Source organism: Tenrec ecaudatus, chromosome 3, assembly GCF_050624435.1.
Source record: "Tenrec ecaudatus isolate mTenEca1 chromosome 3, mTenEca1.hap1, whole genome shotgun sequence".
Classification (NCBI taxonomy): domain Eukaryota; kingdom Metazoa; phylum Chordata; class Mammalia; order Afrosoricida; family Tenrecidae; genus Tenrec; species Tenrec ecaudatus.
The window spans coordinates 154934774-155078952 of record NC_134532.1 but is presented as its reverse complement, the minus strand read 5'-3'; the positions used below and the strand labels follow the sequence as shown (position 1 = coordinate 155078952).

Genomic DNA, 144179 nt, shown 5'->3' with positions numbered 1-144179 from the left:
ATGAGTTTTTGAAACACTGATTACTAACAAAATCTCTCCTCTAGCATTTTGGATTTGCCTAAGGTGACCAGATTTTAACATTGGTAAAGCGGGACACCATTGACCAGGAAGGGGGCGTGGGAGGGAGGGGGGGTATTAAAAATGTGGTCTATATGGAGCGACAAAAATTTTCATAGAACGCAAAAATAGTATTGTAATATTTTTTAATTTCAACATAAGTACAATTTACAAATATAATACATGTAAAATTATGTATAGTATTATTTTATTATTTGGCATATTTCTCATTTGAGTGAATTTTTTTAGTAGATTGCTGTCGTTTAAAAGGTCATGAAATTTTTCACAAGAATTTGTTAAATTATATTTCACACATAAAATAGCTTTCAAAGTCCCAACACTTAATGGTGATTTTTCTGATGTCCACACTTTATTTACCGTAGAAAAAACGCGTTCAGAGGACCTGATGCAAAGGGCTTACTTAAGTGGAGAGCAAATGCTTTGAAAATGATGAGGGCAAAGAATGTACAGATGTGCTTTATACAATTGATGTATGTATATGTATGGATTATGATAAGAGTTGTATGAGCCCCTAATAAAATGGTTTTAAAAAAAAGTAACAAAAAAACGTGTTCAGTCGCAGCATTAGTTCCTGGTAAAGACGGCGCTTATTCCACAACTTTTAGTGCATTATTGTATGGAACATGGTTTGTTTCAAAATGATGAAATATTTCTAACCATGTGTTCTCTATTGTGATTTTTGCTGATGCCCAAGATTTAACCTTTAACTTATCAATATATTTTTAATAATGATACCTCATTAAAAAGATCATTTTCGGAAATATTACTATATGGGAAATTTTGACTAATATGATCGTATGATTTTTGCACATCATTCCGATTAAGTTCTTGTTTTAATGTAACCCAATGTTCAATATCATTGTAATGTACCGTCCACTCTTCTAAATAATCTATGCAGTTACTATAGAACTTTTTAACATGATTCATGATATCTGCACGATTTATTGCACCTTGTTCTTTTAGCTGGCGTATATTATTATGGATAGTTAACAGAAGAAAATTATTTTCTAACCGCTCTTGACACTGAAATTTTAAATTATTAACTTCATTTGCTACTTTGATTACCGAAATTTTGTCACCTTCAATAAGTTTTATAGCATTTTGAAAAAGAGCTGCTTGATTGTGTACGAACTCTAGCCAAATTTTTGAAGATTCTTTTTCAAAAAACTTTTCTAAAATTCTAGGACATTTATCCTGTCATAGAAAGTAGGATTCCAAAAAAAAGAAAGTAGGATTCCAAAGGATCGTATATTTTCAAAATTCTTTCAACAGCTGACAAAAGAGCTAACCAGCGCGTTTTACTTTATCCAAGTATTTTCTGATATTCAACTTCTGCAGTTTCACAAAATCTTTAAGCATTTCAACGCGCACGGTATATATAGAGAAATAAGAATATATTTTAATAACAATATTTTCCACATCTAAGGGCAACAAATCAGCCGCAGTTCGAATGGCGTAAGTGTTATGTAGATTCCCTTCCCGTTCTCCCACCGTTCCCTAGCTTGTCGTGCATTCTTTCCAAATATCGGGACTTTTTTAAAACGCCGCGGGATGTGGGACAAATTGTTAAAAATCGGGACTGTCCATTAAAAAGCGGACGTCTGGTCACCTTAGATTTGCCTCCATTCCGTTGCTGTGTCACCCAATTTCACACAAAGATTTTCGGGGTAATCCAGTTAATAGAGTGGCCTGGCCTTTAAATTTTAAATGAATGTTGTTCAAACCTTGTTCAACATAAATGTCAGATGCCTTTGATTTTGTATTTGTAATTACCCAGTTCTGCAGAAATAGAGGAAAATGGGAAGTTGCTTGGGGTTTTTATGTAATTTTTTTTTAATAGTGGCAATAAAACTGCCTGGTATGTTCCTCTGCTTCTATTATCTAATCCTTCCCTCTGGTGCCACCTAGACAGCTACATTCCATTACAAGATGCCTGTGCAAAGAATAACCACAGGGTACCACCAGCTTGAACCAGGCCTGAGAACAGGCACTAAACTCACTGCCACAAGTCAATACTGACTCATAGCGACCCCTGTGGGTTTCCGAGTCGGTACCTGTTTCTGAGAGTCGAAAGCCCAGTCTTCCACAGAGCAGCTGATAGTTTCAAACTGTGGACCATGCAGATCACAGCCCAACATGTAAGTAACCACCCTGCCACCAGGGCTCCTTGTCCATGCATTCATGTCTTCCAACTAACCCAAGCCAAAGAATCTCCAGAAAGAAACACGTTGTCGGACTAATTGTCCTCCCTGGGCCCACTTTAGAACCAAGGGGCACATCTGAAAAATACCTGAGTGAAGATGATTCAAACGACTGGGCCTCCGCTTTCGGACAGAGGCAGGTCAGAGGGTAGGGGGGTGGGAAGAAATCAGAATCCTGGAAGGCTATGCAATAAAACCCAAGTGCCCCCAATTCAGGGAACCCAAAGGTATTTTGGTCACAACACAACCCCCCTCCCCACCTGCTCCTTGTCTACAGAGGCCATAAAATCCCTTTCTGTTTCTGTTGCATCCATTGTCCTCTTCTTCCCTGTAAATAAATGGGGTGATGGTAAAACTATTGAAAACAATAATAATACCATTTTATGGGCATTATGCATCAGATAACACATATTTAGTAGATCTGCACAGTAACCGCCTGTGGTAGGTATTCTGATGACCTGCACATGCTAAAACAGATGAGAATGCAGAGGACAAATGAAGCAAACCTGAAAACATGACATAGCTCCCAAACACACCCTAGTTCACCAGAGCTCTTAGAGAGGCAGATAAAATTTTGCACTTGGGCTGCCCACAAGCCGTAACACTAGGTATTCTGTTAACTTCACCGAGGCTTATATGGTTATTTCAAGATGAAAACAGATTGTGCAATTCCCTTGAGTTACTTGAGAAGCAAGTTAAAATGTCACATCCCTAGGAGAGTGGAAACAAGCCCTTGAACATCACAAGTCCTTGAATCTGATTTGTGAGGTTGAAGCCAGAAACCTGCATTTCAACCAGTTTTCCTGGAGATTCTTGTGCAAGGAACATTTAAGTTTTCCTAATCTAGAAGATCAAGTTCAAACGTTTATTTTTGGTGTAGTAGTAATAGTAATAATAATTTTTATAGTGCTGCCTGTAGCAGATGCCCAACAAATGTTTGTTGGGAAAAATCAGAGAGTGAAGGGAGTGAGAAAAGTGAATCAGTCTTAAATTTTGGTTAAAATTAAAGCTTGAAATGGGTGAAACAGGAGCTATGTGGAGGGGGGCGGTTTCAAAAAGATTATGGCAAAAAGAAAAGACAAAAATTAAAATGTAAATGTTATCTCTCAACGTAAGTTCCATCAAGTTCAAGACACTTTTGTAAGCCACGCTGTTAGGTAGCTAGAGGCAGAAACCAGGGGTTGTCCCTCTACAGGCTAAGGCCTCCCTCCCTGCCTTACTGGAAGTTGGAAGCCTATCAAGACTAGAGGGCTAGAGGGCATGCACAAATTCAGCCCCTTGATCCAGGAAGCTGGTATAGAGGGCCTCAATCTAGGCCAAGTGGGCTTAATTTAGCCAATGGGGTTAACCAGTGCCTCAACCACACCTTCCAGCGGAAAGCCCCAAAGCCTGAAAGTTCAAGCCCACCCCCCTTTTTTCCAGCTGCTCCTCTGCCCTCAGATCACCACTGTGGGTGTGAAGTGGCCTGAGGGTGCCTGCGTAAACCTGAAACTTCTATCCTTTATAAAAAAAACTCACTTGAATCACAAGCCAGGCTTCTGCTTGAATTCTTTCTCAAGTGAAGCCAATCTAACAAAGCTACCACCGATCCATAAGGAACTGAAATTCCTGGGAATTTAACCATGTCAATACAGTGTTTGTTAACATTATTAACAAAAGAAATTAGAGACCTCTTAAATATTTAAGAGTACGAAACAAAGAGAATTTAAAATATGCCAAATCAGGATAGTGAGGTGTATGTCAAATGCTTTCCCATACAAGCCCTCTCAAACTTGACATTGTTTGGTGGAAGAATTGAGCAGGAACATTGTCATGGTGAAGAAGAACTCTGTGGTGAGACTTTCCTTGCCATCCTCACTTCTAAGGCGCATTCTCATCGTACTTCTGCCAAGACAGATTTGTTTGTTCTTGAGACAACCCATGGTACTTTTAATATTCTTATCAACACTCTCATTCAAATGCATCGATTCTTCAATCTTTCTTATTTAATATCCAACTTTAACATGCATAAGAGGTGATTGAAAATACCATGGCCTTGATCAGGTACACCATGGTCCTCCAAGTGACATCCCTGCTCTCCAACACTTTAGAGATACCTTGTGCAGCAAACATGCCCAATGCAATGCATCATTTGACTTATTACCTGCAATTTTTATAGGCATTGATTGTGGATCCAAGCAAGATGAAATCCTTGATAACTTTAATATTGAGTTGTAGTCCTTATTGAAGGCTGCAACACTTTTTTTCTGAAGATGAGGAGAACTTGAAACACAACCCAAGGGACGTTGACAATTGAAGGCAACACTTAATTGTGTGCAAATGAGTTGGTAGTTCCTGACTCACTCACTCATTACCTGGCAATAGGTGTCAGGAAGAGAAGGAAATGATGCCACAGCACTGGCAAAAATCCACCATTCCCTACACCCTGACGCCAGATGGTTCTAAGCAAAATAAGATTAAGTACAATTCTAGGCTAGATTAGGGGGTCAGATGGGAAAATCTACATAGATTAGTAGTTCTCAACCTTCCTAATGCTGAGACCCTTTAATACAGTTTCTCATGTTGTGGTGACCCCCAACCATAAAATTATTTTCATTGCTACTTCATAACTATAATTTTTCTACTGTTATGATTCATAATGTAAATATATGATATACAGGATTTATTTTCATTGTTACAAATTGAACATAATGAACTGCCTCCTTCAAAGTGGAGTTCACATCAATGACATGGATGAAATAAAGCTTTTAGAAACTTGGTTTGCTGATGAAGCACAGCTTAAAATGAGAATAATCAGTTGTAAACAAATATTATTAAGTATGTGGAATTCATCAAGTATGAATCAAGGAAAATTGAAAAGCATGAAAAAATGAAATGGGATGCGTAAATAATTGGTATCTGAGATAGTTAAGGGTTATTGTGCCTACCTGGCTGATAAACACATGTGGGGTTAGTTGAAGAGCAGAGAGATAAATGGCTTGGTGAGCCTCACCTTTCTAGTTCTTGGGTCTCTTGCTTTCTGATGGTCAGACCAGAGCGCAGATGCCTTAGCCAGTTCCCTGCTTCAGCTTGCAAGGCTGACTTCCTGCAAGACATCCCTGAGGAAAAGCCACATAGACCTATCCTGATACAGTCTTGGGTGCTGGAGCAGCCACGGGGAGACTCCTGCCAGTGCTGAGATGATTACACGCTCACTAATTCAGCTTTCCACCTGCAGTTGGCATCATTGCATGTGTTTTGTGAGATTTAGGAGGACTTTGTAGATTGGTGTTGGGCATGTGGGTTAATGTTGGACTTCTGGGCTTGAACAGCACTGGGTTGGGATACTTCCTTAATATACACTTACCCTTTATATAAAACTCTCTCTTATACATATGAGTTTCTGTGAATTTATTTCCCTAGTCTACCTAGACTAACACAGTATCCTAGGCATTCGTGATTTAGAAAAATTGTACTGGTTATTTTGAATGATGCAGTTCACTGTGACAGGAGTTACAAATTTGAGAGAAATGGCATTGCATTTATTATCAAAAGGAACATCTCAAGATCTCTCTTGAAGTACAATTCTGATAAGACAATATCAATAAGCCTACAAAAATAGTTAATATAACTATTACTCAACTTTACACACAAACCATTAAATCTAGTGATGAAGAATTCTACCACCTTCTCCAGTATAAAATTTATCAAACATATAATCAAGGTTCATTGATAATTATTGACAATTGCAATTCAAATATTGGAAACAGGAAGGAATAGTACTTAGAAAATATGACTTGATGTTGGTCATAAAAATGAAATTGTGGATCTCTTGTTAGAATTTTGCAAGACCAACAGTTTCTTCATTGTAAATACCTTTTTTTCAGTAACATAAATGGAGACTATATGTGAGAAATTCAGCATATGAAATACACCAAAATCAAATCGACTGCATACCTCCCACTTGAATTTAGATACCAACTCAAGAAGAGATTTAACACATTGAACAATTGACAGAAGACAAGAAAAGTTGTGGAAGACATGAAGAAAAAGGTCTCTCTCTCTCTCTCTCTCTCTCTCTCACACACACACACACACACACACACACACACACCAAGAAAAAAAAGAAAAAGCCAAAGTGATGTCAGAGAGACTCAGAAACTTCTTGATAATAGAGTAGCTAAAGCACATAGAAGAAATGATGCAGTAAACGCTGAATAGAACATTGCAAAAGGCAGCTTAAGGTAAGGTATGGTATTTTAATAAAATGTGCAAAGATTTGGAGTTAGAAATCCTAAAAGGAAGAACATAGTCATCCTATCTGCAGCTGAAAGAACCGAAGAAACAAAGCCAAGCCTCAGGTTTCAGGATTGACGGATTGCATGGCAAAATTTTAAATAACACAGGCAGCATCAAAAGAAGAGGAAAGGAACCCACAGAACCCACAGTGTCCCAAAGAACTGGTTGCCATTCATGTGATCAAGGGTCTGAAGTACTAGAAGCACTCGCATCTTCATGAGGGCACCCCGCCCCCCCCCCCCAAATAAAAACAGGAAAATTTCCGCTGGGCAGAGCTTTCACAGTTCACACTTTTCCTGCGAGACAAGCATCTAGCAGTTCACTCTGAGTTAATGCACCCAGTGGCATTGCCTGGGAAGGTTCTCTCTGGTCACTGAATTTTTTCATAAAAGCAGTTTCACTGGAACCTCGTTTTCTGTGATGGTCAATTTAAGAGAACAGCGTGGCGTTATGAAATTTTGTTTCCTGCTCAGGAAAAATGCTGCAGAAACTGATGTTGTGACGTTGAACAGAGCTTACAATAATAGTGCTGTGGGGAAAACCCAAGTATATGAGTGGCTTTCTCCTTTCAAAAGAGGAGAGATGTCGATTGATTAAAAACCTTGTTCTAGACTTCTGTCCACTTCCCAGACAAAAATGTCAACAAAATTTGTGCGCTTGTGATCAAAGACCAACGACAGACCATTGAAAAGATGGGAAAGTTATCTGGACTGTTTTAGAGCTTGGCTCCGTGAATTTTAACAGAAGATTTGGGAACGAGAAGGCTTGCTGTGAAAATTGTGCCTCAGGTTCTGACTGACCAGGAAAAACAAGTGTTGGGTGGAAATATGCTGTGCTTTGAAAGAACACATCAGAAGCGACCCAGACTTTTTATCCAAAGTCATTCCTGGTGACAAGATATGGTGCTATTCTTATGACCCCGAAAGCAAACATCGGTCAAGCCAGTAAACGATATCGCCACCTCACCGCTCAAAAAGCTTGCCAAGTGAAATCAAAGATCAAGATGATGCTCATTTATTTATTTTACATTTTATTGGGGGTTTTATTTTTGTTTGTTTTTTATGTGAGGGGCATAGTGCATTTGGAGTTCATTCCAACAAGTGAGACTGTTAATCGAACTTTCTAATTAGAAGTTCTGAAAAGATTGCGTAATAGTGTGTGACACAAAAGGCCTGATTTGTGGCAGATGGCGGATTGGTTTTTCCACTATGACAATGCTCCTGGTCACTCAAGCATTTCAATACACTAGTTGGCAAAAAAATGCAAGCCTCTCTTACCCCACGCACTTTACTCACCTGACCTCACTGTATGCGACTTCTTTTTGTTTCTGCAAATGGCGCGGAACATGAAAACAATTTGATGACATAGAAGAGTTGAAGGGGAAAAAAGGGTGAGGTTGTTAGTCATCCAAACAAACGAGTTTGAAAAATGTTTCCAAGAGTTGAATCACAGATTTGACAAATGCATTAACTTCCAGAAGAATAAATAAATCTTGAACTATGGAAAGTCAGAATGTTTCTTAGAAGTTAGGATGTCTACATTTCATCTCATGAGCTTGGGGCGTGTTATTAGAAGAGACCATTTTCTAGAAAAGGACATCATGATTGATTACATAGAAAATTTTTAAAAACTCACTGTCATGGAGGCAAGTGTGGCTCAGAGTGACCCTATAGAACAGAGTAGAACTTCCCCTTTCAGTTGCTGAGACTTCAAATCTGTATGTGAACAGAGAACCTCATCTTTCTCCCACTGGTGGGTTCAAACGGCCAACCTTGTGGTTAGTGGCCCACTGTGCCACAGGCTTGGATCCTCAGTGAGATACATTGACAAAGTGGCTGAAACAATGAGTTCAAACGTAACAATTGTGAGGGTGCTGCAGGACCAGGCAGTGTTTCATTTTGTTGTAAAAAGGGTCATTTATAAGTTTGAACATACAGAATGGCACCTAATAACAATAATGTTATAGGACCCTCTTGTCTTTTCAGATACTTCATTGGAAGGACGTGATATTCAGGGACGAATAATTATTAGTAATTGGTGCCTTTTTCTTTTCTTTTTAATCTTATATTTAAGGTGTGTTTCTTGTAAGAAGCATATTAATGGCTCCTGTTTTCTTTTTTAAATCATTTTATTGGGGACTCATACAACTCTTATCACAATCCATACATACATCCATTGCGTCAAGCACATTTGTACATTTGTTGTCATCATCACTGGGCCTCCACTCACGTACTCCCTCAATGAAAGACCACTTTGTTCTATTAAACTGACATTCCTTTCTGAAACGATCGCTGAAGCCCAAATGGGTATATACGCAAATGTGGTGAAGAAAGCTGATGATGCCCAGCTATCAAAAGATATAGCAGCTGAGGTCTTAAAGAATTGAAAGTAAACAAGTGGCCATCAAGCTCAGAAGCAACAAAGCCCACATGGAAGAAGCACACCAGTCTATGTGATCATGAGGTGTCGAAGGGATCAGGTAGCAGGCATCAAAGAACAAAAAAATCATATCATTGAGAATGAGGGGAGGTGCGGAGTGGGGACCCAAAGCCCAACTGTAGGCAACTGGACATCCCCTTACAAAAGGTTTGCAGAGAGGAGACAAGCCAGTCAGGGTGTGGTGAAGTAATGGTGAAACATACAACTTTCCTCTAGTTCCTAAATGCTTTCTCCCCCATATTATGATCCCAATTCTACCTTACAAATCTGGCTAGACCAGAGGTTATACACTGGTACAGATAGGAACTGGAAACACAGGGAATCCAGGACAGAGGATCCCTTCAGGACCATTGGTGAGAGTGGTGATACTGTGGGGGTGGAGGGAAGGTAGGGTAGAAAGGGGGAACCGATTACAAGGATCTCCATATAACCTCCTCCCTGGGGGATGGACAACAGAAAAATGGGTGAAGGGAGACATCAGATAGTGTAAAATATGACAAAATAATAATTTATAAATTATCAAGGGTTCATGAGGGAAGGGGGAGCACTAAGGGAGGGAAAAAATGAGAAGCTGATGCCAGGGTCTTGGGTGGAGAGCGGGTGGTTTGAGAATGATGAGGGCAATGAATGTACAAATGGGCTTTACACAATTAATGTATATATGGATTGTGATAAGAGTTGTATGAGCCCCTAATAAAGTGACTAAATAAAATAGAAAGAAAGACATTACCAAAATAAATATGAAACTAAGGGAATGTCTATATCTTTCCTAGAAAACCAGAAGGGTACTATTCATTCATTAGGGATTTCCAGAAGTGTCCACAGATTCAAATGATGGTAAGAAAATGATGGTAAAAAAACAATTATCAAGGGTTCATGAGGTGGAGGGTTGGTGAGAGAGGGGAGAAAATGAGGAACTGATACTATGGGCTCACGCAGAAAGAAAATGTTTTGAGAATGATGATGGCAACAAATGTACAAAGGTGTCATTTTCTAAAGGTGTCTTTGTTATTCAGAAATCTGGAACAACCTGTGATAATAGCATAGCTAATAACAGTCGTACTTAAATTTTTCATAGCTTCACCCTTGTAAACGTACTTTCCTATACATATTTCCTTGAACTCCACAGCAACACTATGTGGTTGATATTGGTCTCTTCCTTCTAAAGGTGAGGGAATTGGAAGCTTTGTGACTTTCCCTAAATCAAGCAAAGTTTGAGCAGTCCAATTTTCTGGTGAAGAAATAAGAAAATTGAAGCCAGAGTGATGATAAATTATAGAGCTGGTTGAATGCAGATTGCTGCCAAAATGCAGTCTTCCTGATACCTCACTTTCTTTCCCTCGGTTTTTTTCTGTCTTTTTCTCTTCTCTAAGGTAACTATGTATTGAGTGTCATTGATGTACCAGGAACTCTTCTGTTGTATTTATTTCCTTTTTTAAGGAAGGGAGGGAGGGGAAAATTTTTAAAAAGAGGACCTGATGCAAAGGGCTTAAGTGGAGAGCAAATGCTTTGAAAATGATTAGGGCAAAGAAAGTACAGATGTGCTTTAGACAATTGATGTATGTATATGTATGGATTGTGATAAGAGTTGTATGAGCCCCTAATAAAATGTTAAAAAAAAAAGAGTTGCACGAGCCTCCAATAAAATGATTTTTTTTAAAGGAAAAAAAAAAAAGAGTTGCCAGTGGGTCAATTCCGACTGTAGCAACCCCATGTGTTACAGGATAGACTCACTGCATACGGTTTTCCTGGCAATAGTCGTTACTGAACTAGATCAACGGGCCTTCTTCGAAGCCACTAGCAGGTAAATTCAAAGTGTCAACATTTAGGTTTTAGTCTAACTTAAGCCATTTGTACCATAATAGCTTGCAATATAGCCACAATGATATTAGTGATGAAATTATACAAATGTAGGAGAAACACAAAAGCGACATCTAATCATGTCAGGGGAAGTTGTTGAAAAAGAATCCCTAAGGGATATGCAGACTGAGTTGAGTTCAGCAGGCAAAACGGTATTTTCCAGGCAGTAAGTAGAAGGAATGCATTCTAGAAATAAAGAATTACTGAATAATGCATGGAGTTGTTCCCCTATGGTGTAAATTACTAATCTTGTTAACCAAAAGGTTTTAGTCCAACCCAGGGGTGTCTTAAGAAAGATCTCCTGATCTGCTTTGTGAAGATCAGCCCCTGAAAACCTTATAGTTCTACTCTGATCCATATAGGTCCGCCCTGAATCAGAATGGACTTGCTGGCAACTGAGTTTTCTGTATTATTCCTACTGCAATACTTGCCACTAACAAAAGTCAGCTACCCTTTTTCTGTATTTCAATCCCCGTTTCTACTCCACTGGACTGAAGGAAGGCTGCATATAAAATGATCCCCGGATCCTTAGCAAAAGAAAATTGATAGATAGTGAGGATAGATCAAGAGATCAGTGTTGAGCTTTTGAAAATTGAACTACCCAAGAGGCATCCAAGAAAAGATGTCAGGGAGCAACTGATATCAATTGAGAATCCCAGGCTTACGTAATCATTGCTATATAGACCTTGAGTGGATAAACTGGCTTATGAGAGACAAATTACAGTAGAATTTGAAAAAGAAAGTAATTATTCCTTAGATTGTGACTTGTATTGCCAGAGAGGAGAGTTCAAATATTAATCCACATGTACATTCCCCAGGGTAACTTTTCTTATTTTGGCCTGCAAGATATAGAGTAATCAAATATTTATCATATTGTATTATACTAGTATGATTGTACTAATTTTTATATTTAATTTTACCTCTGTTTATCATTTTGTTTATAAAGTAAAAAAGTTGATTCAAATTAGAAATGGAAATTACATACATCAGGGAAAAATTAATTTCTTTTGAAATATTTGCATCACAATCTAAAGAAAACATAGATCCACTCCCGCCACTGCACACATGCACACCTGCACCTGCACACCTGCACACCCTCCACTGCACACGTGCCTACACGCACCTGCACACGTGCCCACAAACACTTGCAAAAAAAAGAAAACATGGAGTTCAAATAATTACAAAGAGGTGCAGTTATCTGTTCAAGCAGTACAGATTCCTGTAAGCAGTGTCCATTTTATTTCAATTGGCTCATAAAGTAGGACAAGAACTTATGGGAACAAAATGTAGTCAGGCTGTCACCTGACATGCAGGTAGTTTACCCTGGAGTGGCACATCTGGTTTACTCACTCGAAGCTAGAGGAAGAAATAGAATTTTTTATTAGAAGGTGAATACCAGTCAGGAGACCTGCAGCAAGTTGGCTGTTTCAGTGGTGTCCTGTATGGGACCAGAACTCTGAGACTATACACTTTGACTTTGGAGTTTATACTTGAGGGATTTAGGAATAGAAGTTTTAACATTACCTCGAGTTTTAAGATAATCATAGGAAGCAATTGTTGACCACGAGCAAGCAAACAACAATAGGTTCTGTTAGTCTTAGGACAGTCTCAGGATATCTTTGTTGACCAATTAGATTGCAGTCTCAGGGTATCTTTGTTGACCAATTAGACCAATTCACTAACAGGTAAACAAGAGAAGACTCTCAGAGTTATCTGCCCCCTCTAGGTGACATCTTCATCCAACCTATGTGCCTTTGAATAATTTATAAAAATTGTACGCAGGCTGCATTAAATAAAGAATCTTAGGCTAACTGAACTTAGTAAGCGAGATATTTTCTAACTACATCAAGTAAAATAACTTAGGTCACAGATCTCAGGAAGAATTTCTGCTGAAAACTAGAATGTTATTTTTGTCAACCAAATCTGCAAGTCTTGTCCTCCTTTATGAGCCAGTTTAAATAAAATGGACACTGCTTACTGGTGAAACAGCAAAAGATTTTATTGTCTGCCCAAAGAAGGAGCAACATGGTGTCTCCTGACGAATATGCCCACACGCTCCCAAAATTGGAGGCTCCTGGGTCCTTTATCTCTTCCACTTCTCGGATGCCCTGCTGCCCCAGGCTATCCCATAGCCCCACTCTATCCATAAACAGTCTCCCAGTTGGGGGATGTTCACTCAGATATTTTCTAGATTAACCTCTGTTGAACAATAGTTTGGGTGGAATAGTGGGTCCAATCCTATGGATCCTTCTGGTGATTCTTGGGTCTGAGGTGAACTGGAGAATACGGAAGTAGCTACTGTGCATGTTCTTAGTCCCAGTTCAAACTGGGAGGGCCATGGAGTTCTTCCTAGTGGATGGGAGATTTAGATAAGAGAAGGATGAGTCACAGAGTACCAAAGAGTGGGTAGGTGTTGAATCATTAATTCTGAGCACTAGTTTTGCAAACCCAAAACAAACCAAATACATGCGCTTCCAATTGAATCTGACTCATATTTACCTACAGGAGAAAATAGAACTGCCTCTTTGGGTTTCTGGGGCTACAAATCTTGATAGGAGTGGCTGGCGAGTTTGAATTGCTGACTATTCAGTTGGTAATCCTATGTTTAACTCACTTATCTCCTTAGCTTTGCAGAAGGGAGCCTGAATAAACTTTTAGTGCCCACCTATACTTGGCTCCATTGAATTCTTTCTGACCATTGACCAACAGTGTGAAAAGTTTTGCCCTCAGGAAGAGTGACTAAGTCAGAGAGGGCCAATCTCATCCTAGATGGCAACTGATAGACTAGAGCCACATTTGATGAATCATACCCAGACTTAGATGGTTTCAGGGCCCTAAACCAATTGCGTATACTTTTCTTATCTGCATTAGTATAACTCTGCAGTGTAACTATTAGTGCAACTAATCATGATCCCTCTCTTGATTGGGTCCCACCTGCAACTCTGATAAGTTGATCTGCCCCCAATCACATTGTGATCATTTCCTTTGTTTTCTATGTCCTATATAAGTAGCAGTATGGATCTTGGGACATAACTATATCCAAAGATTATGCTGATGGTCTTCCTCATTTGGATGAGTGATCTTTGTCCTGTTTCAGTTTCAATAAATGGTTCTCTTGAATTATATTTATACTTGAACTTGGTGGACTTCTCTTTCTCCTAGAACTTGAGACAACTAAGGTGGGGTCCCCCTCACACACTCATTTCTGTTTTGTCCTTTACATTTCTATATCCTTCATTCCTGGGGAGTCAGTCTCACTTGCTTCACAGTCCACAAATTAAAAAAAAAAAACCTGCCCTTAGTTTGAATAGTCACATGTTAATTATGATTTTAAAAAAACAGAAACAATGAATCCCAGTTGATTCTACTTACAAATTCTGGGGGAAGTAACTTAGGGTCTAGTCCAGTAGTTCTCAACTTGTGGCTCATGACCCCCTTGGGCGGTCGAATGACCCCTTCACAGGGATTTGCCGATTCATAACTGTAGCAAAATTACAGTTATGAAGCAGCAACAAAAATAATGTTCTGGTTGGGGGGTCACCACCACATGAGGAACTGTATGAAAGGGTCGCGGCATGAGGAAGGTTGAGAACCCCTGCTCTAGTCCTTTGCCTAGTTACTCTTATCAATTGTTCATGCTACTTGGCGGAGGCTCGGAGTTTCAAGACTATTCAATCCTTGCTTTTGTATCTCTCCCAAGAAAGATGTCAGGCAAGGGACAAAATTTAGACCAGTGTTAGAGAAAAGGTTTGATCTGAAAGAGTAAGGTTTTCTAATTATTTACTTATTTTATTTATTTATTAAAAAGGAAGTATAAGTTTATTGAAGAGGATATTTTAGGGGAAAAATGTCTAATGAGCCCTTCCAGATGAGTCAACCAGGGCGTAGTATAGCACCGATGAAAGACACAATATTCCTCTGGTTCTTTGAGGCTTCCTCCTACTCTCACCCTACCCCACCCCCAACTTATCATGACCTCATTCCTGCCTTTTAGTTCTGGCTAGACCAGAGCATGTACACTACTACAAAGAAGTTCACAACACACGGAATCCAGGTAAGATAAACCCCTCAGGAACAAAATGGGAGTAGTGATACCTGGAGGGTAGGGGGAAGGTTCAGGGAGGAGGGGAAGAAGTGGGAACTGGTTGCAATGATTGACACATAAGCACACACACCCCACCCCAAAGGGGACAAACAGAAACATGAGTGAAAGGAGACAGTGGTCGGTGGAAGATATGAAAACAATAATAATTCATAATTTATCAAGGGGTCATGAGGATGGGAGGGGGTTAGAGAGAAAAAAGAGGAGCTGATATCAATGGGTCAAATAGAAAGTAAATATTTAGAAAATGATGATGGCAACATATGTACAAATAAACTTGACACAACTGATGTGTGGAATGTTATAAGAGCTTGTGTTAGTCTAGATTATAGAGACAAATTCACAGACACATTCATATGTGTATAAGAAAGAGATTTATATACAAGAGCAGTTGAGTATTGAGAAAACATCCCAGCCCAGTACAGACCAAGTTCATAAGTCCGATATTATTATCCCATATGTCTGATACCAATCTATAAAGTCCTCTTCAGACTCATGAAACACATGCAATGACTCTGATTGCAGGAAGATCACAGGCCAATGGGTGTAAAATCAGTGGCGATAAAAGCATCTCAGTGCTGACAGGGGTCTCCTTGTGGCTCCTCCAATTACAGGTAGGTCTATGTGGCTTCTCCAGCTCCCAGAGAGTAGTACCATGTGTCTTGACAGCAGAGCGTCTCCAAGGGAGTGAGGGGCGGAGAGATATAGTGTCTCCCGCCTCCAAGAAGGAATACAGGATTTCCCCGAATTATCAGGAGAAGGTCGTGCCCACACAGAGGCTTCCTTGATTATATCTTGATTGACAGGCCATACTCCACCCCTTCACTCATAATCCTCTCAAATTGGCACCGGATTATGTAACTACCACAGAGCTATAAGAGCCCCAATAAAATGATTTTAAATAAATAAAATAATTTCACAAATAACAATGAGCACAATGAAGAAGAAAATATTCTAAAATTGATTGTGGTAATGATTGAATGACTCTTCTTGATATAAATGAACTATTGCATTGTATGATATGTGGAAGAAGTGCCAATAAAACTGTTAATGAAGCACACACAAGTTAAAGAAATAGATAGGCAGATAGATAAACAAACAAATGAAGGGCCCTTCCTAAACACAAACGAATCCCTTTCTATTGAGTTAATTCTGACTCATGGCGGCTTCGTAAGGCAGAGTAGAACTACCCCGGTGGGTTTCTGATACTTAAGAGAGTAGAAAACCTCATCTTTCACCCTTGGGACAGCTGGTGGTTTCCAAATGTTTACAGGAGCAGAAAGCTCAGTCGTTCTCCTGAGGAGCTTCTGGTACTTTTGAACCGCCGACTATGCAGATCGCAGCTGGACACATAACTAATAAAAGGCATAGCAAAATGCACAGCCAGACCTTCTATTCCGCTGCGGCAAACCTCTCACCATAGGCTGGCCTTGTGGCAGGGCCTCTGCTATTAGCTGGTCCTCTGTACTCTCCCTCCTTTTTCCAGGTATGTGCACCTGAGACTTCATGCTGAACTCCAGTCGCAGACACAAAATTCAAAAGTCTATGCAGTCTTTTTTTTTTTGGGGGGGGGGGGTAGTGTGAATATCCGATTATTCAGTCTTTTGGGGGGTAGTGTGAATATCCGGTCTTTCTCTACCCAGTCTTTCAGTATATCTCTGGTCTATTCCATTAACAAGGAACTGGGTCTGAATCTTTCCTCCACCTTCCTTTGTGCTGGAAACGTGTGCACAGCTAAGTGTCTGCCCATCTCCTTTGAGTTCAGATTCCTGCCAGATTCTTCCCATCATCACCTCTTCCTCCTGCCAACCTCTGACTAGCTAACATGCACAGGATACAAATACAGTAGCTTTACTGGAAACTTTCTGGGCGTCAATTAAGGAATCGTGTTATGCTAGAATCAGCTTATGCCAATTTGCTTTCCACCAAGGTCCATCAGTTGTCTGGATCAGGCTTCAATTTCTGGCAGACCACTGTCAATGGACTGCTGCAACTGTTGCTGAATGACTTTGAGCAAATCAAAATTGTTTGCATGTGATATCAATGATATTGTTAAATAATTTCAGCATTCTGTGGGGTTACTTTTCTTTGGAATGGATATAAAATGGATAAATCTCTTCTAGTCAGTTGGGAAAATCTATCTTCAGAATCTCTTAGCGTAGAGCACTGAGTGCTTCTAGTGCTTCGTCAGTGTGTTGGAAGATTTTCATTGGTATTCTGTCAATTCCTGGAGCTTTGTTCTGGACAAAGGCTTTCAATGCAGTTTGGACTTCTTCCTTCACCACCACCAGTTCTTGATCATATACTGTCTCTTGAAATGGTTCGACGCTGACTAGTTCTTTTTGCTGTAGTAAATGACGCTGCATGCTCCTTCTGTGTTCGATTCTTCCTGCGTCAGTCAATATTGTGCCCATAGAAGCTTTTACTATTAGTCAGAGGCTTAACTTTTCTCTTCTGTTCTTTAAAAAGGCTATCTGCTGATCATGCCCTTCCTTTCTGGTTTCCTAACTCTACATCTTTTGCACATTTCATTATATTTACTTTGTCTTCTTGAGCTGCCGTTTGAAATTCTTTCACTTCATCCGTTCTTTTATTTCATCAGTTCCCCATGTGTTTTAGCTATTCTATAATCAAGAGCAAGTTTTAGTCTCTTCTGACATCTACTTTGATCTTTCTTCTCTGTCTTTTTAATGACCGTTTCCTTTCTGCATGAATGATGGTCTTGATGGCCTCCCACAGCTCATCAGGTCTGCTGTCATTAGTGTTCAATAAGTCAAATCTATTCTTCAGATGTTCTCACAATTCAAGTGCAATACACTCAAGGTCACATTTTGGTTCTCTTGGATTTGTTGAACTTTTTTCAACTTGAAATTAAATTTACATAAGAACAATCAATGATCTGTTCCATAGTCATTTGCTGGCCTGGCTTTAGCTACTGATATTGAGCTTCTCCATCAACTCTTTCCAATAATGTAGTCAATTTGATTTCTGTGAATTCCACATGGAGAAATCCATGTGTACAGTTGTTTGTGCTGTTGAAGAAAAATGTAATTCTAATAAAGAAATCATTGATTTTGCAAAATTCTATCATGTGATTTCCAATTTCATCTGTATCATGAAGGCCATGTTTTCCAAATACCATTCCTTCCTCTTGGCTTCCAAATTTTGCATTCCAATTGTAATAATTATCAATGCAGCTTGATTCCATGTTTGATTTATTTCAGACTGAAGATGTTGGTAGTATTCTTCAATTTCCCCATCACTAGTTTTAGTGGTTGGTGCATACATTTGAATATTAGGAAGAAGAATTTGACAAAATGCTTCTGAAAAATCACAGCCTTGAAAATTTTATGGTCTAATCTGCACCAACTAATAATATAATAAATTTCAGGAATGTTCCATGAAAACCCTGGCTATTGGGATTAGAATTCCATTTTTAATAAATTTTCTGGCACCCACTTACAAATATGTTCTTTTTAGAACTTTTTTCCTAATCTTATTGCTAATGTCAGGAAAAGAATCGAGGTTAAACTGATACCCCCTATAATCAGAAAGGTTAAAGTCGAACTCTAGTTCTCTAATATACATGGAGGGTCTATTTAGTCTTCTGTAAAATGAGGATTAAATGAAAGTGTATATAAAGTACTTTTTACAATGTGTGGCACATAATTCGTACTCAACACATACTGAATATTTAGTAGTAGATTTTTTTTCTCCTTTGTTACATTTTAATTTTTCTACCTGGGATGCGGTGAACATGGGTCTGACAAATCAGGTGCACTGAAACACTCCAACCAATTGCAAAACAAGAGTGTGGTGGACACAGGGAGAGGGAGGGGTCATGGCCACTTCAGATTGGCTGCCCCTGAGGGACTTGCGGTCCACGCCCACACCCCAGGGTGCTCTGGGCAGGACGATGCCATGCAGACTTTGGCAGTAGTGGGCAAGAGGGACCAAGCATAACAGGGGCTGCTGCTGAGATGAGTTTATTGGGTGACGGCCTCACGCTGTTTCTTGATGAAGCCGATCAGCCCGTTGGTGGAAGAATCATGAGAGGTCACTGGGGTGTTGCCCTCAAGCTCAGGTTCAATTTTCTTTGCCAACTGTTTCCCCAGTTCCACTCCCCACTGGTCAAAGCTGTTGATGTCCCAGATGATGCCCTGAACGAAGATCTTGTGTTCATACATGGCGATCAAGGCTCCGAGCATGAAATGGGTGAGCCTGGTGAACACAATGGAATTGGTTGGGCGATTGCCTTCAAAGACCTTGTGTGGTAGCAGCTTCTCCAGTTCCTCGGGACTCTTTCCCGAAGCCTGGAGCTCCTTCTGGGCCTCTTCGGGTGTCTTGCCCTTCATCAGAGCCTCTGTCTGGGCCAAGAAGTTGGCCAGAAGGATCTTGTGATGCAACCCCTTCCAGATAGGGTGCTGGGTCTGGACCGGGATGAGGAAGTCACAGGGTATCATCCTGGTACCTTGGTGGATAAGCTGGTAGAAGGCGTGCTGGCCATTGGTCCCTGGCTCTCCCCACAAGATAGGGCCCATCTGATAGTCCACGCGGGTGCCAGTCTTGGTGATATACTTCCCATTGGACTCCATGTCACCCTGTTGGAAGTAGGCAGCAAAGCGGTGCAGGTACTGGTCACAGGGCAGCAGGCCCTGGGTCTCACATCCAAAGATGTTAATGTACCAGATGCCCAGCCAGCAAGACGGGGGCATTCTTCTCCAGGGGTGCAGTACGGAAGTGCTGGTCCATCCAGTGGGCCCCTGAGAGCAGCTGCTCAAAGTTGTCAAAACCCACGTGCAGGGCGATGGAGAGTCCGATGGCTGACCACAGCGAGTACCGTCCTCCCACCCAATCCCAGAACTCAAACATGTTTTGAGGGTCAATTCCAAACTCTTTCACTTTGGTCGTGTTGGTAGACAGGGCAACAAAGTGCTTCGCAACCGTAGAGGGATCCTTAGCTGTCAGCAGGAACCACTCCTTGGCTATCTCGGCATTAGTGATGGTCTCCTGGGTGGTGAAGGTCTTGGAGGCAATGATGAACAAGGAGGTCTCTGGGTTCAGGGAGGCCAGAGTTTTGGTAATATGGGTCCCATCAATGTTAGAGACAAACCAGACACGGGGACGCCTGCAGAGTAGGGCTTGAGGGCTTCTGTCACCATGAGGGGTCCCAGGTCAGAGCCACCAATGCCGATGTTGACAATGTTGGAGATGGGCTTGCCGGTGTAGCCCTTCCACTCGCCACTGCGGACACGCTCGAGAAAGACTTCATCTTGTCCAGGACCTTGTTGACCTCCACCATCACATCCTTGCCATCCACCAGAATGGGGGTGTTGGACCGATTGCGCAGGGCCACATGCAGTACTGCCCGGTCCTCAGTGAAGTTCATCTTCTTACCACTGAACATGTTATCCCGGGCAGCCTCCACACCACTGGACTTTGCCAGGTCTACCAGCATCTGCATAACCTTCTCTGTCACCAGGTTCTTGGAGTAATCCAGCAGAATCTGCCCATGGTTGGTGTCAAGGGTCAAGCTGAGGCGGCTGAAGCGGTCCGGCACAGCCTGGAAGAGTTTGCGCAGGTTGAGCTCGGAGCCGTGCTGGCGGTGCCATTCCTGCAGCTTCTGGAACTGCGGGTCCCAGGTGAGCGCGGCCATAGCAGAACCAGGGGAAGACACGGAGCAAACCCGGAGGAGGAAGACGGCAGTAGTAGATTTTTTATGTGTGTTTCCCTCCTCCCCTTTTTGTCTGAATCCTCCCAACACAAAAATATGTACATATAAAACACCCATATATTACCAACATCTCAATGTATAGGCTGGAGCTCAATTTAGATTTTGTAGTTCGATTCAAAAGCAATTATCAAAAAAACCTTTTTTTTAGTTTGCTTATGTATGTGTTATATATTTTTGTTTTTAATTTTTATCAAAACACAGCAAGTTAGGTTTTCATGGGATAATTTCTGCACAAATTTTGCTCAGTAGCGATGGTTACATTTATCACAATGTGTCAACATTCTCTTTAATAAGGTGCTATTTCCTCCATTCTCCAGCCCTTTTATCTTCTCTTTTTGCTTTTGAGAAATTGTTGACCTTTTGATTTCATACTGGTTTTATGGGTTTCTGCCTTTATTTGGTGTGCCACTTTGTTATTTTGCTAAATTTTAGTTCTAGGTTTAAAGTGAGACTCTGAGTCAGGGAGTTCTCTGTTTTCTACTCCTCTAGTTGTCTCGTTTAAAACAAAACAAAACAAAAACTTTAAATAAACATATATTTTATTTAGTAGGTATTTGTGAAGCAGGTATGTACTTTGTTTAGTACTTAAGGAAGAATAAAGCAAGAATGTTGCATTCTTACTATTCCAAAAGATGTCTAAATAAGTATTTTCCATGTTTTCTAATAAACACATTGGAGAGAAATGCACTCTGGGGAGTTGCAGGCAAGTAACAGACATCCCAATTTAGCTTCAGAAAAGAAGATGGTCAGATGAGTTACTGACCCCATGAGATGAACATTGGTTTGAAGAGATACATACCAGTGTTGTTATGGTTGTTAAGCGCCATCAAGTCAACTATGATGTATAGTGACCCTGTGCATAACAGAACAAAGCACTGCATAGTCTTGTACCATTTTCACAATGGTTGCTACGCCCTGTGGCATTGGATAGCTACTGTGTCAATCAATCTCATCATGGGCCTTCCTCTTTTCCACTGTTCCTCCACTTTCACACAAGATGTCCTTACCCAGGGACTGGTATTTCCTGAAGATATCCCCAAAGAACACAAGATGAATTCTTGCTATCCTTGCCTCTAAGGAGCAGTCTGGTCTCATTTCTTCCAATACAAATCAATTATTCCTTTTAGCAGCCCATGGCATTTTCAGCAGATTTACCTAATGCAACTGTCTTTTGATCTCTTGACTGCTGCTTCCATGAGCATTGATTGTAAATCCAAGTAAGACAAAATCCCTTTACAACTTCAACCTTTTCTCCATTTATCATGATGTTACCTATTGTGAGGATTTTGGTCTTCTTTACATTGAGCTGTAGTCCATACTGAAGGCTGCAATCTACCAGCAGCAGCAAGCATTGGCAAGTGCTCAATTCCTCCTCACTTTCAGCAAGCAAGGCTGTGTCATCTGCATACCACAGGCTATTAATAAGCCTTTTTTCCAATCATGATGCTGCATTCTCCTCTACTAGCTCCTCTGAGAATTAACTCAGCATATAGAATGAATAAGGATGATGACTGGATACAACCCTGATACACACCTTTCCTGATTTTAAACCATGAATTATTCCCTTATTTTGTTCACACAACTGCCTCTTGATTCCTGTACAAATTCTGAACGAGCACATGAAGTGATCTGGGATTCCCATCTTCTCAAGGTCATTCGCAGTTTAGTATGGTCCACACAGCCTAATGCCTTTGCATAGTCTAGGAAATACAAGCAAACACCTTTTGGTATTCTCTGCTTTAAGGCAAGATCAATCTGAAATCAGCTATGATATCCATTTTTCCATGTCCTTTTCAGTTTCTAGCTTGAACTCCTGGCAGTTATCTGTCAATGTACTGCTGCAACCATTGTAGGAGGATCTTAAGCAAAATTTCCCTTGTGTGTCATATCAATGATATCATTGTATAGTTTGAGTATTCTGTTGGGTCAATTTTTTTTTTGAATGGTCACAATTTTTTTTTAATGGGTCTCTTCCCGTCAGTTGGCCAGGTAGCTGTCTTCCAAATTTCCTAGCGTAGACAAGGTGAGTGCTTCCAGTGCTTTTAAAGCTTTCTGGAACATTTCAATGGGTATTCTGTCAATTCCCAGAATCTTGTTTTTGGTTAATGCATTCAGTGCAGTTTGGACTTTGTGTTAGTCCAATAACCTAGAGGAACAAATCCAGGGAGACTCATATGCGTGTATGAAAGAGGTTTATGCAAAGAGTAATTGTACATTAAGAAAATATCCCGGCCCAGTCCACATCAAGTCCGTAAGTCCAATATTACCCCATATTTCTGATGCCAATCTACAAAGTCCTCTTCAAACTCATGGAACATATGCAATGACACCAAATGCAGGAAGATCACAGGCCAGTGGGTGGGAAGTCTTATGGATCCAGTGGTGTTGTAAGCATCTCAGTGCTGGCAGGGGCCTCCATGGGGCTCCTCCAGCTTCCAGTTTTCTGGCTGCATCAGGGTAACTTCATGTGGCTTCTCACCAGAAAGGTTTCACAGGGAGTGAACATGCATCCCGTCTCGAACGAGCTAATTTTTCTCCTTGGTGCCTCCAAATGAGGTCATCAAGCTGCGATCTGAATGACAGGCTAAACTCCATCCCTTCGCTCTTAAGCCTCAAATTGACAACAGGTTATGTAACTAACACAGACTTCTTTGGTCAGCACCCTTGGTTCTTGCTGATATGCGACCTCTTGAAATGGTGGACTCTCAACTACTTTTTTCGGCACACTGACTCTGTATATTCTTTCCATCGTCTTTGCTTGATGCTTCCTCGTTCATTCAGTATTTAGTCAACAGAGTCTCTCAAGATTGCAAATCGGGGTTTGAGTTTTTCTTGGGTGCATTCATTTTCAGATACATTGTGCATGTTCTTACCTTCGGATTTTCTAATTCCAGGTCCTTGCACATTTAAAAAATAACATTTGGCTTTATCCTCTTGGAGGAGCCATTATGGTGTAATGGGTTATGTGCTGGACTCTGATCCTCATGGTGACAGTTTGAAACCATCTGAGCCCCACAGGAGAAAGAGTGGGATTTCTACTCCAATCAATAGTTAGTCTCAGAAACCCACAGTGGGTGACTATGAGTCAGCATTGACTCGATGGCAGTGAGTTGTGTTCTCCAACTTCCCTTTTAATATTTCTATTCAGCTCCGTGACTTCATCCTTTCTTCCATTTTCTTGAACTATTCTACAACTTAGAGCAAGTTTCAGATTCTCTCCTGACATTCACTTTTCTTTCTTTCCTGTATTTTTAATGGCCATTTGCTTTCTTTATGGATGATGGTGTTGATGGCCTCAAGAACATTGTACATGAAGAAACAAAAGGTCATTAAAAAGACAAAAAAGAAGGTAACGGTCAAAGTGGATGTCCAAAGAAACTCTGAAACGGACTTTTAATCGTAGAATAGAAGGCACGTGGGACAAATGATAAATAAAAGAGTTGAACGGCAAGTTTCAAAGTGCAGGCCAGAAGACAAAGCCAAATATTATAATGAAATGTGCAAAGCCCAAGAGTGAGAAAACCAAAAAGGAAGAACACACTCAGCACATCTTACTTGAATCCACAATCATTGCTTCCAAAAAGAGCAATCAAGAGATCAAATGATGCTGTGCATTGAGTTTGTTTGCTGTACCAAACAAAAACTCACTGCTACGGAGGCCATTCAGACTCACAGGGATTTTATAGGACAGGGTAGAAATGATTCATAGCAACCCTATAGTTTAGGGTAGAATTTGTCCTGTGGATTTTTGAGGTTGTAACTATAGGAGTAGAAAGTCTTATCTTTCTTCCTAGTAGAGACTCTTGGTTTCAAATTATTGAGCTGTATCGGTCCAAAACATAATCACTACTCCACCAGAGCTCCTAAAAGTCTGCTGCACAAGACCTCTTTAAAGTATCAAAAGGCTAGGATGCCATTTCATTGAGAAGTAAGGTGTGCCTGACCAAAGCAAGCCATGATTCTTTTAATTTTTTCCCCCTGAGGCTAGAAATACTTTCTTTCTTAACAGTTTTGTTGGCATATGATTCAAATATCAAGTAATATAACAATTTAATTATATTAAGAAGAGTTGTACAATAATCACTATTAGGCTTGCCACAAAGATAAACTGAGGCCAGGCCAGGGAGAAGGAGAAGGAGAAGTTTATTCTGCACTCCCAGGAGAGATTCATGATCCCGTCAGGGGGTCCATGAAGTCAACGCTACCTGGGAGGGAGGAGAGAGCAGAGAAAGTGATGAAAGCATCCTGAGCTCCCTGTTGTAGCACTTTGAGGAGATGCTCCAATTGCCTACAGAATCCACCTTGGTCTTTCTAGCCTCCCTACAGTGACAGCTCACTCACTTTCCTAGTGCAGGTAGCCCTCCAGAACTGAAGGGCCTTAGATCTCCTTACTGCAGAAAAGGAGGGCACTTGCCTGTTCCTAAGGGAAGAGTCCGGCTATTATGTGAATGAATCAGGACTCATAGAACAAAACACAGAGACTCTCACCAAATTGGCTGAAGATCCTAAAAACCACTGGTGAGACAATGCCTCACTACTCTCTTTGTTCCAAAACCCCCTTTTAACCTGGGTCCTTTCTTTAATGGGGCCATTTGCGGTTATATGCTTCTTGTTACTAATAGTCCCCTGGCTTTTCAAATTTCTTCAGAACAGAATAAGGGGCATGACCAACTTAACTGTCAACCAGCTTCTTTCACACCCTTACAGCCCCCTGCCTACGAACCTGACCCAGTGCACTCTGGCCTTTAATCCTTTGCCTGTCTTGTCCAGCAGGAAGCAGACAGACAGACTAGTGTCACCTCATTATTATTATAAAAAAGACTGGAATGTTGCGTCCGGCACTGGTGGGAGTTAGGGCATTAGGAACAGCCTGACCTGCCCTTATAGGACCAAGATAGCTAGCTTCAAAGGGGCTCCCGGAAAATGAGCCAACTCCTCAGTATCAGGCAGAATGATCAAGACATCATTCTACCTGCAGCTGCAGCTCCTGCCCCCTCCCTTCTTGTTTACCCTTCTGACCAGCTTAAAAACTTATTCTTCATCACAGATAAGCATGACTTCACTGGTTCCTTGCTGGAACCCATGAATCTTGCCTGGAAGCACAGAATAAACTCCTTCTCTTCTCTCTGGCCTGGCCTCAGTTTATCTTTTCAAAGAGCTAATAATCACCAGAATCAATTTTAGAATGTTTTCTTTTTTTTCTTGTACTTACTGTTATTGGCTCCCCATTTCCCCCTATCCTTCTTGCCATACCCCCCCAAGAAATTATTAATCCAGTTACTGTCTGTATAGATTTATCTATCCTGGATTTCATGTACTAAAAATACACTAGAAATAACAACAAAAACAACTAACAACAATAACAAAGTAAAACAGAGAAAAACTTCAATCAAAAAGAGGGCAAAAAATAAAAACTGGAACAAATTTTAAATGGGTCAAAGGGAGATCAAAGGACAAGGTGTTAAATTTTAACCTAACTCCATCTGCAATATCCACTTCCCAAAACATTCTGCACAATAACACAGCTATTCACATTCCTGCTCTATGGTCAGAAAGGATCCACTGGAAGTCTCGGCATTTTTAATTGTCTTATACACATGTGCGAGTTGGACAATAAGGAGGACTGAAGAAAAGATGTGTTTGAATTATCGTGCTGGCAATGAACAGTGAAAGTGACATGGATTACCAAAAGAGTGAACAAATCTGTCTTACAAGTTGAACCAGAATGCCCTTTAGAGGTAAGATCTCAAGATGTTGTCTCATGTATTTTGGACATGTAGCCAGGACAGACCAGTTCCTGGAGAAGTAGCAGGGCAGTGTAAAAGAGGAAGACCTTTGACAAGATGAATGGACACAGTGGCTCTGTTAGGGAGCTGGATAAGGAGTTGTCCCTCTCTATGCCAAGGTGCCTCCAAATGAGGTTGCTGCAGAGAATCAGGCAAGCCCAGCCAGCCATAAAGGCTAGAGGGGATGCTTATATTTCAGTCCCCGAACTAGGGCGAGCAGCACACCTGGATTGGTCCCCTTCTAGGCCAGGTGGGTTTAATTCAGCCAATATGGTCAACCAGTACTCTCAACATCTCTCAGCGGAGGACCCCAAAAATCCAGAAGTTGAAGCCACTCTTTTCCAGAAGCTCCTAGCAGGTTTCTCTGGCCTCAGGTTTCCACGTGCGGGTGTGAAGTACTCTGAGGGTGCCTGTGTAAAACCTGAAACTGCTTCTATCCTTTATAAAAAACCCACTGGGTTCACAAACCAGGGTTCAGTGTGAATTCTCTCTCATGGGAAGCCAAGGAACTGAGGAATTTCTAACCCAAGAAACCTAGCAGCTGCATCCGCGGGCTCAAACGTGAGGACAATTTGAGCCCGGGCAGTGCTTAGTTCTCTTGTGCACAGGGTCACTATGAGTGGTAACTTACCTGACGGCACCTAACAACCCAACAATGAAGAGGGAGTTCGTTACCTATGGGAGTGTCCATGATGCAACCTTAATTATATGAATTTCAAAAGAGGAATAGAACTAAATGATAGTTTGAAATGGGGGATCCAGAAGGTCAGTGTTTCCCTAACAGAGTGGGTATTCTTGTGGCAAATCCAATTCTGTGTTAGACCAGAATTTCCTATGGATTGTGACAGTCTAACAAAAGCATTCTTAGTCCAAGGGCTTAATCTCCATCTATCTCTTGTCTGTATTTTTTCTCCCCTACCCAGTTTCAGAAGTAAATCATCACACCTTTATTTCTGAGGTGTCTCAGGGTGTTTAGTCTTTGTATTGAAGCTTAAATTAGAAAGTACTTGGTTTGTGAAAGACTGAAGTTTTCATGGGACACTAATTCTATTTTGAGTCGATATTAGCTCAGCCTCTGTTTGAGTTAACCAACCAATCAACCAAACCAAACCAAACCAACCAAAAAAAACCCATCCCCATCCAGTGACTCTATAGCAGCGGTTCTCAACCTTCCTAATGTTGCAACCATTTAATACAGTTCTTCATGTTGTGGTGACCCTTCAACTATAAAATTATTTTTGTTGCTATTTCGTAACTGTAATTTTGCTACTGTTACGAATCATAATGTAACTATTGGATATGCAGGATGTATTTTCATTGTTACAAATTGAACATAATTAAAGCATAGTGATTAATCACAAAAACAATATGTAATTATGTGTTGTGAACTATTTATTTCTAATGACAAATAAATGAAATTTTGTCTGGAGGCATGGTGAAGCATGGGTAACAGTCTTCACGCTGGGTCCTCATATGTGGGTGTATCTGCATGAGTGGACCCGCCTGGAGATGATAGAGGAGCTGTGTTTAGGTTCCTAAGGCCATTGGAAATAGGTGTTTTCCGTTGGTCTTAAGCAGACCCTGTGAAAGCGTCTTGACCCCCAAAGGGGTTGCGACCCACAGGTTGAGAACTGCTGCTCTATAGTTTCTTCTCATTGTCAGCAGCCCTGCTCATTTACCATGAGGTCACCTGGGCTCTGTATAACTCAAATCGCTAGCTTAAAACCTTTGCCCTCAGGTAGAATGTGGTTAGGGCCAAATTACACCTTGCCTGGCAGGCCCAGGGCCATTCATTGTGAGTCATCATCAACTGAAGGCAGTGAAGTTTTTTGTTTGTTTGTTGAGTGAACAGGAGGAGCAGCTTTAGCCTCAGGGAACCTGTCTGAGAATGTTCTTCAGGAGTCAGACCCTGAACATCTAGTAGCCAGATGGGAGGGTCATAGAACCCAATACTGAAATATTTTCTAATCTGCAATTGTGTATCCTAACCAGGGTTCTTTCCAAGCTTCTGTATCTTTGCCTGCTACAGTTATTAACTGACCTGCCACCAACCAATTTTGATCTTTTGTTTTCTATTCTTTCTAATTAACCACATGTCTGTGAATCCTTTGGACATCATTATGATTTCTTTGTTGTGTCTATGTTTTTTCTAAGACTTACTAAACAGATCTCTAAGAGCTATATTTGACTTTGGGCTTGTGTGTGTGTGTGTGTGTTTAACACCAACATTAACTCTTCAACTTCTTGATTAGCAGCCCACGTATGCTGTTTTTGCCACTCAGAAGCTCCAATCATAATCTTCTCATAAAATAAGGATAAAAAAAATCATAGGGTTCTTATAAGGATTACCTGAAGTAAAGCACAGACACTACAGAGACCTGATGGGGTACATGAAACGTACTTGTATTGAGTTAGTTCTGACTCATAGGAACCTTACATAGAGTTCCCAAGATTGTGCATCTTTATGGGAGTGTGTAAGTCTGGGTACTTTAGAGAAACAAATCCACAGGAACTCATGTATAAGAGTTTTATATAAAGGTTAAGTGCACATCAAGAAAACATCCCAACCCAGTGCTGCCCAAGCCCACAAGCCCAACATTAACACATTAACCCATATGTCCAACACCACTCCACAAAGTTCTCCTCCATCTTACAAAACAGACTCAATGATGCTGACTGCAGGAGGAAAGCCGAGTCAGTCAATGTGTGTGTAAACATCTCAGTGCTGACAGGGTCTCCACACAGATGCTCCAGCACCTAGGGCTGCATCGGGGTAGATCCATGTGGCTTCTCCTCAGAGATGTCTCACAGGAAGTGAGCCTTGCAAGCTAAAGCAAGGAACTGGCTAAGGCAGCTGCACCCTGGTCTGACCATCAGAAAGCAAGAGATCCGAGAACTAGAAAAGCGAGGCTCACCAAGCCATTTATTTCTTTGCCCTTCAATTTACCCCACATGTGTTTATTGGCCAGGTTGGCCCAATAAACTAACTCAATTTTTCTCATGAGGATTAACTGAATCCTCATAACTGAAGTAAAGCACAGACACTACAGAGACCTGATGGGGTACATGAAACGTACTTGCATTGAGTTAATTCTGACTCATAGGGACCTTATATAGGATTCCCAAAATTGTCCATCTTTATGGGAGTATACAAACTCAGGTTCCTCTTGTGGAATAGCTGGTAGATTTAATCACTCAGGTAGTTAGTTTATTGTGCCAACCTGGTCGATAAACACATGTGGGGTTACTTGAAGGGCAGAGGGAAAAATGGCTCAGTGAGCCTCGCCTTTCGAGTTCTTGGGGCTCTTGCTTTGTGATGTTCAGACTAGGGTGCAGTTGCCCTAGCCAGTTCCCTGCTTCCGCTGGCAAGGCTCACTTCCTGCAAGACATCACTGAGGAGAAGCAGCATGGACCTACTCCGATACAGCCCTGGGTACTGGAGCAGCTGCATGGAGACCCCTGCCAGCACTGAGATGCTTACATGCTCACTGATTCAGCTTTCCTCCTGCAGTAGGTGTCATTGCTTGTACTTTGTGAGATGGAGGACGATTTTGTAGATTGGTGTCAGGCATATGAGTTAATATTGGACTTGTGGGCTTGGGCAGCACTGGTTTGGGATGTTTTCTTGATGTGCACTTAACCATTATATAAACCTCTTTCTTATACACGAGTTTCTGTGGATTTGTTTGTCTAAAGTACTCAGACTAATACAATCACCAATCTTATCAGTTGACAATCCAACACCTAACGCACAGCGCTACACTAAAAAACAAATGAACAAGCAAAACCAAACAAAATCCAAACTCACTGCCATCAAGCCAATGCTAACTCAGAGTGACCCTAGTGGACAGTGTAGAACTGCCTCGTGTGAGTTTCTGAAACTGTAATTCCCTATGGGTGTAGGAAACTCCGTCTTTCTCTGGAGAAGAGGCTGGTGGTTTTGAGTTGTGATTAGCAGTCTGACATGTAACAATGATGCCTCCGGGGCTCCGTATGCTACACAATTCTCAATAAATGTCCAAACCATCAGGGCACACCAAAAAGTAAATAAAAATAAAAACGAAATTCACTTCCAACAAATAGATTCCAGCTTAAAGTCGCCTTATAGGACCTATAGGTTTCTTAGGCTATAAATCTTTACAGGAGCAGATGGCCTCATGGTTCTCCCAAAGAATAGCTGGTAGGTTTGAACAGCCCACCGTGCAGTTAGTAGCCCAATGCATAACCCACTAAGCTATCAGAGCACCTGGTCTAAGATAGTTAAATGTCTAAAAGGGCTGGCCTAAACTGGCAATAATAATGGTTTCTAGTTGACAGTATATCACTATACTCATTACTTTGCATGTTGCTAGAATGTATACCTAGATGTGAAAGTGACTTATGTTACTATGTATAAAACCCAACCCCATTCACTCCAGTCTGGCTGGCTCATAGTTCCCCCATGTAGAGCAGAGTAGAAATGTTCCTTAAGATATCCAATGCTCAGCCGATGGCCACACCCTTAGTCTTTATTATGTACCCCACCAAGAATAGTTCAGTGGTTGTTGTTAGGCACCATCAAGTCGGCTCTAGCCTACAGCGACCTTTGCACAACAGAGGGAAACACTGCACAGTCCTGTGCCACCCACACAATCGTTCCTGTGCCCAAGCATATTGATGCAGTCACTGTATCAATCTCACCATGGGCCTTCCTCTTTCTCACTGTTTCTCCACTTTACCACACATAACGTCCTTATCCAGGAACTGGTCTTTCCTGACATATCCAAAACATGTAAGATGAATTCTTGCCATCCGTGCCTCTAATGAGCACTCTGGCCTTATTTCTTCCAATAGAGGTCAGTTAGTCCTTTGAGCAGTCTGTAGTACTTTCAATATTTTTCCCCATAACACCATAATTCAAATGTATCTGTTCTGCGGTGAGCTTGCATATTCAATGTCTAACTTTCACACATATATGATGCAATGGAGAATACCGTGGTTTGGGTCTGGCACACCTAGATCTCAAAGTAACATCCTTGTTTTTCACTACTGTAAAGGGGTCTTGTGCAGATTTACCTCATGCAACTGTCTTTTGACTGCTGCTTCCATGAGCATTGAATGTGGATCCAAGTAGACAAAATCCTTGACAACTTCAACCTTTGCTCCATTGATCATAATGTTATCTATTGGTCCAGTTGTGAATATCTTGGTCTTCTTTACACTGAGTTGTAATCTACATTGAAGGTTGCAATCCTTAATAATCAGCATCATCAGAAAGTGTTTCAATTCCTCCTCACTTTCAGTGAGCAAGGTTGTATCATTTGCATACCGCAGACTGTTACTAAACCTTTCTCCAAATCTGATATTCCACGCTTCTTCATGTAATCCAGTTTCCTGGATGATTTCCTCAGCATCTACAATGGACAAGTGCACACCTTTCCTGATTTTAAACTACGCTGATTTCCTTGTGCTGTTCACACAACTGCCTTTTGATCCCTGTACAAGTTCAGAATGAGCACAAGGAAGTGTTCTGGAATTCTGTCTCTTTTCAAGGTTATTCGCAGTTTATTATGTGCACAGTCGAATGTCTTTGCATAGACTATGAAATACAAATAAACATGTTTTGGTATGCTCTGCTTTGAGACAAAATCCATCTGACATCAGCAATGATATCCCTTGTTCCACATCCTTTACACAACTGTCCTGAACTTTTGTACTGCTGCAACCATTGTTGGATGATCTTAAGCAAAAATTTACTTGCATGTGATCTCAATGATACCATTCTATAGTTTGTGCATTCTGTTGGGTCATCTTTGTTTGGAATGGGCACAAATATGAATATCTTCCAAGTTGGCCAGATAGCTGTCTTTCAAATTTCTTGGCATAGACTAGTGTGGACTTTCACTGCTTCTTCAGGTTTCTGAAACATTTTTATGGGTATTCCATCAACTCCTGAAGCCTGGTTTCTGGCTAATGCATTCAGTGCACTTTGAACTTCCTCCTTCAGCACCATTGGTTCTTGCTCATATGCTACATCCTGAAATGGTCGACTGCTGACTCGTTTGTTTTTTTTTCTTTTCTTTTTAAAAAAAAATTTTTTATTTTTTTCGGTTTATTTTTTGGTACAGTGATTCTGTGTATTCTTTCCATCTTCTCTTGTTGCTTCCTGCATCATCCAATATTTGGCCTACAGAAACTTTCAAGATTGCAATGCAAGCCTTGATTTCAAGCTTCAGAGTCTCTTTTGACATCACGTTGATCTTCTCTTTCTTTCCCATCTTTTTATGACCTTTTGCTTTCTTCACGAATGATGGTTTTGATGTCCTTCCACAGCTTACAAGGTCTTCTGTCATTAGTTCAGTTTATCAAATCTGTTCTGAAGATGGTCTTGAAATTCAAGTGAGATAGACTCAAAGGCATATTTTGACTCTTGTGTATTTGTTTTCACTTTCTTCTGATTTATCCTGAACTTACATATGAGCAGTTGATGGTCTATTCCACAGTCAGCTCCTGGTCTGGTTTTAGCTGCTGATAGGGAGCGTCTCCAGCGTATCATCCCAGGGATGTGGTCATTGGTTCTGTCTGCATTCTATCTAGAGAAGTCCATATGTACAGTCCCCTTTTGTATTGTTGAAATGGTGTTTGCTATAAACAAGTCATTGGCTTTGAAAAATCCTATCATGTGAGCTCCAGCTTCATTTCTATCACCAAATCCATATTTTCCAGTAGCTGTTCCTTCCTTCATTTCCAAGTTTTGCATTCTGATTACCAATCATGAATTTGTCTTGATTGCATACTTGATCAATTTCTGACTAAAGTCATTGGTAAAATTCATTCATTTCTATATCACTAGCTTTTGTGTTTGGAACATAAAGTTGAGTAAGAGTCAATTGATTGGGTTTCCTTGAAGAGGGATAGATAGATATGGTCACAGATGGTGTTGTACTTCATGATGGGTTTAGCAAGATCCTCGTAGACAATGAATGCAATTCCTCTTGATTGTGTTATTCCCGCATAGTAATTCCTATGTTTATTCAAAATAACCCATAGAAATCCATTTCAGCTCACTAATGCCTAGGATATTGATCTTTATGTGTGCCATTTCATTTTTGAGCACTTCCAGTTTCCTAAATTCACACTTCCCTTATTGAAAAAGCTGATCACCAGCAGATTCGGTAGCTGTTTCTCTTTGCCTTGAGTAGTACTCCATCAGTACAGGAAGGTCCGAGAGGCTCCACTCCCATAGGCTTAACCTGACTCACATCACATGGTTGACTTCCCCCCAAGAAATCACCTCTTCTTCAGTCACCTTTTCAGTGCTTTGGACCTGCGGTACCCATCTGCCAGCAGTATCTCCCATAGTGTCCAGGTTCCTTTGTTTAGGCTTTCAGAGTTTCACAATGCCTCCAAGCTATGCATATGGTTTTCAGTGGCTTCTTCCTCTGAAATGGATAGCTGTCAGAGTAAACCAGCCTCTAACAGCCGAGGGATCTGCAGGTACAATTGTATGGTTATAATATGTAAAGGTTAGAATAAAGGCATAGAAAATAGGAGAGAGAGTAAAATAAAGGAGTCAGACACATTTTCTGGTAGCATGCTCACCTCTGGGTGACCATGATTTTGGCAGCCAGGTCCCTACAGAGAGAGAGTATATTTCTAATCACAGCTTACAAACACTTAGGGGCTGTGCAAGCCCCCTGATTACAGGTAACCACATTTATAACAGGAAGGGGCTATACAATAGGCATATGTGTCACAGGAAGGGATGAGCTAGGGCGTGTACATGCAATAGGAAGGGGAGGGACTAGAGGTACACATGTGACAAGGATGGGGGGGGGGGGAGATCCTAGATTCAAGATGACAGCCTAACTTTGGTTGGCCTTGAGTTGGCTTGACCTTGTCTCTGGGATCTCCTTCAGGGAAATAATCCTGTATCCTTATCAGCAGGGAGTGGGCCCAACCTGGGGTGGGACAGACAATGGGGTCTGATTGCCCTAATGGCTGATACCCTCAGGAGAAAACCTCTAAACAGCTGATCTTTCATGCCCTAGCCAGCAGCTCCCTAGGCTATCAACCTGGGGAGAAACCTTTCTATATCCCAGAGAGCTGAGTCTTTCTTCATTGTCTGTTCTTAGTCATCAAACTTTGGGTGACCCCGCAGACAATTGAAATAGCAGTAGCTTCCAGCATCACAGTAAAACATAGGACATCACAGTATGACAAACTCAGAGACTACTGGTGGATCCCCAACCCACTGCCATAGTGTCCATTCTGACTCATAGTGGCCCTATGTAGGGTCTCTGACACCATACAACTTTCATGTAACAGATAACCTTAGCCTCCTTCTGTGAGCTACTTTTGACCTTGCAGCTTACAGGTTAGCACCTTATTCAATGGTGCCTGAACAAGAACAAGTGTTATCTCATTGTGATTTAAATTCCTGATACTAATGATGCTGATCATCACTGCCATACCTTTTGTGGTAGAAGATCTGTTTAACGATTTTAATTCTTTTAAAATGGGATTTGTGCTTCATTGTTAGTGATAAAGATATAAATAATTTTTCCCCTTTTATTCTACAAAAGAGTCCTGGTGGCATAGTCGTTACATGTTGGGATGCTAACTGCAATGCAATGTTGGCAGTACAAAACCATCAGCCAACCTCAGGAGAAAGATGGGGCTTTCTGCTCATGTAAATAGTTACAGTCTAGGAACATCACAGAGACCATTCTACTCTGTCCTGAGCATAATATAGTTATGTTTAGGTCTATTACCCACTTGAATTAATTTTTATTTATGATTTTAGGTAGAGTGCGTAGTCATTTATTTTCAAAGGATAGTGTTCCAGCATTTTATGTTGAAAACACTATTCTTTTTCCATTGTATTTTGTTGGTGTCTTTGCCCCCCAAAAATTGATCTATGATCTTATTTCTATAATCTCTCTTCTGATTCACTGAACTATTAATGTAACTACACTGCTATTGGTGTGTTAGGCTTGGTTGTCCAAAGAACAAAATCAGTGATACTTATGTATGTATAAGAAGAAATTTTATATGAAGCAGCAGCTTTTTTTCAAGAAAGCATCCTAGCCCAGTCCAACTTGAGTCCATGGGCCTGAGGTGAATTGGAACCCTCTTCAGAGTCACGTAGCCACAGGTTGATGACATAGGAAGTAGAGAGAGATGCAGGTAGATCACAGGATGCACAGAGCCTCATAGATCCAAGGTTGGTGGAAGCTTGGCACGATGGGCATAGTCACAGCAAGCAGGAAGGCAAAGGAAAAGAGGAGAGTGAGAGCAAGAGAGCCCAGTTTCTCCCTTATAAGGAGGCCACACTCCCAAGGTCACGGTGTCATCAGGCTGTGACCCAACTGACAGGTCGGATTGGATTTCATCCCTACACTTTCATACATATGCGGGTTGAAATAAAATCTAACCACCACATGGTGTTAGCCCTTCAAATTTGTTTGCAATTGTTTTGGCTATAAGACCGTTGCACTTCCCTGCTATTGTGTGCTGTTAATCCCATCTCAGAGTGACCTTCTCTGATAGAATTTCCCGAAAACTCATCTGGAAGCCGACTGCTACATCTTTCTCTCACAGAACACCTGTTGTGGTTGGACTGTAAACTTTTTGGTTAGTAAACTTAACCATTGTGCCATCAGATCATTTTTGCATTTCCCTGTACTATGTTTCAAAATCTGTAAGAGAGCTCACTGGGATTTTGATTGTTGTCTGAATCAGTGTGGGGAGAATTGATACCAATAACAAGTCTTTCAATACAGATAATATAGAATCTATTTATTTAGGTATTTTTTCATTATTTCTCAGCTTTGTTTTATAATGTTCAGTACACCTATGCATTGCTAAAAATCCATGCTATCTTCTGGGTGATGTGGACGTTGTATGAACACAAAATTACCTACAAGTAGTCCCGTACTATCTGTAGCTGGATCCCATGAAGCCTGTTGTATTAGAAGGTTGTAGGAACTCACCACACAGCAACCAGAGGGCTATATCTGCTGGGTATCGGATGCCAGCATGGTGGGTGTGGGGCTGGACCACCTGGGGGTGCCCTGGTAGCTAAAATTATTAGGAGGGAATAGTAAACAAAAGATCTGCTTTCCCTTAAAAAAAAAATCTAAAACAACAAAACCTTATGGGACCACAGATGTATATGGCTAGACATTGCCTGAATTGAGGTTGAGACTGCATACTTGTGTTCCTAAGTATTTTATGTTTTTCATCCTATTGTAAATGTGTTAAAACAGCATATTCCAACCATTTGTTGAACCCTGGTGGTGCTTAGGCATTGGGCTGCTAACTGCAGGGTCAGGAGGTCAAATCCACCAGGTGCTCCTGAGAAGTTTTAGCAATGGAAATTCTATATAGGGTCACTATGAGTGGGAAGAGGCCTGACAGTTGCAGGGCAGTAAATTATTTAATGAAGCTCTTCTCGTCAGTCTTTAACTTGTACCAAGCAACTTTTGCCTGCGTGGATCTGGTAAGAATGAGGAGTGGGGGTGGTGATAGCAGATGCTGGTAGGAGTCACCTGTAACTGTGATCTGCAGTCCCTGAAATGCTATCCTGCTGTGCATAAAATAAACCCTCTGAGAAGCAAGAGGAGGGATCCCATTACCAGCGAAAGCTAGTTGGGGAGCAGCAGCCGCTGGACCTGTGCTCTCTGCACAATGAACTCCTAGATCCAGAAGACAGCTATGACATCACAGCTGCAGCAGCTCCAGAACCAGGAGCCAGAGATGGAGCAAAATGGTGGGCTCACCAGCCCACAGAGCAAGTAAAGCTAAGTGCTTTTGTGCAAGAGGCTGGCTTGTGGAATGGGGTGCCGTGGGGCACCTCATTCAGGGATCTGGGTCTGCTGACCCCAGAGCTTCAGCAAGTGTCTGTGTGTTGAAGTTGACAGGAGAGTGGTATGTCCTTAGGGCATCTATTAGCAAATCTGAAAGAACTTTGTAACACATCCTGATGAACAACTCTATTCTGCACATGCCCCACGTGTATCACAACTGTTAACTTCCTTAAACCCTTTAATCACAAGTTTTGTAGTCACTGCAATAGATATTAGAACCTCGAGATGTAAAAGTGGAGAATAATAGCTATGACAACACAGCAGTGAGTTTAATTTGTTGAGACATACAATTGTATATTCATTGTGCATCAGTTATCTCTTGCTATGTAACAAAAATATGCCAGAATTTAAAGGCTTAAAGAAATCCTTAATTATTCTTTCTCATCAGTTTCCCTGGGTTAGGACTTTGAAAACCACTTAGCTGGACGGTTCCGTTTCATAAAGTTGTAGTCAGAGGACTGCTGATCATTTAAACTTTTACAGAAAACCCAGCCAATCAGTTGCGATCGAGTCAATTCCAACTTTTGGCAGCCCCACATGTTGCAGAGTGCGATTGCGCTCCACAGGGTTTTCTTGGCTGTGAGGCAGATTTGGCTTTTTTTTTTTTTAAGTTGAGAAAGGCTTTATTGAGGCAGGGAAAGAACTCCCGGGAGGGAAGGGAGAGCAGAGAAGGATGGAGGCCTCTTGAGTCCCCAGGCAGGTTCTGAGACCCAAGGAATTAGGTCAGGGAAACCACAAGATTTGTTTTTTTTTCATGATCTTTTTATTTTTTGTTAGTATTTGAATCAAAATTTAATGGTAGTAGCTGATTACTTAATTGTTTGCATGCCCAGTGACACCACAACTTTAGTGGACATAGTTTTTAACTTAATAGGTGAAGATCTGGGAAAACCTAGGATGCGTTTTTAAACCCTTTTTAATGTGGTGATGGTATTACAAAATCCAAACTCACTGCCTGTCATAGGATTAAGTAACCCAAACACTCTGAGATAAGCTTTTGGAAAGGAGAAAGATAGTTTTGTTTGCTTAATCGATTAGGAAAAGGAGACATGGATTCAGTTTTTCTAAAACTTAAGGAAAACTAAGCTTTTTATGTAAACACAAAAAGGAAGTCTTGGAAAGGAATAAAACAGTTTTGAATCTTTTTTGCAGGTGCATTAGCTAAGAATCATTACATCTTCTTTAATGCAGCTGGCAGTTCTTCTTTGCCCTTTCCCAGGACTCAAAGAATAGGCCTCCGTTTTTTGGTTCTTAATATCTCAGGTCATGGTGGCTGAGCTGTGAGTACCCTTAGGACTGATTGTCAAGTGCAGCTGTTGGAGGAATGAATTGGAACACCAGTTATTTTTTTTTTTGCTGTCTTTCTTTCTTTTTTTTTTTGTAAGTGAGAGAGTGAGTGAGTGACTTAGTGAGTCAGTGAGAGAGTCAGTGAGTGAGTCAGTGAGTGAGTGAGATAGTGAGAGTGAGATAGTGAGTGAGAGTAAGTTAGTGAGAGTGAGGGAGTGAGAGTTAGTGAGAGTGTGAGAGAGTGAGTGAGAGTGAGAGTGAGAGAGAGTGTGAGTGAGAGAGAGTGTGAGTGTGATAGAGAGAGTGAGAGTGAGGTAGTCTGGAACACCAGTTATTTTATAGAGAAGGAACACCTTCACATATTTCAGGTTTAAGCAGTAACAAGATGTGCAAGTATGGTGAGGGTTAGCACACATATTGGTTTGGGAACATTTTCTTGCACGGTCAGCTTAGTTTAGAATGCCTCGACTCTGTTCTGTCCTGCCCACTTTAATTTCTCATAGGGAACATGGGCTGCGGCTTCCCTTTCTGCAGCTTCTCTAAGCTGGCGTGGGGACACATTCCTTACCCAGCAGAGTATAAATCCTGGTTTACAGTCACAAACTATTCATTTTACTTTCATTCTTAAGGTTAAGAGCAAACTATATTGAAGTGATTGCACATTCCTACTTCTGAAAGGAAAAGCAAAGGCTGGTCTGAGTGCAGTGGGTTTTTGCCATGAATAACAAGCTATGTAGACTCTCTGGGGCTAGGCTGCAGCAGTTCATTGAGGTCTGGTGTGGCTTTGGTTAGATCCAACCTGCCAGCTCTTTTCTTCGTACATTTTGCTGGGCCATGTTTTTAATCTCTGCTAGGGGGGATCACGATCCGATTTTATTCCAGGCTCACGATCATTACTTTTATGTTATGGTCTTCTGATGACTCAACTGGATATCAGGGATAAGGTGGTGATGATGATGTGGTCTGTCCGCAGCAGGGCCAGACTTCTAAACTCCCATGGCATTGTTCTTTCTTAGCTTTTAACTTCTAGTTCTCTATTCTGATCTCAGCTTTACAGTAGTAGTTGAAGCCTGGTAATCATTGCAAGGCACTTTGGTGCTCAGTTCTGTTAATTCACAATTGCCACTGGTTTAAAAGGAACTAGCCCCTATAGAAGTTGTATTAGGATTAAAAAATAATTAGTGTGATGATCCCTGAAGTCTGAAAAGGATTTTTGACCGTTTGTTTTCATTTCGCCCATTTTTCCCCCCTCAGGAAATCCTTTACCGTCATTTTTTTTTAAAGCCAACGTTTATCTAGAGCACTTCAGCTCTATCTCTTCTGGTTAAGTTAACCTCACCTGTTAATAAACAATACTTGGTAGCCCCATTTACCTATATATGTAATCTTTCCTAACCTACGGAATAGCAATACTTACAGTGTATGACTTGCACTCTTTTCTGAATTGAATCTTATAATCCTTTAAAATATTACAGCAATTCTTTGAGAATATTTTCAATTCCCATTTATAAAAATACTAAAAATGGTTAACTCTCTTTAGTTGGCCCCTGAACTTATAGCAACCCATGCACAGCAGGGTCAGATCATTGACTTACATAGCTCACCAGGATTTTCTGCCTAGTCTATTTTAGTCTGGAACCTCTAGAGACACCCAAATAAACCAAAGTCTACAGCAACAAAGCTGATTCCAGCCCACAGTGATGCTGTATAAGGTTTCTGGGCTGTAGCCATCTTTCTCCCCAGGAGGAGCGGCTGGTGACTTGCAGTGGACAATCCAGTGTTTACCCTACAGTGCCACAACAGGCAAACCTCCACTGACACTCAGGTGGTGCCTGTATGTGAGGTGCGTTAGCCAGCAATCAAACCTGGCTCTCATGCTCGGAAGACAAACATTCTACCCCGAACCACCACTGGTGCCCTCGGGGTGATCATGATTCTGTACAGTGGGCATCGAATAACGTACTCTGGATAGACTACTTGTCTTTGGACCTTCACTAAATCAAACGAAAGAAAACTCAAAACAAAACTCGTTTCAGAGACTGTAAATCTATTTTTTTTTTGAGACTGTATATCTTAATAGGAGTAGAACGCCTCATTTTCCTCTGAAAAACCAAACCAGTGTCTCGCAAATAATTCTGACTCATAGGGACTGTGTCTGAATTGAACCGCGATGGATGAGGTTTTCAAGGCTGCTGGTCTTTTCTTTCCAGATCGTTTAAGCTCACTTCACGGGAACTCCAATTGTATTTTCACTCCTTTAGACTTATAAAAGTTTCTTCCACACGTTTCACTACATTCTCTAGCTAAGTAATTTTCGATCCTTCCTGTAGTTCCAAATGCCTGGAATTCACTGTGTACCCCCGCCCCGACAACCATTGAAACTAGATAAAGTTACAAAGCACAATATAATTCCTTACCCCAAACTAAAAAATAAAATCGAAACATGCTTTTCTGCCAAATTACATCCAGTGTTGCCTTGGGTGAGCCTTTCACATGGAGAAAGCGGCAGCCTCCATGGAGGCGGACCGGATCTGCTCTCAAGACTGTTTTCCAGCGCGGAATCGTGCGCACTGTGGAGCGACTTGGAAGGAATACGCCCCACGTGACTCCGCCAGGCCCAGCCTCAACCAAGCGTTAGGCCAGGGTCCACCCGCGAAAGTGCGCAGCCGCGGCCCGCAGCCTCCATAACCTGGGTAACCGAGCCTCCGGAAACAAGCGTTTCCGGATGACGGGGACGCGGCGGGGGGTGGGGCGACGTGACGTGATGACATCACGATGCCTCCCTCCGCCCCGTTTCGCCCTGTCCGCACTGTGACGTTCCCAGAGAGGAACGAAGCGTAAACAGCGCAGGGCATTGTGGGAGCGGGATTGTTTCACGCAGGAAGCAGGCTCCATTTTAGCACCGCCCGCAGCCGCCATCTGTTCCCCTTCCCTCCCGTGTGCCCCTCCCGTTCCCAAGTCCAATTGGGAAGCCTGGGTCCAGGCCGCAGGCGCCTGGAGTGAGTGGAGGGGAAAGTAAAAGGGAGAGTCGCGAAGGGTGAGCAGTAGACACTAGGTGAGAAGCGCGCGGCCTGGCGGACTGACCCACGGACGGGCCCGTGCTACTGTTGTGGCGCCCGCGCGAGTCCCGTTGAAGAGGCGGCAGCAGCAGTAGCGGCAGCGGAAACAAGAGGGGAGCAATGGCAGCCGACAGCCGGGAGGAGAAAGGTTAGTTCGGAGGCGAGTGGCGGGCGGAGGCGCGGCGCGGGCCGGGGACCCCGGGGCCTTGGTCGTTGCGGGTGGGGGTGGGGAGGGTAACCCGCCGCGCGCGTCGCCGGGAGCCTCCCTCCGACGTTTGGACACATTGGAAAGGGCCGGACCTGCCCTTTCGCCCGCAGTCTCGGTGCGGCCTAAAACTCCATCGCGGCTAGGGGTTCTCTTGAATTCCGATGCTCCTTTTTGTTGGGCGTAATGCTCATTTCCTAGTAGGATTATGCGGATGTAATGCGCAGGTTTTTAGGTGAAATGTCTACATGGCGAATGCCGTTATCAGAACCGGCAATTTAGCGAATGAGCGTACTTAAGAAGTGCACGTGAATTACCAATCCTGAGAGATCTACAGTCAATTTCAGGGAGTTCGTGTTAACTAAACAATGATTAAATAGTGCCCGTTTTGTATCTATTTGGGGAGTAGGATTTTTTAGGGGGAAGAAAAGATCGTTAGGATTTAGGTCTGGCGAATAAGCACTGGATGTTATTTTGATAGAAACGCTATGTGTCGATACGAGAGGGCACAACCAGGAACCAAATACGTAGGTGGAAGTGGTGGAGAGTTCGGGGGATAAAAATTGATGGGAAATAGAAAATTTTAAGAAAAGATGTTTAAAGAAAATAATGCCTTTTGATATATTGACCACCCTGGGTCCTGGAAGTGTTTATGTATTTGCTGTATTTAGCATTTTAGATGGGAGTCTTTCCGTTTCTAAGTTTGGAAGGATTATAACTGATGAAAATGGGACACAGCTGGTGGTGTGTAATAATTTACAGTGTGGTTAATTATTTGGAGTGTGGGCTTTTCAAAATTGATTTGAGTTAAACACACTTTAGGGTTGCCTGACCCTCTTTTAATATTCATGTTCCTTAGTCCAGAGTCTTCACGTCTCAGTGATCTTTGTCCTCACGGTGGGTCCAAATACACTTCAAAACACAAACTGAGCCAGCCTTGTACCATATAAGATTATCTTTCCAAGAGTTCCACTGCAGTTAAATTGGTGGTGGTCGTGGTGTGTGTAAAGATACCATTAAATCACAGTATTAAGTTTTGAAAACATTTTAGTACATGACTGAATTTTGTATCCTTTTCATGTAAGGTTTATTTATTTACTTATTTATTAAAAGATCATTTTACTGGGGCTCTTAAGTTTACCAATCCATACATCAAGCATTTTTTTAAACATATGTTGCCATCATTAATTTATAAACTTTCACTTTCTTTTGAGCCCGTGGTGTTAGCTCATTTTCCCCTCCCCCCCATATCATATGCTTTGAGAGGAAATTTGATTATTTTGAAGTAGTAACCCATAATCCAAAAAATTATGGATGTGGGGAGGCAGACAAATTTGATTCAAGCTTTAGTTGGAGCCTGGAACAAACTAGTTTCTAGGAGTCTTGCTGTTATTTTTGACGATAAAATGGAGATAGTAAGGCAGGTAGTCATGAGATTAAATAGCAACATCTACATAAAACAGTTCATAAAATCATGGTTTCTACCTGAAAGCTTTTGGTTTTGCCACCCTTCCCAGTCATGCTGCATATCTAGATGGAAGAATCAGTTCTGGGTTTTCTGGCCTAAGTCACTACTTCATGCCAGTCTTATATACTGCTGCAGGATTACCTTTACAAAACACTGTTTTGTCTTACTCTCCACAAATTGTATTTGTAATCAAAGGTCAAACTCATTTAAAAGGTTTTATAAAATCTTTGTCCACCATATCTTTCCAGTGTTCTTTTTCCCTACGTTAAACTAGGAAGAGAATAAAATTTATATACTCAATAGAGTTTAAGAGGAGAAAACTTATGGATTTCATCAGGGTTGATTCTTGTTTAAAGTGAACCGTCAGTGAGTGAGTGCCCTTCTATGAAGTGTGCGTGTGCAGAGAAAGAGAAAAGGAATACATTTTATTTCTTGTCCGTCCTTTTGGTAAAGTAAAAGTTGACAACTCAGAGACTTAGGGTCTGCCTCTAGTTTATTTGGGTTATTTGCTTTATTCTTTTAAAAATACAACAGTTTTTTGTAGCTCATCTGTTTGCAACTCTAGATTCATTCATTCAGTTGATAGCTCACTGGTTGCTAGGTGCTTGGGGAGTGGAATTGGTGGGAATGTGATTAAGATTGTTTTCTTGGTTTTAAAGTGATTTGGTTATGTCAGTTTTATTTTCTCTTAAGATAAATCTTAAAAAATCTCACCCACTTCTAACCCTGGAGAAATTTAAAAGCCAGAAAGGAGTGGATTTTATGGTATTGGTAAAGGAGACTTTTAGTAGTAAAGTTACCATAATTATTATAGTATTTTAAGCAGTAAGAATTAATTCAGTCAACATTTGCTGTCAATTTATGAGCTATATGTATGTCTGAGTGTGGTTGTAATAGGGTGAGATAAACCAAAACCAAATACAAAATGTGTAAAACTCAAGTATTTGAATTCTTTGTTGGGTGGACAGGAAGTTGGAATGTTTTACAACTGCATTTCGAGATGAAATGGGGGCCCAACTATGTAGAGTTAACAGTTGTTAGTGGAAAGTAGTAATATCACATTAGTAAATTACCCCATTTCTACAGAAATTGCTTATTTAAAGTTGGAACAGGAAAAGTTCTGGAATAACCCACTTTACAAATAGGGAAACTGAGGTACAGAGCCTCTTCTATACTTGGTCTGTGTTACTTACCAAAGAATCTAGAATTAGAATGGCTACTTGTTTCCTCCTGCTGATAGCTGATTTGGGAATAGAGGGAAGCAAGGTTTTTGTTTTTTTTTAAGCAGGTTCATTCTTGTTCTACCCTCTGCAGGAAATCTGTTACCACACCAGATACATTGAATCAGAATCTACATTTTAACAGTATCCCCAAAGGTTTCTGTAGCTCTTCCCAGATTCTTAGGAGTCCTGGTGGTATAGTCAAGACTCTGGGCTGCTAACCTCAAGGTCAGCAGTTAGAAACCACTAATCAACTCTGCTGGAGAAAGATGCGGCTTGTGGCACTGGAAGGAATCACAGCCTTAGAAACTGACGGTGGGGAGGCGGTGGGGTGTTAGTACTACTCACTACACTGTCACAGATGGTCCATGTGAGTCGGAGTTGACTGGAAGACAGTGAGTTTAGAGTTTGGATCCAGATTTTTATTGTGCCTAATGTATATATAAGAATGACCTGGAGATCTTTTAAAAAAATGTAAACTCTAGTTCAATGTACAGGTGGAAGTGTAATATCTCAGTAGGTCAAACTGGGAAATGACCTGTTTGAAACAGTTGAAAAGCTTAATTATAGATTTCTTGGGAGTTTTAGACTTTAAATATTAGCTATTTCTTTAATAATTGTAATCACTAAGAAACTGAACTTAAAGGGAGAAGGGAATGATAGGGGCGGGGACTGTGCAGATGTGCTTTGTACAATTGATGTATGTATGTGTGTGAGCTGTGAGAAGAATTGTGTGAGCCCCAATAAATTGTTAAAAAAAAAAAGCTGAGAGGAGCATGCAATGTATTTAATAAAAGTTGCCTGTGTAAAAAAAAAAAAAAGAAACTGAACTTAATGATTGAACAGGTTTCTACAGGAATCCTTCTGATTCCTGTGTTAATTAAAAAAAGAAATATACCAGTGTTAAATTCAGTGTTTTTAAACAAGAAGTAAATAAATAGGGGGCTTCAAAAGATTTTTGCAAAAATGGAATGAAAAGATAACAGAATTTTTCCATTAACTTTTTGAAGCTCCCCACATAGACATCATTTCTAGTGTTAAAAACAAACCCCTATCTTGTTCACAAAGTTCCAGGAGTGCTGTTAATTTTTTTTCTCTGCCATCTTGTTGATCCCTGTTCATAGCAATCCTAGAATAGAACGGCTCCTGTGGGTTTCTGAGATGCTCAGTCTTTAAAGGAGTAGAAAGTCTTGACTTTGATTAGTGGTGCAGCTGATGGTTTCAAATTGCTGGCCTCCTGTTGAGTAGCCCAGTGTGGGACCCATAATGCCGCCACCACAACGCCTTTCATGTGCTGTAGTTGGGTCTTGATGCCCTGAATACGTGCTTTAGTGGCTTTATTAATAACTGATAATTATATGATCTGTATTTGTTGTATGATAGTCAAACCTCATAGTTTTTCATTTAAAGTTTTACGTGTGTACACACACATATACACATATATGCATACTGTAGCCTTCACAAGTTATTTTAGGATAAAATTGATGATCCTGGTCCATTTAGTTAGTGCTTTATGAATCATAGAGTATACAATTGAGAACCTATTTTTTTACCATCTTTATTGTAAAAGTAACATTTCATGTTTATGATAGAAGTAGGATGGGCAATTAAATATGCTTTCATATCAAAGGAGCACTGACGTGTGGGTTATGCCTTGAGCTAACTGCAAGTCGGTGATTCAGACCCAACAGCTACTTTATGTACAGCCTTGGAAACCTACAGGAACAGTTTTACTTTACCCTACAGCAGTGGTTGTCAACCTTCCTCATGCCGTGACCCTTTTATACAGTTCCTCATGTGCTGGTGACTCCCCCAACCATAAAATGATTTTCGTTGCTACTTCATAACTGTAATTTTGCTACTATTATGAATTGGGTGACCCCTGTGAAGTGGTTGTCGCGACCCACAGTTTGAGAGCTGCTGCCCTATAGGGTCACAGAGTTGGAGTCAACTGGCATTTTGGTGTCATTTTTGTAATCCTTAGACCTCATTTGTGTATAGTTTGGAAGACGAAATTTGAGTGAGTTAGGAAATAAAAGTCTTAGAATTTTATTTGCAGGAATGACAGAAAAATAACTGAGAGGATGGTTTTCAAAATATCAGAAAAGAGATTTCAGGACATTTTGTTCCAGAAAATCAAACCAAACTCAATGCCATCAAGTTGATGTCAACTCACAGCAGCCTTATAGGACAGAGTAGACTGACCCTGTGAGTTTCTGAGACTGCCTCTACAGGAGTAGAAAGCCCCATCTTTGTACCTCAGAGTGGTTGATACTTTCAAACTTCCGACCCTGTAGTTAGCAGCCCCACCACATTACCACTAAGCCACCAGGACTCTTAGCCTCCTCTTAAAAGGGCCTCCCTCCAAAAAGGGGCAGGGGGTCCTATCAAAACTGACTTTGTAGTGTGCCTGCTGGCAGGCAGAGAGAAAGTTCATGGTGGCTGTTTTTTGGAATTCCATAGGGCTGATCTTGTGATCTTGATATATATTCTTGGAGGACATTGGATGATCACAGAGACTTATGAAGACATTTCCAGAACACTGAAAACAGAAAAAGGCAGGAAAGTTCTGCAGATTCCCCCCACATCACGACAATGCTGTCTCTGCATCTGCTCATCCTTTCAGGATAACAAGAGCTGTGTAAGAATTTCTCTGGGAAACCATACCCCATCTACCCTACAGCCCTGAATTTTTTCCCCTTCAGAATTTTCTGTTCCCCAAATTTAAAATTTAAAAGGAACACAATTAGGCCTTTAAGGACACTAAAATTCTCACTTTAACATGTATGCCAGTGCAAAATTCTTTAGCCATCCACAATAGACTTGGCAGGGTTTATTGTAATCTGATAGAGGTAGGTTAAATAACTCATCAGGAGATGATGCGTTTATCCACCCTCCTTTCCTGTTCATAAATACTGATCTTTTTATAAATGTCAGCGGTAGTGAAACTGGAATTGAATAAGACTCAAAAACTTTCTTGAAGTTACCTAATTATTGGGAGTGACCTGGATTCCTTATATTCCAAACCAATTATCTTTCCCCTATATGTTATATTTCATTGAATACATTCGTACTTTCAGAGGTGAAAGTAAGAACATAATTATGACAGGTTGATAAACTCTAAAAGGCCTAAATATTTTAGACTTTGGGCCACATAAAATCTTTGTTTTGTCTTATTTAAATAAAAAACAACCTTAAAGATATAAAACCCATTCTTAATTTGGACCAATATAGCTCCCCCTCCCTCAAAAAAGGGTGGAGCCCTTGGCAGCATTTAGCCCATAAACCTTAAGATTGCTGTTAGGTGCCATTGAAGTTGGTTCTGAAACACAGCAACCCTGTGCACAACACAAGAAAACACGATCCGGTCTGCACCATCCTCATAATTGTACCCGTTCCTGGACCCATTATTGGAGCTGCATGTCAGTCCATCGCACGTAGGACTTTCTTCTTTTTTTCTGTTTCTCCACTTTATACCAAGCTTGATGTGTCCTTCTCTAGGCTCTTGTTTCTACTGACAGCATGTCCAAAGTATGTAAGTCTAGGCATCCTTACCGCCAAGGAGCACTCTGGCTGCAGACAGATTTTGTTTGTCCTTTTCACAGTCCTTGGTACCTTCAACTCAAATGCATCCTTCTTTGGTTTTCCTTATTCAATGTCAAGTCACCTACATATGAGGCCATTAAAAGTAAAGTGCACGTCAGTCCTCAAAGTAATATCTTTGCATTTCAATACTCTATAAACAGATCTCGTGCAGCAGATTTACTCAGTATAATGCATCGTTTGCTCTTGACTCTTGTTGCCATGAGCAGTGATTGTATATTCAGGCAAGGCAAAATTCTCACAACTTCATCCTTTTCACTGTGTATCATGAAAGGTGTTGTAATAAGAATAGGCTGTTATTCGTTGTGTTGAAAGGTTTACATGTTTCTAAAACTAATTTTTGAATTTGGTTTATGTAAATATTAAAGCTTGTTCAGACAATGTTGCCATTTTTTGCTAAAGGAAAATATGAATTAGGGATATCTATAACTTAAATTAACATGTGCAATTCTGTTTCATGCTATATCAATGTCATATATATGCAAAGTATACATATAAATGTATATAAATGTTGAGCCTTTTGCTCTGGTATTTCTAATACAGTGCTAGTGATTCAGGAAAAGATTTGTCTAGTTCATTGTTTATTTAATTGCATATTTGTGGCACTGAGTTCTTTCCTTGGGGATCTGCCCAGCTGTCCATATCTTGGGAAAATAAAAATTGCTGTCTATACTTTGCTGTTTCTTTCCTTGAATAACCTGCATTTGTGGTCTTATTTTCTGTATTTTTATATTTTTATTTATAGTTTTCTTCTTAGGCATTTTTGTATTTTCATTTACTTTATTTTTTTGTATTTTCATTTTCTAGAAGAAATTTGTCTTATTGTTTAATCAGGACTTTTCTACATATACAGACATTTCTTCCTTCTCATTGGTGGAACTGTGCAGTATGTTAATACTGATTACCCATAAATTATTTTCTTGAAATGGTGATATTCCTTGAATTCTCTATTGAGCTTCTTTTGTTTCTTTTTTGTTTAAGCATTGCTATTTCAGGTATGTTTTGTCTACCTGAGCTTGGTTGACTATTGTATATCCCTTTGATGAACTGGTAAAAGTACGTATAAATGTACTAACAATTAGTTATAGGAGTTGGCAGATCTGAAACCCTGCTGACGAGTTTGTAGACCCCATATTAATAATTGCTCTAACCAGGCTTTGGTCTTACCCTGGTGCCCTATTGTAATTTTGCCATCTCATCAATTTTGGGGACTTCTTTTCTTTCCATGCCTTAGATTTGAAAATATTTTTGATAACAAGAGTAAGTACTTAAGAGTGAATAACATGTCATCTTAACTTTAGTGCATTAACAACAAAAAAGTCAGGTCAAAGTGGTAGATACTTGATTTATTTAAAGATTCACTTTGTTCTTTTGGACTTGATGGCCTGGTCAGCATTTGGGGGCAGCAGTGAATTTTAAGTTACGCTCATTGGATATATTGATATAGTCACAGCTCACTTCCTAGAGCTAGTTACACATTTACAACCCATACCAATATCTTACAAACTTTTTTGATTGTGTACCAGGCTCATTACTAGTGAGGTCTGGAGGCATAATGGTTACTCATGCGCTCATAACTGCAAGGTCAGCAGTTCGAAACCACCAGCCAGCTCCAAGGGAGAAAGACCTCTCTATTCCGTTAAAGAGTTACTGTCTTGAAAACTCAAGAGGCAGTTCTGCTCTGTCCTATAGGGTTGCTGTGAGTCGGTATCAAATTGGTGGCAGAGAGAACACATCAATAGTTTTTTTTTTCTTTAATTTTCATATTGACCCACTTTTACCTATGCAGCATGGGTACAATAGTAAAAACAATTTCTTTTCCCCTTCAATCACACATTATCCAAATGCTGCATTTTTTTTCATTTGTGTTTTCTCTGTTTATATATTTATGTATATACTTAACATGCATGAACCAACATGCATAACTTTTTCTTCCTGAATATTTAGGCAGATACAGACATGATGGTCCTTTGCCACTAAATATTTATGTATGCATTTAAAAAAAATAAGGTCTTTTTTTAAAAAACACTTAACCATATTACTATCAAAGTTTTAGGCATGAACATTAAAATGCATGCTACAATCTTCAAACTTAGTTCATATTTGCCAATTTCCCCAATTATATCCCAGATCCTATCCTACATTCCCTTGTTTTGTGTTTTTACATATTCTTTAATCTAGAATAGTTCTTCAGTCCTGCGCATATGTGGAGAATACACTTTAGTTTGAGCATATGATCTCCTATGACTAGATTAAACATTTTTCGATTTTTCCCTAAGATACCACACAAGCACTGTTTTATTCTCCGGAGATCCATTTTGTTGATTTGTCCCTATTACTGGTGACACTTAAGTTTGAGTATGTAAGCTCCTGGTGAACAACAAGTATCTTTTAGGGAGTACGCAGCCATGATAACTCAAATAAATGGGGTTATAGATTGCTGACTTTGTAGACCAGAACTCTGTACCAGCTGGGGTATCTTGATTCACAGACTCTGATGGTTATGCTCTAACATGGCCTCAATGATTTTTAAATATCTTAAAATTTTGATGTTTTCTTTTCAGATGGGGAGCTTAATGTTCTTGATGATATTTTGACTGAAGTACCAGAGCAAGATGATGAGCTGTATAACCCAGAAAGTGAACAAGATAAAAATGAGAAAAAGGGTATGTAAAGTTTCCATTGCTTTGGTAAAATAGCAACAGTGTAAATGAAAGAGATTTAATTGCTGAAGAAAGTGACTAGCTTTTGTATAAGATAAAGAGAATACCACAAACATTTTATTTCTTTTTTTTTAAAATCATATTTTTAAGGATCAAAAAGAAAAAGTGACCGAATGGAATCTGCTGACACCAAACGACAAAAGCCTTCTGTTCATTCAAGACAGTTGATATCAAAGCCACTGAGCTCATCTGTGAGCAATAACAAGAGAATAATTAGTACAAAAGGAAAGTCGGTCACAGAGTATAAAAATGAGGAATACCAAAGGTCTGAAAGAAACAAACGCCTAGATGCTGATCGGAAGATCCGTTTGTCAAGTAGTGCCTCCAGAGAACCTTATAAGAGTCAACCTGAAAAGACTTGTCTCAGGAAAAGGGGCCCTGAAAGGAGGGCCAAATCTCCAACACCAGATGATTCAGAGGTAGTAACCATTATTGCAGATATAAACCAGAAAGCCGTTCCTTTTGAGGCTTTTAGAACTATTTATTCACCCTACCTTGTCTGTTATATGACTGCTGATTCCCTTTTTCTTTAAACATCAGAGAATTGGGCTTGATGTGGATAGACGAGCAAGCAGATCCAGCCAGTCTTCTAAGGAAGAGGTGAACTCTGAAGAATATGGTTCCGATCATGAGACTGGCAGCAGTGGCTCTTCTGATGAGCAAGGCAACACGGAGAATGAGGAGGAAGGAGCGGAAGAAGATGTGGAAGAAGATGAAGAGGTAGAAGACGATGTAGAGGAAGATGAGGTCGATGAAGATGGAGAGGAGGAGGAGGAAGAGGAAGAAGAGGAGGAGGAGGAAGAAGAATATGAACAGGATGAGAGAGACCAGAAGGAGGAGGGAAATGATTATGACACTCGAAGTGAGGCTAGCGACTCAGATTCTGAATCTGTTTCCTTCACAGATGGATCTGTCCGATCTGGTTCAGGCACAGATGGATCAGGTACTACTTTTTATATGTAAAAATTGTCCTTGAGAGTTATTTTGAGAGAATTGAAGGGATGTTAGTATGATTGTTAATTGTTGTTAAGTGTTAGAGTATACATAATCTTTAGATCTACATAACTCAGTGACTTTCCTAGCTGTACACTAGTATAAACAGCATCCACGTCTCATCCATTGTTCCTCTGTAAGGAAGTGTATTTCAGGTTTTTAATGGAAAGTTCTTAAGAATTTCATTCCAATTTACAAATTTCTCAGTGAATTTCTTGAGAATTGTCTTTGATGAGCAGGATAAGCAGGAGCATTGTGGTGGCAAGGGCCCCTCTGGTGAAGCTTTCCTTGGTGTTTTAAGCCAGTGGTTCTCAACCTGTGGGTCACCCAGGGGTCGTCCGATTTAACAATAGCAAAACTGCAGTTATGAAATATCAATGAAAATGATTTTATGGTTTGGGGGTCACCACAACACGAAGAACTGTATTAAAGAGTCGTGGCATTAGGAAGATTGACAACCACTGCTCTGAGCTGAACTTGTCTTATTTGTAAGTGAAACTAACCAATTCTATGAGCTTTCCAAAATTAAGAGGATAATTTATTTTTAAAAAATAGAAACTCAATGGCCATTAAATGGATGCTGACTCAGAACCCTATAGGACTATGCGGAACCACCCTTTTGACTTTGAGACTAACACTATATCAGAGTAGAAAGCCCTTTCTTTATCCTAGAGAGCAGGCCGATGATTTTGAACTATTGGTGTGGATCACAGTCCAACACATGACTACTGTGCCACCAGGGCTATTTTATTACTTGAAGTATGTGGAAAGGAGTTCACTTTGTTTAGGGGGATGTTCTATAAGGATGATCATTGATGATTCATTCTTAGCTATTATTTTTATAAAAGTGCTTGTTTTTTCCTTTTATATTTGTTGTCCCAGGCAGGTTCAAGGAAAAGGAGACCTACCATAAAAATACTTACAGTAATAATATATAAATATAGGAGAGCCTTATTCATATGTTGTTAAACACACATATGCGCGCGTGTGCGCACACACAATTAAAAAATGCCAAACTAGTCTTGAAATGGTACTTATGTGATGAATAATCCAAGCCTTCTATTGAATGAAGATTTCTACTTTCCTATGGAATGACATACTCCCATGAGGTCCATTACAGCTCATAGCAACCCTGTGTAGAGTAGAACTTGTTGGTTTCAGTGGCTTTAAGTGCTTATGAGAGCACAAAGCCTTCTGTTGTCCAACTGCTGACAGCAGCCACTACATCGTTTTTAACACTTTAGGTCTGAATTTCCAGTGAAATTTTAGGACCAGGTAAACGGGTCAAGAAGAATGAAATTGTACAGACAAAATAGTGACTAAAGGAAGCATCGACAACTTGAAGGGTTTATTGGAAAGCTCTGGATTCTGGGATTAAACAAGATTTTAAAAACGGTATAGAAGTTAATATAGACTGGGATTGGGAGCTTGTTAGTGTGATGAGGAATGATAGTTTATTTTTTTTCCATACCAACACAGTGATGCTGGTGCATAGAAGGGAAACAAAATTTTTATTGAAATAAAGTAGTGAGTTCCATTGAAGATATTTTTGTACTTTGGAAAACACTTTTATGTCATAAAGCCTGTGAAAGCCGAAACCAGGGTAAGTGAGAAATTTGCCAGAGAAAGGAAACACATCTTGTTCACTAACTGATAGAAAAGTGTAAGACTTTACTTTGTCCAAGTGGAAAATTGGGGACCCAGGAAAACAAGCCATGCTCCAAGGGTTTGAGGCTCTAACAAGTTTCACTGTATAGACAAAACTTCTGGGGTGGCATGAATGGCTAATGCTCTGGGCTGCTAATTGAAATGTTCATGGTCTGAGGCCAAGTTCAGCTAGAGGCATCCTGGAAAAAAGACCTAGTGACCTACATTAAAATATCAGCCATTAAAATCTTGTGGAATAAATATAATTGTAAGCAGATAGACTTAGAATCAACTTGCTGGTGGTTTTATATACAGGATAATTAAGTTCCTGATTTCAGTACAGGCATGTGTGTTTATTTGGTTGCAATTTAGGTGAGAGACAACGAGATGCCCTCATTTTTGAACAGTGTCTTTGAAATGAAACATTCTGAAGAAATAGAGAGGTCAATAGAAAGATAAGCAATGACTAATAACTTAATGACTATACAAAAACCAGGTACATAATGATATATTCTAGTTTGAATACCTGTGTCAGTTTCTATATTGTGATTTGAAAAAACCCAATGTGTTTGGATTCCTTTTAGATGAGAAAAAGAGGGAAAGGAAGAGAGCTAGAGGCATATCTCCAATTGTTTTTGATAGAAGTGGAAGCTCTGCCTCAGAGTCGTACGCAGGTATTCTCACGACTTGGTTATATCTCACTGACTTGAGTGTTATTTTGCTGTGAAGGTTGTAGTTTAGTGTGAACTTGTTGATGTCCTTTAGTATTGATTTTTGGCATGTTTGATGTAGTACCTCTAGAGGAAACTAAGCTTTTTTTTTTTTTAAATCCTGTTCTGTTACTGCTTAAATGGAATTCTCCCCCCTGTTTTTCCTTGGAAGATGATGATTCAGTGACTAGTTTTCTGAGTGAGAAACTGTTCAAGTACATATATTTACTAAAAAAAAAAAAAAAAAAATTAAAACAACCCAAAAAAGCAAAACACTCGTACACATGGAGAAGTATTTTATTGTGTGTGTGGGTGCGCCCGGAAGAATTATTTGTCTTGAATGAGAATTATATGTGACAAGACTGTAGAAATTTTGTCTTATCTCTATTAAAGCTCAATCTGAACAAATGTACTTTGGCTAAATACAGGTTCAGAAAAGAAGCATGAGAAATTATCATCTTCCGTTCGTGCTGTCCGAAAAGGTATCATTTAAATTTGAAATTGTTTTCATTGCATGCTGCATAAAGTAATTATTTTGCCCTATTTTCCATGAATAGTTGGTTTTAATGTAGTAATGTTCCGATATATTACGGGAGGGGAGCGGAATTAATTCTGTAGTATCACACAACTCCTTGTTTACTTTGCGCACGAGCCATTTCAGGATAATTCTGTTTTCAGACATGCCTTATGTATGTCTGTATGCCTGTGTATTAAATTCTAAATCCACTGTCGTGGAGTGCATTATGACTCATAGTGATCCCTCATTTGGTGACTAAGGCTTTGTAACTCTTAAAGGGAGCAGAGAGCAACCTGCTCTTTCTCTCACGAAATACTGGCCCTGTGAGTTTAAAGCACCGACTTGGTTAGCATCAGCTCAACACTTACCCAGCAGTGATACCAGAGATCCATTTATCTATCTATCTATCTATCTATCTATCTATCTATCTATCTATCTATCTCTGTCTATCTATCTATCTATCTATCTATCTATCTATCTATCTATCTATCTATCTATCTATCTATCTATCTATCTCTGCAATAACGACCCTTCTGTAAATGAGGCTGTATAGAATGTTGTAAAATATGTAGGCATTTTTCTACTTAAATATGGATCTGGCATATCGGAACATTACTAGATTTGATTAACCTTCTGGCTGCAAAGTGTTGATTTCTTTTGTTAGCTTTGCATTTCTATGTGTTGTGGTTTAGCTTCCCAGGTTGAGTGGGTGATTATGAGTTTTTATGTTTTAAACTGGGTTGTGGAGGGTTAATTTTAGTACAATTTTTACTCCTTTATGTGATAATGGCCTAGCTTAATCAATTTGGATTTCTTTTTTACAGATCAAACCAGTAAACTCAAATATGTCCTGCAGGATGCAAGATTTTTCCTCATAAAGAGTAACAACCATGAGAATGTGTCTCTTGCCAAAGCTAAGGTATTAGCATTAGCTTTTTGAAATTAACCCAATCCTAAAAAATTTTAGTGGACACTTGGAATTCTCTTGAACATGTTCTATTGCCATGAAAACTATTGAGATAAATGGCCAGTTACCATTTACCATCTGGTTTGTTACTGACTGGGCAAATATTTAGGGCTACAATGTTTGCGTTCCCCTGAAGTCTTCTAAAAAATGATTTTAAGAGTCAGAGTGATTGATAAAGATAATAATTTTTATGTTATAGAAGATGTTTGTTGATTTCTGTGTTTGTATATTGTTTCAATGGACTTTGTTTTTCATTTGTGCTTTATTTTCTTATACAGTTTCATTGCCACCTTATCCATATACCATACAGTTCAATAGTTCAATCCTTCAATCAGATCAAGAATTGTACAGTCATTACTACAGTTTCAGAACATCTTTTCCGCATGGTTAAATCGCTTTTAAAATGAGTTGTGTAATCACAATCAGTTCTAGTGCTCCCTTGCACCTTTGTATTTTACGCCTCTAATCTCCTTGCCCTTTCTAACACCCACCTCCCACCTCTAAATCCCCTATAAGCCCTTGCATCATTTCTTATCTCTGCATCCACCCCTTCTGTGCCTCACAAACTGGGAAATCCAATAAAAACTATAAAAAAAAGACAAAGTGGTAAGGATAAAAGAATAATGTAAAGATAAAAATACAAATAATGAAAATATTAAGTGAAAAAGAAAAGGCCACTGTCATTATTTTACAAGCCTGGGGAGAAGTTTTTGTCATGAAAAACACACGACATAGTTGCTCCCAGAACAAACTCAGGTTGTATCCTAGGACCCAAGTGTCAAGTTGGATCCAGCACGATCAAAATGACATTGATGTCTGTTTGATAGTAAGGCTGTTAGAGACCCTTGTCTGTAGGTAATAGGTATCAGTGTCTTCATCTGACTAGTTAACTCTGCAGATGAGTTTTGGGCTCCCACTAGTGCTTGCTTTCTATCCTGGTGTCACTGCCATCGAGTCCGTTCAACTCACAACTGTATAGGATAGTGTAACTGCTTCTGTGGGTTTAAGAAGTTGTGACTATAGGAGCAGAAAGCCTCGTTTTTCTCCCACAGAATGACTGGTGGATTCCAACTCCTGACTTGAGGTTGGCACCTAACTCGTAATCCATAGAACATTCAGTAACATCTTGTCCATCAAGCGTTTTATCTACCTAAAGATCTGTGTAATTTTTGTTGTATTTAGAAAGAAAAATTGCCTAACTGCCCTTATGAAAAATAACTTCTGTTGGAGCCAATGAACTTTATTAGTGACTTAATTTTATAGCTCCTACCTTTTAAATTTTTGTGAAAGGAAATAATTTCCTTGTGGGTAATTCTTTTATTTAGAGGAAAAGGGGAGAGTTAGCTTAAAGACTTCAGCTGTACATTGTTAATTGATTGGGGTGCAAAAACTCATCAATTAAATATCTGTGGTTTTATGAGTTTCCTTGCAGGTTTTTAAAAAAAATCATTTTATTGGGAGCTCATACAACTCTTATCACAATGCACACATATATTCATTGTGTCAAGCACATTTGTACATTTGTTGCCATCATCATTCTCAAAACATTTGCTTTCTGCTTGAGCTCTTGGTATTAACTCATTTTTCCCCTCCCTCATGAACCATTGCTAATTTATAAATTATTATTTTGTCATATCTTGCACTGTCCAACGTCTCCCTTCACCCACTTTTCTGTTGTCCATCCTTTCAGGGAGGAGGTTATATGTAGATCCTTGTAAAGGTTCCCCCTTCCCACCCCACCCTCCTTCCACCCTCCTGGTATCCTCAGTTCTGCACTTGTCCTGAAGGGATCATCTGTTCTGAATTCCATGTGTTTCCAGTTCCTATCTGTACCAGTGTACATCCTTTGGACTAGCCAGATTTGTAAGGTAGAATTGGGATCATGATAGTGGGGACTGGGGGAAAACATTTAGGAACTAGAGGAAAGTTGTATGTTTCTTCATTGCTACACTGTACCCTGACAGGCTCATTTCCTCCCGGACCCTTATGTAAGGGGATATCCAGTTGCCTACAGATGGGTGTTGGATCCCCAATCTATACTCCTCCTCATTCACAATGATTTGATTATTTGTCCTTCGTGGTTTTAATTATTTTTTTGAAGCTGAAAACTAAAGTTTTGTATTTCTAGTGAGGTCAAGGATTATCTATAAAATTTTATACATCATATGCTAAATATCTAATCGAGTGTTATTCTTTTCTTTAGCTGGAGTAGACTTAGACATAATTTAAACAGTATGTATTAAAAGATGGTACAAATGGAAAGATTTGGTTTGAACAGATTGGTTTTAAGTAAATAATAGTCTTACCTTCATTTGTTCTTATTTTCCATAAGTGAATGAGATTTAAAAGATATGAGTGAAACCATAAAGAACTTGGAATTTAAATAGAAAAAGCTGATAAATTTTAGACTTTAGAGAAGCTTTTTACTGTGGTATATACAAACAGCAATTTGAGATAATTTCTGAGGTGCAGTTTTTCAGGAAGTCAAATGTTGATCAATTTGTGATTCACCTTTAATATTGTATAAAAATGGTTATGGTTTCAAAATAATTTGGTGGGGGGCTTGGTTTCATTTTCGGGAGGACTAGTGGCACCAAGGACTAGATACTGGATTGCTAACTACAAGATCTCAATTCAAACACACTAGCCACTCTGTACAAAAACAAAGCAAAACTGTATTCCCAAAACTGTATTAAGATCATTGTGATTGGAAGACAAAATGGCAGTGTATTTAGTTTTATTATGCAAAATTCTACCCCTAGAGATTTGACAGTATAGCGTGTTTACTAGTTGCTCTAGTGATTTTTTTTAAGAGGTGGTAATTGACTACATTTCTCTTGAACTTTTTCTAATTTACTAATGGTAATAATAGCTGATAAATAAGATGTTAGTTCTTATTCAAATGGCACCAAAATCAGCAGCCTTTCTCATTTGCAAATAAATTTGGAAACATTGCCTTTTGCGGTCAATTTCAATTTGTGATTTTTTTTTTATATATAGGGTGTATGGTCCACACTGCCCGTAAATGAAAAAAAATTAAATGCTGCCTTCAGATCTGCAAGAAGTGTTATCTTAATATTTTCAGTAAGAGAAAGCGGAAAATTTCAGGGTAAGGAAAAAATAATTTTGACATAAGGAATATTAGTTATATTGACATCACATGTTATAATTTGATTCTCTTAAGGTTTGCAAGACTCATCAGATTCTGTGTTGTGTAAGATCACGAGCATTTATATATCATAATTTTTATATATAAAAGCTATATTGGTATCTATATATTGTGTGTGATTTGATTCTTTTAGGGTTTGCAAGACTTTCCTCAGAATCGCATCATGGAGGATCTCCTATACATTGGGTGCTTCCAGCAGGAATGAGTGCTAAAATGCTGGGAGGAGTCTTTAAAATTGACTGGATTTGCAGGTAAACCTTAATACTTGAACCTATATAGATAGGGTCGGGATCCATTCTTTTTAATGAAGCAGCTAGTGAAAGAGAACAAAAGGCACAATTGATTAATAGTAGGATGTGCCAGCCTAGGGACTAAAACCTTACCATCGGACAGTGAAGTAACAGAAATAATGGTCAGTCAAACAGTGCTAGATTGGTTAATCGCAAAAACTATGTACTCAAGTCATGTTCAAGATGTGTAATACTTACTGAATTGATGTTTTCTGGAGTAAGTTACTTGAACTCTTAATTTTTCTATATAAAATAAGAATTTCTGTTAAGAATGAAAGAAATTTTTAATGAATTAATATACTTTGGTCTTTGTCATCAATAAGAATACACACTTGCATGAGCTGAGTACTTTATGTTTTAATAAATGAGTTGTTTCTGTAGGTGTAGTGCCTACATTACTTGACTCAATATTGCTTATTGAAAAGCAGATTCCTGAGACCCACCCCAAACCTGTTGAATCTCAGATGGGTATTTTGTTAAGTGCGCTAAAGTTTAAAGTCAGGTGAGGATTTTAGTGGTGGATGGGAACGGGATACATGAAAATAACTTGAGTTGCTACCGTGAATTGATAGTTCAAGGTAGGACTGAACTGTGAAAGGTATTCATTTAGAAATGAATAAAATGCAGGACTTCGTAAAAAAATTCATGCCAAATAACCCACTCCACTGTGGTTTACAAGGTTTCTCTCGTTCCATAATTTTTCAATACCCAGATAATTATATAGAACATAAAAAATCTCTCAAGTTTTATGTTTCGCCTAATCAGTTGGGCCTATATGGTGAGCCTTTTATATCAGAGTCCCTCCCCTGGACTGTAGGACTCATCAAGATAGCCATTTGTAGGTTTCATAACACATTGGCTCAAAATAGAAATTGTTAAGATGCTTGTTCTACAAGATGATACTAAATGAAAGAACACAGTAGGGATGAGGATATAAATGAAAGACCTCCAATTTCTCCTTAGTTTAATTCTTTTCATCTCCTATAGTTTTATTGTGACAAAATTCATATATACTTCTCATAGTTCTTATATTTTACAAGAGCTGTATATATATCACAGAATCAGTTTTGTATCCTCCCCCTTCCTGTGTTCCATTATTTTCAGCCCAGTTCTCCTCAAATACCCCTGCCCTTCCATCCTTGATAAGACATTAAAGCAGTTATTATTGCTATCTACCCATGCCACCTGTGCTTCATAAACGGGGAAGCATACCCCCAAACAATGTAGTATTAGAAAAGAAAGAAAAGCATGCCAGCAATGTTAAAAGAAGCCAGAGGAAAGCCTTTTGTCAAGAAATAAGCAATAGATATTTAACTAGAAAAAATCCAGAATGGGTCAAGAGGGAGAGCAAATGGCTAGGTATCATATTATACCATAGTACCACCCACCATTATCGAACAGCAAGGCTATTCATGCCCCTGTACTGTGGTCAGAGGGCATCTGCCAGAGGCTTAATCAAAATAGTTCCTTTCCAGATGAATTTTGGGCCCATATTTTTATCCATAGCTTTCTACAAGGTGGGTGCCCACAATTTAAGCTCTGATAGCTTTCCCTTGATTATATTTAGATTTTTGTTATTTGCCATCTTTGGATAATATGGGCTGGTGTGCTTCGTGCATGTGGACTTGGTTGACTCCTCACTTAATTGGCAGCTTATTTAAATGTAAGCCCTTATGATTCCCGCTTCTGTTCTTTTTGATAGCAGGACACCATCTTTTCTTCACACTTTGCTGTAACCCCCATATTTCCAGTTATCGCTTCATAAAGGCGAGTGTTGAGCAGGGCCATCTCATAAGAACTAGATGTTCCTGGTTGTGGCTTGAAATAGTAGTTTAATTCTTTAAGAGCCCTGGTGGTGCTTTTGAGGTAGCATTGGATTGCTAGTTAAAGGTCATTGGTTCAAAACCCACCAAGTGCTCCTTGGAAGAGAGAGAAAGGATGTCTGTTCCTGTGAAGATTTGCATCTTTTAAAACCATGTAGATGGGAGCTGTGAGTGGAAATCAATTTGATGAATGCTTGTTTGTTTTTTCGCACAAAATTTAGTGATCCCTGCTGAAATGAACTATTAATGTAAAAAAAGAGAATGGGGGCTGCTCAGACCCTCTGGAATGTAGTCAGTACTGTTAGAAGAATCTCAACCCCAAATTACTAAACAGCTTTATTTTGGTTCTTGAGTATTTCATTATTATTTTTCTCTTCTGTGATATTTTTATAGTCCTTGTTTTTTAATTTTTCTTTGGTTTTGTGACTAGATTTTCATTTGTTTTACTAAAGCCATTCTTGCAATGGCAAATTAGATGGAATATAAATTCCTTTTTGATAGTACTTGTTTCAAAATTTTATCTTATGAACATTCACGGTAAAACACACCATTTGAACAGTTTCTACCTGTGTATATCACAGTGACATTGATTAAATTTTTGAGTTGTGCGGCCACTCATCTGTCTTTTCTGTGTTGTTGCTGCCAGACGGCCCCCACCCTCCCTAAAAAGCTCATTCTTAGAATCTTTACTCCAATCTTTTGAACTGCTGTTGTCAATTTGATTCTCGTTTCCAAAGATCTTGAAGAACACAATGTTCAAAGCAGACATTATGTACTACGTCAGCCAGCCAAACAATATTTAGCTTGAAGATGACTTCATGATTTGGTTTAAAGTGTAGACATTATCCCAGAGCAGTTGATTCAGGGCTTCATGTAGCCTCCTGGTTTGCATCCCTCCTCTCCCTTTAATCAGGATTCCACTGTAGACTCTTGTATCAAAATGTTCAGTAATGGCAACTCGGTAATACCAAATCTTATCTGCTGGCAAAGAAAGTGGTTGTTAATGTGGGCATTTTAACCACACATTCCAATTCCTCCTATTTCTGATTCTCCTCTTCCTCCGGTTACTCTAGGCAAGATAGAGACCAAGTGTTTCTCCGATGACCACTTTTAGGATCCCTAGATATTATAGAAGGAATTAGAGGTAGAGCTGATGGTCTGAACATTTTGTTACTAACCCAATTTAGATGTACCATGACCCTAAACCTCAAATCCAAACTTACAAAGTATTAAGCAAAATGCTAGCTCTGTAACTGGCAATTTTAGATACTTAATTAGTATGTATTTCTTCTAGCAGTTAGGTTTTAGGATTTATTTTCATTGGGTTTTATTAGGATTTATTTTAGCAATTAGTGTACTACATTTAGCATTGGGTTCTTAACTGTAAGGATGGTGGTTCAAGCCCAACATCTGTTCCATGCAAGAAAGATGAACCCCTGTGCTTCCTTAAAGATGTATGACTTCCTTAACCTGCTTGTGGGTAATCCCGAGTGTGGCTCAGGGTAAATGTGAACTGCCAGAAGTGGGTAACCCCGAGCCACACTCGGGATCACACTGCAGAGAAGCCCTTTAACTGCTACCTGGTCCAGCGGTGTCCTCCGCTGTGGTCGGTATGTGACTTCCTTGTTCCGTTGTGTTTGTTCTCTGTGTGCAGTGTGACCGCATGGGGGTGGGACTGGGCGGGAAATTCAAAACTGCAAGTCTAAAACACACACACACACACTCACATTCACACATACAAAGTGTGATACAGTGTTAACCTGTGGGGGCTACATTGTATCAAAGCAAATCACCTCAGATTTGTCCCTAGAGGAGTCTCCAGTGCCCTGCCTACACTTTTACTGTCTTTTGGAAAATTTTGTACCTGGAAATTTTTTGTCCATGGCATCAAAAAAGTGTCACTTTAGCACTTTTAGAGTTTTAGACCAGACAAATGACAGCTTTAGTGACTTAGACCAGATAAATGACAGCATCAGTGACTTAGAATTACTCGCAGAATTGAGCAATACATTGATTACATTATTGAAAAAATTACATTTTTATAATTTATGATTTTGTGTATTAAAGTTTATCATACCTGGAATGTGTACTGGAGAGATTAAAATGAGTAATTTCTTAAGAATTACAGGCCTACAATATAAAACAAATTTTATGCAAAGCAATGTACCACTTTGGGTACAAAATTACTGACATAATCAGACCGCCAGGGAGGTTAAAGGTGATAGAAACCATAAGGAGCAATCTTCTCTGTCCTATAGGGTCTTTGTGAGATGGAATCTACCCAATGGCAGTGGGTTAGTTACTTAATTATCGTCTTTTAGCCCTGGAAAGGGTAAAAGATTTATATGTATTCTGTTGAGCCGTCCTTGATGTGAAGTAAGTAAGGTGTGCACTCAGAAAACAGTCCAAGCTCTTTAGCAATTCCTGGTGGGCACACACCCTTCTTTCCCTATGCATGTTCAAAATGGCATCAAAAAGTTTCCAGAAAATTATGTTATCTTTAACTCTGTAATTACTATTGTTAGGTGCTATAGAGTCGGTTCTAACATATAGTCTTATACAACAAAATGAAACTTCACGTGGTGCTGTGTTGTACCTAAAAGAGTTCTTATGTTTTAGTCCATCGTTGCAGCCACTGATCCATGTCGCCAAGGTCTTTTCTTTTTGTGGCTTTTCTACCAACCACGGTTTCCTTCTCCAGGGACTGGTCGGTCTCAGGGTAGCAGGTTCAAAGTACAAGCACATGCAGGTGCACATTGAATAAGAAGACCAAAGAAGAATCAGTGCATTTTGAATTATGGTGCTGGCGAATAATATTGAAAGTACAATGGGCTGCCAAAAGAACTAACATCTTTTGAACATGTTACCAGGAGTGCATGTGACAATACCATGGCAGCCGGGCCGCACCTCGCCATGCTGCAAGGTGCCACCGCCGCCGCGGGGTCCCCACTCCCCTTGACCAACAACCATGCACCAAGAGTAGACTCTTCCTGTCTTGCAATGCAAGTCTCCGGAAAGAAGACTTTGAGAAGAAGCAGTGAACTGCTGGAAAGATCTGGCTATGACCTACAAGCAGAGGGCAGAGAGTACCCACGAAGAGCTTCAAGAATTCCAGGAGGGAAGCCGAGAATATGAAGCTGCATTGGAGATGCAGCTGCAGCAAATTGAAACCAGGAACAGGGACCTCCTGTCCTAAAACAACCGTCTCTGCATGGAGCTAGAAACCATCAAGTTTCTAGATGGCTTCCAGCCCCCACAGTGTGTCGCTGGGTCAAGCTGTGAGAGAACTGCTGAAGGGGCCGTGGCAGATTGACCTGAGACCACAAGTAAAGGGCCACATTGTACAGTCCTGCCCACAAGGCCTCAGAGGAGTGGGTCTCAGCCTGTGGGTTGAACGACCCTTTCATAGGGGTTGCCTAAGACCATTGGAAAACATATTTCTGATGGTCTGAGGAACCAGACACTGTTCCTCTATCCATCTCTAGGCGGGTCTGCCCACATGCAGGTAAGCCCACCTATGAGTACTGGTCATGAAAACTGTTAGCCATGCTACACCATGCTCCAAGTCAAAAATGGCATTTTTTTTTGTCATTAGAAATAAATATTTCACAATGCATTAAAAAAAGAAAGAAAAGAAAATACCATGGCTTGGGTCAGGCGCACCTTAGTCCCTAAAGTAACATCCTTGCTTTTCAACACTCACGAGGTCTTGTGCAGCAGATTTACTTAATGCAGTGTGGTGCATCTTTAGATCTCTTGACTGCTGCCTTGGTGAGCATTGCTATGAATCCAAGCAAGACAAAATCCATTTATCTTGGTAATCCTTATTGGTTTAGTTGTGAGGACTCTGGTCTTTGAGTTGTAAGCCATACTGAAGGCTTCACCTTCAGCAAGTGTTTCAAGTCCCCCTCACATTAAGCAAACAAGGTGGTGTCATCTGCATATCTCAGGTTAATCCTTTCTCATATATATATATATATATATATATATATATATATATATATATATATATATTTTAAACTATGGAACGCTTCACAAATATGCGTGTCATCCTTGCGCAGGGGCCATGCTAATCTCTGTATCATTCCAATTTTAGTACATGTGCTGCCGAAGCGAGCACCTTTCTCCAATCTTGATGGCATCTTTTTCTTCATATAATCTAGGATCTTTGATTATTTGCTCAGCACAGAGATAAAGTATGGTGAAAGGATACAACTCTGCACACGTTCCCTCATTTTAAACCATGCAGTATTCCCTTGTTCTATTTGCACAACTATATCTCGTTCCATATACACATTCCACATGAGCACAGTGAAGTGTGCTCAAGACTATCCATAGTTTGTTATGATCCACACAGTCCAATGCCTTGGCATATTCAATAAAACAAGTAAAAATATGTTATTTCTGAAGCAACATCCATTTGACGACATCTATGTCTTCTGAATCTGGCTGGACCTCAGGCAGCTCCTTGGTAATATACGGGTGCACCTGTTGTTGGATGATGCTTAGCAAAATGTTACTTGTATGTGATGGTAATGGTAGTTTCATGATTTGAACATTCTGCTAAATCACCTTTGGAATGAGTGTAAATAAGGATCTCTTCCAGACAGCTGGCAAAGTAGCTTTCTATCAAATTTTCTGACTTAAGTGATTGAGTGAGTACTTAAACTGCCAATGCTTCATCAACTTGCTGAAACATCTCATTGGGTATTTCATGAATTGTTGGAGCCTTGTTCCTGTCTAATGCTTTCAGTGCAGCTTGAACAACTGCCTTCAGTAGCTTTGGCTTTTTCTCATATGCTACCTCTTGATGTAGTTGAATGTAGACTATTTCTTTTTGGAACGTCTCTGTTATTCTTTCCATCTTTAGATGTTTCCTGCATCATTCAGTATTATGCCCATAAACTTAAAACTGCCATTGAGTCAATTTTGAATTCATAGCGACCCTCTACAACAAGGTAGAATAGTCCTTATGAGACTGAAACTCTTCACAGATATAGAAAGTTTTACTTTCTCTGGAGAGTTAGTGGTGGTTTTGAACTGCTGGAAACCTTCAGGTTAGCCGTTCAAGGCAAAACCACGGTGCCACTAGTGGTAGCTGCGCACCAACACCATCTATAAATCTTCTGGCTTCTAGGTCATGGTCTGTTTCAGTATGTCTTTTGATTTCATCGTTTTCTCTGGGTCGGGAGAGCATAGAAGTTTTGTCTTAGGTGGCTGGTCACAATCTTTTAAGACCCCAGTTATTACCAATTAGAACATAGATCATTATTTTTGTGAACTGTTAGGCCAGTTGACTCGTGTCCCTTAAGATTCCCATAAAGTTTCAGTACAGTGTTAGAACAATGCCAAAATTCTATATTATGTCCAATTTCAAAGAATTAAACTGGACATTAGCCTTGCATAATCTGTAGATAAAATCATATTGAATGCTGCCAATAATTGATTATATATTGGCAGCTAACATATTACTTCGTGTTCATTATGCCAAATTGATAGAAAAATATAATAGTATAGATTATTTTAGGTTGGGTGAGACCAGATTTTGTTCCATTGCCTTTTTATATTGTTAAGTAATGATGCTTAGATTATAAAAATTACCCTTTATTAAAGCAGGTCAGTAAGTAGTATGTTGAGGGTATACATAATGTGGTTTTACAAGTAAACATTTGTAGTATCCAACTAAAAAAAATCTTATGGATTATGGGAAATAATGCTGTATTATGAGCGGACTCTTGACTTTCAGAAAGCAACTTTTACCATCAATCAAGAAACAGTATGTTTTCATTTGTTATTAACAAATGCAGTTTAGCTTCTTTTTCTAAAAATACTAACATAATATTTTAACATACTTAAGCAAGGCTTATGCTGAACATTTTGCATAAATCAATCCATTTGCAAACTTAAAACAACTAGAAAATAATATTTTTTATTAAAAGGTAAACTTAAGTTCAAGTTAATGGAGAGAAAGTAGAATTTAAAACTTAGCTGTCTGCTTGACACAATGGATGTACATATGGATTGTGATAAGAGTTGTATGAGCCCCAATAAAATGATTAAAAACAAACAAACCCCTTAACTCATTTCTTAGCACTGTAATAGGTAGTTCGTGTTGTAGAATATTGTGGGTAAAGTGCTAAGACTTCACTGAAGGAGTTCTTTTTGTAGGGAGGGGATAAGCTCTACTACTTTTAAGTGATTTTCTGCAATTTAGTTTCACTCCAATTCTAATTTAACATTGATATATTCACTATTGAAGTGTAATATAAGATACTTAAAAGATTATGCAAAAAAATGGATATTACTTTGTATTTAGGCGAGAATTACCCTTCACTAAATCGGCACATCTCACCAATCCTTGGAATGAACATAAACCGGTAAAGATTGGACGTGACGGACAGGTTTGTCATTTTAATTGCTTTTTAAAAACACAGTTACTTTGACCTGTTTGGTACATATTAAACATTGATTGATAGGTAAATGTTTTCGTTTAGTCTGGTGTGACTGTACACTAAGTGTACATTTTAGTAGTGCCATTCAACATCCTTCTTAAGGCTTTTTGAATAGATGGAAGCTTTGTGAAAAGACTTAGGTATTTATACTCAGGATTTCAAGTCTGAAATTTTGAGTTGGAAATGTTGCATTGATTTGCAGTGTCTTACCAAATGGGCGATCAACCCCTGAAGGACACTGGAATGATTCAGGAGAGCTGCTGAAGCAGTACCCACACTTTATCCTGAATAATGGCCTATGGTACAAAAGTTTTTAACTGTCAGGCTGCTGCTGCGTAATTCTTCTCCTGAAAAGGGAAGTATGTGTGGGAACCTGTGTTTAAAATAAATTCAAATCTCTTCCCTTTGTAATTTTCACAGATGGTTCTGAATTAGAATACTGTTTTTATTACCCTTATTTGAAATTAAAAGTTTCTAAAAGCTCACCTTAGTCTGCGTTTATAGGAAATGCATTTAAATTAATTTAGCAGCTTATAATTGTTAATGACACACAGTAACATAATTAGATGATTGGGTATAAGTGTCAGGTAATCTTTTTATTTGTTTTTCATGAATTAAAATCCTGATATTTGCAAAATTGATGTTATATACAAGCGTTTTCATGGAAGTATATGTGTTCTAGAGTATCAAGATGCCAGGTGACTTTGTCCTGGCAGCGTGGTACTTGCACAAAGAAATTGTTTGTGGAAGGATTGCCACAGAATTGTAAGCAGCTGCTTTGGAGATTCTTTTTTTGGGCGGGTTTAGGGTTAAGTGTTAGGTTTAGGGTTAGGTTTAAGATTAGTGTTAGGGTTAGATTTAGGGTTAGGGCTAGACAGGTTTAGACTTAGGGTTAGGATTAAACTTAGGGCTAGGGTTAAACTTACAGGGATAGGTTTAGGGTTTGCGTTGGAGATTCTTTCAACTTTTACACTTTGTATAAATATATGAAGCACTTTAGAAAGGTTTTAAATCTGTAAGATTTATAAATGAATCCCACTTCATCGTCAGTCTTTAGAAAGAAGGATCCAAGTCAGTCTGTGTTTTGTTTTATACTATTGCAAGGTTCTCCTTTTGTCAGTTTGTAAATTGTGACTTTCATATTCCAGGAAATTGAACTTGAATGTGGAACCCAACTTTGTCTTCTATTTCCCCCCGATGAAAGTATTGACTTGTATCAGGTCATTCATAAAATGCGTCACAAGAGAAGAATGCATTCTCAGCCCCGATCAAGAGGACGTCCATCCCGTCGAGAACCAGTCCGGGATGTGGGAAGGTTAGAAACGTTCTTTGGACTGATAATAGGCACATGTATCAGAATAACATGATGGAGGAATGTGATTCGTCAAAAGTTTGCCCTGCGGTAAAGAAGAAAGAGAAAATCCTCAAATCAAGCTGCATGGACTAGTTTGTGGCTTCATTGAGGATTTCACATGGTCACCTTGGTTTCTGTCATTTTTCAAGAGGAAAATGGGGATCTTTCCTTATGCAGAGAAAAATATTTGCTAGAATGAGTTTAGATGAGATTATAATCTGACAATACTATGTATGCAATTGAAATACAAGGTAGGCATTTGTTACTGAAACCAGGCTAGAAAGGAAGAGGAGAAGGAGGAGGAGGAAGCCTTTATTTGCAAAATTGTTAATATTTTGTAAAAAGCCTTTTCTTTCAGGTGTGTCTCTGGATAAGCCTTATCAGATATGGGACTTTATAAAGGATCACTAATATTTTTTCAGAAGATGACGCCTCGTATAGAGGATAAAATATTTTAAGTTGTTTTGTTCAAGAGGAGCAATATTGGGACTGTCTCAAAATTTACCACCGTGATGCGTTAACCCCATTGCCAAATATTCTCTAACATGTACCCACTGAATTCACACATCTTGCCGAGCGTCAGAAAACGATAGGTTCTTTGCAAAGGGGAGCAAGTGGCCCTGGGAGACCCGGCAACAAACCAAACCGAAGGGCTGTTGCTGTGTCTGTTTACAGCGTTTCCAGATGCTGGCAGTGCCCGTGGACTTAACAGTTTATTAGAGGATCGCCATGGTGATTGCTCACTACCTTATGAACTAAACAGCACTTTCCAGGAAAAGGGGGTTTAACTTGTTACAGAATTGGAGAAATCTTTGCAAAGGACTGATTTAAGCCCTTCTACCCAACACCTTTCCCTGTGTAGATTTGCATACAGCTAAACCTAAAATATTCTTCTAAAGACTGTTGGAAGTGTGGTTCATGGGATGAAACCTTGGTTAAGTTTCCTTTTGGTGGAAACATCCGTGGTAGGTACAGATAATCCAACGAGTCCCCATTTCTTTGAGCTTAAAAAGGACACTGGATTAGGTAGGAGGAAACCTGGCAGAGTCCCTTATTTTTGGCCTAAAAGGACTGAGCACCAAGATGTCTTGAATTTTTAAGCTAAGAAATTTCCAGTGCAATACAATATATACAAGTGAAGTTTTTACCTCAGTTTTGCAATGGACTGCAAATTATACTTATTACACCATCACACCTTCTCTCAAGCCTGCCAGGGCCTCCATTTATGTTGTGGCTTACAGCTTAAAGTCAGTAGTTGGACTACTGTATGAACTGTCCTATCATGTTTTATACCGGTCGTAAATGCACTACCCCAACTACAAGAAAGCGGTATGTTTGTTTTTTAAAACAGCTTTTAATTTTCTTAGTCTTACTTATTGTAGATGCAATTGTTTTTATTCTGTTGTGGGGCTTGGGGTTATTTAACTTTGTAGTTTGACTAAATAAAATAAGTTAAACTTGTGTAAATGAAAACAGTATCCGGAAAAGTAGCTGATAAATTAGTGATGTCAGGTCAATTTAGTTTTTATTTGATATTAATGGTAAAAGGATATTTATTACTAAACAACCTGACCTTTTAAAAATTTTGTTTAGCTCTTTACTAAAATGCCAAGTAAAATGAAGTGTATTTAAAAGTGTCTTAAAACAGCTATTGAGATTTATAGAAGACAGTAAAGTTTAACTTTCTAAAGAATAGTTGGGATTAGTTTTATGAACTGTGTTAAGACTGATCCGATTATCAATTTATAAGACATCAGTTATCCTTTAAAGGCACTGTTTATAGGGAAAATTATTTCCTTAATTCTTAAATGTAATTGTAGAAATTAGTTTTTCCAGAGTATTAAGATTTTTAAAACTTTTGTGTAAATTTGTTTTTTTGCTAAATATCAAATATTCTGTATGATTATGTGAAAAGTATAATTTTGTGCAAAGGAGACAACCTTTAAGAATTGATTTTTGGATTTATTTTAAAATGACTAGTAAGTTTAAATATATAGGCTTTAGTATTGTATAATGAAATAGCCATTTTTCTGTTTCACCTGAATGGAGACATTATTTTGGAAAAGTGTTTTTGTTAAACTGGGTATTTAGTTATTTTGTTTTAGGATGCTGAAATGTGATTTACATGGTTTGAGCACGGTTGTTCTTCCTACTTGTCTCATCATCGTATGAGATCACAGAGTAGTAGCCTTTAAGCAATATATTAAGGTTTGATTTGTAGTAATTAATTTTGAGGAATTAGAATTTAAGAAGTTGAAGACTATTGACTTAGCAAAAATTAAGACATGTTTATGGGAAACAACGTGCTACTGCGTACTCCTTGTACTTGTTTCTGTCGAAAACTCTTGCTTTGCTATTTGTTCTCCCAGTTGTTTTTGGTTTAATTTCTAATGTGTCTAATTTGTGTAGGCGTCGACCAGAAGATTATGATATTCATAACAGCAGAAAGAAACCAAGGATTGACTATCCCCCTGAGTTTCACCAGAGACCAGGTTAATATTTTATAATCCTGCAGATATTTCACTTAGAATTCTTTTTAAAAAGACATACACTTCTGTCTCCCTCCTTTTAACAGTGAGTAGGACATGAACACATATCGTCTATACTCGTGGATAAGCTGAGTTTTTCAGCCCATTTTTTTATGCTGTTTTTGTGGTAAACTTAAGTGCCTCGGCTAATGTTCGGCTTGGTTTATACTCGAGTATGTACAATAAACTTTAGGAAATCTCATTAATCCTCCCTATTGCTACTGTGTAGGTGTAATTCAGTATCATAGTTTTTGTTTGAGATAGCTAATTATTGAAAAATGGAAATTTAACCTGCACAAGTATTAATACAGTAAATGAATTTAGGGAAAGCTAATTGTACATTTAGGATTTTTATTCCCTGTGGTACTTAGAAATTCATGTGGTATATATCTTTAGTTGGAAAAGGAAGCTGTGCTATATATTTTTAGCTAAAAAAATTAACTTCATAATTTTTTTGGGTGGAATGAGGAAGTATTTGGTTTATAATTTAAAGTCAAATTTAATTTATCTTTAAGATAAATATAGCTAAAACAGTCAGTGGTGCATTTATAAAATTTGAGTAATTTGGAAATTGGTATTGGTGAAAGGTAACAGCATTATCCAAGTGAATTCATAAACCTCATTCTTCCTCAAATTAAGAGACTATCCTGGAAGTAAAATTAGTTTTTCCTCAGAAATCTGACTACTCGCTCATTTTTACATTTTAATTAACTGGATCTTGACTAAAAGGAAGAGGGAGGAAAAGACTTGCATCTTAACATGATTCTTTAATTAAAAATGCATATTTCATTTGTACAGTTTTGTGTTCTTCAAATTTGGATTTTTATAAACTGAGTTACTTAGAAGCCCTATATGGTGGAAGATAAACATTGTATAAAGAAAATCCTATTACAGTGCCTTAAGTAGCTCCTCTATCCTACCCATCCTGGTGGTGCAGAATGAAGACATTTTCTATTAAGGTAGATTAATGAGTGAAGATCCACAACAGAGCTTCTCTAACCATTCACAATTCTGTGGAATGACATTGTTTATTTAAGTACTTCTTAGATAATCATGTAACCCGAGAAGAAAATTTGCAAATGGAGTAATATATAGCATCCATCCCTTAAAGCACATATTTCGTGGAAAGAATTGAATTGAGTGGTAAGGAAGGTTTGATTATAATGCCGTCCAAAAAGTTTATGTATTTGTTTTACTAAAATGCTTGCTGTTTGAACAGGGTATTTAAAGGATCCACGATACCAGGAAGTGGACAGGTAAGTTGGGTTAACTGTTGCTTAGTTTTGAATTACATTCTTGGAACTAGTATATGAATTACCTGAATTTAGTTTCACAAATCTTATTCCCAACAGACGATTTTCAGGAGTTCGCCGAGATGTGTTTTTAAATGGGGTAAGCATTCCACTTTATAGATTTAATGTAGATAAAACCGGGATCTAAGTTATTTTGTAGTCCTGAATATGATATTGACATTGTTGTCTTTCATTTTAGTCCTACAATGACTATGTGAGGGAATTCCATAACATGGGACCACCACCACCGTGGCAAGGAATGGTTTGTATTCTTATTGTGCAAGTTATTCATTTAACTTCATTTGTAGTTCCTAATACTTTGTATACATATTGATCAAGTGATTAGTATCAAGAGGCTTAAAAATACATATGAAATATATATAATAAGTAGCTGTTGGTTATATTAATAACACAGACTTAATAGACGACTATAATAGCTTATTCCATAGATTCAACTACTATTTTTGTTCACATGTCTTCTCAAATCTCTGGTCAAATTTCATAATACATGCTTCTTAATTTGCATTACTTGTAAAACCTTTTGGCATTTATTCATTCTGTGGCTCATAAAGCAAATATTTAGTACTTGCTCTGTCTTGCTTATTACAGTGGTAAGAGAAATGATGGTCATTCCCTTAGAGTGGCTTCATATAGTCATCGTAGAAACGTGTTCCCCCTACCCCTCCTTTGGAACGAGCATTTTTGTATGCCTGTTTGAAATAGTGCCAGTGTCATTGAAATTGTCCTCAAGAAGACAGTTATACATAATACATCAAAGAGCTAGCATTTAATAAAGCTTAACTGCTGCTATGGAGTTGATTCCTACAACGACCCTGTAGGACAGAGTAGAACAGCTTTTTTGGATTTCTGAGCCTGTTATTCTTTATAGGCTTTGGTTAAAAGCCCAATCTGTAACCTACTATGCCATCAAAACTTGCTAAGCTTAGCATATAGTGAGTGCACAGTAATACATAATGAATTTAACTGTTTAAAGGAAGGTTAATCCAGCTATGTTTTTTCTTAGTTATTAATTATTTTCTTTAAGAAAATGAAATTTAAAATATTGGAATAGCTACAGTATTAATTTCTGAGGAATACATAGGTTTAAGTTGCTTTTATGTTTTTTTTTTAATGTGCTCTTTAATTGGACCACTTTTCCTGACTTACTGTTTCAGTTGTTAAAATTTCATGTTACGCCAAACAATTTTTAAGATTTTTTTTCCTTTAGAGTCTGTACAAATAAAGCAAATGAATTATCTTAACACTGAGAGTAGTAGTAGTAGTTTATTTTATGACATGTAAAGCATATTAGCTTTTCCCCTTCTTTTTCTCATCCTCCTCAAGTACGGGGTTAGGAGCCCTGGCAGTAGAGTGCAGGTTATGAGTTGGGCTCCTAGCCACAAGGTTAGCATTTTGGAATCACCAGCTGTTCTGAGGGAGAAAAATGTTTTTTTTTTTTTTTCCTGCTCCCCTAAAGATTTACAGCTTTAGAAAGCTTTAGAAACCCACAGGAGCAGTTTTAAATTTTCCTCTGTCCTATAAGGCCACTATGAATCAGAATCAAATCAGTGGCAGTAATTTTTTTTTAAAATTTTATTGGGGGCACTTAACAACTCTTTACAATTGTCTTCAGCGATCATCAGGGGGTATGGGGGGTGAGCATCACAGAATGCCAATTTGTTATATGTACACAGGCCATTACCTCTATTGGTATAGGTTAATGTACTTATGTAAATAACTACACGCCTCTGTTAATTCCCCTGTCTATGGCTTTGCTTTCTAGAGCTTGCCTCTGTTTCTTTTTGCCTCCTCCTGCCCAGCCATCACTTTCCCCCTTCCATCTCTTAGTGCTTCTCCACTAGCTTGGTGTTGCTCTAATATTCACAGGATCTCTACCCTCTTAAAGATGTTGGTTTCAATTCCGTAGTTGTTCCCCTGTCCATGATGCCGTCCGCTCAGCACACTCTTCTCTCCACCTCCTTCCCCCTCTGCCTTTCCTGGCCATTGGCCCCATTGCCTTCTCCCCCAAGCTTCCCTCCCATGTCTGACCCATGTAAGTAGGCAAACCAGCAATGTCCTAGTCCAAACTATAAGAAAACATACGGGTGAAATAAGAAAAGGAGAGAGAGAAGGATGAGAATGAAAAAAAAAAAAGAAAAAAACGCTATATAGGTACAGGTCTGTTCACTGGCCCCCAAGAGTCCTCCCCCCCCCCCCCCCCCCCCCCGGTCCTGGGGAAGTTCTAGGGTGTGCCCCTCCTATCCTGAAGACCATTCTTGGGGCTTCTTAGGGCCTCTGGCTTGGCTTTACTCTTAATTGCTTGTTGGTTATGCTCCATTCCCACAAGCCCACTGTGTGTCCCTATTATTGTCCCCTGTTACCATATGCTCCAGTTAGGGGACAACATGTCTTGAGTTTTTGGGACTACCCTCTCTGTGCCCCAGCAGCTCCATGCAGGGAGCTCATCCTCTGGGTTTGGGGTGCCTAAAAGGAGTCTAGGTTGACTGCCCCTTTCTCCTTTTCCCTTCTTGGTTTGCTCCAGTGTAGGTTCCTTTCCCCCACCTGCAGCACACACTTATTGGGTGGGGGTCAGGCTGGTTCTGGTGGGGCTGACCCTGTAGTCCAGTCTTGTCATGCATGCATTCCTCCACGTGTTACGTCTCTCCTGATTTGGTACGCCGTGGTGGGGTCTGTATGTACTCTCCAATTCTGTGGAGACAGCGAATACACCCCCCCCTGGGTGGATTAGTGCCCTGTTCCCCCATGTCATCATCTCAGTTTCTCCCTACTCCCATTCTCTAGCCTCCTTCCCCCTCCCCCCTTTTTGTTGGATTCACATGTTCCTCCCTGGGTTTGGTCTAATTTCCACCTGACTGCCTATTCATCCACCCATTTATTGTGAGATAGTGTCTTCTATTCTGCTGTGCTGGTTATATTTGCCACAGGGGGCTCATGTTATACCATATACATGTGTAAGCTGAGGGTTTTTTTAAAATTGTTTCATTAGGGACTCATACAACTCTCAACACAATTCATACATACATCATTTGTGTAAAGCACATTTGTATATTCATTGTCCTCATCATTCTCAAAACATTTGCTCTCCACCCAATCCCCTGGCATCAGCTCCTCATTTTTACCCCTCCCTTTCTGCGATAATTTACAAATTATCTTACAAAATAAGACTTTGTCATATCTTGCCCTGTCTGACGTTCCCTTCACCCACTTTTCTGTTGTCTGTCCTCCAGGGAGGAGGTCACATATAGATCATTGTAATTGGTTCCCCTTTTTCAACCCACCCTCCTTTCACCCTCCCAGTATCGCCACTCAAACAACTGGTCCCAAAGAGATCATCAGTCCTGGATTCCCCGTGTTCCTGTTCCTACCTGTACCAGTGTACATCCTCTGGTCTAGCCAGATTTGTAAAGGTAGAATTAGGATCATGATAGTGGGGGAGGAGGAAACGTTTAGGAACTAGAGGAAAGTTGTATGTTTCATCATTGCTACACTGCACCCTGACTGGCTGGCTCGTGTCCTACCCACAACCCTTCCATAAGGGGATAACCTTTTTGGGTCTCCAACCCACACTCCCCCTCATTCACAATGGTAGGATTTTTTTGTTCTGATGATGCCTGATACCTTATCCCTTCGACACTTCTATGTGGGCTTTGTTGCTTCTGAGCTAGATGGCCACTTGTTTACCTCCCTTTGAGACCTCAGACGCTGTATCTTCTGATAGCCAGGCAGCATCAGTTTTCTTCACCACATTTGCTTATGCACCCACTTTGTCTTCAGCGATCCTGTCTTGGAAGGTGAGCACCATGGAATGTCAGTTTAATAGAACAAAGTATTCTTGCATTGAGGGAGTACTATCAATGGGAATTTAGGCTGTTTCCAGCTCTTTGCGATTTTGAAGTGCATCTCAACAAACATTTGAGTGCAGATGATTGGTCGTGTTTTATTTCTTATCTTCTGTGGGTATATTCCCAATAGAGAGGTTGGCTGGGTCATAAGGGAGATCAATTTCCATCTTCTTTAAATATCACCAGATCGCTTTCCTCAGTGGCAGTACATAACTACACAACCACCAGAAGTGGAGGAGGGTTCCTATTTTACCAACATCCCCTCCAACATTTGTTGCTCTCTGATTAGGACTAACCTCAGGGGAGTTCAATGATCTCATGGTTGTTTTAGTTTGCATTTCTCTTAGGACTAAAGAACACTTTCTCATGTCTTTATTGGCCATATGGGTCTCCTCCCTAGTGAAAGTTCTTTTCTGTTCGTTTGCCCACTTCCTTAGGGTGCTAACGTTTTCCTCTTTTTGCAGGCCAGGAGGGTGTTTTACATTTTAATAATGACACCTTTGTCCGATGTGTCATTACTAAAAATCTTTTCCCTGACTGTGAGTTGCCTTGTTACCCTCTTGGTGAAGTCTTTTGAGGTGCATAGGTGTTTTATTCTTACTAAATCCCATTTTTTGATTTCCAGTTCAGCTGTGTGTACCCTTCCCTATTGTGGTGAGCTTATAAATTCCCTGCGCCAGTGAGTGATCTTAGGCTAGTCCCGATTCCTTCCTTCATGGTCCTGATGGTTTGGGGTTTACTAGGTTGTGATCCATGTTCAGTTTGTTATAGTGCATGTGGTGAGGTAAACATCTTGTTTCATTTTTCTACATGTGGATATCCATTCTTCCCAGTACCACTAGTTAAAGAGGACATCTGCTTCTCACTTGATGCTTTTGAGACCCTAATCTAAGATCAGTTGTCTGTATGCTGATGGTTTTACTTTTGGGCTTTCTGTTCTTTCCCACTGGGCTAGCATCTGTCATTATGCCAGTACCACGCTGTTTGACTACTGTGGCCGTGTAGTCGATGTTACAGTCAGGTAAAGCGAGTTCTCCGACTTCGTCCTTCTTGAGGAGTTCTCTGCTGTTTCTGGGCTTCTTTGCTTCTTATGAAATTGGTCGCCGGTTTTTCCAATTCTTTGAAGAAGGTTGTTGGTGTTTGAATCGGAATCGCGTTAAACTTTGGGTAACATTGACATCTTTACTATGTTGAGCCTTCCATTCCACAGGCATGGGATGTTCTTCCATTTCTGGAGGTCGGTTTTGTTTTCCTGTAGTAGGGTGTAGGGTCTTGCAGTTTTTCTTGTATAGTTCTTTAGCTTTTTTTGTTAATTATATTCCTAGGTATTTCAGTTTGTTCTTGGCTATTGTGAAGGGTACTGCCTTCTTGATCTCTTCCATGGTCCTGTCCAATGTACATAGCAAACCTGTTGACTTCTGTTTGTTGATCTTGTATCCTGCCACTCTTACATATTCCTCTATTGCTGTAAGTAATCCTGTTGTGGAGCTTTGGGGGTTTTCATTGTACCAGGATCATGTCATCTGCAAATAGTGATAGTTTCACTTCCTCCTCTCCCATTTGGATCCCTTTAATGCCCTTCTGCTGTCTTATGTTGTTGGCTAGAACCTCCAGTACGATATTGAATAGAAGTGGAGACAAGGGACATTTTTGTGTAGAACCCTTTTTCGGTGAGATTGTTTTTGTCTTTTCTGCTTTAACTATGATGTTGCTGTTGGTGAGTTTTTAAGAATAGGCTTGTGAATAATAGTGATCATCATAGATTCTAGAGTGTGGATTTCTGCTTTTAAATACTGGATTCACCCTCTGTTAGCATTAAGGTCTTGTTAGCTTTACCATTTAATGCTTGTTTTCCTCTAAGAAACTAGAAATAATGATGTTTTAACGCTGAGGTTTTCTTTGAGACATGTAAAATGCCTGTGTCAATGCCTAGCTTTGTGTTGTTTCTGTTAGTATTTTAAAAAATACGGGTAGACAAACATGCTAAATCATTAAAACTGGAAATCAAGAGTGTTTATCTTGATACACTTTTGTCAACCAAATAGGGTATTTTGAAGAATTTTAATGTCCTCAAAGTGATTCACTGGTTCTGATTAAATTATTTATTTGGGGCTGTTTTATATTTTGTGGGGGAGACTTATTTACAAAAATATTTGATAGATTCTTATGCAAGTGGTTCTTTCTCTTTTAAGCCTCCTTATCCAGGAATGGAACAGCCTCCACACCATCCATATTACCAACATCATGCTCCACCTCCTCAAGCCCACCCACCTTACTCAGGACATCACCCAGTACCACATGAAGCAAGATACAGAGATAAACGAGTAGTAAGTATATAGAAATGAAAGGTGTGACGAAACTACTTAAAACTGTAGGTTATGTAGGTAGTATGAATGGGGGGTGGTTCAGTGGTGGACCATTTCACCACTGGTGATAATACCCCTGGATTATTTAGCTGAACTATACTTCTATTGATCAAATCACAAATTTATTGCTTAAGTTTAGGTAATGCCTATATTTAGGTTAATGTCCTAGGGATGTGTACTTTTATTTTCTGTATGTGGAATTTTAATTCTAACTAATTCATATTTATAATGCTTATTCCTAAGTTTATATGTTCCAACTCAGTTAATTTTCATAGGATAGATATTTTATATTAACAGATACTATCTCATTTCCACTTGCAGTTTACCAACTATTTGTTTCACTTCAACTCTCTGGTTCTTACAATGATGCTAGCAAATGGCAGAATCATGTTAAGAACTGCAGTAATCTCTATCTAGCTCATCGTTTCTTGGTATTCCTTATACTAGTGTGATTGTATTTATTTACTAAATGGCATTCTCCCACCCCCACCCCTAATTTATTTTAAAAAGTAGGAAATATCATCTAGCACGGTTGGAAGTTTAAGCTATGTGCATATAAATTTTATAGACATAGGAAGGTAGTTTGGTTGTTAAAGTAGGATATGAAAGTTGGAAGGCTCTAACAATCACTTGTATTGTGGTAAAACAAGTCAAACATCCTTTTATGTTCCTACTAAGATGAAGAGTATACGTTCTCTAGAAGGCTGGTAGGAGCAGTAGTTCTATTTTAAAAATAATTTTTAAAGTCTTTTCATACCTTATTTCTAAAATGGTGAATTCAAAATCAAATCATATTAGGACATTTACTGATCATAGTAAGGTTGATGAAACATTAAGTTGCTGATCACAAGGTTGGCAGCTTAAATTTACTACCTACTGTGTAGGAGAAATATAAACTGGCTGCCCTTGTGAAAATATGCATTCTCTGAAACCTTCGTTTGTCTGTGCTGTTCACTAGGGTCACTGTGAGTTAGAATTTACTTTATGACCGTGGTTTTGGGCTATCTGATGAAATTCTAGTGTACTGGTTACGTGTTCAATTGCTAACCCAAAGATATGACAGTCTACTTTTAAGGCTGGGTTTACAGACATTTCTTATATACATACCTGTATGGACAGAATCAAATTGACAAATGAATGAAACTGCACATTTTCCTTAAAAAACTTATTTAACAACTGAATTACATACTGTTAACTTATCAATGAAACTGTAGCACCACTACATTTATACAAAATTTACAATATTAAACAGAATAATTGAGATACTGGGTTCCATGTTTCATAAGGGTCTCGTGGATTAGTCAATATGACCATCTCCACTTCATTGTTTATCTTTGCATTTAATGTTTAATTTCTAAGACCTTTTGACTATGTTTATATTTATTACTGAAATAATGCTTTCATGAATGAAACTGATTTCCTGAGATTAATACTCAATTGACATTCACATCAAATTGATAGGTATCCATAGAGATAAGTATACTACTTAGAGAATTTCTAGATTAGAAAGCTTAGAAGAAAATTGATTTGGCTGTGTATTTGTCTTGTTAATGGATTTAAAGTCAGCACAAATGGTAGGTAAATTAAAATGTTTTCTGTTATTTGGTTTGCTTCATTAACTCCATGAGGCAGTTAATATTCTGTCTGTTGGGTTCCGATGAGTTGGAATTGACTTGATAGTTTGATGTTTGCTTGCTTTGGTTTGCTTTTTAATTGATCGATCCTATCCCTGGGTGGTATGAGTTCGTGATTCAATGTTAACTGTCACCTATGGGGTCTCAATAGAAGTTACTTTACTGATAACATGACAACGCATGGACACCAGAGTAGAGCTGTGCTTCATAAATTTTCATTGGCTGAGTTTTTGGAAGCAGATCACCTGAGGCCTAACTTGTGATTTGATAAATTTAAAATTAGTAACTTAAGAAAATCATCTTATTGGGGGCTCTTATAAATTTTGTGACAATCCATCATTCAGTTCTATTAAGCACACTTGTACATAATGTTGCCATCAACATTTCTAAAACATTTTCTTTATACTTGAGCCCTTGGTATCAATTCCTCTTTCCCTCTCCCACCCTCATGAATCCTTGATCATTTATTTTTGTGATTTTGTTTCTTAAATGTCATTGTTTCCCTTTAACCACATTACTGTTATTCGTCCTCCTGGGGAGTGAGCTATGAGCTGTGTACCCAATCCAACCTTGTTCCGGGCTCCCCGTTCCCCCACCTGATACTGCTATTCCCGCTACTGTTTCTGAAGGTTTTATCTGTCCTGAATTCCATGTTTCGAGAGCTCTTGTGCCATGTGTGTACTCCGGTCTAGCCAGATTTGTAAGGTAGAACTGTGTCATGGGTAGTGGGGGCAGGAACGAAAAATTTGCTTTTCAAGATAGAGATTTTTTTCCATATAATTCCTTTACTTAGGAGATTGTTCCCTTCTGGTGACTCTACTAGTTCATAGAACTGTGTATTGTATGTTTTTATGTAGTGTCTTGAGGGGCTTTAAAAAATTTGTGGAAAAATAACATTCTTAAGTCCATTCTCCATGAGCTTTTTGAAGCTGCTTTGTGTATTCCATGTTTATAAAAATGTACATATCTACTATGTATAATAGTGTTTAATTCTGTTTCTGAGCTCTGTAAGCTATGCCCTTGTTTATGCTGACTTGAAAAGGAAAGAAATGTATTAAGTAAAGGTGCACTGAGAACTATGGATTAGTTGTTGTGTTAGGTGCCTTGAGCTCTATTCTGGTTCATAGGAACCCTACCTATAAAGAATGAAATAGTGCCCGGTCCTAGGAAATCCTCACAATTTATATTTTTGAGGCCATTTTTGCAGCCACTATTAATCCATCTCTTTTGAGGCCTTCCTCTTTGTCGATGCCCCAATACCTTAGCCTGGTATGGGTCTCTCCTGATAGGTGTAAGGTACGAGGCAAAGTCTCATCATCCTTACCTCTAAGGAGCATTCTGGCTGTACATCCAAGACAGATATGTGTGTTCCATGGTACTTTCATTATTCTTAACAGCACCAGAATTCACAAACATCTATTAGGTTAGAATGCATAGAAGGTCATTAGAAATACCACGGCTAGGGTCCAGTATACCTTAATCCCCAAAGCAACTTCCTTGCTTTCTTTTAAAAACACTTTAAAGAGGTCATGTGCAGCAGATTTACCTTGTACAACATGTCTTTTGAGACCTTGTACAACATGTCTTTTGAGATCTACTGTTTCATTGAGCATTGATTTTTGAAAACAAGATAAAATCCTTGATGAATTTGCTCTTTTCTCTGTGTGTCTTTGTTACCAGTTGGTCCAATTGGGAAGATTTGGGTCTTCTTTACATTGAATTGTAATTTATAATAAAGGCTGCAGTTCTTGACCATCTTCAGCAAGTGTAAGTCCTCCTTACCTTTCAGCAAGCAAGGTTGTGCTGTTGGCATTTGTCAGATTGTTGATAGGCCTTTCTCCAAACCGGATGCCAAATTCTTTATAATTGAGCTTCTCTACTTGCTCAATAAACAGATAAAATAAGTATGGGAAGAGAATACAACCCCAACGCACACCTTTCCTGATTTTATTTTTTTGATTCTTCAGCAGTTTCATTGGTACGTGATCCACATATCATCTAAAGTTTGGTAGTCTCTATCGAGGAGTTGTACAATCAAGACCACAGTTAATTTTAGAACATTTTCTTCTTTCGGGTTTCAACTCCCCATTTCCCTCTGAACCCCACCTAACATAGCCCCAAGAGACCATTTATCTAGATAGTATCTCTACAGATTTATCTGTCCTGGATTTGTTTACAGAAGACTATTACATTAGATCATATCATAAGAACATTACATTAACAACATAATTGACAGAGTGCTCTCGGTCTGATAGCAAGGCTAGTCACACCCCTTGCCTGTGATGAGAGGAGATTCATCAGAGGGTTGGTTAATCTGTGTGTGGACCCTGCTAATGGAGCGTGGGCTTCCACAGTCATCCGTAGCCCTCTCTGCAAACCAGATGCTCTCAAGTTCAGTTCTGCTAACACTTGCTCCTTTGGATTTGGATTATATTATTTACAATCCTTGGATCACACAGACTCTAGTCTGCTTCTTCCCTAGGGAATTTAGTTGACAAACCTTTTCTTATTTTAAACCACTCTGTGTTCCCTTGTTCCATTTATACAAGTGCCCCTTGGTCCATTCACACGTTCCGCATGAGCAGAATGAACAGTTCTAGTATTCCAATACTAATGAAGGTTATCCATACTTAGATCCACACAATCAAATACCTTGGCATAGTCAATAAAACAATTACCTTTCTGCTATTTTAAGTTTGGAGCCAAGATGCATCTGACATCAATGGTATACTTAATTCCACATTCTCTTCTGAATTGAACTTGTGGTAGTTCCTTGTGATTTTATTACTCCAAGTGTTGGATAATTGACAGCAAAATTTTACTATCGTGTGATTTCATGTATTATACTACCATATGATAATCCTATATTATAATTTGAACATTCTTTTGGGCCCCCCTTTTTTGGAATATGTAAAAATTGAATCTCTTAAAATCAGCTTACCTAGCAGCTGCCTACCAAATTTTCTGTCATAAATGAGTACTTCCAGGGCTTCCTCACTTCGTTGGAATGTTCAATTGGTATTTCATCAATTCCTGGAGTACTGTATTTGTTTCATGCTTTCAGTGCAGCTGGAAGTTACCGTATATACTTGCGTCTAAGGCAAGTTTTCAGCACACTTTTAATGCAGTTTTTTGGGTAAAATTAGGTGCCTCAGCTGATAACCTGGTCAACTTGTACTTAAGTATATACAGGCCTTACTTCAGTCGCAGTGATTCTTGCTCACATTCTACCTTTTAAAATGATTGGATGTTGACTAATCCTTTTTAGTACAGTGACTCTTTATTCTTACCAACTTCTTTGGATGAGTCCTATATCATTTAATAATTTGCCCATAGCATCTTTGAATATTGAAACTCAAGGCTTGAATTTTGTGGGGTTTCCAATTTCAGATGTGCTGCACACGTGCTTCCCTTTTGGTTTTCTAACTCTTGGTCTTTGACCTTTTCATTAAAGTTTTTTACTTTTTCTTCTCAAGTTGTGCTTGGAAATTTTCTCTGCTGCGCTGTTACTTGATCATATCTTCCATTTACTTTAGTTACTCTCCAATTAAAAGCAAGTTTTAGAGTCTTTTCTGTCATTTTAATAGCCTTTTGCTTTCTTTGTGAATGATGGATGTTCTTGATGTCATCCCACAGGCCCATCAGGTCTTTTTCTTAAGGGATTGCATTAAATCTGTTCTCAAATTCAGGTGAAATATATTCAAGTTCATATTTTGGCACGAGTGAACTTTTTGTTTTCTTCAACTTCATCTTGAACTTACATCTGAGCAATTAATGGACTGTTCCACAGTCTACCACTGGTCTGGTTTTAGTTGTTGGTAATGAGTTTCTCCTTTGCTCTTTTTATAGATGTAGACAGTTTGATTTCTGGATAATATACCTGGAGAACTCCACATATATAGTTGTCTTAGGGTTGTTTTAAAAAAGGTACATGCTTTGTTTTTGTCACCAAGTCCCTGTTTTCCAACTACTGTTACTTCCTCTTTGTTTTCAACTTTGCTCTTGAGTGACCACTAACATAGTGCATCTTGATTGCATGTGTTTTTAATTTCACTCTATCACTAGCTTTAGTGCTTTTGAATAATAGCTGTATTGATGGACATGCTTGTGTTCACATAGGTGTTATCCTATCTCAGTCAGCATTGTATTTCAAGATAGATCTTGAAATGTTCTTTTTGACATGTCTAGTGCCATATTTTCTTGAACCTACCTTTCCTGGCACCGTAAACCCATATGATTTTTTTTCCCAACATGATCAGTACCGGTCCACTTTCAGTTCACTTAACACCTGGACTATTGATGTTTATGCATTCCATCTCATTTTTGACAAGTTCCAACTTACCTAGGTTCATACTTTGTTTTTTTTTTTTTTTTCATTTTCAGTGGAGTCCCACCAGTAAATGAATGTTCCATAGACTTTACCCTGCAGGATTTACTCCCTTTGCATCATTGTGGTCAACTCTAACTTGAGAAGGAATCTCTTAGTCACATTTGAGTGCCTTTTCACCTGAGGGGAGCCCTGTTTGTGTAGTGGCTATGCATTGGATTGCGAACTTTTTTTTTTTTCCAGGAATGTACACTATTTACTTCTTTTTTTTAAAGAACATTTTATTAGGGGCTCATACAACTCTTATCACAATCCACGCATTATACATACATCAATTGTATAAAGCACATCTGTACATTCTTTGCCCTAATCAGTCTCAAAGCATTTGCTCTCCACTTAAGCCCTCTGCATCAGGTCCTCTGCTAACTTTTTTTTTTTAATAAATCATTTTATTGGGCTCATACAATTATTATCACAATCCATACTTACATCCATTGAGTAAAGCACTCTTATACATGCGTTGCCCTCATAATTCCCAAAATTCGCCTTCCACTTGGGTTCCTGGAATCAGCTCATTCTCCTTTTTCCTTCCCCCTCCCTCATGAACCGTTAATAATTTATAAATTATTATTTTATCATATCTTACACTACACGGCGTCTCCCTTCACCCACTTTCCTGCTGCTCATCCCCCAGAGAGGAGGTTACATGTAGATCCCCGAGATCGATTCCCCTTTCTTACACCCTCTTCCCTCCCGGTGTCCCCATTCTCACCGCTGGTCCTGAGGGGTTCATCCGCCGTAGATTCCCTGTTTCCAGATCCCTACTGCACTGCTGTGTGCATCCTCTGGTCCAACCAGGTCCGCAAGGTAGAACTGGGATCATGATCATGGGTGGGGTGGGGGAGAGGAAGCGTTCAAGAACTACAGGAAGGTTTTAAGTTTCATTTGTTGCTACACTGAACCCTGAGTGACTCATTTCCTCCCCACTACCCCTCTGCAAGGTATGTCCAGCTGTCTACAGATGGGCATTGGGTCCCCATCACACACTCCCCCTCATTCACGGTGATAATGAATTTTTCCCCCCTGCTTTTGTTGTTTGAAACCTGGTCCTCTCGGCCCTTCATGATCACACATGTTGGTGTGCTGCTTCCATGTGGGCTTTGTTGCTTGTGGGCTAGATGGCTGCTTGTTTACTTTCAAGCCTTTAAGTCACCAGACGCTATATCTCTCTCAGTAGCCGGGCACCATCAGCCTTCTTCACCACACTTACTTAAGCACATGTTCGTCTTCAGCGTTTATGTGAGGAAGGTGATCACACAATGGTCTTTGTTCTTTGGTGTCTACTACCTGATCCCTTCAATACCTTATGTTCACTTAGGCTTGTGTGCTTCTTCTCTGTGGGCTTTGTTGTTTCTAAGCTAGATGGCCGCTTGTTTGCCTTCAAGCCTTTTGGACTCCAGACGCTATATCTTTGATAGCCGGGCACTATCAGCTTTCTTCACTTGTTTGCTTATAAACATGTCTGTCTTCAGTGATCATGTCAGGAAGGTGGCTATCATGGAATGACCGTTTAGCTGAGCAAGGTGCTATTGTATTGGGGGAGTGTGCGTGAGGGGGCCCAATGTCCACCTGCTACCCTACTACTGAACCTATAAATATATGAACATAGGTCTATTTCCTCCATAATCATAAATATATTTACATATGTACATGTCTGTATTTAGGCTTCTATGTATGCCCTTTGCCTCCTACTCCTTCTATTTCCTTATGCTTTCCTCCTGTCCCACTACCATGTTCAGCCTTCATTCTGATTGCGGTAATTCCTCTCAGGGGCTGCTAACTTTAAGGTCTTTCTACTCATTTAAAGATTTAGAGTTTCAAAAACTCAAAGGGACAGTTCTGTGCAGTCCTGTCCAGTCAATAAGAATTGGTAATGATTTGATGGCAGTGTTTGAGTCTCACCTAAGAGACTTGGCTTCTGGCACTGTTTCAGACAATTTTCTGCTTCCATTCATGAGAGTTTCTGTATTAGACATGGTTTTGATTTTATCCAAAAGATTTTCAGTGGCCAATACCTTAGAAGTAGAGAAGCCTATTTCTTGACAATCTGTGCTAAGTCTTGAAGCTGTGCTACAGCCTTTTCATTTTATGTGACCTTGCTCATATTTTAAATACTAGTGTCACACCTTCCAGGATCGCAGTAGGACAGACTGGCAGAGAAGCGGTGGAAGAACTCAGGATAGAAAGCTTTGTCCAAAATAGGAGTCATACTGAAGTACACATTTTCTTACATTTTCATAAAACTTTATCATTCATTTGTTGAAAGATGGAGAAGATAAAAACTCCGTATTTTACCATTAGGGGGCAGAGTTGGTTCAGATTAGTTTATAGAATCCATTGAAGGATAAGATTGGGTTCTCCTGTTGCGTTATATATATTCTAGAGATTGGATGGGGAAAGTCCTTAGAGTTAAGTAGGAAGCCTCGTGATTGAAGTTAATTTTTAGTGCTATTTTGAGCAATCCTGTTGTTTGATGACTGAAGCATCAAAATACCTTTTCTAAGTAATTTTAGGATTATTATTCTATGAATTACTATCCCATTTCTCTAGATTTCTTTCTATCAAATAATTGATAAATGGTACTCATTCCAATGGACAATTTGGAGAACTCTAACCTATTTCTTCCCCTTTCTAGCATGATTATGATATGAGAGTGGATGATTTTCTTCGTCGCACACAAGCGGTTGTCAGTGGCCGGAGAAGTAGACCCCGTGAAAGAGATCGGGAACGAGAGCGAGACCGCCCCAGAGATAACAGAAGAGACAGAGAGAGAGAGAGAGGGCGAGACAGAGAAAGAGAAAGAGAGCGATTATGTGATCGGGACAGAGACCGAGGGGAGAGAGGTCGATATCGAAGATAATGCGCTCTGGGAAGCAATGATGGTTTAAAGATAAAACAACAAAAAAATGTTTTTGTTTTTTGGGGTTTTTTTGGTGTGTGTTTACAAGTAGTAAATTTATTTTCAGCTGTCTACTTAAAGTTCATTGTGTAGAAGGATTTATTATCCTCTATGTTCCAAGCATGCGGTATAATAAGAACTGGAAAAATTTAAAGCCTGCCAACAATGCACAGTTGGCAACTGCCTGTCGACACTTACTGGGGCAAAATGGAACCGTCCACGAATGTAGATACTGATTCTTTCTCCATAGATGTCCATCTACTTATAGTGAGTTCAACGTAGGGTTATTGTTTATTTTCGTTCATTGGAACCTTAAATGATAACTGCCATGACATTTTGCTTTGTGTGTCTACATGCAGTTGCACACGGTTCAATAAAATAATGCTGCTATCAAGTATGCAAATAGGACTTACGATGGTTTGACTGTATGGCAGGGTTGTAGCAGCCTCTCGGTCTCCCCCCCCCCCCCTTAAATACGTATAACGTCACTTTTTATTTTTGTTTAGTCTTCAATGATGAAAGCAATATTAAGAAGACATTGCTATCTAATTTTAACCATTTTGAACATTATAGAAACCTTATGTTTGGTAGCATGAGATGCTATTGTTTAGCCTTTCCCTCCAAACTGTATACATTGGCTTGAAATGTTCTCACAGCTTGTGTGTGGCAGTGGAAGATTCCCATATTCTACATTGCTACTGTTTTGTATAAAATAAATTCTTAAAGATTGACCCTTCTTGGTTTTGGTTTTTGTCTGTTTGCCAGTTTAAGTGTTAATAGACATTATTGAATGTTATCTGTTTAGAATTTTTAAAATTCCATTTGCCTTCTAAAAACAACGTATGTCAATGATGTTAAAAGCATATTTCTATTTTCAATGTAAGAACTGATGTTAAGTAATTGTATTATGTTGCTATTTTGCATAAGTTTTTGTTTCATAAAAGACTTTAAAATCTAAACTACTTAGACTTAGTTTCCATATTTTAAAAGTTAAAATCTGTTAGTTCCTCTCAACAATTACAATAGTTACATAGTAGTCACCCAAGAAAACCATTCATGGGAAGAATTTGTATTTAATCTTCTTTCTTAACATCTGAGGTTTGGAGTATTAAGTTGAGCATGCAAACTTTTGGGAGTATCTGAATGTTTTCATACAGTGTCATCTGATTTGTGGGAATGGGACGAAAAACACAGGACCATCACACTATAGGATAAATTTTATTTGCCTGGTGTCATATTATTACCACTTTTTAGAATCGCTTTTTCCTTGTATCCCTGAGTAGTTTTATTTTAATCTATTTATTTTTTATTGTCAGATTTTGAATAGTCTGTTAGAAAGGAAACAGGAAAATTGGATATTTAAATGGCTGGGTTGTAGTTTCAGTATTGCTCAAGCAATATAAAATAGTTGATGATAAAGTAAGATATTTCACTGGGAATTTTGATACATGAGTTCAAGTTAGATTTTCTTTTTCTTAAAGTGAGGAATAGGAATTAATAAATATGTACTTTTTGATATAAACAGTTGCTATAAAGCTGGTAGCAATTTTAATATTTTTCTGGAGTAGGTAATAATAGTGTTATTAATCATACTGTGGATTTACAACATAAGAACAACTTTTGTACTTTTGTCTTTCATCCTCATAACATCCCTGTGGGAATGGGGAACCCAAGGCTAGACACATTTGCCCTGGATTGCAGACACTTCTAACAGCGAAGCTTTAACCCACGATGTCCTCCTACATCCCGAGTGCCTGTATTTCATCACTGGACTAATCACACTATCCTGTGTGTTCATTGACTGGGTATTAAATAGGGCCTTAAGACCAATGAAGGGAGCTAGGTAGCACAGTGCTTACCTCTGAGCAAGGAAGCAGTTTGGAATCATCAGCTGTTCCACTGGAGAAAGACAAGGCTTTCTACTATTGTAATGAGCTAGTCACAGGAAACCCACATATGGGGCGGTGGTACCCTGTGCTTTAGGGTTGCAGTGAGTCAGTCTACTCCCGGGGTGCTCACACTGTTTCAACATGCAAGCTACTTATAAATGATCAAGTCAAAATGATCTACCAAAATGCAAAACATTATTTTATTACATTTATAAATACATTATGAGTATTATGTGTACAATGTATGTGCACCTTGCATAACCATGTCGGTATTGCACAACAACCCAATTAGCTATGTACATGGTTTGGTCGTGACCTCAGTTTACTCTGATGACTTGCACTGAATGGAATGAGCCAGGGATGCATAGTCCGGACAGTAGCTGCTGACAGCCAGCCTCAAACACACTTCCAAATGATCGTCAGTCATGGTGGAACGGTACTTGGATTTAATGATCTTTATGTGGGAAAAGGCTGACTCAAATATGTAGAGCCCAATAATTCAGTCCAGGAGGTAGCACATTTCCCCGTTTGGGTACTTTGCGATAAGTTCCAGAACTGTGCATGTGCTCTGGACTTCACCTGAAGGTTGGTTGGTATTGTCAAAATCTCCCATTCCATATAAAAGCGAAACGTTTTTGTAGTCTACGGGGTCCCGCTCCCCCACTCATTTCAATACCCTTTTTTACGTTTAAAGAAATAACCCAAGGTCTCAAAATTGGCGATAACCTTGTCAGTTTTGCTGTACTTAGTGCAATTATTTCTGCATGCGTTTGACACCTAAGATTGCATCTGATGGGCCGCGCTATATAGCAATTAAGTGATGGGATTTTTAAAATGCCACGCAATCTACCCAAACTACATTTTCTATGGACTAGTAGATCGTGATCGATGTATTGAGCACCCCTGATCTACTCAATGCCAGGGGTGGGTGGGGTAGGTGTAGTGTGTGTGTGCATGTGTGTATGTCTGTTTCTGTGTGTGTCTCATGGGTCCAACATTAATTGGAAAGGTTACTGGAAATAATAGGAGATGAAAGTCATCCCTGTCCGTAAATATACAACATGTGATCTTGCTATTTCTCAACTTTTAGGGGGAGTGCTAGGGATTTAGCTTCATGTTTTAAAGGGTCTTAAAATTTACAGTGGCTTTTAAAGCATTCGTAACTCTGAGATTCTCATTTAGCAGAAAGTAAAGTGTGCTATCATGTCAGACTTTATATTCTCATCAAGGAGCTATAAGTATGCAGCGGGAGACTTGATGGTTGGTAGTGTGGCTGTGCACTGGGCAGTGAGTCTCCAGAAGCCTTGGTGACCACTATTGGGAGAAAGTGTCAAGATGTACAGCCTCACAGCCACAAGGGCAGTTCTGTTTTGTCCTAGAGGGTTCAAATGAGTTAGATGACTTGGTAGCCGTGAGGCGGGATTTTGTTGCTGTTGGTAAAAATGTCTATACTTTTTAGAAGCTTGGGGACCGAAGACTGCATGTAGCCTTGTTAGCTCTTAGTGACCCTAGGTGTGTGCTTGGTTACATCAAGCACACCTGGACTTTGGCTGAAAACACAGGAATTGACAAATGTGGTTGACGGATGCAAAAAGCTTTCTCTTAACCAGGTTTACAGGGATTTTCCGAAATGGATGAGAGTCTGTAGGTGGTTCTCATTGGAGCATCTGATTCAGATTAGGGAGTTCTTTTTTCTCTGTGGCTTGTGAGAATATTTTTGCATCCGAGAAGGAAGAATAATGGGATTAATAAGTTCAGACCACCCATTTCCTCCCCTTACTGTTTTACTATTAAAGTATATTTTAAATACATTGGATAATGCAAGCTTTCTATTTGGGAGTCTGAGTAAATTTTCTGTTATTTCTCTTTTCAAAACCACACATGCCTTGTCTGTGTTACAGAGAAATTCATGGACGAGCTCGGGCTGTCCAGCAGGAAGCTCTCGAAAGAGGCACTTGCTTTCGTTTGAGCAGTTGTCTCTATTCCCTGTCAATAACTGCACAGTTTTGAATGAGATAATAGCAGAACAGACTCCATAGAAATGTCTCATTTGAGGGAATTGGGCAAGAGGTTTAGAATCTCCAAGACTTCTATTTCATTAAGTACTGATGTGTGAATACAGTCAAGGTTTTAAAGACAACAAGGAAATTCGTTGGGAAGAAGCCATGTTAGGCGCCATCAGGTCTGTTCTGACTCATAGCGACCTGATGTCCAACAGAAGGAGCACTTACTCTGGGCCATCCTCACAGTTTGTTCTGTATCTGGGACTATTGTTTGTTGGCAGTTCGATCCATCGTTTTGACCGCCCCTCTACCAAGGAAAGCGCCCTCAGAGCAGAATGAAACAGTTCAATAGCAACAAAGGCTAGATAAAAAACGCTTGAATGCACAAGAAGTTAACAGATGTTTTCAAACTGAACCCATCTATCTGATCCACAAGAAGGTTGATGTTGGGTAAATGTTCCTGAGCACCTAAGAGGTCCGTAGGGAAATCTTGTAAGGAAGCAAAAGGGAATGGATAAGAATTTTCACTGCCTGTCTGGTAAGTCTTGTTTTCACAAAAGCAGCTTATGTGCTTAGGAATGCTAACATGTTAAGAGGCTTTTGACATGTATGTTTTTGACTGTAGACTCCATCTCTGTGAGAGGAGGAACAGCTCTTTCTCTGGGAATGTGTTTCCTGGTTTCAACTAGCAGCGTAGTCTCAATGGGACGTAGACTGGGAAAGAAGGAAAAATAACCAAAATATCATTAGTTCATTCAACCATAGAATTGAACCTTAGAGCTTCCTTGAAAAATGAGGAAAATAATGATTGAAATTTTGACTAATTATAATCAACAAAAGTACTTAATACTTCCAATGAGACATTAGGTGCTTGCAGAAGGCAGCCCGTGCCATCAATCTGGTTAAAACTTAGATGAAACTCATTCAAGATTGTGAGTGAATCTTGGTAAAGGAAACGAGGTTTAGAGGTACTGATATGATTCGAGTGATTGAGAGTTTAGGAGAAAGTGAATTTGAGAAGATGGGATTTGGTTTCTGTTTGTGTAAAGTGAGAGATGATTTGGAAACCTTACTTTATCAATACTACAGCTCTACTTTTCCCTTGTGGATTTCTTGTTTCTGAATGAGATTCAAAAGGAATAGTCGTTGAGTCTTGTCCAAAGAGTGCTGTTTTGAAGTGGTATAAACCAAGGAATGCAGAATTTGTAGAGGAGCAATTACAGATAGGAAACATCAACTATCTTCAAATTTTGATATTTGGTTTAAAAAGGTTTCCATGATTTGTGTGTGTGTGTGTGCATATTTGTTAAAGTAAAAGCCTTGTGCCATTTAGTCAATTCTGACCCTTTGTGCCCCTATGCACAGCAGAACAAACCACTGGCTGGTCCTGCACTGTTCCTAATTGTTCCCTTGAGCCCATTGTTGCAGCCACAGTGTGAATCCTTCTCCTTGAGGACCTTTCTCTTGGATCACTACCTCCTTACCAAATATTTTTTCCTTATATTCCTGCTAATGGCCCTTTTTTCAAACTTGTGCTGAGAAAATTATAAAGCAGTATTTGTTGTGGTTTTCTATGTAAATTCCTGGCTGTTGGACAGGAAAATGTCACTATTTGATTTTGTTGTAATTTATATTTTCCCAATCATTTGTCAGCCGTACTTTTTCCCAGGCTATTCCAAAAACCGTTTTTGTTCTCTGAGCTGTAGCATTGACAATCTGGAGAAATTCTACTCCCATGAAGAGTTATAATCTTGGAAACTCACAGGGACGGTTCTGTCCTGACCTATGGAATCACTGTGAGTCGGCATTAGCTTTGCAATATGTTTCGATTTTTTAGTTTTAATCATTTGTAGCTTTTCCAAACGGTTGACTGCCTTTGCATAGTCAATAAACAGTGTTTTACTAATAGGACCATTCCAGCCATATTCTGTTATGTGACGTGAGTCCATATCCCTGTGGCTATAGTCCCATATTGGAAGGCATTTTCTATCTACAAACAGGAGTAGAATGAAATAAAGTTCTGACATTCAAAGAGAGTGTGAATCAGACCACACTTTCTGTGTAATAGTTTGTTTACTGCTATTTATTTATTTTTTTAAACATTTTATTAGGATTTACTGCTATTTATAATGGTATAAGGATTTTTATGCTGCCATTGAGAAGAGAGAAAACTGTTTCTGAAGTAAACTGGCTGATTAACATTGGTTGTAGGCCATTGACTACTGGGAAGATACTGCCAGAGGCCACAGGTCATAGGTGCATGAGTCCCATACATTACAGGGGTGTATAAATTTTTCTAATTTGGGGAGATTTGACTGTACCATGTTACTTCCAAATGACCTTTCCCTGCATGGGATGGGTAAGGTAGGGGCTGATACTGACAGGAATCCTCTGTGAGGATTACAAGGCTGCATATACAATGAGCCCACTCAGAAGCTAGAGTGCACTGCATTCCTGGTGCTCCATCCAGCATCTGGTGTACCCTTGCCTGACGATCGGATCTAACTGAACTGCATTCATGACTGTCAGATATATATGTATATATATGAATATGTATTATATATATAAATCATTTTATTGGGCACTCATGCAACTCATCACATTCCATACATCCATCCATTGTGTCAAGCACATTTGTACATCTGTTGCCATCATTCTCAAAACCTTTGCTTTCTACTTGAGCTCTTGGTATCAGCGCCTCATTTTTTCCCCTCCCTCCATGTTCCCCATGTCAGATATTTCCTTCCTTGAACTTGCATGAGCTCTGAGACAGGAGCCCTGTAATCATGTTGGGCTGCGATCCAAATGGTTGGCAGTTTGGAACCACCAGCAGCTTTCTACTCCCTTAAACAGTTGCAGTTTAATAAGCTCACAAGGGTCACTGAGTCAGTATTGACTGATGGCAGCACATTGGACACTGCATCTACTCCCAAAAGCCAGAGATTTGAGGGAATATACTCAGGAGTAGGGAAGATGAGTTGTCCTTTTGGGGACATGTTCTGTTTCCAACTACATTGGTGTTAATTCTTACATAAAATATTACCATAAGCAATTTCCTCTTACTCTGCTTTCAGCGAAGGTCCTGGAAATCAACAACGACATCCCTTGTTCTGTATTCTTTTCTGGACCCAGCTCTAACAGTTGTGGAGTGATCTTCAACAAAATTTTGCTTACCTGTAATTTCGATGTTGTATAATTTACACATTCTGTTTGGTTACCTTTATTTGGAATGGGAATAAATAGAGACCTCTTCCAATTGGTTGCCTAAGCAGCTGTCTTCTGAATATTTTTGCATGGTCAATGTGTGTCTCCAGTGCTTGATCAGCCTGTTGCAACATTTCAGTTGGTATTCCTTCAGTTCCTGCAACCTTGTTTTGGCTAATGCCTTGAATGCAGCTTGGATTTCTTCCTTCGGTGCCATCGATTCTTGATCATATACTACCTCTGGAAATGGTTGAGTGCTGACCAGTATTTTTTGGTACAGGACTATGTTGCATCCATGCTCTCCTGAAACATTATTTATTTTGCCCATAGGATCTTTCAATATTGGAACTTGAGGCTTGATTTTTTTTTTTAATCCCCTTCTGTACTTTGAGTTTAAATTAAGCTGAATGTATTCTTCCCTTTGGGTTTTCTAACTTGAGCCTTTAAGTATTTCACTATAATACTTTATTTTGTTTTCTCAAGCTGCACCTTGAAATGTTCTGTGTCTTTACTGCATTATTCCATTTGCTTTATTGCATGGGGCATATATATTCTAGTACTTACTGTACAGTTCTAACAGATGTCACCTCACCTGGAATGCTGTACATATATTTATTGAGTAAACTTTGGTAGAAGCAAGAAGACTTGCTATAACTGTTGAATATTTTTGGCTTCTGATTCTATGTGTCAGTTTCAGTGGACTAAAGAAACCAACCCAGAAAAACTCGGGAGTATAAGAAAGAGCTTTTTTTTTTTTTTTTTTAAATTAGGGGCTCATACATCTCATCACAATCCATACATATACATACATCACTTGTATAAAGCACATCCGTACATTCTTTGCCCTAATCATGTTCAAAGCATTTGCTCTCCACTTAAGCCCTTTGTATCAGGTCCTCTTTTTTCCCCCCTCCCTCCGAGAGAGCTTTTTATAGAGTAGTTGTATATTAATAAAGCATGCCAGCCTAATCCATTTAAGTCCATGTGTCTGATACCAGTCTAATAAGTTCCTCTTCAGACTCATGCAACACTTGGAATGTTGCCAAATGTAGGAAACTCATAGCCCAGTGGGTTCAAAGTCTTACAGATCCAGTGGTGGTGGAAGCATATCAGACCTGGTGTCGGTCTCCTTGTGGTTCCTCCAGCTCCAGGGCTCTGGCTCCATCAGTGTAGCTCCATGTGGCTTGTCAACCGCAATGTGTAACAGTGTGGGTCTGGCCTCAGGTATTTCTCTCCATTGCACCTCCAAATGAGGTCATCAAGCTGGAACCCAATTGATAGGCTACACTCCACACCTTCATTTTTTTTTTTTACTGTTTTATTAGGGGTTCATACAACTCTTATCAGAATCCATACATACATCAATTGTGTAAAGCACATTTGTACATTCATAGCCCTCACCATTCCCCAAACATTTGCTCTCCATCTAAGCTCCTGACATTAGCTCATTTTTTCCCTCCCTCCCAGCTTACCTCCTCCTTCATGAATCCTTGGTAATTTATAAATTATTTTGTCATATCTTGCCCTGTCTGACATTTCCCCTCACCCACTCTTCTGTTGTCCGTACCCCAGGGAGGTCACACATAGATCCTTGTAATCTGTTCCCCCTTTCCAACCCACCCTCCCAGTAATGCCACTCACATCACTGGTCCTGAAGGGTTCATCCTCTCTGGATTCCCTATGTTTCCAGTTTCTATCTGTACTAGTTTACCTCCTCTGATCTAGCCAGATTTGTAAGGTAGAATTGGAATTATGATAGGCGGGGAGGAGGAAGCACTTACGAACTAGATGAAAGTTGTATTTTTCATTGTTGCTACATCGCACCCTGACTGGCTCGTCTCCTCCCTGAGACCACTCTGTAAGGGGATCTCCAGTGGCCTACAAATGGGCTTTGGGTCTCCACTCTACCCCCTTCATTCACTATGATAATATTTTTTGTTCTGATGATGCCTGATACCTGATTTTTAGGCACCTCATGATCACACAGGCTGGTGTGCTTCTTCCATGTGGGCTTTGTTACTTCCGAGCTAGATGGCCGCTTGTTTACCTTCAAGCTTTTAAGACCCCAGGTGCTATATCTTTAGTAGCCGGGCACCATCAGTTTTTTTTCACCACATTTACTTATTTAACCACTTTGTCTTCAGCAGTTATGTCTGGAAGGTGAGCATCATAGAATGCTAATTTAATAGAAGAAAGTATTCTTGCCTTGAGGGAGTACTTGAGTGGAGGCCCAATGTCCATCTGCTACCTTAATACTAAACCTATAAATATAGGCAATAGATCTATTTCTCCATCCTCATATATAAATATATTTGCATATATACATGGCTTTATCTAGACCTCTATAATTGCACTTTGCCTCCTAGCTCTTTCCTCTATTTCCTTTGACTTTCCTCTTGTCCCACTATCACGCTCCGTCCCCACCAGGGTTTCAGCAATTCCTCTTGGTTACATTACCCTTGATCATGCACTACCAGGCCTCCTACCACCTCACCACTGATTTGGATCACTTGTTCCCTTGTTCCTGGGTATGTTGACACCACTACTTCCCCCTACCTCCCCATCTCCTATGTATCCCCAGAACTGTGAGTCCTGTTTTCTCCTCCAGATAGTTCATCCAGCCTTAGAGATAGACCTGCAGAGATAATAAAATACACAAAAACAAGACAGCAAAAACAAGCAACAATATACAACAAACCAATAAAGGCAAAACAAAACACAAGAAAAGCTTGTAGTTAGTTCAAGGACTGTGTGTTGGCTTTAGGCATATTTTCCAGTCCAGTCTGTTAGGGCACCATGCCCTGGCCCCAAAGTCCATCTTCAGCATTCCCTGGGGAAATTGCCGCTTCATTGCCTTGCTGTTCTGTTGCACCCCCTTAGTGTTTTGCCTCGGTGTGGCGGGATCATATTGGGCGCAATTCCCACAGTGGCCTGGTGTCCCCTGTAGGGCTATGGGTCAGTGCGGGATGTCATGTCTCATAGTGGGGCCGGCCATGTGGTCCTTTCTGTGGATTGGCTGCTCTAATCGGGAGCATCGTCCTCATGGCCTGGTGAGCCAGGATGTGCTCCACTCCCTCCTCCTCCCCCTTCATTTGTTTCCGTATGCTCCGATCAGATATGTCTCTCTCCTGGTGCTACAAATTAAATGCCGTCCTTTGAAGTAAATTCTTCTGGGGGAGGAGCAGGTGTCCACATAGTAGTTGGGATTAGGACCTGCCTCTCAGACCTCCACTGGTTCCCTACTCCATGTCGGCATGTTGCATTCACATCTTGGAGCACTGGGTTGAAGTCTGGTCCCTCTTTCCCTGTGGAGATAAAAACAATACCCTCCCCTTGGGTGGGTTAGTGCCCTGTGCCCCTGCTACCCATTTCTTTTTTTTTTTCCTTTCCTACCTCCTTTTTAGTTGTCTGCCATATGTATCCCTGTATTTGGTCTGGAGGATAGAACTACAGACCCAAGAGTCCCACTGTAAGCTCACCTTTAGTAGACTTTTGTTATTTGACCTCTATGCTTTCAGATGCTTGTTTTCAAAAGTCATGCCTCTCATCTGAGTCTTCCGATGAGAGAATATTCAAAGGCACAAAAAGCTTTTGGGATGTCCATAAATGGGAGCATTTTAAATATTGTCGGTTGTGAAATATTGTTTCTCAGCTCCAAGTTCAGCTTTGTGTCATTGAATCTGGACCATCTAAACATTTTTCCGTTGCCAGTTGAATGAATATTAAACTATCAATAGAAAGCATAGGCATGACCTATCCCTGCTAAGGCCCTTCCTCCTCTTATTACTGTTATTATTGAGTAATTGGTGTGATTATATTATTGCTGTGGTTTTTGAAAATAGGTATGAGACTTTTGATTACTATATTTGCATTATATATCCATTACTGCATTCAATATGGTAATTAGTTCAGAAAACTCCTAGTTACTAAGTTTCCAACATAAATAGACTCAACTTCATTTTCTTTCAAGACTAAATTCATAATGATTGATTTTCATCTCCATTTCCTGTTATGCTGCAACATTCTTGGCTTTAAAGAGTATATTTGAAATAAACTAGTAGCAAAGAGATTGTAAGGGTGAAGAAAGTTACCTAATTCTGTCATTCTCTGGGACCACTTCATATTTTTATATGTAATTTTAAATGAACTGCTGAGACATTGGAAAAGCTGTTAAAACAATCCTGAGGAAACAACCACATGGATTCTATTTTCATTTTAGAATTTAATATATGATTGGATTTTTATAATTTTTTGCCAAGAACACGTTCATTCACGTTGATGGCTTTTTGAAAGTGTATGTATATATGTTGCTTTTGTGAAAATAATTTCAAAATAAACATGAATACAATCATTCTTTGCCATTAATGAGCAGAATTTCCACGCTCATCTTTGACAACTCAACTCAATACCATTGAGTAGTTTGATTGTAATCAAACACTGAAAAGGTAACAGAGTGGAGGGGTTACCCACTCAAGCCCAAAAAGAGCTCCGCTGGGTGGAGCTTTCAGAGTAAGCTTTTATCCCACTCAGAGCAACTTGCTCTGAGTTTGTGCACCCAGTGGTGTCCCCTGGGAAGGTTCTCTCTGGTCACAGTGAGGTTTTTTCATAAGAGCAATTTTGCTCAAACCTTGTTTTTTGTGTGATGGCAGTTTGAAGAGAACAGCAGGCTGCTGTGAAATTTTGTTTCCTGCTCGTGAAAAATGCTGCAGAAACTTATGCTGTTGAACACAGCTTACAAGAACAATGCTATGGCAAGAACTCAAGTGAAGGAATGGTTCTCTAGTTTCAAAGTAGGTGACACATAGATTGATGACAAACCTCATTCTGGATGACAATTTCAACTTGTGCATCTGGAGTTCGTTCCACTAGGTCAGACTGTTAATCAAGTTTTCTATTTAGAGGTTCTGAAAAAAGTAACAATGTACAACAAAAAGTCCTGTTTTGTGGCAGACTGGTGACTGGTGTTGCCTCCGCAACAATGCACCTGCTCCAATACCCATCTCAGTGAACCAGTTTTTGGCAAAACAAAAACAAAAACAGCAAGCTGGTCTTGTGGTTACTGACCTGACCTTGCTTCCTTCCCTGCCACGCCCCCACAAATGAAGAGGGGCATGAAAGGACTGCAATCTGAAGACACTTAAGAGGTGAAGAAAAAAATGAGGAAGGTGACTCATCCAAACAGATGAGTTTGAAAAATGTTTCCAAGAATGGAATCATAAATTTGATAAATGGTCAGTTAGATGTAGTTTGTTCAAAAGGACCCATGAAGTAACGTGCTCCTTATTTCTGGTAAAAATGTTCTCCAGTAAATTCCTTTTAAACCTGTAAATTATTCAATATCCGGCATGTGGTAAAATGCATTAATTATCCACTCATGCTATAATCCAGGAACAGGGAAGCAGGGACAGTTAGATACGCAACAGATCCCCAAACCATGGGTACTGGTTTGACAGCCCCTGGAGTAAGGTAGATATCCAGAGTCTGATCATCTCTTGGCAAAGCCTCTCTCTCTCTCTCTCTCTCTCTCTCTCTCTCTCTCTCTCTCTCTCTCTCTCTCTCTCTCTCTCTCTCTCTCTCTCCTCTCTCTCTCTCTCTCTCTCTCTCCTCTCTCTCTCTCTCCTCTCTCTCTCCTCTCTCTCCTCTCTCTCTCTCTCCTCTCTCTCTCTCTCTCTCTCTCTCTCTCTCTCTCTCTCTCTCTCTCTCTCTCTCTCTCTCTCTCTCTCTCTCTCGTGTGTCTGCCTTGCTCCCTTTTTTCCCATTTCTTTTAAGTCCTCTGCTCATTTTAAAGCATGTTAATTACCTCCTGGGACTACTGCAAAGTCTGTTTCTAGTTATGTAGTTAAAGGTATATAACTTGCCAGATTTTGAGTGAATTTTGAAGCAGTTAAGAGGTAACAAACCTGACTTTTCTTCTGTGGGTGCTTGGAGAAATAAAGCTAGCTTTTCTCCAGTCAATCTGGTCTTCTGACTGTTGCTGTCACAGTGACCAGCTCTCCTGGATTCCTTGGCGGCCAGTAGTAACAGTGGACCCTATGGGGCAGGTTGGGCCCGCCACTGTGGTTTTCTGAGATGGTAGCTCTGATGGAGTAGAAATCCTAGAGTTTCTTTCACAGAGACATTAATGTTTTCAAACTGCTGACCTCGAGGTTGAAAGAACAAGCCATAACCAGTATACCAACTTTTCTGTTGTCCATCCCCTAGGGACAGGGGGCTATATGTAGATCCTTGTGATCATAACTCCCTTTCTACGCCACCTTCCCTTGATCCTCCAGGTATCACCAATCTCACCACTGGTCCTGAGGGGTTCATCTGTCCTGAATTCCCTGTGTTTCTAGTTTCTATCTGTACCAGTGTACATCCTCCTGTCTAGCTGGATTTGTAAGGTAGAATTGGGATCATGATAGTGGGGTGGGGGGAAGAATCATTAAAGAAGTAGAGGAAAGTTGTATGTTTCATAGTTGCTTCAATGCACCCGGACTGGTTTGTCTCCTTTCTGCGACCCTTTTGTAAGGGTATTTTCCAGTTGCCTACAGATGGACTTTGGGTCCCCATTCCACATTCCTCCTCATTCACCATGATAGGATTTTTTGTTCTTTGATGCCTGGTACCTGATTCCATTGATACCTCGTCATCACACAGGCTGGTGTGCTGCTTCCATGTGGGCTTTGTTGCTTCTTAGCCAGATGGCCACTGTTTACCTTCAGGCCTTTAAGACCCCAGACGCTCTATCCCTTTTTTTGCTTTGTTTTTTAGTTATTGTTTGAAGTGAACTTGTTTGTCACAAGACTCCAAGTCCATTTCAGTTTCACTTTCTTCCTTTTTTTCCCTAAGCCACTCAGACCACTGTTTAGGTTTGAGGGCTAAGGAATCTGGAAGACAGATGCTATATGTTTGATACCCGCACAATCAGTTTTCTTCACCATATTTGCTTATATACCCGCTTTGTCTTCAGAGATTATGTAGGGAAGGTAAGCATCATGGAATGCCAATTTAATAGAACAAAGTGTTCTTTCATTGAGGGAGTCCTTGAGTGGAGGCCCAATGTCCATCTGCTACCTTAATACTAATCCTATAAATATATGCACTTCGATCTATTTTCTCATCATGATATATGAATATATTTACATATGTACATGTCTGTATTTAGACTTCTATAAATGCTGTATTCCTCCTACTACGTTCCTCTCTTTCCTTATACTTAAACCTCTTGTGCTATTATCATGCTCAGCCTTCATTTGGGTTTTAGTAATTCCTCTGAGTTACATTGCCCTTGATCAAGCCCTACCAGGGTTCTTACGTCCTCAAGGCTTGGTGGGCCAGGATGTGCTCCACTCTCTCTTCCTCGCCCTTCATTTCTCCAATGTGCTCTCATCAGACGTGTCCCTCTCCTTGAGCTGTAGCTTCAGTGTTGTCCTCTGAAGTAAATTCTTCTGTGGGGACAGGTGGCAGTCCATGTAGTTGGGATTGGGGCTGGCCCTTCAGACTTCCCAACTGGTTCCCTCCCTGCTTTATGCCAATATGTTGCATTCACATCTTGAGGCACCGAGTTGAAGTCTGGTCCCTCTTTCTCTGTGGAGATACAAAAAATACTCTGCCCTTGGGTGAATTAGTGCCCTGTTCCCTGCTACCACTTACTTTATTTTCTTCTTTCCCTCCCTTTTAGTTGGCTACCATATGTATCCCTGTATTTGGTCTGGCCCCTGCCATACTACCTGACCTCACCCCAGGAATGTTTGTATACAATAGATTTTTCCCTGTGGCCCCTTTGCATTTTTTTTTAAGCTTACCTCAGCGGACTCATGTACTTGTTATTTTGTGCTTGGCTTACTTTGCTTAGCATAATTTCTTCCAGTTTTTCCCATGCGGTGATGCGCTTCATGCTTTCATTACTGCTTTTTAAAGATGCATAGTACTCCATTGTGAGTATGTACCACAGTTTTTTAATCCATTCATCTGTTGGTGGAAATTTGGGTTGTTTCCAACTGTTTTCAATTGCAAACTGTGCCATGATGAACATTGAAGCACAGATGTGTGGCCGTGGTTCGTTTCTTGCCTTTTCTGGGTTATGTGAAGTAAGGGAATTGCTGGCTCATATGGTAGCTCAATTTCCATCTGCTTTTCACATCACCAAATCGATTTCCATAGTGGCTGTATCTACCTACAGGCCCACCAACAGTGGATGAGAGTTCCTGTCTCACCACAAGCGCGCCTATAGGTCTTGCTTTCTGGTGTTTTTTTATTGGCCTATCTTTGAAGGTGTTAGGTGTTATATCATTGTTGATTTGATTTACGTGTCTCTGTGGCTAATGATCAGGAACATTTTTTCATATGCTTATTGTCCATTCGGATTGCTGCCCTTGCGAAACTTCTGTTCAGGTCCTTTTCCCATCTCCTCCGTGGACAATTAGTTACTTTCTTTTTGGAAGCTAGCACAGCACTATAGAATCTAGCACTAAGGCCTTTGATGTATCAATGCTAAAGATGTTTTTTCCCAGTCTGTGGGCTCTCTTTTGAATCTCTTGGTGAATTCTTTCGATGTACACAGGTGTTTTGTCTACAGTATATCCTACTTGTCAATTTATGACTTAATCTGTATGTATGTCCTTCCCTATTTCTGATAGCCTATGCATTCCCTGCACCAAAGTTCTCAGGTTGGCCCCAATTCCCTCACTGATGGCTTTATTAGTATGAGGTTTTACCTCAAGGTCTGTGATCCACCTTGAGTTTATTCTTGTGCATAGAATTATGTAGGGGTCTTGCTTCATATTTCTGCAGGTAGATATCCTTTTTTCCAGTAGTCTGCCATATTCCTCTATTGTTTTCTTTCCTCTCCTTGTGGAGGTTTTTGGGATTTTCCACATATAAAATCATTTAATCTGTGAATGATGATAGTTTCACCTATTCCTTTCCCAGGGAATATTTTTGATGTCTTTTCTTTGCCTTATGCTTATAGCTAAAACTTCCAGTACGCTATTAAATAAGGAGAGACAAGAAGCATCCTTGTGTGGTCCCCTTTTTCCGTGGGATTGTTTTCATCTTTTCTCCATTGACTACCACGTTAGATGTTAGGTGTTTTCTATATAGTTGTATTATATTGAGGAATTTTCCTTCCATTTCTATCTTCTTGAGTGTCTTAAACAGGAATTGGTGTTGGATGTCGTTGAATGCTTTTTCCTCATCTATCGATATTTTCCTGTGGTTCTTACAGTTTTTCATGTCAACGTGGCAAATGATACTAATGGTCTTTCCTATGTTTAACAATCCCTGCATCACTGGTATGAATCCTACTTGGCCATTGCTAATTATTTGTTTTATATACTTTTGGATTCTTTTGACCAGTATTTTGTTAAGGATTTTTGCATTGATATTTATTAGAGATACTGGTGTGTAGCTCTCAATTCTTGTGGGATCCTTACCTGGTTTTGTTATCACCATTATACTAACTTCATAGAAGGAGTTTGTCATCCTTTTCTAGGTTCTGGCAGGGTTGTTTAGAATAGGTATCTGTTCTTTCACAAATGCTTGGTAGAATTCTCTTTTGAAGCCATCTGGTCCAGGGGGTTTTTGGTTGGTAATCCCTTGATAATCTTGTGTATTTCTTCTACTGCTATAGGTCTGTTGAGATTCTTGGCGTTCATTGGGGATAGTCTAGAGAAGGATTGGTTTTCCAAGAATTTGTCCAAATCTCAAGTTCTTGAATTCAGTGGAGTACAATCCTTTTGTAGTACTTTGTAATTATCCTTTTGATTTCATTAGGGTCTGTTGTAATGTCCCCTGTTTCATCCCTCATCCTTGCTACTGAAATTTGTACCTTCCTTACTTTGGTTAAGTCTCCCAGCGTTCTGTTGATTCTGTTTATACTTTTACAGAACTAATTTTTAGCTGCATTAATTTCTTTCATAATTTTCTTATATTCCTTCTCCAGAATCTCAGCCATATTTTTATTATTTCTTTTCTTTTGCTATTAGTAGGATTGTCTTGTTGACTCTTCTCTAGTTGTAAATTTTGTGTCAGCAAATCAATCATGAGTCTCTCTTCCTTTTTCAGGTGTGCATATATTGCTATGAAACTTCCTCTGATAACTGCCTTTGCTTTGCCCCATACGTTTTGGTATGTCATGTTCTCATTCTCTTGGTTTCTTGAAATTTTCTAATTTCATCTGTGGTCTGGGCCAGTACACCCTCCTTTTGCAATAGAGAGCTATTCATCCTCCAGTTGATGGCTCTTGTTTTCCTCTTCCTTTGGTTCCTTTCCCGTCTTAGGACACAGTGGTCTGAGAGATATCAGCATGCTTAAATTTATGCACATTTGATCCTGCAGGTGGTCTATCTTTGAATATGTACCATGTGGACTTGAAAAGAATGTGATATTTTTGGTATTTGGATGAACAGCTTTAATATCTAACAGATAAAATTGTCTAATTGTAGTGTTTAGATCTCCAGCCTCCTAGTTGAATTTCTTTCCCTCTAATATATTTTTCTCACAGAGCGGTGTATTGAAGTCACCTACTATAATTGTTGAGGCTGTGATTTATTTTCTTGTCTTTTGGAGCTTTTGATTGAAATATTCAGCAGGTCTCTTGTTCTGGGAATATATGTTTAAAATGCTTAGTGTTTTTTTGTCTCTCCTTCCCTTGAGCATTATATGGATGTCGCTCTTCTCTTTTTACGGTTTGCACTTTGAGGTCAATTTTATCTGAGATTAGGATTGCCACCCCTGCTTTTTTTAGAATTGCTGTTGCTTGTTATACTTTTCTCCACCTTTTATTCTCAATCTATTTATGTCTGTATTCTTGAGATGGGTTTTCTGTAGGCAGCAAATTGACAGGTTGTGTTTTCTAAGTCAGTCTGCTAGTCTGTCTTTTAGTGCCTGAGTTCAGTCCATGGATATTCAGTTTTATTTTCTATATCTATGGATTCTGTGATATCATTTTATACCTTTTGTGTTGGGTGTTTTCCTATCCCCCTTCTTATTAGTGTGTTGTGCGTGTGTGTGTAGTTGATCCTTGACTTCTTTTTGCCCGTAAGCCAGTGCTATTTGGGGGGCTGATTTCTCTTTGTTGCCTTCTGGGTGGGGTTCTATGTGGCTGTGGTCTTATTTGTGCTTTATGAGTGCTGTTCTTCTGTCCATACTGGGTCAGCAAGGATCTGTTGTAGGGCTGGGTTTCTTCTAACGTATTCTTTGAGATTTTCCTTGCCAGGGAAGACACTTCTCCATCTCTCTTGATAGATAATTTGCCTGGATAGAGTATTCTTGCATTTGCATTCTTTTCCTTCAATTTTTGGAATATGCTACTCCACTCGTCTTCATAGTGTCCGCTGATAGGTCTGAGCCTATTCTTATTTGGGAAACTTTATGTGTGATTGCTTGTTTCTCTCGGGATGCTCTCATGATTTTCTCCTTTTTCTCAAATTCGATAGTTTAGCTCTTATCTGCCTTTGTGACTTCTTCTTGGGATTTAGTCTAGCTGGTGTTCTTTTAGCCTTCTGAATGGTTGCCTGGTTCTCATTCATTAAGCTGGGGATGTTTTCCTCCAAGAATTCTCTCACTATTGTTGCAGATGTGCAGATCTTTGCTGTGTCGTCTTCTAGTAATCCAATTATTCTGATGTTGTTCCTCTTTATAGCATCACACATGGCTCTTCAGGTTTCTTCAGCATCTCTGATGATCTTATGGAGTTTTGTTCGTGTTTATTGAAATCTACTTGTCTGTTCTCTAGGTCACTGGTGCGGTTCTCTGCCTCCTCCAATTGGTAGTCAGAGTCCGCGAGTCTGCTACTGGTTTTTGGCATCTTGTCTCTAAACTCTTGATTTTACCTTTTTGAGTATGGTCTTAATCTCCTCTATCATTTCAATCCTCTTTCTGTATTATTTCCCTCATATCCTGTATGACTCCAAGAAGCATTCTGGAAATTTCTTTCTGTGGCACATCAATGTCTGCTGCTTTTATGCACCTCATTAGGTTCAGGGCATCTTCTGCCGTTGCTTTTTGTTCCCCCCCTTTTTTTTTCATTGAGGTCATTGTGGCTGATTGATGTTTGAGTTGTGTTTTTTTCAAGGAGCCAGGTGACATTTTCCAGGGAGTCAAAGATACTGGCTCTGGGAGAGTCATAGGAATGCCTGTTTGAACTGCCTGCAGTTAATTTCACTATGGAATTGGCCTTCCATTTGGTTCTCCTGTGGCATCACTCTTTCCCTAGTCAACCAGTATTCTATTATTTGTAGGGCAACTTGGATGGCCCTATCATGGGATGCCTGTTGGATGGCTGTGGATCCATGAGTATGGTGCTGTACTGGGTGATCTGACAAGGCTCTCTACTGGGTGATCTGCTGTGTTGTTACCCACAGCAGCTTGGGGCTCTGTAGAGGGCTTGTGGGGTTTGCAGAGGTTCCTGCTGTGACGGGAGTGCCACAGAAGGCTGATGGGTGGCCCACTTTGGTGTAGAGCACCACAAATAGTGGACAGAATTGCTCTTGTCATGTTGATCACTGCAGAGTTTGGGCAGAGGTTAGCACAGCAGAGTGGAATGTTGGGAAGTGTTTGCCGACCTGCCTTAGGCTGTGTGTGACACTATGAAAGTTGGGAGGAAGTCCCCTTTGTCATGTGTGATCACAGATGACAGGTGGGAGCTCCCCCAGCCATGCAAGCAGGATTTCCCTTAAAGGAGGTGGGTGGGATTACCCCAGCCACGTGTTAAGCACTGCAGATGGTGGTTGGACAGATTTTTCCCTTGCGGAAAGTGAACAGAGCAAGTTGGGCGGGCTATCCCCAGGTGGAGGTTGGGTGCGCTATACCAAATATCAGATTATGCTGTAGAGGACAGAACACCCCAGTTGGGTGGAGGGCAGATATAAATTCCCTCATCTAAGGGAGTAGTCTAGAGGTTGGCAGAGGCATGTGAGAGAAAATGAAAGGAAAAAGAAAACCCCCCAAAACTACGCCTGCTGAGACTGTAAGGGGACAGAGATAATAGAGGGAAGAAAAAGTTAACAATATAGCTGAGGCCTGATCCCTGACAGTGGGGCTAGAGGGATTTTAACCCTGCCTTGAAGGGCCAGTAAGCAGTGCTTGTGTTGAGATAAAGCCTGTGCAGTGGCTCCAACTGATCCCGTCTCTGGCTGAGACCCTTACAGGACTAAGGTCAACCCCTAACTGACCTCCACTGTGGTAAGCCAAAAGCCCCCAGCTCCTCAAAACCTGTTGGATCTGTGCTACTTATATTTATGATGCTCCTCCTGTGATCCGGCAGTGTGGAATTTCCTCCTTAGTAACTCTCCTGTGCTGATTTCTGCAGAGTTCTTCTGATATGTGTTACTCAGCCCTAAAATATCTCTTATCAGGCAGAGGAATCCCTAAAGAAGCGGTTTCTTTCTCCTTAGTAGTTGTCTGCTCTGCCGCAAAAGGCTCTCACAAACAGTAGTCAAACTCAATGCCGGCCAGTCCATTCAGACTCACAGACATACCCCATGGATTTCCACGTTGGTAATTCCTGACGAGAGTAGAAGGCCTGGTCTTTGTCTTTAGAGTGGCCGGTGATTACAAATGGATGACTTTTTGGACAGTAGCCCAACCACTATACATCATTACTATGCTACCAGGGCTCAGTCCAAATGCTCTACTTCCTGATATCGAGATATGTGGGGATTTTCACAATTTCAAATCTTTCTAAATGCATAGGTTTGTAAAGTTGATGTACATGACAAAAATTTGACTTTATTCTATCTGTAATTTACTCTTTTCTATTTAGTGGAGTGAGGAGATAATAAAAAATATTTATATAGATTTGTGTTTTTCATAACCTAAGTATCCTATATATTAATGTGTGAGAATTGAGAAGTTAAGGCAAAATATGAGATTTGCTATTATGGGGTCTTTAGCATTATAATCTATAGGTTCTGAACTAAAGTTGTGACACCCCAGCTAGTATTCTGAGTCAAGGAAACTGATGGTTCCTTTCAATTTTCATCTTTCTATTCAATTGCTTGGAGACATTGGCAGTACTTTTGGTAATTACTTGGAATGCCAATGCAAGGGTGAAGTTTTAAAGCCACCAGGAACAACTCAGGAGAAAAATGAGGCTATTTACATCCTTGGAATCCTTAGAGTTACTCTTGATTGGAATCAACCCAATGTCTCCTTTTATTTTGGGATCATGTGATCACATCTTGTAATCCAATTACCAAAAAATCCTACAACAGAAGAATAGCTCAGGTTTTCTTAAGGCTGCTGTCGAAAAATATTTAGTCTCCTTAAACAGTGATTTTACAGGAATATATCATTTTAAGTATGAAGCCAGTTGAAACCACTCAAATTCTGTCTGAAAGAAAGAAAAATTCACGGAGAAATGCTATAAAGTTATTGCATAAGGGATACATATATTCAAACTAATACAAGTGATTTTTTTATGGATAGAAGAGCAATAACATGAAACTTTATTGCACCATTAGTGCATCTTATCTTGACACGCCAATGAGGTCTTTGATTTGTTTTAGAAGAGATGTCTATTGAATATGAGAATTGGTTAGATAGAGTCACTTGTATTATAAAGTGATTGTAGAAATGCATTGTGAAAAATAATCTAGTTTATTTTGGAAAGGAGAGATATCCATGATCTTCATGTTATTGTATACATAGCCTCATATGTAGTGTCTTAGTAATCAAAGTGCTGCTAAAAATTCAGTTTGAGATACCCTGGAATCAGAGTGGAGGTAGTAGTCTCATGGTTCCTAAGAGTGATGGATTTCATCTTTCTGTTCGTCTCACTTTTTTAATATATTTTTTATTTTCTTTCTTTATCTTTTAATCATTTTATTGTGGCCTCATACAACTCTTATCACAATCCATACATACATCAATTGCTTAAGTCATATTTGTGTATTCGTTACCCTCATCATTCTCAAAACTTTGCTCTCCATGTAAGCCCCAGGTATAAGCACCTCATGTACCCCCTCCCTCCCCACTCCCCCTTCCCTCATGAACCCTTGATAATTTATAAATTATTATTTTGTCACATCTTACACTGCCCAACTTCTCCGTTCACCCACTTTTCTATTGAGCTTCCCCAGGATAGAGGTTATATGTAGATGCTTACAATCGGTTCCCCCTTTCTACCCACCTTCCACCCTCCCGGTGTCACCACTCTCACCACTGGTTCTAAAGAGATCATCTATTCTGCATTACCTGTGTTTCCAGTTATTATCTGCACCAGTGTACATCTGCTGGTCTAGCCAGATTTGTAAAGTAGAATTGGGAAAATAGTGAGTGGGGAGGAAGCATTTAGGAACTAGAGGAAAGTTGTATGTTTCATCGTTACTACACTACACCCTGACTGGCTCGTATCCTCCCCATGACCCTTCTGTAAGGGGATGTCCAGCTTCCCTGAGATGGGCTTTGGTTCCCCACCCCACACCAGCCTGTGTGATTACAAGGTGCTGAAGGGATCAGTTATCAGGCAACAAAGAACAAAAAAATCATATCATTGTGTACTCACCTTCCTCTTAGGATCGGTGATGACAAATGGGTGGGTAAGCAAATGTGGTGAAGACAGCTGATGGTGCCAGGATATCAAAAGATAGAGCGCCTGGGGTATTAAAGCTTGAAGGTAAACAAGTGGCCATCTGCTCAGAAGCAACAAAGCCCACATGGATACACATTATTTTTATAGAAATTATATTCTGAAAAAGCAAAGTGTAAACACCAGGTTTCTTGAATTTTTTTCAGATCAATAGTTTGAGGCTGCAGCGTTTCATTTTGATTTCCAGTTAGGATATTATACATAACATCATCAAAGGGATTTATTTCAGGATTTACAAAATTAGAATGTTACATTACATATAATCACCTGACATATCGAACTATCCATTTCCAAAAGTATTTTGGAGAAGATTTTAAAAAGACTAGCACAACTCAGGATTATTCTCCGTGAGAGAAGAGGACATTAAGTAATGCTGTCACAAGTAAGCAGGTAAACTACCCAGGGAAATCAGAGATAGCATGGATGTGGCTAAATATGGAGAAGAATCTTCCTACATCTTGAGCCATAGTGGTTGAATTGAATGTAGTGATCTCAATTGTCATATGTCTTAGTCTTAATTCTCAAAGAGGTCTACTCCCTCTTTTTCTTCTTTCCTGACTTAAAAGCCCTTTGACAACCACACAAGCAACATTTTACAACAAAGAAGGTAAAGATTGCCACACAGGCCAGTAGAAAGCCAATCACATCCAAAGAGTGGTATTGGAACCAATTGAGGTCAAGGGATGCTGGACGAAGGTGCTTGGCTCCTTTGTGGCGCATGACAAACTCAATCCAGAAGACAGCTCTATCCAGGGGCTTCACAGGCTGATCATGATGAATGGCTGATAACCTCATAGCATTCTCTTTATAGCTGAAGGAAAAGCAAAGTGTAAACCAGAAAAGATAAATACATCAATTTTCATTGATATATTCTGCATTCAGTATAAAATTAAATACTAATTTCATCTAAGATAATGATAGAGCTGTGAGATTACAAGCTAGAATTTGTTGAATGCATAGGAATTCAAGATGTTAAGAAAATAACATTACAAGAGGACATGTATTTTTAGGTTTGAGAATGGAATGAGTTAAATCACAAAGGCAAGAAAAAAAAGTTAAAATTGAGTGTCTGGTTTTATAGCTATCTATTAAGAACATGTTAATGGATCTGGTGTCCAAGGACCAAAATAATTCCACAGTTCAGAAGTAGAAGGCAGGTCGACAATGGGACCTGGGGACATGTCCAACCAGGGCTGATCAGGAGTTGGTATTGGCCAGAACTTGGTATTCATTTTGTGTCAATGATTTAATTGATAAAAGTGTCCCAGTGTGTTGACTAAGTTTGAATTCTGATTCTGACACTTCATCGTCAGCTTTGGGCAAATTATTTATTCTTAGTGTGCCTCCTTTTCCTTCCCTTTTTAGGGATACATGTGGACAGTGCTCTTTATATGATTTTTGTGAGAAATAATGGGTTGAGTTTTAAAAACTTAGAAGTGTTTCTATCATGTAAAAAATACCCACCTCCCCCAATACAATAGCACCTTGCCCTGCTAAACAGTCATTGCATGATACCCACCTTCCCGACCTGATCACTGAAGACAGCCGTGTGTGTAAGCAAACGTGAAGAAAGCTGATGGTGCCCGGCTATCAAAAAGATATAGCGTCTGGGGTCTTAAAGGCTTGAAGGCAAACAAGCGGCCATCTAGCTCAGAAGCAACAAAGCCCACAGAGAAGAAGCGCACGGCCTAAGTGGATACAAGGTGTTGAATGGACCATGTAGCAGACACCAAGGAACAAAACCAATCACTGTATGATCACCTTCCTCACATAATCGCTGAAGACAAAAGTGTGCATAAGCAAGTGTGGTGAAGAAGGCTGATCGTGCCCGGCTACTGAGAGACATAGTGTTGGGGACTTAAAGTCTTGAAAGCAAAAAAGCGGCCCTCTAGCCTAGAAGCAACAAAACCCACACGGAAGCAGCACACCAACATAGGTGATCGTGAAGGACAGAGGAGACCAGGTCTCAAACAACAAAGGCGGGGAGGTGGTGAGAATCACATCACCGTGAATGAGGGGGAGTGCATGATGGGGACCCAATGCCCATCTATAGACAGCTGGACATCCCTTCCAGAGGGATAGTGGGGAGGAGATGAGTCACTCAGGGTTCATTGTAGCAACAATGAAACTCAAAACCTTCCTCTAGTTCCTGAATGCTTCCTCCCCTCCCAGTTATCATGACCCCAATTCTACCTTGCGGACCTGGTTATACCAGAGGATGTACAGCGGTGCAGTAGGGATCTGGAAACAGAGAATCTAGGACAGATGAACCCCTCAACACCCGCGGTAGGAGTGGCGACACCAGGATGGAAGGAGGTGTAGAAAGGGAAAACTGATCTTCGAGATCTATGTGTAACCTCCTCTCTGGGAGATGGGCAATGGGGAGGTGGGCTAGGGGAGACGCCGGGGAGTGTAAAATAATATATAATAATTATTTATAAACTATCAAGGGACCAGGGGGAAGGGGAGAGCAGAGGGGGAGGGGAAAAAAGGGAAACCGAGCTGATTACAGGAACCCAAGTGGAAGGTGAATTTTGAGAATGACGAGTGCAACGAATGTATAATGGTGCTTTGCTCAGTTGATGTATGTACGGATTGTGATAAGAGTTGTATGAGTCCCAATAAAAAGATTTATTAATTAAAAAAAACTCATTTGTTGGCTTTGGTTTGTTTATCTTTTTGCTGTTGTTCTTGCTTTAGTAGTGTTTTATTGTGTGGCTAATGGTCAACATTTTAAGACCCTGCAGTAGAGGGGATTTGTTTTGTGCTTGCTTGAACAATGATTATTGTTGAAGACGAGAGAATAAAGCCAAGTGTCTATGACACTAGCAAGAGCGAGTGGGGAACTTCCATGTAATTGAAAAAGTACACTGGGATGGCTGGGTGTTTTAGAGTGTTTCACTAATCCTGAGCCATTTTGCAATATAATATGGAAATATGATAATGAGGAAGTCACTTAATACAAGTAAAGGGCCTTACTGAATGCTTATCACATGAAAAACATTTGATATATTTCAGCTAATAAATCATCTTCCTTTTTCAACTCTACCATTGTATTTATTAAAATTTAAAAGATACATAAAGGCATCTGTAGTAGAGATGTCAATGTATTGGAAGTCCCTAAATGAAAGTTATATTCATTTTAAAAAGTAAAAACTAAAATGTGCTTTATGTGGTAATCATTTGGAATGCAATTGGTTTGCTAAAATAAAATAATTGTTCTTTAAAAATGTAAATGTCCATCGCGCTATTACTATCAGTATTTTCCCTGAATTAAATGTATTCTTAATTTGATTTGACCCAAAATGGAAGATTATAACTTATAATTATGATGATAGTAATGATATAATAAAGAGGCTGGATATAAAACCAAATAGTTTTGGTATCAGAAATTATGACTTTGGGTTTTGACAAAGATTGAAACTCACTAAATGGGGAAAAAGTTGCCACTTTTCATAAATGGTGCTGGCAAATTAAATATCGTTTTATAGAAAAGAAACAGCATCCATACCTCATGCCAAAAACCCTAAAAATGAATAAGGCTACAACAATAAAATGCAACATAAGTGGATCAAAATAAATTGTTGATACCACTATGAGAAAGGGTAATTCCAGAACCCATAATTGTGATCATTGGGAGCCTATACATCATTCAAGAGGGGGGCAGTCATTCAAACAGAACAAGGGGACATGGCATACTTTAAAGACAGAAATGGTGTGCATCAGTGTTGTATCTGTTGACAATATTTATTCAGTCTGTATGCTGAGCTAGTAATTTGAGAAACTAGACACTATGCAGAAGAACACTGCATCAGATTTTTTTAATGGGCCTACTTATGAATTTGCCCAAAACAAAATAATAAGTCAAGAAGAGACAGGGAAACCAGAAATGGTAACCGGGAACCCGAGGAGGTAAAGGAAGCAACTAACCCCTTGCAAGGGGCAAAACCAATGTCATGGACTAATTGATTGTGGAATATATTTGCTACTTAAACTCTCACCCAAAGCACAGCAAAGTGCTTTCTAAAACTCTATTTTAACTTGGAAACAGTAACATTCCAGCATATACTCTCCAAATAAATCGCAAGATCTTTGAAATAGCACAAAACAATGACAATCAAAAGAACTGAAACTAAGCCATATGCTCTGCCATTGAGTTGACACTGACTCCTAGCCATCTGATTGCACGGGGTAGAACTGCCCCTTTGAGTTTCTGAACTGAAATTGTACTTGTGATTTCTACGGAAGTAGAAAGCCTTGGCTTTCTCATGAGGAACTGCTGGAGGTTTCAAACTGCCAACCTTGTGGCTTACAGCCCAACTGGTAACCCCTGCTGCTAAAAGGGCTCCCTACGAAAAGAACTGACATTGTGCACATGTTTGCTTACGATGGGTTGGGTCGTGTGTCTTTATTTTTCAGTGAATTTAATTATTTACATTTTCTGTCCTACTACTTTACCATTTATTAGGGAGGGGGATAAATAATTAGGTTAGAAACTTAAGAAGTATTAAATGTAATAAGAAATGTGAGGTTGATTGTATCATGTTAGTTTTCTAAAAGCAAGCTAGGTTAGAAAAGTTTAAAACCTTTAATGAGTGTCATCCTAAAAGAAAATCACACAAAGTATTATTCTTTGAACATTCATGGACTGCATTTCAACTTGTGCTTCTCTCAGAATTCTTCCAATTCCAACTTCAGTGTTTTGTCTCCTCCTCCTTATGCTATATCAAGTTTCCCCATCATCTCCAAACCTTTGAGAAATCATCCACCACCATCACAGAAAAACCCAAACCGAACCAAAGGAAAACCTCCATTGAGAACTACTTACGATGGGTCACTGACGACTGTCTGTAAAGCATTGAGCAAATCTGTACTTGTTAGTGTGTCTATGTCCACACTCACTGCTGCCCCCTTGGCCTTCATGTGAACAATGTTATCAGCTTGATCTGCAAACATGGGCATGCCCACCATAGGGATCCCGTGGTAGATAGCCTCATAGATCCCATTGGTTCCTCCGTGTGTTATAAAAGCTTTGGTTTTTGGATGACCTAGGAATGGGTAAATTTTGACAAGATTATTCATTGTATACCTTAGAAATAAAATGAAAACGGAAATATAAGGAACTCCATCAGGCAGTTTTCTAGAAAACAAAGTATCATACTCATTAAACTACATTTAAATTGCTTTACGAACTCTTACAGAAAGCAGCGAAGTCTCTTGAGTATCAGGTGAGGCTGTTTCATGGGAGAAATGATGTGGCTGAAGGCTTGAGAGGTGGGTAAGATGTTGTGTTGCAGAAATTGAAAACAAGTATTCTGGATGAAAACATCTATGTGAGGAGGGGGAGGTATAAAGGGAAGAAAGACAGAGCCTGCGATGCAGGGGGTCCAGGCCAGCATGGACTGTGTTGGAGGGGTGCATGGAAAGCAAGGAGATACCTTATTATCAATTTTTTCACCACTTCACCATAGAGACTTTGTTTATTGTTCAGCAGAATGTGAAATATTTCTCTGTCAGTGGCAAGTGTAGGTGTGAACTGAGAGTCTGAGGAAACAGAGCGATGATCCTGGAAGCTATTAAAAACTCCACGGGGTTAAATACCTTGTTTCTGCCCTTAAGGATTATGGCTCTGTGAGGAGACTGCTTAAAAAAATAGTGGAAAGCTGCCATTATCTCTAGTTTCATTGTTCTGTGAAGCTTTTGATACTGACCCCTCCTGTATAATTAAATGGTATTATATTTTATCTTCCCTCCTCTCTGAATTGAGAAAATACATACAAGGAACTTTTATGTTTGAGCTTTTCAAAATAAATGTTCAATAATTGGTTTCCAGGTGGCGCTGATGGGCCGTTGCTCCTAATTTCAGCATTTGTCCCCTTGACTTACCAAGAAGGTCATTCTGAGGAAGCCACTTATAGAGCCTAGTATTGGATCCTAAGGCACTTGGTTTCTTGCCATCATATCGCCACAGCACCTATTAATATGAAGGGATACTTTAATCCATGAGTTGAATATGAGTTAGAATCTTAGAGGAAATGAGAACAAAAATGTTAAGGAATTACAACTACAACCCTGAAATAAGTAGGAATACCCACCTTTATGTGCGATCATGAATGGAATGTAATTATCAAATGAAAGACAAACTTTGTTGATGGCTGTATACCTTGCTACTACTTCGCTATGATGCTCAAACTTCACACTGTGCCTATTTATATATGCATTTGTCATCACAGTGTTAATGGTAGTAAAATAATTATTGACTCTAAACATAACAGACATAATTTTAAACAAGATTTTGATAGCTATAATTAGGTTAAAATGTGACATCTTATTTTATGTAATTATACTTTTAAAATTAATAAATCATTGTATTGGGAGCAATTACATATATTATAAAGGTCCATACACCCATTATATCAAGTGGATGTATGCAAATATTGCCCTCAGTAATATCAAAACATTGTCTTTCTTCTTGAGTCCCTGGTTATCTTTTATTTTTCCCCTCCCCCTTCCATCCTGCCACCCTTACAAAAGTTTAATATATCATGCATTTTTAATCATACATATCTTATTCTGTTCCTTCTTTCCTTTTACCTACAATCCTGATATCCATCCCCCTTGATAGGGGTTATTTTGCCATCATTGCTATCATTTATCCCTCCCCACCCTCTTCTGTTTCCCTACCCTCTTGAAGTCGTTACTCCCATTACTGTTTCTGAGGGGTTTGTCTATCCTGAATACCTTGAATTGAAAACTCTCATGTATACCGTTGTATGTATGCTGAACTAGCTGGATTCCCAGGTAGGACTGAGATCATAATAGTGGGAGGAGGAAGGATTAAGGACCTAGAGAGATGTTGTGTGTTTATTGGTGGTGTAATTTCCCCTGGATATATCTTCTTTTCCATCTAGTCCCTCCATGCTGGGATGGGCAGGAGGAAGGTCAAAGGAAATAGATGAGTGAAAAAGGAAGCAAGACTATATATAGAGGTCCAAACATAGACATGCATATATGGAAATAATACATAATTCCTGGAGCAGTGACCCATGTACATCTATTTATAAGGGAATACATTGAGGTCGTGGACAGATTTTGTGCCGCTACTCAAGCTTTCTCTCAACACAGTTTTCCCTCTAACATTCTCTGCAGTGAGTGATGCCCACTTGCCCAACAGAATCACTGAAGACAATCTGGGTGCACCAGCCAATGTGGTTAAGAAAGCTGATGGTGCCAGGCTATAAAAAGGTTTAGTGTCTGGGATATTAAAAGCCTGATGCCAAACAAGAGGTCATCTAGCAGGGAATCAATAAGGTCCACATGGAAGAAGCACAGCAGCCGGCGTGATCATGAGGTGTCTAGAGAAACATGCATGAGGAGTTCAAAAACAACCTCCTTATCGAGGTGAAGGAGAGGGGTCGAGATGCAGAGCCCATCTGGGGATAATTTTAATATCAAATTTAATCTGTATTTTGACCCACTTAGAAGTTGTTTCTATCTTTAAAAAAAAATGAAGGAGAAATACATGTGGATAAGCCTCTGGTAAATCCTCTCTAACCATAGACCAGGATGTGAATCCTCTTGCTAGCATGCAGAGGGCTTTGGAAAGTGGATTGTGGCAGATGTAGTTATCTTAAAATTTAACACCTTATCATGTGATTTCCTTTTTGACTCATTTTAAAGTTGCTATAATTTTTAACATTTTTTATTTTTTTTCAATTGACTCTTTTAAATTTTATTTTGTTACTATGGTTAGATTTTTGGATGGTGGTGGTGATGTTTTTCTGTATATAAAATTCAGGATAGGTACATTTATAGAGACAGCAGCCAGATTAATGATTTTTAGCGGAATGGTGAAGAAGCTTGTGTGTGTGTGTGTGTGTGTGTGTGTGTGCGTGCGTGCGTGTGTGTGTGTGTATGTGTGTGGCAGAATGTGAATAACAGTAAGTATAAGAAAGAAGAAAATGTTCTAAAACTGATTGTGGTAATGATTGCATAACTATACTTGATATGATTCGAAGAATGCACGATATGATATGTAGATTATGTGCCAATAAAACTTTAAAAAGTATAAAAGTTTAATTCAATATTATTCTTTATGTTTCAAATATTTATCCATTTTATAGAATATTGTCTGAATTAAAAAATTAAAAACCAAAATGTCATATTATTATTTTACTTATCAAATACTTTTATTGAGGACTCTTACCTCTCTTATCAAATCCATATATTCATCCAATGTGTCAAACATACACATGTTGTCCTCATCATTTTCAAAGCATTTTCTTTCTACCTGAGCCCCTGGTATCAGCTCCTCATTTTTTATCCCTCCCTCTCACTTCCTCCTTTCTTCATGAACCCTTGATTTGTTACAGGTTATTATTTGCATATCTTACATCATTCTCTGTCACTCTTCATCCACTTTTCTGTTGTTCGTCCCCCTGGGAGTGGGTTATATGTGACTCTTGTGATTGATTCCCCCATTCTCCTCTCACCTTCCCCTTATCCTCCTGGTATCTCTGTTCTCACTGTTGGTCCTGAGGGGTTTATCTATCCTGATTCCTTGTGTTGTGGGCGCTTAATCTGTAGCAGTGTGCATGGTCTGGTCTAATTCAATATGCAAGGTAGAATTGAGGTCATGATTGTGGTGGTGGTGGTGGGAGAAGGCATTGAAGAACTACAGGCAAGTTGTTTCATCGGTGCTGGACAGCACCCTGAAAATATCATATTATTTTAACATATGAACAGATGTATTTTTGTTTTCATTGGAAACGGGATAGATTGGAGCTTTCATAAAATACCCGTATCTACCTTTTGTGGAATCTGGGCAAGGGCTGATGCAATGATATGGGCCCGTTCTTCTGTGATGTTTCTGATCATTGACCCAAGGGTGAACACCACAATACCATGTTTCCCAGAGCTCTGGACAAACTCTTCCATTTCCTAGGAAGAAAGAAATAGCTTCATCATGAAACAGGAATAAAATAATGGAAAATACTTTAAGATTGACCACACACAACTTAAATGCAGAGGAAAATCAAATGTTGATAAACCAAACCAAACCTCTTACTATAAAGTGAACTCCAATGTAGGCGAGCCCTATTTGCCACAGAGGTCAGAAAGATGAGACTTTCTACTCCCATAAAGTTATCTCTCCCTACCTTCTTCTAGGGAGATAGGCCAGCAGGTGGTGTTCAAAAGTCAGCGGATAGTTGTTATTTTGGGGAGTGCCTCTGTGGCGCCAGAACCATAAAGGAAAATGTTCAGCTAGCCACCACCGCTGAAAATGGTGATAGTGAAAACATGGCTGAGCTGGAAGGCAAAAATCTGTCATCAAATTCATGCTTTTATTTGCCCTCGGACAACATCTTGAGGGAATAGATCCAATTAGGTGAAGGCTGAGTGCTATTGGAGATAAAGATTCAACAGGTTATACGGTCTAACAAGTGACTTTAATGCAGTAGTGGAAGCACTGAGTAAATCAACGGTGGAAGTCATGGAAATAAGTGATGATAAAACTAATCTCTGAAGATCTCCAAGCAAATCCCTCCCAGAAGTGACTGATGAGTATTAAAATGATGTAGGAGAACAACAACACAGGCCTGTTTAATATGAGGGCTTCCTAAGGGATGCAGTCCTGATATCCTCAGAAGAGTGGTTATAGGGGAAGGGCGAGATTTTAAATATGCAGATGAGCACAACCCTTAAAGCATTTAAGGGATCAGTATTTGTCGTGTTTGATAACAAATTGTTGACAATTGTTGACAAGAAGTTGACAAACATCTTGATCGCTCAGACGTTTGCAGAGACCCTTGGTGAGAAGAATAAAGGCACAGACCTGTTGGTACTTTTCAAGGTTGATTTCTTTGTTGAAAAGAATGAAGAAAGAAAGCAAAATAAAGTAGAAGCAGAGTTACAAGAGCAAGAAGAACAGCAAGTTAGCAGAAGATGCTGAAATGAAGTCTCTGGAAGAAAAGATGGGCTGCTTGCTAGAATGTCCCAGGTGACGTGGATCATCATATCTGTAGGGCAGATGAACATAAACTCATTGCAAGTCATGGAGGAATCGAATGGATGCTTTGTCACAGGAGCAAATAGTGGAGTATTTTATGTAAAAAAAAAAGTGAAAGAAGTATTGGATATAGCCTGAGGTGCTAGTAACAAAAACTTACAAGTCAAAAACACAGAAGAGACATGGGAAGCACTAGAAGGAGAGGGGGGAGCAGCACTGAGAAAACTGGAAGACCAATGAAGACCCCTGAACAAATGGGAAATGAAATTGCGTGGGCGGTGTTGGCAAAGGTAAAGACAGTTTCAGGGCAAGGAAACGAAATTTGATTGTGAGGATGAGTGTGGTGAACATGGTGGTGCTTCCGAACCAGGGACAAGTGAAAGCGAGGAAGCAGAGAGAGAAGAGCCTGTGTCCACACAGCAGAACGTAGTGCAGGGGACCAGTAGTTTAATGAACCACTGTACTTTCATTTCATTTGTATTTTAATTTGATTTTCTCTTTGGAGCATTTAAATGAGAAAATTGAGTTAGGTCCACTTCGATATATCATACAATAAATTATAGGACACCACCCTCCAACAACCCAACCAATTAAAAAAATGACAGTCCCACCCTATTCTACAGGGTCCCCATGTGATGGCACCAACTCAATAGTAGATAGCAGCCTGTACCTCCAAGTAGATTCGAGACCCCAGCATTTTCTTTTGTTTTGTTTGGCTATAATTTTTATGGAACGGGTTCTCCAGAGTTTTCTTCCGTGCCCCCATGGAGTTGCTGGGGACCAACAACCTTTACTTAGTTTGTTGTTGATGTTAGGTAATGTCACGTGAGTTCATCTCAGAGTGACCTTTTGAAGGAAACATTGACACGTCTTTCACCAGCCACACGATTGCCATATTTGAGTTCACTGGAGCACAACTACGTGAATTGGTCTCCTACTGCTCTGCCTTTCTTCTCAACCCTCCCGCTTGAGCAGGAGATGTTCTCTACTGATAAAAGTCTGTAGAAGGATTCATCAAAGCAGGTTCTTAACTCAGCTTTCCTCACATGTAATAAAAGCACACTGTAAATAGTGGCTGTGCTTACCCGCTAACCAAAAAGTAGGAAGTTCAAGTCCATGTAGAATGAAAAGCATGGTGATCAAGTTCAGGGAAAACAGCCAGTGGAAATCCTGATACATGTGGATCACCAGGAGGCAGAACCAATTAGAGAGCAAGTTCTTGGTGATAGTTTTACCTAAGCACCTGTTGATTCCAGCAAGGTTTCCAGAGCAGTCGTTCCTTAAGGAGGCTTTAGGGTCTCATGCTTTGACTGTGAGCACTAAGGACAAGTTAACTGTGTGGGGTGATTGGAAATCTATATTGCTTTCAGTAGCACAACCCCTTATGTCACACTTTAAACCTTTTCATAGTTTCTCAACTATTTTCATAAAATGCATAATTATTTCCTGGAGTTAAGGATTTCTTTCTGTTTTTAGAGAAGAGAATTTCTAATATTAAGAAAACATTTTAGTTTTGACACTTCTGTGAAATAGTCCTAAGAGCCCTACTCACAGGTTAAATAAAAGAAAAATCGGAAAAGTTTGAAAAACTTAAGCAGGGCCTCCTACTCATGTGATGCCCACCTATATGGATCCACTTTAACAAGCTCCACAGGTTTCTGTTTGCTAAAGAGTATATTCTTGATCTGTTGGAAACTCAGTTTAATGACAATTATATCTGAAGTGACAGACACAGATTAAATGACAAATTGTAATTGTAGTAATAATCAAAATAGCAATTATTTGCAATAGTTAATATTCGTTTAGGATAATTTCCTTTGTCATATTGAAGTGTTTCCTGTTAATGCCTTCTACTTTCCATGTAACCACCACAGGCTGGTAGTTCTACAAGAATAGTCCTAGTTTCCCATCAACTGGTGCCTGCAGCAAAATTCTCGTCTAAAAGGTCATCCATTCCAGTGTTGCTCCTCCACACGCCAATTCAGTGATTGCATTTTGAGTGATCTCTTAGAAAACCTTGTCCTTAATTTACTCTTTCCAGCGACCCTCTCCTATACCATCTACCACGTTGCTCTTCCTCTTGTTCCACTAACGTGAAGATCATGGGGGCTGCCATTGCTATTCTAGCTGCCTTCCTTTTTCCTTTCCCCTTCTAAGGACTGTCTGTTCCTGTGCACCATTCCCTTTAAATTTCAATTACTGTGCGTTACTTTCTATGAACCCTCCTTTCATTCTTACAACACTTTTCACATTTTATTTTCATTACTTGCTTTAGCTCTATTTTTTCCAAGAGGAGTGTAAGGTATGTGAGAGCTTGAGTGATTTGGGAGGGAAAAGCCATGTCTGCTTCGTTTCTTTGTTATCCAGCGAGCAGCTGGCTCACTGGACACACGGTTGTTGTTTTGTTGAATACCATTGAGCTGGTTTCTGACTCTTAGTCACTCTGTGCCCAATAGAAAGGAAAATGCCAGGTTTGCCCTGGTTGCCTGGAATCTGACAGTAACTCTGAAAACAGGCTTTGAATGCACAGCGCTGTCTTATGTGTTGAATTACGCAGGCTCTAATTTATCAGACCCCACTCTCAAAGTCTCTCAGTCATTCCATTTCACTGTCAGGCTGTACGTGTGGTCACATGGATATTCATGAATTTTTAGTGTGCGGGTCGCTTTGTCCCCAAACCCACCTGAATCACTTTGCGACACATTCTCAGCTAGGAAGGCAGAGTCATTTGGAGAAGAAACTAAAGGAACAGCAATGGGAGTACCTTGGGCAAGGGCTGGGCAGGTTTGCAGTGCAGCCCTCCCACAAAGTCAAAGTGCGGCAAGAAAGGGCGAGGGTATTCAAAATCCCAGTAGGTTCGAATCAGCCACATTTCCGCTTTCCTCATGGTCTCAGATAGTGTAGTTGGTCTTCCTGAAATTTGAGTCCCGAAATCAATTAATCATGCCATACCCATGAAGACACTTTGCAGAAATACTCTCCAGTTTCTGTAGTTTTGCAAAGCAGGCCCTTGACCCTTGGCTGTCCAACCAAACTACAGGCTTTGTCAATATCCTTCAATTCCTAGTACCAACCTAGTGCATTTGAGACCAGTTAAGTGCTGAACAATATTTTATCATTAAAGGAAACTCTTTGTAATTAAGAGCTGAAATATTTTAAAAGCATGGAAAATGATGCCGATTGAATTTTAACACTTCATCAATACACATAGTTTTAAAAAGATAGAGACTAGTAATTTGTATGTTAACCATCCAGCCATGTCATAGGCCTGTCAGAAAGATGGCTTACAAGTATGTAACAAAGAAATGTGGAATTGTTACAAACCCTAAGGTTCCCTAAGCACAGTGATTCAGAATTACATTATTTTGATTATGACTATTTAGCTAGAAGAACAAAAGATATTGAAGACCTAAATTATTCTTTTTTGAGTCTGAAAGACTACCACTCTAGTTACACAGAATCTTGAGGAGGTAATACTGAAAATCTTTTGTTAGTAAATAGGGAAACTGAGCCGCACAAAATAATTTTATTGATGGTCCATAGATATTTATGCTACCAGCAAGTCTCACACTTTAATCTATGTATCTCTCTTCATCCCTTCATTGAGTTTTATAAAGGTGAAAAGTCTAATGAAATGGATATACAATTAACAAAATTCTAAGTATGTTTATTTTATGGTTTCTGACTTCCTTCAGTGTCCTGGTCCATGGCTCACAGGATTCTTCTAATTCCATAGTGAAAACATTTCCACAATATTTATAAGATTGATATATATTTTCATATTTTCTCCTAACAAAAACTTGATTCCTCTGGCTTTTTACTTACACAAATTCACCTATAAAAACACAAGGAAAGTTGGTGCTGTAGTCTACTTATAAAACATGACTTACCTAGTACTTCACTGTAAAATTGATCCCACTTTTTCTCATTCACTTGCTGGAACCAAAAGTCAAAATAAAGCACATATATCATATTTTTTACCCTCTCCATGAATGTCATCCGATCCTGTAATTCTGACAAAATAACAGGTACGTAGGAAGGAGGCATTAAGAGTCCTCCATTGTACTTTTCATAGGTATAGCCAGTAGAGAACCGGACAGTGTATAGAAAGGGTATATTAAGTAGCTCAGCTAGCAGTTCACCACAAGGACTGACGGCATCGGCAAACATGACATCAAACTTTGATTCTTGTAGTTTCACCATAAGTTTCTTGTTCAAAACTACATCTTTACAGAGCCCTAAAAGAACATCAGAATATCCCCAAAAAGATTCCTGCATTGCTGAAAAATATGCAAAAATTGAATCTTTTGGTGCATCATATACCCATTTCTTAATCCATGTCATGAATAAGACCTCCATCTCATCTTTAGTAAGAGCTGTAGGGTAAACCTCAAATTTGATAGAAGATGGTTTGTTGGAACCAATAAGAACGGAAGACGATGAGGCTAGAACAGTCACCTCATGGCCCCTCTGAGTAAGTTCATCCAGTATTGTCTTGATATTGAGCCAATGGCTGTATTCTGTTGGCCACACCAGCACTTTCCCACAGGTTCCACAGCTGAAGTAGCTACTCAGTTGAATCAGCAGAAGAACTGAAATCCATTTCATACACATCTTGGTTAAGTAAAATCTCCTTTCAAATGACTGTTCCACCGTGTCGTGGCTCATGCTTAAATCCTCGGAGAAATCAATTAAGAAGTTAAAATTCAACTCTCACAGGTCAAAGTAAGCACATTACACGGTTGCAGAAAGGGAGAGCCAAGTGATAAAAGCAAAGGGTACGCTGACCTTATGTTTTATGAGTGTCCTTAGAATCACCCATCCTGAATGTTCCCACACAGCTGAACGTCTGCATCAGCATGTGCACGTTGCATCTGCTGTAGAATGGATTTGAGACCAGAGGTAAGGGAACGGCCACTTGTCATTGCAGACATTGTGACACAGAATTAGAGACTAAGTGTAGAGTGTCATCAGCCTTTTTCGACATACACTAAATGTTAAAGGCTGTTTCACGTAAAATCTTCATGCACAATTTATCGATTTCAAGTGTACCATTCAGTGGTTGTTAATACATACACAGAGTTGTATAATCACCAACATCTATGATGAAAATAGATTATTTTAATCATTCAAAACCACCTTTTATACTCCTGAACTATCACCCCTCAGTATTCCTGTCATTCTGTCCTTAAAAACTGTTAGTCACATTTCTGTTGATACATATTTTTCTGTTCTGGACACTTCATATAAATAAAATCATACAATATGTAGTCTTTTGTGATTTCACTAAAAATTCAATATTTAATTATGTCAAATTATGTACAAGATATTATTTCTTATTATTACAAAATACTGCATTTTTACACAAAATATATGTGCTTTTTATGTTTGCTTGCCAAGCACTGCACCTCCCCCGAGGAGGTGTTTTTCTGCTTTACCGAGTTTTAGTGTACACATTTCTGTTAAAATTAGCATCTCATGTTTATAATAATACCTTCCAAGACCAGGAAAAAGTTGAGTAACAAATGTATTATTTGCATGAAAACACCTATGTCATCATATGGATATCCCACGTTTGCTCATACTATGATCAGCTGAATAGATTCTTAGGGTTGATTCCACCTTTTAAAAAAATCATTTTGTTGGAGTCTCGTACAAGTCTATCACATCCACACATCAGTTGAATCAGGCATGCTCGTACAGCTGATTCCCTCTTATTCTTTTTTTGATGTTTATTTTCTATCGGGCCCTTGTATCAGCTCTTCCCCAAACCTTGTTTCTACTTTTTTGAATATAATCAGTAATACTTTTAAGGAACATTCTTTTGCAAGATTTGTATCGGCATAGAGAACCATTTCTCTTGAGGTCATGCATAATCTATGTTTAGCGTATACCACTGCTTTTCCAAAGTGGTATGTATGAGGGTTCCAGTTTTCCCAGCATATAAGAATTCATGTTAAAATTTGTTTTATTTTTGGTAAAAAAAGTACACATAGCAAAATATATACCCACTCAACTTTCCTACATGTGTGATTCAGTGATCTTGGTGAAATGCTTCACATTGTCTCATTCTTGCTATCTTTCTGCACATTCATTTACCATTATGAACTTAAAATCCTCACATCACTTATATCTGTATCTGTTAAAGCTATTCAAGTAAGGGTGAAGCTGTGTATCAGTGAGTTTTACTTATATTTCTCTGATAACAAATGACCCTTGACCTTCAAGGAATGTCTATGTGCCAGAGTTTCTCATGGGACATGGTGTCAGTTCAGGACTCACTTTGCTTATCAGTAGACCTGAAGAAAACCTCAACGTCCATGCAAGTATCGATGTAAGGTGTTCAATACAAAATCTTTTTCTAAGGCGGTAATTCATAGTGTATTCTCTTCTACATCGCTTATGAATTTGCAGAGTGAAGAATTTTTATTGCCCACATGTCATAGGCTGGTTTCTCTTGAGAAACGAAATCAGTGAAGCTCACTTGTAAGTCTGCTCTGTGAGTTCTATATGGCCATTTCAGCAAATGATTAAACCCATCCAAAACATATGGTTAGTGTCAGAATTGTGAAGAAATTTGGAAGGTGGCAGCATGTCCAACCTCTTTCTCATAGGAACCATCCTTGAGCTGATGTGAAGTCCGAGGAGGGGAGCTGCCAGCTGCACACCATTCTTGCAGTCATGTGACAGGAATAGACTCTCTGTATCTGCCTGCAAAGAACTGGGGCTGAAGAAGCACCCTGTGATCCACTGTTTGTATACTCGTGACTCTGATTTCCACAAAAATTACAACTATTGAGAGGATGAATATAATATTGCTAAGAGTGTGGAAATGAGGATGCCGAGGTCCACCCACAATACATTTAAAATTACTATTTGTATTCATTCATAATTCTTTCTTATAAGTTATATTCAACAACACTGAATGGGAGTCTTAAGGACTGATATACTGCTTGTGGTATAGGCTTGAAAGCTGACTTGACTATAAAATCTGTTTGGATCAATCTCTTGTACCTCTTGACTTATTCTCCAAAAATTTTCCTAAATTTCATTGCTAATTAGAATGAGTCAGTCTTTTACTTTCCACTGACTCACTAATATACCTACTACTCAGCTTTGTTTGATTGCTTGAAATGTCACTTAACTTTTGATAGTTCAGTGTAACATTATTTGACTTCTTTTCTGCTTTGACGTTATTTTCTATGACCCGTGATTCTGATCAGTTGCTAGTCGTAGAGACTTTGGTCATTGTTCTAAGCTTGTGCACACTGCCAGCCATGCCTCCCTTAAAATACATACCCGTTGCCAACTATTTCATTCTGAATCTTGGCGACCTCACACGTTTCTGGGAAGAACTGTGGTCAATAGGGTCTCCAGGGTCTACGGTACCCTTAGAAAGTTCTGAATTGCCAACCATTTAGTTAGGAGCTGATCGGATTCATTTTTTCTTAAATGGTGTGAGGGTTTTAAAAACAATTTTATTGGGGGCTCTTATAACTCATGACAATCCATGCATCCATCCATTGGGTCAAGCACATTTGTACATTTGTTGCCAATATCATTCTCAAAACATTTGCCTTCTACTTGAGCTCCTTATTTTTGCCCCTCCCTCCCCATGAACCCTTGATAATTTATAAATTATTATTATTTTACCATGTCTTCAACTGTCCGACGTCTCCCTTCATCCACTTTTCTGTTTTCCATCCTCCAGGGAGGAAGTTCTATGTACATCCTTGTAATCGGTTCCCTCTTTCTACTCTACCTTCCCTTCTCCCTCCCGTTACAGCCACTCTCACCTCTTGTCCTAAAGGGTTCATCTGTCCTGGATTCCCTGTGTTTCCAGTTCCTATCTGTACTAGTGTACATCCTCTGGTCTAGCCAGATTTGTACAGTAAAATTGGCTCCTTTGCCTATTTGTATTCCTTTGATTCTTTTTATTGTCTGACGGTTCTACCTCAATATCCTAGCATGCTATAGAATAAGAGTGGTGGTAGGGGTCACCCTTGCCTGGTTACTGCTTTTCCCCATTGAGCATGTTATTGGCTGTTGGTTTCTCATGTACTGCTTTTATTATGTTGAAGAATTATCCTTCTGTCCCTGTTTTGCTGAGTGCTTTAAACATAAATAGATGTTGAATATTGTCTAATGTCTTTTCTGCATCTATTGATAAGATACTGTGTTTTTTATTTCTTGCCTTGTTTATGTGGTGATCACATTGATAGCTTTGTGAATGTTGGGCCACCCCTGCATACGTGAAATGAGTTCCACTTGATCATGGTGAATTATTTTTTTGATCTGTTGCTGTATTCTATTGGCCAGGATTTTGTTGAGGATTTTAGCATCTTTGTCCTTGAGGGATAATGGCCTATGATTTTCCATCTTTGTGGAGTCTTTTCTTGGTTTAGGTATCAGAGTTATGCTCGCTTTGTGGAATGAGTTGGGAGTTCGTTGTCTTTTTCTATGTTCTAAAAGAGTTTGTGTAGTATTGGTGCCAGTTTTTCTTTGAATACTTGGTAGACTTCTGGACCTAGGCTTTTCTTGGTTGGAAGTTTCTTAATGACCTGCTCTATTACTTCCGTTCGTATGAGTCTGTTGACGTTTTCAGTATCTGTCTGCAATAATTTGGGTGGGTGATGTGTTCTTAGGTATCAGGCCCTTTCTTCTATTGCCCAGTTTGTGTAATTTTTTTGAATACAGTTTTTCATAGTAGTGTGTTATTCTTTTTATTTCATTTAGATCTGTTGTAATGCCTGTGTTTTCATCTCTTAATCTGGGTTTTTGTCTCTTTTCTTTCTTGTCCTTTGGTAAGTTTGCCAGTTGTCTGTTTATTTTGTCAGCCTTTCAAAGAACCAGCTTCCTGTCTTGTTGATTTTTTCCAATTGTTTTTTGTTTTGTTTTCCATCTCATTTATTTCTGCTTTGATCCTTATGATTTCTGTCCTTCCGTTGTTGGAGGGATTGTGTTTCTGTCCTTGTTCCTGTTCTTAGAGATGTTGTGTTAGGGTTTTGATTTGAGATTTGTCCTCTTTTTCCATGTGTGGGTCATTAGCTATAAATTCCCTCTCATAACTGCTCTTTTGCTGTTTTTATATGTTGTATTATCACTTCCATTTGTCTGAAGGAATTTTTAAATTTCCTCCTTTATTTGTTTTATTACCCAATTATTATTTTTAAATCATTTTATTGGGGCTCATACAACTCACCGCAATCCAAACATACATCAGTTGTGTCAAGCACACTATACATTCGTTGCCCTCATCTTTCTCAAAACTCCCTTTCTGTTTGGGCTCCTGGAATCAGCTCTTCACTCTCCCCTCCCCCCCCCACCAATCAACCCTTCCCTAATGAACCCTTGATAATTTATAAATTATTATTTTATCTTATCTTACACTGCTTGACGTCTCCCAGGGAGGAGATTTTATGTAGTTTTTATGTAGATCCTTGTGATCAGTTCCCCCTTTCTACCCCCGCTTCCCTCCCGCTATCGCCACTCTTACCACTAGTCCTGAGGGGTTCATCTGTCCTGGATTCCCTGTGTTTCCAGTTCCCATCTGCACCACTGTGCATCCTCTGGTCTAACCAGGTTTGCGAGGTAGAATACCCAATTATTTTTGAATATTATGTTGTTCAGTCTTCATGTGTTCATCTTTATGTTTCTGCTCATTAATTCTTGGTTCCTAATTTTATAGTTTCGTGGTCAGAGAAGACTGCTTGTAGGATCTTGATTGTTTTGAATTTGTTGAGGCATGTTTTTTGGCCAAGCATGTTGTCCATTTTTGAGAATATTCCATATGTGTTAGGGAAGAACTTATATTCTTGTTTTGTTGGATGGAGCATTCTGTATATGTCTATGAAGTTAGTTATTTATTGTGTTTTTGAGCTTTTTGTGTCTTAACTGAGTGTTTTTATTGATGTACTGTCTTTCCTTGAGAGTGGTGCATTCAAGTCTCCTGTGATTATTGTGGCTGTGTCTATATCTTCTATCATTTCTGTGAGAATTTGTTTGACAAACTTCAAGGGTCTTTCACTGGATGCCTATATGTTTCTTATAGTTATGGGTTCCAGAACTATTGTTTCCTTTATCATATATGTTGTGACTGTTTTTGTCTCTTATTACGTTGTTTGCCTTGAAGTCTCATTTCTCAGAGATTAATATAGTAACCCCTGCTTTCTTTTGATTGGTATTTGCTTGGTATGCTTTTGTCCATGCTCTGATTTTTAGTCTGCTTGTGTCTTTGTTTGTGAGGTGTATTTCTTGTGGTCAGCATATTAATGGACTTTGTTTCCTTATCCATTCTCTCATTATCTGTCTTTTTAGTGATGCATTTAGCCCATTAAAATTTAGTGAGAAGGCCAGGCTTTAACCCAATGCGCCAAGATGTAAATACAGCTTACCAGCATCTACCAGGGAACTAATAGAGAAGCCCCAATCCCAAACATGTGGAACCCTCCCCCCCATAGAAGAATGCCCTTGAGAGGACAGCACTGAAGGTACAGCTTGGGGAGAGGGGCACATCGGATTAGAGCACACAGGAGAAATCAAGAGGGATGCAGAGTGAGGGGAACACATCCTGGCCCACCAAGCCCTGAGGAGATATTCCTGCTCAGAGCAGACAGTGCACAGAGAGGACCATAGGGCCAGCCCCATCAAGAGACATGACATTCCTCGTTGCACCACAGCACTATGAGGTACAACACTGGAGACACAGTTCAGGAACTGTGTCCAGTTTCACCCCATCATACTGTGGTGAAACACTAAGAGCATACAACAGAGCAGCAAGGGGAGCAAATCAATGAAGTCCCCAAGGAATCCTAAGAATTGACTTTGGAGACAGTGTGGCATCCCATCAGACTCAATGGAAAACACTTGTAAAGGCCAACAAACAGACCTTGAACTATTTATAGGCTTTTCCATTTTCGTCAGTGGCTTTGTTTTTGTTGTTATATGTAGGTTCTGTTTTTTGGGCATTTTTTTATTATTGTTTCTGTTATTGTTTTGAGGTTTTCCTTCCTTCGTTGTTTTGCTTGGCTTTGCGAGACTTGGCACTTATTATTGTCTCTGCATGTCTATCTAGATGAGACAGAGAGGATAAACAATTCAGAGATGAAAAGAATGGGACAGATGGTTCTGGGGTATATAGGAGAAGGGATTGTTGGAGAAAGGAAGGGGTGGGGGGGACCAACCCAGGGACAAGGGAACAAAAAATGAACTAAAATCAATGGACAGAAGAGCGTAGGATGCCTAGTGGGGCCTAATCAAGGGCAATATAGCATTGAGGAATTACTAAACCCAAATGAAACTTGAACATGATGGTAGGACAGGAGGGAGGAAGTAAAGGGAAAGAGAGGAAAGAACCAGGAGGCAAAGGACATTTATAGACACCTAAATACAGGCATGAGCATAAGTAAATTTATGTATATAATGAGAGGGGAATAGAACTATGTACTCATATCTATAGATGGACATTAGGCCTCAACTCAAGTACTCTTTCAACACAAGAACACTTTGTTCTAATAATCCGGCATTCTGTGATGCTCACCTTCCTGACACAATCGCAGAGGACAAAATGGGTGCATAAGCAAATGTACTGAAGAAAGCTGATGGTGCCTGCCTTTCAAAAGAAAGAAGGTCTGGGGTCTTAAAGGCATGAAGATAAACTTGCAGCCATGTAGCTCAGAAACAGCAAAGCCCACATGAAAGAAGCTCACTAGGCTGTGTGATCACAAGGTGTCGATGGGATTAGGTATCAGGCCCCTAAGACCCAGGACAAAATCATACCCAAAGTGAATGGGTGAGTGGGGATGTGGACTGGATAGCCAAAGCCCATCTGTAGACAATTGGACATCCCCTCACAGAAGGGTCACAAGAAAGAGATTAGCCAGCCAGGGTGGAGTATAGCACCAATGAAACACGGCTTTCCTCTAGTTCTTTAATGCTTCCTTCATTCCACTATAATGATCTCAATTCTAACTTACATATAGGATTAGACCAGAACATGCACACTGCTACAGTTAAGAGCCAGCAACACAGGGAATCCAGGAGAGATGAACCCCTCAGGGCCAACAATGAGAATAGAGATACCAGGAGGATAAGAGGAACATGGAGGGAGAACAGGAGAATTGATCACAAGGATCGACCTATAACCCCTCTCCGAGGGGGATAAACACAGAAAAGTGGGTAAAGGGCAACAGAGGATGATGTAAGATATGAAAGTAATAATCTCTACCTCATGAAGTGTTCATCAGCGAGAGTGGGTGTGAAAGGGTGGGGGGAAATGAGCTGATATCTAGGGCTCAAGTAGAGAGCAAATGCTTTGAAAATGAGGAGGGCAGCATATGTGCAAATGTGCTTGACACACTGGATGAGTGTATGGATTGTGATGAGAGATGTAAGAGCCTCCAATAAAAGTATTTAATAAAATTCAGTAGATTTTTGATATGTATTTCAAACTGTCATTTTGCTCTATGTATGTGTGTGTTGTATGCTTGCAAATGTGTATTTTTTTCAGTTTTTGTTCTTCCCGAGCTTTTTCCTTATTTTCAGTGTTGCTCTGTGTGTGTTGTTTTTTGTGAGAAATTGTCTTGTATGTTGGTTTCAGGTTTGAGTGTTGTTGCTATTGGATTTTTAGCCATAGAACTTCATTGAGTATTTTTAGTAGTGGTACCTTGTTTTTGTGAATTTCATTAGTTTATCCTAGTCTTGGTACACTTTTATTTCCCACCATATTTGAGGGATAATTTTTGCTGGGTAGAGCATTCTAGGTTGACATTTTCCCTCCAGTATTAGCTATACTCACTGCATTGTGTTCATACCTGCATGGCTTCTGCAAAGAAATCTGAGGTTATTCTCATTGCTGACCCCTTGCTGTCATGGATCTTTTTTTTCTGGACTCTCTTAGAATTTTTTCCTTGCCACTGATGTTAGACTTCCTGACTGCTGTCAGCTGGGGAGTCTTCCTTTGGGATCTCTAGCGGCTGGAGTTCTTTTGGTCTCCTGCATAGTTATCTCTTCCTCCTTTAGACCTTGACGAAAGTGTTCTTGCAGGAGCTCTTGGATTAGTCTCTGTGTGGATTTTTCCTTCTTCTTCCATTTCTGGAATTCCTATAATACACTGGTTGTTCCTCTTGAATGTGTCCCACATAATTCTTAAGTTTTTTGGTTTTTTTTTCGTTTCTTTTGCATTTTGTATTGTTTGTTCCTAGTTTAGATAAGGGTCTGTAGATTTATCACTTAACTTGCTATTTCGGGTTCCCGTGTCTTCAATTCTGTTTCTCTGTTCTTTTGTAGCCTCATGCTGTTCCATTGTGGTGTTGTTTAAATCTGCTACTGTAGTGTTTGGCTTTGTGTTTCTGGTTGAGGTTTTCCTTCTACAGCGTGTAGTGAGGTTACTAGCCTCTCCATTGGTTCACGTTTTCTCTCAGACCCGTCCTTCAACTGTTGCATGAGTGCAATCAGCATTCTTCTAAACAATTTTCCTGGTAAATCCTTAGCTCCATCCATTTCAGGCGCTTCATTTAGATGTGGCTGGTATTTGCTTATTAGTGTTTGTTTTTCTTGTGTTTTGTGCGTGCACCTATATCTTCTTTTGCTTCCTTGACATCTTGGAGTTGCTGTTAGGGGTGTTACGGAGGTGGCGTTATGTAGAACAGACGAGCAGTAGAGGGTTTTTGGACTGTTTGTGTTGAGTATCTGAGTTGGAGGTGCGGCGGTGGGTGGAGAGTGTTAGATTAGGTGTTCCAGGAGCAAACAGAGAGTGTGAGAGGAAGTGGCAGTGAACTGAGGGAGAAAGGAAGGAGCAATAGGCAACCAAGGAAGAGCACAAACAGAGCGTGATTGGGTGGAGGTATTTGGTAGTTCAAAGAACGGAAGTTAGATCCAAAAAATGCCTGTCGTCAAAGTGGAGGAATTGATAGAAAAAAATACTGTGAAACTGTAATAATAGTGACAACTATTGGTTTGCTGGGGATGGGACGGAAAGTAAAGGTTGGATAAGAGGAAAAGAGAAACTAAAAGATAGGTTAATAGTACTACAAAATAAAAATTTAGATATTTAGATTAGAGACAGGGCAATTAAATGAAAGGGCCAGAGTTGGAAGTTTAAAAAATAATACTAAGAATAAATAATGCTGGAGTAAGCTGCAAGACAGCTGTTAATGTATGTTTATTTGGGCTCTATAAGTTCTGCCCGGGAGATTTATCGCTCTTGTGGGTAGTAAATTCTGGGTCGGTGGTGCGTTAAAGAACTAGAAAATAAACAAATAAATTGAGAGTAAGACAGTAAAGTTGTGTTTATATATGTATATATATTTATTTATCCTTCCCTCCTGTCCTTAAGTATATCTCCAAGTATGGAAGTCCTAATTGGGTATAAGTTATAAGCTAGTACTTGACTTTGTTTTAAAGAGGGGAGGATATAGGAGCGACAGAAGGCAGGGCAACAAGAGAACCAGCAAAAAATGCAGCGTGGTTCCGCTCCGATCCAGAACTGTGTGTAGCATAGGTGGTCTTTGAAGCAGTGTCTGGCAATATGGCGTTTTATTAATTTATGATCTTTTAGGGTGCTGGAGTTGAGACTATGACTAGGGGGGTTATTTTGGTGTTTGGTATAGCGGTGGTCCTGAATTCTTATGGTTTCAGTTCATTATCCTGAGAGAATAGCTCTCTGGTGAGTCAGGTAAGTGGAATGGGATTCACTCTTTTGGATGATGTGGCTGAGAAAGTGGGAGTGGGGGGCAAGGTATAGACCTGTACATACCACCTAGCTTGCTGGCAGAATAAAGCAATACCCTTCTCAGAGTGTAAGTGGCTTTTGTGAGAGGTTTGGGATACTGGCCAGGGCCTGGTGTCCCCAGACAGCTTGGTGGATAGCTTGGTACCTGCCCCTTCGTTTCCTCTGGGCTTCTAAGCTTTCAGACTCTGCCTCAAGTCTAAACTTTCTGCCTGGGCTGAAGTTTATAATTGTTATGTTATGCTAATACTTTATTAAAGAGCAAGGTATGTGTTAACTGCAGCCAGAGAGTTTAAGGAGAGATTAAAAGAAAGGAAAAAAGATAAAAGGGTAGAATTTTGTGGGGTTTCCAGTTTCAGATGTGCTGCACACGTGCTTCCCTTTTGGTTTTCTAACTCTTGGTCTTTTCATTGCAATTTTTTACTTTCTCTTCTCAAGTTGTACTTGGAAGTTTTCTCTGCTGCGTTGTTACTTGATCATATCTTCCATTTGCCTTAGCTACCCCCCAATTAAAAGCAAGTTTTCGTCTTTCTTTTGGTTCTTGATGTCATCCAACAAACCAACAGGTCTTTTGTCATTCGTGATTGCATTAAATTTGTTCTCAAAATTCAGGTGAAATATGGTCAAGTTCATATTTTGGCTCTCGTGAACTTGTTTTCACTTTCTTCAACTTCATCTTGAACTTACATCTGAGCAATTGATGGACTGTTGCACAGTCTGCCACTGGTATGGATTTACTTGCTGATACTGAGCTTCTCTTTTGCTCTTTTCAGAAATGCAGACAGTTTGGTTTCTGGGTGTGGTAGTGACATAATGTGGTGTCAGTTTGAAAGGATTATGAGTGAAGGAGTGGTGTCTACTCTGTCAATGGGATCATAGCCAATGAGGCCTGTGGGTGGGCATTGCCTTCTCCAGAGAATTGTGGGAACCCTGTATTCCTCCTTGGAGGGGGAAGATACTTCTCTATGTCTCTGCTCACTCTCATGGAGGTGCTGTACTGATAAGACACTTGGCACTACACTGATAGACTCCATACCCTGGGAACTGGAGGAGCCACTGGGACCTAAACTGATGCAACCTCGGAAGCCAGAGAAGCCTCGTGGAGATGTTTCCAGCACTGAGATGGTTCCAACGCCACTGGATCCAAAGACTTTCTAACCACTGGCCTGTGGTTGTTCTGTATTCGACATCATTGCATGGATTTCATGAGTCTGAAGAGGACTTTATAGATTAATATCAGACATACGGACTAATATCGGACTTACGGGTTTGGACTGGACTGGGTTGGGATGCTTCCTTAATGTACAATTACCCTTTATGTAAAACTCTCTCTTATACACACATGAGTTTCTATGGATTTGTTTCTCTAGTCCACCCAGACCTCCACACTGGGTAATCCATCTGGAGACGTTTATATGTATAGTTGTCTTAGGGTTGCTTAAAAAAAAAAAAGGTATATGACATGAAGAAGTTGTTGGTCTTGCAGAATACTATCGTGTGTTTTTGTCACCAAGTCCGTTTTCTAACTACTGTTCCTTCCTCTTTGTTTTCAACTTTGCTCTCGAGTGACCACTAACATAGTGCATCTTGATTGCATGTGTGGTTAATTTCACTCTATCACTAGCTTTAGTGCTTTTGAATAATAGCTATATTGATGGACATGCTTGTGTTCACATAGGTGTTATCCTATCTCAGTCAGCATTGTATTTCAAGATAGATCTTGAAATGTTCTTTTTGACATGTCTAGTGCCATATTTTCTTGAACCTGCCTTTCTTATTCATTACTGGTCCACTTCAGTTCACTTAACACCTAGAATGTTGACGTTTATGCATTCCGTCTCATTTTTGACAAGTTCCAACTTATCTAGGTTCATACTTTGTCATTTTTTCTTTTTCAGTGGAGCTCCATCAGCAAATGAATGTTCCATAGACTTTACTCCTGCAGGATTTACTCCATTTGTATCATTGTGGCTAACTCTACTTTGAGAAGGAAGCTCTTCCTCGGTCACATTTGAGTGCCTTTTTACCTGAGGGAAACCACTAGCTTATTCCTCAGGAGAAAGTTGGGGCTTTTTATTCCCTTAAAGAGTAGGAGTTTCAAAAACTCAAAGGGACAGTGCTACCCAGTCCTATCGAGTCATTAAGAATTGGTCTTGACCTCCCCAATACAATTGCTAAAGACAAATGGGTGCGTAAGAAAATGTGGTGAAGAAAGCTGATGGTGCCCAGCTATCAAAAGATATAGTGTCTGGGGTCTTAAAGGCATGAAAGTAAACAAGTGGCCATCTAGCTGAGAAGCAACAAAGCCCACATGGAAGAAGTACACCCATCTGTGTGATCACGAGGTGTCGAAGGGATGAGGTATCAGACATCATAGAACAAAAAATAATATTGTGAATGAGGGAGTGTGAGGATTGGGGACCCAAAGCCATCTGTAGACAACTGGATATCCCCTTCCAGAAGCTTGGTGGGGAGGAGAGGATCCAGTCAGGGTACAATTTAGCAATGATGAAACATACAACTTTCTTCTAGTTTCTAAACGCCGCACCCCCCCCCCCACCCCCAACTATCATGATCCCAGTTCTACCATACAAATCTGGCAGGACCAGAGGATGTACACTGGTACAGATAGGAACTGGAAACGCAGGGAATCTAGGATGGATGATCCTTCAGTACCAGTGGTGAGAGTGGTGATACTGGGAGGGTGGGGTGGAAAGGGGAAACTGATTACAAGGATCTACATATAACCTCCTCCCTGGGGGACAGACAACAGAAAGGTGGATGAAGGGAGTCGTTGGATAGTATAAGATATGACATAATGATAAATTATAAATTATTACAAGTTCATGAGGGAGGGGGTAGTGGGGAGGGAAGGGAAAAATGAGCTGATGCCAGGGGCTTATGTGGAGAGCAAATGTTTTGAGAATGACAAGGGCAATGAATGTACAAATGTGCTTTACACAATTGATGTATGTATGGATTGTGATAAGAGTTGTATGAGCCCCTAATAATAATAAAATGATTTTTAAAAGAAAATTTTTTAAAAAGAGAGTGATGAACTTTTCCCTCCAACATGGAAAGTCACAATATAATTCTAACAAGTCAAGTAAAAGATTTTCCTGATTAGAAAAGAGCAAACAAAATAAAATAAAGCAGAGCATTCCACCAAAAACAACACAAAAAGAGATGGTATTGATTCTATGGCAGTTTTTGAGTCCCACCTAAGGAGCTTGGCTTCTGGCACGGTCTCAGACAATTTTCTGCTTCCGTTCATGAGATTTTCTGTATTAGACATGGTTTTGATTTTATCCGAAGAATTTTCGGTGGCCAATTCCTTAGAAGTAGAAAAGCCTATTTCTTGACAATCTGTGCTTAGTCTTGAAGCTGTGCTACAGCCTTTTCATTTTATGTGACCTTGCTCATATTTTAAATACTAGTGTCACACCTTCCAGGATCGCAGTAGGACAGACTGGCAGAGAAGCGGTGGAAGAACTCAGGATAGAAAGCTTTGCCCAAAATAGGGGTCATACTGAAGTACACATTTTCATAAAACTCTATCAATCATTTATTGTTTTTGGAAAGATGGAGGACAAAAAATTCTGTATTTTACCAAAAGAGGGAAGAGTTGGTTCAGATTAGTTTGTAGAATCCATGGAAAGAAAAGAGTTGGGTTCTCCTGTTGTAGATAGCATGAATGGATTCATTTTATTAAAGAGATTGAATCGGGGAAGTAATTAGAGTTAAGTAGGAAGCCTCGTGATTGAAGTTAATTATTTTTAGTGCTATTTTGAGCACTCCTGTTGTCTGATGACTGAAGCGTCAAAATACCTTTTGTAAGCAATTTTAGGATTGTTATTCTACAAATTAATATTCCCATTTATCTAGATTTCTTTCTATCAAATAACTGATAAATGTTACTCGAAATCCAATGGACAGTTTGGAGATCTCTAACCTATTTCTTCCCCTTTCTAGCATGATTATGATACGAGAGTGGATGATTTTCTTCGTCGCACACAAGAGGCTGTCAGTATCCGGAGAAGTAGACCCCGTGGAAGAGACTGGGAACGAGAGCGAGACCGCCCCAGAGATAACAGACGAGACAGAGAAAGAGAAAGAGAGCGACTATGTGATCGGGACAGAGACCGTGGGCAGAGAGGTCGATATCGAAGATAATGCACTTTGGGACGTAATGATGGTTTCAAGATAAAACAAACAAAAACGTTCTTGTTTGAGGGAGGACTTTTTTGGTGTGTGTTTACAAGTAGTAAATTTATTTTCAGCTGTCTACTTAAAGTTCATTGTGTAGAAGCATTTATTATGATCCCCTTTGTTCCAAGCATGCAGTAAGCCCGCCAACAAGGCACGGTTGACAACTGCTTGTCAACGTTTACTGGGGCAAAATGGAACCGTCCACGAATGTAGATACTGATTCTTTCTCCATAAATGTCCATCTACTTATAGTGAGTTCAACGTAGGGTTATTGTTTATTTTCGTTCATTGGGATCTTAAACGATAACTGCCATGACATTTTGCTTTGTGTGTCTACATGCAGTTGCACACGGTTCAATAAAATAATGCTGCTATCAAGTATGCAAATAGGACTTACGATGGTTTGACTGTATGGCAGGGTTGTAGCAGCCTCTCGGGGGCCCCTCCCCTTAAATACGTATAACGTCACTTTTTATTTTTGTTTAGTCTTCAATGATGAAAGCAATATTAAGACATTGCTATCTAATTTTAACCATTTTGAATGTTAATAAATGTTAATTTTGGTAGCATAATGGATGTATTGTTTAGTCTTTGCCTCCAAACTGGATACATTGGCTTAAAATGTTCTCACAGTTTGTGTGTGGAAACGGAACATTCCCATATTCTACATTGCTACTGTTTTGTATAAAATGAATTCGTAAAGATTGACCCTTCTTGGTTTTGGTTTTTGTGGGAGTGTATTTCTATGGTCAATGTCAGAACTGATGTCAAGTAAATGTATTGTGTTGCTATTTTGCATAAGTTTTTGTTTCATCAAAGACTTCACAAAACTAAACTACTTAGACTTAGTTTCCATATTTTAAAAGTTAAAATCTGTCAGTCCCTCTCAACAATTAGAATAGTTACATAGTAGACTCACCCCAGAAAACTATTGATGGGAGAATTTGTATTTAATCTTCTTTCTTAACATCTGAGGTTTGGAGTATTATTAAGTTGAACATGCAAACTTTTGGGAGTATCTGAATGTTTTCATACAGTGCCATCTGATTTGTGGGATGGGATGAGAAACACAGGATCGTCACACTATCGGTTAAACTTTATTTGCCTGGTGTCATATTATTACCACTTTTGTTTTTTAAATTTTATGTAATTTATTTTATTTTGTTGTTGTTGTTTTCTTTTTTTTACATTTTATTAGGAACTCATACAACTCTTATCACAATCCATACATATACATACATCAATTGTATAAAGCACATCCATACATTCCCTGCCACAATCATTCTCAAGGCATTTGCTCTCCACTTAAGCCCCTTGCATCAGGTCCACTTTTTTTTTTCCCCTCCCTCCCCTTTCCCCCCTCCCTCATGTGCCCTTGGTAATTTATACATCGTTATTTTGTCATATCTTGCCCTATCCGGAGTCTCCCTTCCCCCCTTCTCTGCTGTCCCTCTCCCAGGGAAGAGGTCACATGTGGATCCTAGTAATCAGTTCCCCCTTTCCAACCCACTCATCCTCCACTCTCCCAGCATCGTCCCTCACACCCTTGGTCCTGAAGGTATCATCCACCCTGGATTCCCTGTGCCTCCAGCCCTCATATGTACCAGTGTACAGCCTCTGTCCTATCCAGCCCTGCAAGGTAGAATTCGGATCATGGTAGTTGGGGGGAGGAAGCATCCAGGATCTGGGGGAAAGCTGTGTTCTTCATCGGTACTACCTCGCACCCTAATTAACCCATCTCCTCTCCTAAACCCCTCTATGAGGGGATCTCCATTGGCCGACACTTGGGCCTTGGGTCTCCACTCTGCACTTCCCCCTTCATTTAATATGGTACATATATACATATACATATATACATATACACATACATACACACACTTATATCTTTTTTTTTTTTTGCATGATGCCTTATACCTGGTCCCTTGGCACCTCGTGATCGCACTGGCCGGTGTGCTTCTTCCATGTGGGCTTATTTGCTTCTGAGCTAGATGGCCGCTTGTTCACCTTCAAGCCTTTAAGACCCCAGACACTATCTCTTTTGATAGCCGGGCACCATCAGCTTTCTTCACCACATTTGCTTATGCACCCATTTGTCTTCAGCGATCCTTTCATGGAGGTGTGCAGTCAATGATATGATTTTTTGTTCTTTGATGCCTGGTAACTGATCCCGTCAGGACCACTCGATCACACAGGCTGGTGTGTTCTTCCATGTGGACTTTGTTGCTTCTGAGCTAGATGGCCGCTTGTTTATCTTCAAGCCTTTAAGACCCCAGTCACTATCTCTTTTGATAGCCAGGCACCATCAGCTTTCTTCACCACATTTACTTGTTCACCCACTTTGGCTCCAGCCGTTGTGTCGGGAGAGTGAGCATCATAGAGTTCCAATTTAATAAAAGAAGGTATTCATGCATTGAGGGAGTGTTTGAGTAGAGGCCCAAGGTCCTTCCGCCACCTTAATACTTGACCTATAAATATAGACACATAGATCTATTTCCCCATCCTCCTATATATGTTTGCATGTACATGTCTTTGTCTAGACCTCCATGAATGCCCTTTGCCTCCTAGCTCTTTCCTCTATTTCCCTTGATTTCCTCCTGCCCTACTACCATGCTTCGTCGCCACCTGGGCTACAGCTATACCTCTTCTCTAAACAACCTTACCCTTGATCATTTCCCACCAGGCCTGCCACTCCCCCTTCTCTACCATTTGGGGTCCCATGTTTTTCCCTTGTCCCTGGGTTTGTTAACACCACTTCCTTACCCCCTCTACCCCCCCACCCCAAGTCCCCCCGGAACTGTCGGTCCCGTTGTTTTTCCTCCAGATAGTTCATCCAGCCTGTCCTATTCAGACAGACCTGTGGAGACACTAACATGCACGAAAACAAGACAGAGGAAAACAAAGCAACAGTATGCAACCAGACAACAAAACAAAAACAAACCACTGACAAAGAACAGAACAAAACAGTTCACAAGAGAAAAGCTTGTAGTTAGTTCAGGGATTCTTTGCTGGCCCTTAGGAGTGTTTTCCAGTCCAGTCTGTTGGGGCACCACGCCCTGGCCCCAAAGTCCACTTTCAACATTCCCTGGGGACCTTGCCACTCCATTCCCTTGCTGTTCCGCTGCATTCCCCCAGTGATTTGCCTCGGTGTGGTGGGATCAGGTCAGGTGCAATTCCCACACTGTGTCTCCGGTGCAGTCCCCTGTATCGCCCTTCGTCACTGATTGGCATCATTTCTCATAGTGGGGCCAGCCATGTTGTTCTCTCTGTGGACTGGCTGCTCTACTCAGGAACATCATCATCACGGCCTGGTGGGCCAGGCTGTGCTCCACTCTCTCCTCCTGCCCCTTCGTCTTCTCCCGTGTGCTCTGATCAGATATGTTCATCTCCCGGAGCTGCAGAGTCAATGTCGTCCTTTGGAACAAATTCTTTTTGGGGGAGGGGTAGGAATCCACTTAATTTATGGTGCTGGGGCCAGCCTCCCAGACCTCTCCACTGGTTCCCTACTCCACGCCAGGTTATTACCACTTTTTAGAATTGTTTTTCCCCTGTATCCCTGAGTAGTTTTATTTTAATCTATTTGTTTTTTAGTTTCAGATTTTGAATAGTCTGTTAGAAAGGAAACAGGAAAATTGGATATTTAAATGGCTGGGTTGTAGTTTCTGTATTGCTCAAGCAACATAAAATAGTTGTAGATAAAGTAAGATATTTCACTAGGAATTTTGGTACACGAGTTCAAGTTAGATTTTCATTTTCTTAAAGTGAAGAATAGGAATCAATAAAAATATATGTTTTATATAAATAGCTACTATAAAGCTGGTAGTAATATTAATATTATTTTCTGGAGTAGGTAATAACAGTGTTATGAATCATACTGTGGACTTACAACATAAGAACAACTTTTGTACTTTTGTCTTTCATCCTCATAACATCCCTGTGGGAATGGGGAACCCAAGGCTAGACACATTTGCCCTCCCTGTATTGCAGACACTTCTAACAGCGAAGCTTTAACCTACGATGTCCTACTACATCCCAAGTGCCTGCATTTCATCACTGGATTAATCACACTATCCTGTGTGTTCATTGACTGGGTATTAATAGGGCTAAAGACCAATGAAGGGAGCTAGGTAGCACAGTGCTTACCTCTGAGCAAGGAAGCAGTTTGGAATCATCAGCTGTTCCATTGGAGAAAGACAAGGCTTTTTACTCCTGTAAAGAGCTAGTCACAGGAAACCCACATATGGGGCGGTGGTACCCTGTGCTTTAGGGTTGCAGTCAGTCAGTATACTCAATGCTAGTGGGTTTTCTTTGTGTGTGCGTGTGTGCATGCGTGTGTGTGTAGGGGGAGTTGCAGTGGGGCACATGGGTCCAAGACTAATCAGGAAGCATATTGGGAAGATGAGGTACAGTCATCCTTGTCTATAAATATATAATGCATGAGCTTTGGTGAAAATGCAAACATATTTTAGTGACATATATAGGTTACTTAATTTGCTATTTCTGAAGAACTGTTTTAGGAGTGTAAGGGATTAGCTTAATGTTTTTTGTTTTTTTTAAACATTTTATTAGGGGCTCATACAACTCTTACCACAATCCATACATGTACATACATCAATTGTGTAAAGCACATCTGTACATTCCCTGCCCCAATCATTCTCAAAGCATTTGCTCTCCACTTAAGCCCTTTGCATCAGGTTCTCTTTTTTCCCCCCTCCCTCCCTGCTCCCCCCTCCCTCCTGTGCCCTTGAGCTTAATGTTTTAAAGGGTATTAAAATTTGTACC

At 39.7% G+C, this 144179-nt stretch overlaps 2 protein-coding genes, 1 non-coding gene and 2 pseudogenes across 7 annotated transcripts; 2 read left to right on the top strand and 3 right to left on the bottom strand.

Annotated features, from left to right (window-relative positions):
• Positions 1-18663: 18663 nt before the first annotated feature.
• LOC142442858 (glucose-6-phosphate isomerase pseudogene) lies at positions 18664-20653 on the bottom strand (annotated as a pseudogene).
• A 20804-nt stretch (positions 20654-41457) lies between these two features.
• YTHDC1 (YTH N6-methyladenosine RNA binding protein C1) lies at positions 41458-139927 on the top strand. 5 transcript variants are annotated; one of them, XM_075544249.1, is made up of 17 exons: positions 41458-41822; positions 50735-50836; positions 50984-51312; positions 51434-51836; positions 54118-54207; positions 54672-54725; positions 55585-55679; positions 58728-58836; positions 59030-59147; positions 67326-67410; positions 68610-68776; positions 71225-71307; positions 72563-72599; positions 72672-72735; positions 72835-72897; positions 78691-78825; positions 139164-139927. In XM_075544249.1, exons 1-17 carry the CDS (start codon positions 41795-41797, stop codon positions 139362-139364), a joined length of 2163 nt encoding a protein of 720 aa, XP_075400364.1. In that variant the 5' UTR covers positions 41458-41794; the 3' UTR covers positions 139365-139927. The 5 variants fall into 5 exon arrangements, with proteins under 5 accessions (XP_075400364.1, XP_075400363.1, XP_075400362.1 ...); XM_075544248.1 differs by lacking the exon at positions 139164-139927 and adding an exon at positions 87521-88515 and having other exon boundaries at positions 41459-41822; positions 72696-72735; XM_075544247.1 differs by lacking the exon at positions 139164-139927 and adding an exon at positions 87521-88515 and having other exon boundaries at positions 41459-41822.
• LOC142443994 (U6 spliceosomal RNA) lies at positions 65026-65129 on the bottom strand. Its single transcript, XR_012783691.1, has one exon. It is a non-coding gene; the product is annotated as a U6 spliceosomal RNA (small nuclear RNA).
• On the bottom strand, positions 110986-125077 carry LOC142443633 (UDP-glucuronosyltransferase 2B31-like). The gene is made up of 6 exons (XM_075544942.1): positions 124354-125077; positions 123228-123376; positions 119263-119394; positions 116341-116428; positions 115283-115502; positions 110986-111265 (listed from the first exon to the last, which is right to left on the bottom strand). Exons 1-6 carry the CDS (start codon positions 125075-125077, stop codon positions 110986-110988), a joined length of 1593 nt encoding a protein of 530 aa, XP_075401057.1.
• On the top strand, positions 119755-120757 carry LOC142443091 (lupus La protein homolog pseudogene; annotated as a pseudogene).
• Positions 139928-144179: the final 4252 nt, after the last annotated feature.

What these genes read in the sequence shown, in the direction of transcription:
- YTHDC1 (XM_075544247.1), top strand. Translation starts at nt 41,795, where the DNA reads ATGGCAGCCGACAGCCGGGAGGAGAAAG. An exon ending in TGCCTCAGAGTCGTACGCAG is followed by an intron (nt 54,208 to 54,671) that starts GTATTCTCACGA and finishes GGCTAAATACAG; the next exon opens with GTTCAGAAAAGAAGCATGAG. An exon ending in TGAGTTTCACCAGAGACCAG is followed by an intron (nt 71,308 to 72,562) that starts GTTAATATTTTA and finishes CTGTTTGAACAG; the next exon opens with GGTATTTAAAGGATCCACGA.
- LOC142443633 (XM_075544942.1), bottom strand. Translation starts at nt 125,077, where the DNA reads ATGTGTATGAAATGGATTTCAGTTCTTCTGCTGATTCAACTGAGTAGC. An exon ending in CTGCCCAGCCCTTGCCCAAG is followed by an intron (nt 119,395 to 123,227) that starts GTACTCCCATTG and finishes CTTTCTTCCTAG; the next exon opens with GAAATGGAAGAGTTTGTCCA. An exon ending in TCCTCAGAATGACCTTCTTG is followed by an intron (nt 115,503 to 116,340) that starts GTAAGTCAAGGG and finishes ACCCATTCCTAG; the next exon opens with GTCATCCAAAAACCAAAGCT.